General features: G+C 44.5%; 1 protein-coding gene across 3 annotated transcripts; it reads right to left on the bottom strand.

Annotated features, from left to right (window-relative positions):
• Positions 1-41,073: 41,073 nt before the first annotated feature.
• Positions 41,074-140,433, bottom strand: TBX15 (T-box transcription factor 15). Of its 3 annotated transcripts, XR_013991680.1 has the most exons (9): positions 140,120-140,408; positions 87,189-87,402; positions 83,036-83,137; positions 81,162-81,333; positions 79,915-80,082; positions 67,644-67,708; positions 53,803-53,900; positions 42,037-43,557; positions 41,079-41,846 (listed from the first exon to the last, which is right to left on the bottom strand). XR_013991680.1 is itself a non-coding variant. In XM_081025147.1 (8 exons), exons 1-8 carry the CDS (start codon positions 98,751-98,753, stop codon positions 42,773-42,775), a joined length of 1,848 nt encoding a protein of 615 aa, XP_080881273.1. In that variant the 5' UTR covers positions 98,754-98,786; the 3' UTR covers positions 41,074-42,772. The 3 variants fall into 3 exon arrangements, 2 of the variants coding, with proteins under 2 accessions (XP_080881273.1, XP_080881274.1); XM_081025147.1 differs by lacking the exon at positions 140,120-140,408 and adding an exon at positions 98,510-98,786 and having other exon boundaries at positions 41,074-43,557; XM_081025148.1 differs by having other exon boundaries at positions 41,080-43,557; positions 140,120-140,433.
• Positions 140,434-144,179: the final 3,746 nt, after the last annotated feature.

Below are 144,179 nucleotides of genomic sequence, written 5' to 3'. Positions count from 1 at the left end.
TTTACAGCATGGAAGTTGGAAAATTTTACAAGTCAGATGTCTCTCCCACCCAAGAGCCAGTTGTTAAACATTTACCAGCACACCACTAGAGGGAACCAATAGTTATAAACAAAACTGTCTACCATTGTTTCCTTGGCAACCAGGGCCTCTAGGAGCCCAACAGTAGCAATGGATGAATAACACCTAAAAATTCTTCAAGGCGTGCCTCTCTGTACCAAGAAGTCATAGGGCTGGTTTTCTTAGCTCACAGGAAAGAATAAGTGTCATTTAGGCCCCCTTGAATCACCTTCTGGCACACAAATTGAAGCAGAACCAAGAAGGCAAAAACCCATCCACCCTCCCATGTCTTTAATGAGCTCAGTTTAGGGTCTTCTGTTGCTGTGGCAACATACCTGACACTAAAACTACTTCCAGTTCCCACTTCTCTCAGCTACTTTGAGTATTTCCAGTAAAGTACTTCCATGCTTTTCTGCTCTCTTGGCACACTCTATTGCTGTCACCCCACATGAGTTCTCGGGATGGTTTCCAGGCTGGGCCCCCCACTTTAGCACACAGTCCCTTCCTTAAACTGGGCTCTAATTGAGTCCAACACTTTCTTTCCTGCAGTGTGGGCTGGATGGTGCTAAGTGCTGTCACTTAAGGGAACCCCAGGTGCAAAGGCTGGGCCTCCCCCAACGCCACACTGGCCACCTCCCACACTCACCAATTGACCTGCACTGTCAAGTTTTCCTAAGCCAGTGCCCGAAGTCAGGGGTATTTATGGATTTCCCCTGGAGACCAGCCCATCCTAAGGATGATGAAAGGATTACTGAGAAACTGACTTGAAAGGGTACCAATAGGTTTCGGCAAAACTGCCTCCGTAAAACACCGAGGCTGTGTTTCTGCACGAAATCCATGGCCATTGGCCCCCTTTGTCCTTCTTCTATTGCTCCCAATTTCCCTCTCTCGGTCTCCACCCCCCCCCCCCCCCCCGCCACCTCCACCGCTCCAGAGGGCTGGTTCCAATTGCAGGGCCATTCCTGCAACAATCTCTGGCAACTGGAGTGAAAGGTGCCGACAAAGAGGCCCTCTCCACAGCTCCCTTTTCACAAGAAGCATGTATCCAATTAAAGGATTTTAATTAAAATGCTTTCTGTAGCGTCCTGTTTCTACTCACTGTTATAAATTAAACTTGACATTCTCTGATTTAACAGGTGGGTAAGATTATTCTGAAAGCTGCCAGATGAGAGGAAATAGAAGTTAGGCTGAAGGAAGCTGTGTGCCTGGAAGCATGAGCCTGTGTGTGTGTGTGTGTGTGTGTGTGTGTGTGTGTGTGTGTGCGCACGCACATGTGCACTCGTATTTGCACAAGTACACAATTGTGTGTGCAGTTGCCTGTCTTTAAATGGGTTTTGAATGGTTCAGTGTTAAGTGTCAAAGTCATGGTGTAGCAAGAGGGATTCCCAGTCTAAAAACTGAGAATCTCGTGCAACATCTTTAAAATCTCAGCATTACCCATTTGTACATTTCTCCTGGGTGACATTTCTTTTCTAAGCATCAGCTCAGAAAGATATGTAACCTGCATTTGTTGTTTCCAATCAATGGCATTTTAATCCACATTACTTCCTTATGCAAGCAGATAAGGAAGGAGCAAGTTTCGGTGTGAGTGTTACAGGCGTCACCTCTGCGATGCTTTACAATCGAGCCTCAAATTAAATATTGCAAGGATTTCTTATAGATTGTGCAGGACACCTTTGATGTAAGTTGGCCCTTCCAAGGCCCCCTTTGTTCCAGCTAAAGGTAGTTCACTCACAGGTTCTGAACGTGAAGTGGGTTGTCTGAACTCCATGCTACTGCCCGGGTCATTCTCCCTGCCTAGACCTCTTCTCTCCAAAACGACCTTCTCTCCAACACTACCTTATCTTCCAGATCGGCTCCTGTCTCTCCTTCCCCATGAAACTCTCCCTGATCACTCCAGCACCTCTCTCTGCTTTAAATATCTATCATTCATGCATGTATTCAACACGACCACGCCGCATTGTAGGTGCTGAAAGTACTGCAGTGAACAAAAATAAATACAAAATGCATTCAGTGGTGGATGCATGCCAGGAGAAAACAAAGCCAGTTGAGTGGACAGAGCGTTCTTGTGTTTTTACCTAATTCTGTTGTCATTATGTAAAGTTTTCTAGGTTTAGAGCCCGCTTCTCCAATTGGATTGTACTTTCCTTGAGGAATGGAATTCTGTCCAGTCCCCGGGGGTAATTAATACTCAGACTATCTGAGGATAGTGGAACACAGGCACTCATCAGTGAGAGTGAATCTCGGCCATCCTCGTGTGTCCCGGCTGGACGTCAGCCCTACCAAGCTTCAGAGCATTTTCCAGGTCTTGGTATTCGTCAGAATAGTGTGACCCACACGTTGCTTTCATAACAATGGTTGTTTTCACATGTTATCCAAATGGTGCTCTAGTGGTCTGAGTGAATGTATGTCGGTCAACGAGCCTGACTTGTTCAAGAGCAGCAGTTAGGCACTCCTCAAGCAGGGTCAGACACTTCCCCCTAAGCAAGCTGGGTGAATTTTCTTTAACGTCTTGACTCATCAGATCTGCTGCGCACCTAGGGAAGATTCTCCAGGAAATATAGGCCCTTCAAAGACTTTGCCGGGGAAGTCCTAAAATGGCAGCTTCACCATTTAAGTCCCTTGGGGGAGAGTGCTTTAGTAGAAAGATCGTGGATTTGTAATTAAGCAGATCTGAGTTCAAATCCTGCCTTCATCTGCTGTTTGTCTCAAGTACTTAGTGAGCCTGGTTAATTAACTTTTCTAAGGTTCTGTATCCTTAATTATGAAATGGGAAGGACAATACCAACCTTGCAGTTTGGTTGTAGAAAATTAAATGAAAAAAAATGCAAAAAGTCATGGTACCTACCTGATACGAAATCGGGGCTTTGTGAATAGTAGCTATTGCGGTTCTTATCATTATGTATTGTTATCGAAAATGGTCCAATCACACATGTGGTCAGAGAGAAGATGATACCGATAGACTCACCTTCATACGCTAGTGGATACCTTTGGATGGCTTATATCGCGAAATGTTCAGAGGTCCACTGTTACCCTGCTCCCACCTTCTCACATCCAGGAAAGTCAGAAGAGGTACCTACACCTCACATATACAGCAGCCCACAGTACTGCGCTCTCCCAGAGGACCTGCATCTCATCTTCCCTCTCTTCTGTACCTTCATTTCTTCCCATCCCATTTCTCTGCTATTCCTGGTATAAGGCTCAACCCACAACATGAAACAAAAATGTGAGCTGGGGATTTTGGAGAAGAGTCACTTACGTGATTGGGGGAAGGACATGATTGGATGAGTGAAGACTTATGAGCACAACTGCAGGGGCCATACTGAAGTCCAGTGAACCATAAGAAAGTGCATCCAGTGAGTGCACTCTTTCCTTTGGAGACAACTGCCTCAAGCTGGAAAGAGGCAAACCTAGAGGAGATAAATGTCATTTTCCACAACAGCTTGTATGATTACGGAACGCGTTACTGCCAAGAAATGATGCAAGCTGAAAGTCTAAACGGCTGCAAAAAGGAGTGAGGAAAACCTGTGGAAGACCAACCTATCTTACAATTCATTAAAGAAAATTAAAATTTTTCAGGTGTAGTGGCAACAAAAAAACGGGCATTTACTAAAGCCCCTCTGTGCCAGAATTGTGCGAAGTGCAGATGGAGAAACAAAGACCTAGTGAGCAGGTCCCAGGCCTGAGGATCTTAGAAAACAGCAGAGGTGAGCTGTGTCCACACACTGGTACAGGGCAAGTTAGAGTCTGATCAGTAGCAGTGAAGTGCTATGCAGAATAATAGGAGAAAGGGCTGTGGCTTCTATTGCAAGGCTCCAGGGCAGGTGTAGCGTTTGACCTGCACAGTGAAGAGGGTTAGAAGTTGGACAGTGGAGTTAGAAAGGGGATGTCGGCCCCAGGGGAAAAGACTCACCTGAGACTGACATTCAGAGTGATGGGGCCCAACCCCTTTCCTCCTGCTGGCCCCACAAGTCCTCCTCACCTGCCCTCCTTTGTGGGGGCAGGGCCAGGGAAGTAGACAAGACAAATAAGGAAAGGTTAATGACAATATGGTTAGGTGCCTGCCAAATGCTAAGGGAGGGGATGTGAAAGATGACATCTGAAGTCTCCTGCCAGCTCCAGAAGAGCCTTCATTGATGGTATGTTTAACTCTTGCCAAGAAGAGTCCTCAGCTCCCTCATACAGTAAACTCCCATTTCTGTGGGGCTTAGTGTGTGGTCCTCCAAACAGGACGGAACTAAGCCACTAGCAAGCTAGAAGAGGTTCATCAGCATTGGAAAGCGCATGGGACAGGATCAGGGGCCTAAACTAGGACTGAACATTAAACAGATAAATAGACAAATACATACTTACAATCTGTGATACACACTCTACAGGAAGAGATGGTGGTACGAAGATAGAGGGTGACTGAAGGATGACATAAGGAAGGCTGGTAAGGGTCTCCAACCCTCTTCATGGGACAGGTCTCAATTGATCTAAATTGGTCTAAATTGATATTTAGCTTCTCAAACGATTTCCCAGTACCATCTCACAACTCACTTTCAGCCCCCTTACCACTTAAGCATGACTTTCACATATACCACCTCTTGAAAGCATGTATAGCAAAATCTTATTTCCCAGAAAATAAGCCCTAGCGTGTTTTTCAGGATGACATCCCCTGAACATAAGCCCTAATGCATCTTTTGGAGCACACCTTAATATAAGACCCGATCTTATTTTCGGGGAAACACAATAGAAGAATAATTTCGAAAACTCTTGTTATAAAACCTGAGACCCTAGTTTCAAAGCACAAATGGTCATGCACCATCTAAGTATCTACCTTTTAAGTCCCTGGTGGGGGTGTGGGGAAGGGTCTATACATGGGTCAAAACATTTTCCCCCAAAGCACCCAAGGAGATGAACTTGCCCGAGATGCACTGTATTTTTCATTCCAGGAAGAAGCCTGCTTATGAAAGAATCCATGTTTGGCCTGTCAGTAAAAGAAGAATTTGTGTAGCAGTATCACTCTGTCAGTTCTTTTGGCATTGAGTAAGAAGGGTATCAAATCTGCTTGTGTTTCCTCATGAAGAGAGGAAACATGACTTGTTACCCAAAACTTCTCAGTATGAAAATACTGGCAGCCAAGGATGGAAATCTAGGCCCAGAGTATCAGGATGAAGCAGTACAATTCAGGCCTGCTACGGAGAATTGACCCCTCTGCTGTGAAAGAATCAGCAGTTCAAATGTACAAGTAACTATGGGAACGCCCTAAAGTTAAAACAGAAATGGTTTGACCATATCTTTCATAGAGGTACACGCCAAGAAACTGTATTTTATTCCTCAGTGAAAGGAGAAAAGAGGGTCCTTTGGGGATAATTTTTTTCAGTTCTCAGCTCTCCATTGCCCAAGCTGGTCCACCGACACATTGGTTTGCCCACGCATAGCTTTAACAACTGGAGTCTTTCAGACTTTGAATGTAAACCTATTCTTACGCTGGGATGCCTGTTGATGGCATCTCAGGAACACAGAAGGGTTACTGTAGTAACCCTCCCTTCTGCCTGTCTCCTTGCCCCAGTACAGACATGGGACTAATTGTCCCTACCCTGGGACTGACCCAGTTTTAGCATCGAAAATCCTATATCCCTGGAACCCCAGTCCCCACTAAGCCAAAGTTAATCAACCTGTCAGAGCAGACCACATCCAGCCCTGAGGCACCAGGGAGCGGGGGCCACACCGGGACTGGGGGGTGACATGGAAATGTAACTGGAACAACACAACAGAGTGACTTTCACCATTTTATCGGGACCTAAATGTCGAATGAAGAAAAGCTTGAATTCCATGTTTTTGTCTGGACTAAAAAGTATGAAAGATATAAAATGAGAAACATACCCCAAAATTGTCTTTTATTCTGGATGAATGAGCATGCTCCTGAAAATCTCAACTGAAGGTCTCATCCTTCTTTTCAGTTGTTTTAAATGGAAAACACTAGCCTTTGTGGTGAAACATTGTGGCTGTTGTCTTACGGGAATCTTATCTTTCTGTTTCCTGGGTAGCAGAGAGTAAAAATGCAGTTTCTCAACTGTGCATTGTACTTTGAGTCAATGGAGAGATGTGGAAGAATAATCTGAACTAAGTGAGAAAGCAAAATCACCAGTTCCTATTGAGCTTCTATCTTACAATCAAGGTCTGAACATTGGGAAGAATTGAACAAGCACCATTAAGAAGGAAATGTCTTCTCAGAGGGAGAGAAGGCAATAAAAAATAAGTCATCTCTCTTCTTCCCAAAATTGGTCCATAGACTGGCTACATCAGAATCACTTGAAAACTTGTTAAAGACACGAAGTCTAAGCCCTGATTCTAACAGATGGTGATTTAGGTCTGGGTGGACCAGGGAATCTAATTTTAACAAGCTCTCTAGGTGATTGCTGATGAGCGGCTAGTTCTGGAAACCTTTATTTTGACAATTATAATGGTTTTAGTTGCCAAGTTCACATGGATTATTTTCGAAACATCTCACCAAGAGGCGATAGCACTTGATGGTTAAGAGATTGGGTTCTCTTAGGATATAACAGATCCTAACCATCTAGGGTACAATCCTGGTTCTGTAACTTGTTAGCTGCATGAACTTGGAAAAGTAAATAAACTTCTGTGCTCCTCAATTGCCCCATCTAAAATGTAGATAATAATAGTAACTTCCTAGATTTGTTGTGAGGTTTAAATAAGTTAGAAAAGTGTGTGCCACATAGTAAGTACCCAGTACGTGTGAGTAGTTCTTATTAATGCCAAAAGAACTGGCAGATAAGAGCTCAGACTCACCATCCGTGATTCTGCATTACAAGTATGAGAAAGGTGGCAAAAAACTAAAGATAATCGATACCAATCTTCAAAAATAACAAAGCAGTGCTTTCCAGAAATGCACATGAATTCTAACAAAATTCTAGAGCGGATGCACACGATAGATTATTATGAGAACGCAGAGGAAAAAAATCACTACAAACCAGTGTGGGTTCACTCACATTGCATACACTTCAAACATTTCAATTGTTATTAACATCTGTTCTTTCATGGTTATTTCATGGTTATTTTCCTAGTGTCTTTCTGATGAGTTGGAGCTCAGGAAAGAGGTATCTCAAGACGCATATGTTTAAAACAGAACTCTTCATTCTCCCCCACTGCTGTCTCTCCTAACTCTTCCCCAGTTTCCCATCTCAGCAGTGGTACCCCCACCTCTGCGGAGACCGGATCATCTTGACAACTTGATCTCGAATTCACACACAGACAAATGCAATTCATCAGATAAGTCCCATAAGTTCGACTGCCATAGGCTCCGTGTGTCTTGGACCTGGCCACGTCTTCACCCTCCCTCCTACCAAATAGCCATTTGGTAGGTATCTCATCATCCTCTCTGGTCTCCCAGCTTTCAGCAGCCCCCTACCTGGCCTCCTTTTTCCCTTTCCTGGTCCCTAGAGGGCGTTCTCCAGGCAGCAACCAGAGTGGGCTTGCTTTTTTTCCAGGTTTTGTTTTTTTCTTTTTTCCTTGAAGTATGTTAGATATGTGACGTGCAAATTTAAGGTGAACGACATGTTAATTTGATACATTTATGCATTGTAAGGTGACCACCACTGTGGTGATGATTACCTCATCTGTCACACCGCGTAATTATCATTTCTTTTTAGTGGGTGGGATAATTAAGATCTAGGCTCTTAACAAGTTTGAGGATTACAAAACAACATTGTCGTCTGTATTCACTATACCATTCGTTACAGCTCTAGGACTCATTTACTGCTCGTTGCAAGTTTGTACCCTTAACTAACATCTGTCCTATCCCCCCACCCTTCATCTCGTTAACCACCATTGTACTCTGTTTTTATAAGTTTGGCATTTTCAGATTCCACGTGTAAGTTACATCATCTCATGCAGTGTTTTTCTTTGTCTGACTTACCTCACTGAGCATAATGTTCTCAAGGTCCATCCATGTCGTCACAAATGAGAGTGGACTTTTAAATATATATTTCATGTCACTGCCCTGCTTAAAGCCCTTCGTTGTCTTCCAGTTGCACTCAGAATACTAAGAGGCCCCGCATGACGCGCCCGCATCCCGTCCTCCTCCCGTTACCCCTCCGTCCAGTTTCCTGCCACTCGCCCTCCTGATATACACTGGCCTTCTTTCAGCAATTCAAGTATGTAAAACTCACCCCAGAGCCTCCCGGCCTACAGTTCTTCATGCTTTACCCCTTTTCACATGGGGGGTCTGCTCTCCTTCTCCGTGTCTCTATTTAAATGTCTCTTCACAGAGAAGCTTCTCTGACTATCCTCACCACATCTAGAATTATTCCATGGAGCTGCACCTTATTTATTAGCTCCGTACTGCCTATCGCGACTTGTAATTACTTTTTTATTTTTTAGCTTATTTGCTTGCTTATCTTCCCAACAAGACTGTAAGCAGCGTAAGAACAGAGACTGTGTCTGTTTTACTCAGCAGTACGTCCCCACAACTGTGTCTGGCTTATAGTAAATGCTCAAATATATTTGATGGATAAATACACTAATGAAAGAAGTAAATTCATAGACAAGTCAACAGCCATACCCAATGACTGACTAATAGACATGTTTTTAATTGATAATGATTTAATGTATGTGGGTTTCGGGGTGGGGCGAAGAGGATGATATACAATAAAAAGATTTTCCTACTGTAATTTCAGGAAGCATGAGGGGCGGCAGCTAATGAGATGCCCCTGAAATCTTGCCATAGTTGCCTTTTATCCTTGTGAGCCAATCTTGTGGGAATTATTTCATTTGCATCTTTTCCCCACTCCAACCCTGCACAGAACTTGGCCAGATCCACAATTAGAGTTAATAAACAGGCCACCAGTGAGATGCATTGAAGTGAATAAAACAGCCTTCAAGCAGGACAACAGTTAATGCAGGCAGTAAGAAATGACTTGTGGCATTGTGTAGGGAGCTTAGGGAGTGGGTGAGACTAAGGTGGGAAATCCACATCCACTAGAGATCCATTCCTCCTCTCTGAGTTACTCCCCCGCAACAAACCTACACCAGAGTTGTTGGCAAGGAGCCCAATGGGCTGATGGAAGTTCCACACCCACACATTCTTCCCCAAATCCAGGTCTCTGGCTGAGGTGTTAATGAGCAGCAAAAGGGTCAGAGGTGAGCAGGAGGAGGGGCAGAGAGAGCCTGGATTATCCATGACCTGTGTCATCAGTCCCTGAAGATTTGGCTTAACTGGATTTGCAGAAGCCCCTGTCCACCCAAGAGCACAGGAGGATTTCAGAGGAGACGATAAAGTGCCAGGCGTTGAGACACGGCCTTGTTAAGAGTGTGCGAACATTGACACGACGCGGGGGCACTGAGGATGGGTGTTGAGTGCTTGTCAGTGGAGTCTCTCTGGCTGCAGAATGTTTTATAGCTCATTCAGTCACAAAAACTGGTATGACCTATTTAGGCAAAGGTTTCTGGAAATGATTTCCCTTCCCCACTCCCATGGCTTAATTCTGTAGTCTTCCTCTTGAGAGAAGTAGTTTGGCAAAGTACAACATGCAGAGTAGTAAAATCAGGTCTCCAAAGAGGACAAAAGCATTAGTTTGGAGGATTTGCAGATTTCCACGGTGTGAATTTCAACTACCATTGTGACATCACTGAAGACAGAGTCAGGAAGAGGTGGGCAGAATCAATCGTTCCAAACTGATATGCGCTGACTCCATCGTACCGCCAGCACACACAGATTTTAGCAGTCAACAGGTTAAGCCTCAATGCCAGGTCTGCCCCTTACCAGCTTTGTGACCTTGGACAAGCTCCTTATCCTCTCCTACACTTCATCTGTTAAACAGGGACTTTGCAAATAAAATATTTATTAAAAATATAGGTACAAAGAAAACAGTACCAAGCCTGTGGTAGATGCTCATTAAATGGTAGAAGATGGTGGTATTACTGCTAATGATTTACTTCATTCAAAGATCCATAATTATTGTAGAGAACTGATAAGTAACCAAGCATTCCTGTATTTGCTTTTTAAGAAAAGCCATGGAGAGAAAACTCCAGAAGCAACACTTTCGGAGTCGTAGAAGTAAGCATTGAACTTTAAGATGGCCTGAAAGTTGAAAATTATGCACAACTCATTTACTGTGGTCCTTTCATATGGACCCAGATAAAACTCCTGGGAAGTCTTACTGGAAACTATGGACTTGGGCCATGGGATACAAGAAGGATCAGTGGAATCCCTAGAGTGAATTTTCACAGATTGATTGAGGGGACTCACTATAAAAATTCTAGAAACTGAAAAATGCAAATAAAATAATAATGATCACAAAACAAGTTGACAACAAAATTCCGTTTGAAAACTATCCATGGTAGAAGATATGTCCACCTAGTGCTGAGTGAGATACATTCATCTTCATAAAGTCACTCTCGGCAGATATCCAGGCTTATACAACAATCACCAAGTTTAGAAAATGACTGTGCTGTTTATGTGGAAGTCTTATAAAAGGAAGGGATCAGGATGGTGAATTTCGGTGACTGAGCAATGTGACTAGGAAAAGTTTGCATTTCGCCATTTCATTGGCCCCGGTATCTGTGAGCAGACATTTCACAGTGAGGGAATCAGATCATCACTTACGTGTGGATGAATCACTGAAGGCTGACACGGGGCCAGGCGTCGACTTTGTGCAGTCTCCAGGGTGTCCTGGGAGGGGTCGGAAGCCACCGGCGCCAGCCCCCTTTGAGTCAGGGCTGGAGGCAGCACCTCCACTAGTGGGTATGGACATTTGGGGGCTCATTTTCATCTTGGGAACAGTGACATCGTTGTTCAAGATCCAGATGGCCTTGTAGTCCCCAATGCTTGGACCAGAAACCTGGACAGGAGGCTGCAGCAGCGGAAACCGTCTGGACTTGGCCTAGTAAAGGACAGTTGACCTTTTAACAACACAGGCTCGAACTGCGCAGGTCCACTTACACGCAGATTTTTTTTAAATAAATACTGTAAGTGTGTTTTCTTTTCCTTATGGTTTTCCTAATAACATTTTCTGTAGCTTAATTTATTGTGAGAGTACAGTATAGAATACATATAAAATATGTTGTAATCGACTGTTTATGTTATCGGAAAGGCATCTGGTCAACAGTAGGCTATTTATTAGTAGTTAGGTTTGGGGGGTCAAGAGTTATACATAGATTTTCAACTGTGAGGGTGGTCGGTACCCCTAACTGCCACATTGTTCAAGGATCAAATGTACTTCAAAGCAGGAGTTCAGTGACAAGAGAGGCTACAAGGGATGATGGAACCAAGACTCAGCTTGATGTGTCTGGGCATTGAAATGTGTCCACTTGTGTATGCGGGTGGGGCCACTTTAAGAAAAGCCAAGATACGAAACTCTAAACGGGTTTACAAGATAAACCAGGATCCGGTCCTTCTTGTTACAAATCGTCCTCTAGAAAACTATTTAGAATAGGATTCTTTTATATTATCCTATTCTCTGCTACTGTTAAAAATATGCCGGAGTCACGAAAACTGGATCCACTCCCCTTTCGTTGAGCACACCTTTTGCATAAAATACTGTGCAGCTGTATTTAAATGCATTTAAGTCGATGAACTCTGAGTTTGGTTCATGTTCTTTTTGGATCATTCTATCTAGGGGCTCAGCAGTTTTATAAATATGAGGGTCAGGTCTAGTTCAAACTGATACATGAGGCATGTTTATGTTTCTTTGGTGTGCATGTGTGTGTTTGTGGGGTTTTATTCTCATGATTGTAAGAAAGGCTTCACGGCAGTTCAGAGTTCAGAAGGAGATGCCTGGGTAGTTTCTGGCTGAGTGCAGTAATTCAGCCAGGGGTTCCGGTTCTAGTTCCATTCAAGCCGTTGTGTTTGTGCATGTTGTTGTGTGTAGTTGTGACAGTATCGAGTATGAGTACGTGCACAGATACACCCGGGTGATTTGTATCCGAGCTCATGGCACCCTGTCACTAAGCGCTCAGCTCTTGATTGTTGAAGGACCTCTGGGTCCCAGGAAAGTCCTACCTTCACAGAGGAAGAGCAGTTCGTTCCCTGTGGCTGTGTAGGAAGGCCACGGCGGAGCAGTGCTCCTGGATGGATGGCTGCCCCCTGGGCCGGCCCTCACCCCACGTTCGCTCAGGCCATGTCCCCAACTCAGACCTCTTCCCAGGCTTCCACTTCTCTCTGGAAGGGGAAGACAGGGCAATGACCTCTATCAAATTCATTCATTCAGTAGATATTTGAGCATTTGGGGTGAGCCAGGCTCCATTCTAGGCTCTAACACGAAAGACACGTCCCCTTCTCTCATGGACCTCACAGTGTTCTTCATGAGATGTGACCTCTTGAATTATAATAACTTTCAGCAATAGGGCAAGATAGGTTATATATATTTAAATTTTTGAATGCTACGGTTTGCTAATATTTGGGGTGCACTGTTTCAGTCTTGCCTCTCCCTAGTCAGACGTCTGTAAATGGCCATCTTACCTGGTACTCACTATTAAATGAGACGATTTCAAGACCTTGAAATGCATCTGAAATACAGATGACCCTTAGGAGGTATTTAGGTCTCTGCTGCTTTTATGTCGAGTGTAAGATTTGCTTTCAAGAGTTACTGTGTGTTACAGTTTGTTTAAAGACCCTGTGTGAATATATAGCATAGTGGATTTGGAGAGGAAAGTGACTTTTACTTTTATTACAAATCTATTCTTCTTCATTTCATTGTTCAAAAAATGTTTATTGAGTCATTACTGTGAGTCAGGCACTTGTGTCTCAGGCTTCATTAGAAATGTTTTCATATTCATTACCTGAAATGGTCCAGAGAATTACCCTATGATGTAGACAAAGCAATTATTTTTACTGTTATTATTATTATTATTATTATTATTATTATTATTCCTGCCGTTTTCCTCAGTACCAAGGTCAAAGAGTTCAAATGCCCTTCTCAGTACCGCATCGCTGAGAAACAGTCCTAGGCAGGGGTTAAGAATATAGAGTCTGGAGTTCTGCTACTTGGGATAAAATCCTGCCTATGCTGTGTGACCTCAGGCAAGTGACAACATCTCTGTGCCTTGGTTTCCTCATTGGTAAGTGGAGAAAGTAACAGTTCCTAGCTCACAAGGCTGTGGTGAGAATTAAATTGAATATTGCAAATTAGATACTTACAATGGTGTCTGGCAGCTGGGAAGTTCACCATTTTCATCAAACTCAGTCTTATGTTGCCACTTCCTCTATTTGTGGCCTCTGTCCACAATTCCTGCCTGATTTCACTTTACTCAGGGTTTTTATTCCCTCAGACCGGAAGCATTTACATTTCAGACTCTCAAATTCCCCTGGAAATCCTGACTAGTCTAATCAAAACCATTATGGCAAACGCCTTATGACCAGCAACCAGGAACCAATTCAGTCTACCAAGTTTTTCGCTTTCCATAGGAAAAAAGGTTATATTTTCCAAATCCGCCCATCTTTCTTCATGGAAATTAAACCTGGGATTCTGGTATGCATGATATTCTTTTCATTGAAGCACTAATTATTTTTTTTATAGCAGAGGTTAAATTTGCCTCCAAGAATCGATACATGCTATAATTAATATCCGTACAGGCAAGGATCCTTTGAGAATTCTTTTAAAAAGAAGGTTCAGTTTACTTTAGTTTGGTTGAAGAGAACCTCTGTGATTTTTGTTTCCACACACTGACCCCTTAGGCAGCAGTCAGTCAGCTTGCATTTCCTGAGCACTTATCTTATGCTGAGCCCAGTGATAAATCCTGGAGATTCTAAGATAAGTAAGAAGTGGTTCCTGACATCACGGCCAAAGGCAAATTGGAGAGGCAGCTGCCCTATAAATGGGTGACCACATGGGTCACCTCATCTGAAGAAATCTGATGTGGAAGGAGCATTTGAAAATTGCATGCTGAGTTCCCTTCTTTCGGTGCTTTAAGCAAATTCAAGTTGCCAAGACACTGATGGATCTAATCGGTCCAGGAATCTCTGTTGCAAACATAAGAAAATATTGGACCCATTCTGCCTGTGAAGTCACAGAACTGTGGGAAACCCTGAAGCCTCATGGCCAGAAGAGGGAGAGGCTTTGGCCAGGTGGGGAACTCCGTGACGTGGGCAGAATATTTTGCAGCAGAGCTCTCGGGCCCGACATCTCTGTTCTCTTGGCAAAAGAGCAACTTCCTGCTTCCAAGTCAATAGGCTTAAAAGGCTTAAGGAAAATGGTTCTGAAAGATGCTCGGCTATCCAGAAGTTCTCACAAAATAACATTTCAATAAGTTCAGTGTGAAAGAATCAGAAACAGATGGATTAAGTTTCCCATAGAATACCCAGGGTTTAACCATCAACCAAAAAGGGAAACCATGTTTGGCAATTGTCCAAGTCAGAACCCTTCTAGGAGGATTTGGGATGTGCTGCCAAACACCCAGCTCTGTCAGGTCCTTTATTTTCTGTCATACCACAACTCTGGAGCGGTACGTGAAGTAAGTTTGGACGCTGCCGCAGCCTTCTCCAGAATGTGAGCCATGAAAAATGCAGTCAAATGCCTTTAGTTGTGTAGGTCCGCTCTCCAGTGTATGTGCCTTGGACCAATGGTTCTGGGACGTAAAGCCCCCATCCCCTTGCTCACGCCATCCCCTCTGCCCGGGAGGCCCTTCACTGCCAAATTAAATGCTTCGTGTCTATTAAGGGCCACCTTCAATGCCAGTTTCTTGGGGACATTTTCTTTGACCCTCATTCAGCCAGCTCTCCCCCACAGGCTGATAACTGCACTTCTTATTGGGTGGTTGCAGACAGCTGCCACCAAAGAGAAATCCTCCTGTCCACAAACCAAAGGAAGAGCGAAGGCCAGTGAGCCCCTCTGAGAAGTAAGTCTGCACCCCAGTGCCGCCCCACTGCACAACTCCAGGGGACATCATTAACTGCGTTCTATGAGAATGGCACCCGCTATAACAAAATGCCATGTGCATGATGCCTCCTGGGCAAAAGGGCCACCCCGCCATACTCCTCAGGACCCCACCTCCTCACACTCGGCCATGTGCATGGATGGCCTGCTCCCCAGACATGGGGACAGGAGCACACACTGTAGTTTGAAGTGAAGGGAAAAGTAGGACCCAGCCACTCTGACAGCCATTTATATAAGAGAAAGATGTGGAATGGTCTACACACATTTGTCCAGATATAATGCACCTCAGTGTTTCTCAGAGTACATTCTGTGGGATGTTTGAGGTTTTGTTCAAAACTAAGATTCTCCGGCCAAATTAATTTGGGATTCCTTCAAGATTTCTTACAGCATATAATATGCTATCTTCCATTGTGAGGTTCTGAAGTAGAAGAGAGAGAATTGGGTACAGTATTTCCCAAACTCATTTCATCAGGGAACCTATTTTTATAAAGAAAGCTTCATTGTGGCTTTCAAGTATAATTGGCATACAAGATCCTGTTAGTTTCAGGTGCACGTCATAATGATTCGATATTTATATACATTATGAAATGATCACCCCAATAAGTCTAGTTACCAACTGGCACCTTACCAAGTTACTACAATATTGTTATTAACTATATTACCTATGCTTTACATTATACCACCATGACTTATTTATTTTGTAACTGGAAGGTTGTACCTCTTAAATGCCTTTACCTATTTCACCTGCCCCCTCCCCCCAACTGCTCCCCCTCCGGTAACTACCAGTTTATTTCCTGTATCTATAGGTCTGTTTCTATTTTGTTTTCTTTGTTTTGGTTTTTAGATTCCACATGTAAGTGAAATCATATGGTGTTTGTCTTCCTCTGTCTGACTTACTTCACTTAGCATAATGCCCTCTAAGTCCACCCATGTTGTCGCACATGGGAAGATATTTTTTCTTTTTTATAGCTGAGTAATATTCCATCTTTATGTAATACACCACATTTATTTATTTATTCATCTATCAGTGGACACTTAGGTTGCTTTCATATCCTGGCTATTGTAAATAATACTGCAATAAACATAGGGGTGCACCCCTATTTTTTTGCACCCCTATGCATTTTCTTTGGATACGTACCCAGAAGTGAAATTGCTGGGTCATAAGGTAGTTCTATTTTTAATATTTCAAGGAACCGCCATACTGTTTTCCATAGTGGCTGTACCAATTACTGTTTCCATCAACAGTGTACAAGGGTTCCCTTTTCTCTATATCCCAGCCAATACTTGTATTTTTTTCTTTTTGATAACAGCCATTCTGACAGGTGTGAGGTGAGGTCTCATTGTGGTTTTGACTTGCATTTCCCTGATGATTAGTGATGTTGAGCATCTTTTCATGTACCTGTTGACCATCTGTATGTCTTCTTTGGGAAAATGTCTATTCAAATCGACTGCCCACTTTTAAATTGTGTAACTTCTTTATAAATTCTGGATATTAACCCCTTATCAGATAGATGATTTTCAAATATATTCTCCCACCCAATAGGTTGCCTTTTTATTTTGTTGATGGTTTCCTTTGCTGTACAAAAGCTTTTTAGTTTGATGTAATCACATTGGTTTATTTTTGCTTGTGTTGCCTTTGCCTGAAGGGTTGGACAAAGAAAATATTACTAAAACTGATGTCAGAAAGCTTATGCCTATGTTTTATTCTAGGAGTTTTATGGTTTCAGGTCTCACATTCAAGTCTTTAATCCATTTTTAATTTATTTTTGTACATGGTGGAAGATAATGGTCCAGTTTCATTGTTTTGCATGTATCTGTCCAGTTTTCCCAACACCACTTATTGAAGAGACTATCTTATCTCCATTGTATATTCTTGCTTCCTTTTTCATAGAATAACCATATACGAGTATGTGTGAGTTTATTTCTGGGCTCCCTATTCTATTTCATTGATCCTTGTGTCTGTTTTTGTGCCAATACCATAGTTTTGATTACTATAGTTTTGTAGTGTAATTTGAAATCAAGGAACATGATGCCTCCAGTTTTGTTGTTCTTTCTCAAGATTGCTTTGACTGTGCAGGCTCTTTTGTGGTTCCATACACATTTTAGGATTCTTTGTTCTAGCTCTGTGAAAAATGCCATTGGTATTTTCATAAGGATCGCATTGAATCTCTATATTGCTTTGGGTAATATGGACATTTCAACAATTTTAATTCTTCCAGTCCATGAGCATGGTATATCTTTCCATTTATTTGTGTTGTCTTAAGTTCATTTTATCAGTGTCTTATAGTTTTCAGAGTGCAGGACTTTCAGTTCATTGTGGCTTTCTGAGAGCCACATGAAACCAGAGAAAGTTATGGTTTCTCACCTTTTTACAATGTCCCACCTCAGTCTGACTGTCTCACTTCAATCCCATAATAGTTACTCTGCACCAGTTGTCCTTAATGTGAGGTCTGTGGATGGGTTACAAGAGGTTTGTGAATGCCCTCAAATTGCATGCAAAATTGTATCTGTGTATGTATTATCAGGAGAGGGATTCTCAGATTTGAGGAGGAATTCAAGACTCCAAAGTAAAATTCTCTACCAAGCCTTTCTTCAATACCTGGTACAGTGCATTTTATGTCCAGGAAAATGAGCATACAGAAACAAACTCAAGAACATAAATGTTTATCTTAATATTATCATCCCTTGGTCTCACTAATAAGGTGATGTTCCTAATTTGACCCAGAACTCTTTCTAGTCAGGATGTAGAATTTCTACTTTGAACGGCCTGGTTTGGCATTTAACCTGATGATGAGAATTCTCATTTCCAAGGCCCTCACCTCACCCTCTGCCATTCCACCAACAGGCTGGCTGGCAAGGGCGTGGATGGCAAATCCATTGAAAGGGCCCCAGATGCCTTCAGGCATCACAGAAATGGGCCTCATTGTACAGGAAAAGGATCCAAGAAAAAATGAGGGAGTTCAAGAGATCAAGATGCATTTTCATTGATCTTGGACTTGTAAGAGCTACACCATCAATCACAGTCATTTAAAAATTTGTATTAATGGCCCAGAGTGCTGGGCTCCCATATGGTTTGTCTTTGTAACATTTGGTTTGGGCATCTCTTTGGAATTGGCATGAGAATCTGTCAGTGTCAGATTCAGACCCACGTTTGCTGCCTCAATCCCGGGCAGCAGTGTAAGGGAGGAATGGAAGAATGTGTCCTTAAATATATGCTTCAGGACGATGGCTATCTGGGGCTCTGGGAAGGAGACCGAGAATCTTTTGTCTTTAGGAGAAAGCAGAAAGCTGAAGTGAGATTCGGCCAGGCCAATGAGAAGGTCCTAGGACACATCCTGTTACAATAGTGAGGAAGCAGCATGTCTGGAAAGGAATTCTGCCCCCATCCCATTTGTCCCAGATGCACTGGTGGTACCAGGGGCAGGGCTGGACGTCATGTTGCCTGGTAGAGAAGCAGTGGGTATTTGAGGAGCTTTGTGTTTAGGACAAAAGAGTAGCAGTTGAAAGAGCGCCAGAAGGCACAGCACCGAGGACCAAGGTCTTCCTTCTTGCTCCCTCTCCTGCCTTCCCTGACGCGACGCAGTACAAAATACCTTGATATATGGAGAGGAAAGCTCAGCACTGCACCATCCAAAATGGAAGCTGCCCATCACACGTGCCAGTTGAAGACTTGAAATGGCTCGTCTGAATTTGAGAAGTACAGTACCTGTGAAATAGACATCAAATGTGAAGACTTGATATGAAAAAAGATTGTAAAACACAGCATTAGTAATTTGATGTTGATTCTATGTTAAACTTTTTTCAATGGCTTTGTCTGGTTTTTAACAGCTTTATCGAGGTGTAATTGATATAAGAAAAATTGTACACATCGAATGTATACAATTTGATGAGTTTGGGTATGTGTATCTACTCGTGAAACCATCACCAATCAAGGAAATAAACATACTCCTCATCTCCCAAAGTTTCTTCACGCCTTGTTATTTTGTTGTTTGTTTTCTTTGTGGTAAGAGCACTTAACCTGAGACCTACGCTCTACAAAAAATGTCAGTGCGCAATCCAGTAGCATTAACTACAGGCAGTTGTACAGTGGACGTCTACAACACAGTCACGTTGCATAACAAACTTGGGTCAAATAAAATGTGTCATTGAAACTGACTTGTCCTTTTCCCTTTTTGGTGCAGTTACTAAAATATTTAAAATTACCTATGTGAGTGATAGGACGTTTCCATTGGAAAATGCTGTTCCGAAGCGTAGCTATGTTAGTTTCTGAGGCCAGCCATAACAAAGTAGCACAGAGGAGGTGGCTTGAAACAACAGAAATTTATTCTCTCACCGTTCTGGAGGCCAGAGGGGTGACATCAAGGTGTCAGCAAGGATGGTTCATGCTGGAGGACTCTGAGGGAAACTGAGTCTGTTCCGTGTCTCCCTCCCAGCGTTCAGTGGTTGTCAGCGATCCTTGGCCTTTCTTGACTTCTAGATGCGTTGCTCCAATCTCTGCCTTCGCTGTCACATGGCTTTGTCCTGGTGTGTCTCTATGTCTGTGTCTTTTCTCTTCTACTTATAAGGGTACCAGTAATATTGGATATAGGACCCACGCTACTCCAGTATGAGTTCATCTTAATTACATCTGCAAAGACTGTTTTCGAAGGTCACATTCCAAAAAGGACATGAATTTGGGGGAAGGAGGACATCATTCAATGTAGTATATTGGCAAACTTGTCCTTTTAAGGAAGCAGGAGCTCGTGCCTCCCATCCATGGAGAACACACATTTCCTCATTAGCAAGGAGTGAGGGAAGCCTACCATGTCCCACTCCAAACTCACCACACAGACCCTGAACCCTGAAAGACCTGCTATCTCATGAGGAGCTTGCAGAGGTGAAACATACTCAGGACTGGAAATGAGGAGACTTGGGTTGTAATCCTGGCTCTCTCATTGACCACCATGGTGGCCATCGGCAGAAATGCTACACCACTCAGAGCCTCAGAGTTTCCCCACGTCTGCAATGGAAATTCAGGTCCCTCCCCTTCCAAGTGCACAAGCCAGCTGTGAAGATCACATTGATAATTTTGAAAATGCTTTTAAAAGTATGTATAATCTATATGCAAATGAAAGTCTTTGTTACAGGCTGCTGCCAACTCTGGTCTTTCACTATAGCTAGAAAGAAACAGGAGAATCACTGAATGCTGGAGGACCTGGGCTCTCTGCCTCCAGCACAGATGGAGATGGACTCCTGCAAAATCCTCCCTGCTGAACTCCTGCCCCCAGAATTGTCCCTTTCAGTTCAGTCTTTCCATGGTGGCCAGAGGGTTATTCCTTTAAAAAACAGTAAGAATGATAATTTAATCATGTCACCTTGTGCTTATTGTTTTCACAAAAGGCTATGTGTTCAAATAATGAATTAATGACCCAGAGCTTTCCTGCTTCTGATCCGGGGAAGTCGGGATGATCTTCTTTTGGTCTCCCTCTGGTTGAGGCCCCAGGTTTGGAATCAGGAAAAAGAAACAGAAGAAGATCTTAGTTGATGAAAGATTTGAAAAGTTGTTTGAAGGAGGGATGAGGAAATGGGCACTGTGCTACCTGGAATACACACAGCCCTTCGGAGGAGACCCCGTCCATCTTAGCCACCTGGACCAGGCCCATCGCCTGGGCAATGAGTAGCACCTTCTGGAAGCCGAGACAGGGTTTCAATGGCCCATCGGAGAGATGAGGGCCAGAGGAAGCCTGAATTAGAAACACTTGCCGTTTCTCATTAGGCCTAAGAAAGTTATTTATTTTGTTTTCCCCAGACTGTTTGATTTGGCAGATCCTGGGTGAAATGGCATCGTCTTTTCCCAGGGTCCTTGAAGCCGCTTGTTTGTTTTTGCAATTGGCCGTTTTACAAGTAGGGGTCACCAGCACTCACACGAAGGCCTGATGTCACTGGTGAGCATGTTACTTCACCAAAATGCAGGGCTCGGCTGGGGTCAGTCGAGCTGCAGAAGGACCAGCCCGAGGAGAGCTGTACATTTTCCCCATCTTCGGGACCGATGGCTACTGTTTGCAGCTCTGCCAAGGAGCCTTCCAAGTCCTCAGCCGCCAGTGCGCCCCGAGCATCTCTGAGTCAGCTGAATCCACTGGCCGTGCCTCCTCCTCTTCTTCCTCCTCCTCAAATTCCCAGGGCTCCGGGCATCCCATCCAGCCTGTTCCAGGAGAAGCTAAGCCGGTGCCTTTTAGCAGAGTGACCAGATGTCCCCACTTTACTTGAGACACTGGTAGTTTATGTTTGTGCAGATCTGACAGTCTCCCCTTTTCTCTCAGAATTATCCTGGCTTAGATGACAACTTATAAGGACACACTATGACCAAATGGCTTTCCAAAGAGGGTTCTTTTGAGTCATTGTACCCAAAGATTCCCGGAGCAGTAAGTTTCGTTAGGCAGTAGGTTTGGAAGATAACACACATCTTGTCCTAGACAGTCACGGTTTGTTGGCAAATGAAGGGCTCTGAGAAGTCCCTGAGTAAAGCTGTCTGTTTAACTTTGCGTAACCCAATGCACCCAGTATTGATGAAACCATAGCCCTGATTTTTAATGAACACCTAGTAACAGTGTATTGGAAAATGCTTCTCTGAAGTGTTAGGAACCCAGTGTGCTGCTCCTGTCAGATACCAAATTTCAAAGAGATCTCTCAGGGAGAAGTGCGCAATCATTGGAAGGGTAGATGCTGCCCTTCGCAGTTATCCCTGTTGGTCACAATATATTTTTCGAACTAAAAATCAGGCACTGTGATCTGACATATAGTCTAAAAATGAGACGAGAGATTTGGAATCAGGACAGAGCCAAACACGTGTGAATCCTCTGTGCACAGTCCTGCCGCCTTTCTCCCTGGTGGTCGGCTGCAGCAGAGGTGTTCAGCCTCTCATCAGAAGCCTGTGTGCTGGTGCCACTAATGGGTTCCAGCTTATCTCAGACATTCTCCCAGGACAATTGGGAGGTACCATTGCTCCCTCCCTCCATCTTGCCTGCTCTACAGGCCAGAAGTCAGCCAGTAAGAAGCTAAGTGACCTGACACAAAAGGAGCTCACAAATGCTTGCAGAGGCGTCCCTCCATGGGGTCATAGCAGTCTCCTCTCTGATACATGGGGTAGAAATGTAAATGACTGGATCTTGCCTGCCCACCCTGTCATTGTCGCCATGGCAACAAAGCACTGACTCTTGTACTTCTGACAAATCTGGGTGTCTGAAAGAGCTAAGTCCATCCATTGTCATATAGGAGCTATCTGCACATAGGAGACATCTGCAAGCATTACAGGCTGAAGACACTCAGAGCATGGAGAACTGGACATCTGTGCTTTCTTAGTCATAAATTTAGGATTTCTTTTCCTTTTTTCAATCATGTCTTTTATTTCTCCACTCGAGATCTAGGCTAATAAAATATTTCTGGCTTTGAAATTTTTGTTCCCATTTATTACAGGGTTGTTTACGGTCTTACAGATAATCTTTGACATTCCTCTGAAATTTTAAATGGTACCTAGGTGACATGCAGGCATCCACCTCTTGTAAAATGACTTCCCCATGACCCTCAGCAGAGAATGAGTTAGAGTGCATTCTGAATATTTCCTCTGGCAATCCATAAACTATTATTGTCTTAGAGTTATCGATGACACCAAGTCACCTTATCCTGGGTCCCAAGACATAGATCCCCTTTGATCTTTGGGGGAAATTTTTCTCCCCTAAATTGGACACATACTACCCTGGAGAAGTGTACAGATCTGCACACTTCTTGCCCTCTCAAGCCATGTGGCTGCATCCTGGCCTCTTGAATACCAAGGACTAAACTGGAAAGGTGAACCCGGTTATTAGTACAATTCATTCCTGTAGAAATTTCTGGGAAGAACATTGAATGTAGCTGGATGGTTGAAAAATAAGGCCTGCAGGACTTTGTGAAAGAGACAAGGGTTGTTTCTCTGTGAAAGGAAAAGGCTGGGGATGGTGTACAGTTTGTCATATAGAAATAACGTCTACATTTCCACTGAATAAGAGAAAGTAGCACTTGCCAATGATTTGATACTGCAGAAGGATGCTGGGAGAGAAACTTAGGATATGGGCTGACTCATTCATCCGCTTCTTATTCATTAATCACTTAATGAAAATTTGCTATGGTTCGGACGCTGCAGCCCTCAAGCGTATGGAGACCAGGGAGAACAATTCGCGTTCTTTGGATACTCACGGACTAGTTGGGATGACAACACACAAATAAGTGCTCACTTATGTGAGTTAGTGCTAAGAGAGGGGAACGCGAGTCCAGAAGACGCAACAAACGATTGTTGACATTTGTGAGCAACATCTTAAAGAAGTAGCCAGTCCTCTCCTGAACAAAGTAGACAAGGGCATTCCAGGCCAGTTAAATGGCCTCCGCAAGAGCAAACGAGTATAAAACAGTATGGCATGAGTTAGTACAAAGAGCAAATGGGGAAGTGGTGAGAGATGGGACTGCTGCTCGATGGCCCAAAGGCACGGGGGTGGACAACGGAGGTCCCCACCATTCAGTAACTCTTAAGATTCATGACTCTTTTTCTCCAGGCTGTCACCAGCTTTTATGCCACGAAATGATAGAGTAGCTCTTATTAACCATGTCAGAAGCTCAAAGTGGAAGGTCAGACTCAAGCAGGAGAGGACAATGCTGATGGATTTCCCTGCCCAATTTAAGAGGATCCGTATGCTCCCTGGAAGTTGCCTGCACCGAGGGCGAGGACCAGCTGCTGTATACCTCGCACTGCTTTATAGACAGGCTCATGTACGCTTTTCCCAGACAAATGGATGCCTGGCCCAACCAAAGACGCCCCAGCCACAGGAGAAGTCACGCTGCTGTTTGCCTGCCTTAAAATGTCATAATCATGCTACATCCAGGGACCTTTACCGAGGTTGCTTAAATCTAAAGCACAGAACCATCTGCAAAGTTGGTGTGAGTTTCTGCTAGACCAAAAATAGGATTTGCCCCACATTTGAAAGAAAGCAGCACTGCCCTCAAGAAAGCAAGCTTCCTCAAAAACTGAGCCCAGAATTGATTAAACAGGCAAGGCTGTATACAGTAGCTCAGTGGGAAAGGTGGCAGGGCCCATGCTTTTCCATGAGCTTAAGCCTAGAGCAGAAGTCCCTGGGTGTCTTTAGAAGAAGCCTGGGTATCCAGCATCGAAAGACTGGAGCTGGCAAGGAATTGCTACAGGCACATCCTGCCGTCTGTCCCATGCCTTCTCATAAACATTATGGAAGCCTTTTGGCTCAGAAGACTATTTCTGTTTGAAATGTGTGATGACTCCTCCCAGAAATAGCCAAAAATCATTTCTGTGGCACTGACAGTCCCAGGGAGCTAAGAAGTTTTGTCTACATTATCTCTCTGAGCAAGAGACTTTTTTATTTATTCTTCTAGAAAATTTCCTGCAAGCTCAATTTGACTGTCCCTGTATTGACAGTTCTGTTGTTACCAGGGCTGGTTTCATGGGTCCCACATTCAGAAGGGCCCACACGTGCCGTAACAACGTCTGGTTTTGTAGTAACACTTTCTTACATTTCCAAAGTGCTTTCACGTCTGTTATCTCATTTGATCCTCGCAATTAAGCAGCCAGAAAAGGAGAGGAAGTTGTAGAGAAGATATAACCTTGAAGTCAGAAGAGACCTGGGTTCAAATCCAAACTGCAGTAATCTCAGGCTAGTTAGTGATTTAATTTTTCTAATCCTCAGCTTTCTTTTCTGTAAAATAATATTCCTACATGCCACAGTAAAGTTGGTGTGATAATTATGTAAAATAATGTATGTGACAGTACCTGGCACACAGCAGACACGGATTAGGTCTTCCCTCTCTTCTATCTCCACTCTCTTGCCCCAACTCTCCCAATTTGTAAGATACAGAAATTGAAACTGAGAGTTTTAAGTGATCTGCCAAGTGTGGTATTCTGAGTCCCCTGAAAAGCAGGAGTCAAACTCGGATCAAATGTTCAAAGATTTTATTAGGGGAAACGCCTGCGTAAGTGAAATTAGAGGGAGATAGAAAAAAAATGATGGTAGAGCCATCAAACCAAGTAGCCCTCAGACCAGGAAACAAGTCTGACTGACTGAAAGGGAGACTGAGAGAAAAGTGAGTGGAAGTGTCCTAGACCCCTGTGCTGTCTAAGGAAGATTCAGCAAGGTCATTGGGGAGCCCTTCAGCCAGTTAGAGTCAACTGTTAGCTGAGTCACATCTCCCAGGAATGGTCTCGCCTTTGGGTCCCAGCCATGCTCAGTCATCAGCTGGAATACCTCATGGGAGGCGTGGCCTCAGAGCACACGAGGCTGTGGGTTTCAGGGCATCGCATGTAAGCCTTGGTTAATTATTCTCTGTATTTGGAAGGCTCTGTGGTACATTTTCATATCTACCACATCCAACTTCATCACTTTGTGGCAGTGCCAAAGCAGTTCCACTCTTGACTCTCAACCTGCAAAGAATTCAATTAGCCCAACATCATCCTGGACTGTGAAGGGAGTTATTCTTGATCCATTGTTTTCTCAAAGAGCAGGACAGTTTTCTGTTGGAATTCGTAGTTCTGCCTGGTCCCAGATACCGTGGTCTGTCTGCTGAAGGAGCCTTTGCCTTATCTCTCAAGGAAGTGAAACGTTTGTACAGAATGCTTCTCTCACTGCTCAGCTCAACTGGGTTTTTGGAGCCGAGAAAAGGAGACTCGTTCAATCATGGTGACATGACTCCATCCATGGTCATTCAGGGGAAATTGTTCAAAAGTTAAATATCTTTTGGCTGTAAAGGTCCATGATATAATTTTTTAAAAGAAAAAAAAAACAGAAAGAAAGGGATATAGGTGAGGGAGGAGGAGAGCAACTTCTTATTTACAAAGAAGGTTCACATACACTACTGTGTTGACCCATTACTCTGAGAAGTGTATGAAGATTGGTTGGGTGATCATATGAGTCCCTTTTTTTTTAAAATGTGGAAATTAACATTCAGAAAGGTTAAACCACTTGCCCAGATTTCCATAGCTCATGAAAGGCAGAGCTAGAACTCCAGCCCATGTCTCCATCCTCCTCCAGTAAGACCGGGTCTACAGGACACCAATAAAGCCCTTCACATGAATCATAGAAAATGTTAGTCATTTCAGCAAATCATTATTCTGGCAGTTCGATGCCCTGCCCCAGCTCCATACACTTCCTCTCAAGCTTTCTTAGGACTGTAGAGCCCAGGATATTGAATCACTGCCACCATTCATGGGAGGGAGAAGGGAAGATCACACAAAAACAGTGCAACTTAATTAATCAAGAGTAAGCAGATGGTGGGCCGAGAAGAGGAAGAAAGGAGAGAATAATGTCTAGTCCTAATTAGGCATGAACCCAAATAAAGGAATGTTTCCAAAGCAATTTAGTTTTACTTTATTGTTTTCACCTAAGTGAACTTTTAGTAGAAATTCTTCAAAGATTTGCCTAAGAAACAAAAATTATTTAAAATACATGTTTTTCGTTCATTCACATGTTCCTAATCCAGAGTTTTTAATGCTTCGAACAGGGCCTGAAAGTTAATCTGCATTTCTCATAAATATTAAGAAAGACGGTCTAAACCAATTAGTGGAGGGGAAGAAAAAAAACAAGAATATGGGGGAATTTGCCATTAACTCACTTAAATGAAACATAAAAACCATTTACCCATTTAGAAGCATTGATTTATTTGCCAGCAAAGGTATATACATAGTAAGTTGGACTTATTCACTAAAAACAGATATAAAATGAGGTAAGATTTAATTGAGCTGAAAATAATAGGATAAAACCAAATAATTTTAAAAATATTATCTTAGTCATTCTTAATACCTAATTCAAACCAGTTTTCTTATATCCTGCTTCCTCTTTACCACCACCCCCACACCTTCACACATACACACCCTGCCCAGTTAATCTAAATTAAAGAAATTTTACTGTGTCTGAATGGTAAATTTGTAGAAGCCTGTTTCCATCCATGATGTCAAATGAGAAACTGGAGGCCCATGGCAAAAATTTTAAATAGGCATCATGTCTTTTAGTTTTCCACCTCACAAAATCATAGAACCAAAGCTTCTAACCAACTTGGGAGTCCCTTTAACAATATCCTTCAAAGAAAGTCCCTCTGTCTCCACAGGAACTTTCCAAAGCAAAGAGCTCTTAGAAGCAACGCCAGGAATCATGACTTTATAGCATGACTTCAACTTCTAGAAAATCATTTCGTTTACTTCAAGTTCCAGTCAACTCTTCAACTGTTTGAAGATATTTATCCTAGCATCCATTCGTCATCTTCTTTCCAACGTTATACATAAGAGATTTTGCAAAGTCACACAACATCTGTAAAGAAGTTGGTCCGATTTCTTTGAACATATAGCTTGTCGTTATTCTTCAAGTATAACACATAGATCTGAACTGTTGCCACCATTGAATATGTATTTCCTGTCCTTTCCATAGGGTTAATTTAGCAGTGTCTACCTTGTAAGTGTGTGATGAATAGTAAGAGAAATACTCCAGACTGTCAGTGCTTGTTCATCTCTTGGGCACACCGCTGGAATGTGTGTCCCAGTCTCCCTTGCAGTCAGGGGATACCATGTGACTGAGTCCCAGGCAATGGAAGGTGGGCACAAGTGATACATACCACTTTCTTCCCCCCAAAATGTTCTTGTGTTAGGACCTTCCTTCTCTTTTGTCATCTGCCTACTGAGTGGAGAGAATTCCAGGGACCCAGAGGAAGGCAGAGCCACAAACAGAAAGAACTTGAGTCTGCATCCCCACTCTTGCACTGTGTAACTTAGGCAAGGGTACAATTTTACTGTATGAAGCCACTGAGCCATTTCAGAGTTACTTCAGCCATTAGCCTAATACCACTGTGTACGTTTAGCTAATTCATTCATGTAAAGACACAGTACAAGGTATAGAAAATGTGCTCAATAAATATTGGCACCTTACCACTGCTGGCATCTCTATCACTACTGCCACTGCAGTCCGTCTTCCTGCGGACATAGTCTGACTGGAGTCCAGTGTGTTATTACCTCTCTGGACCTAGTGGCTTCCGCCTGAAATTGAATCCACTATTTTAGGAGTAGCAGCATACTTTGACTTAAATTGAAATTCCAGTCAACAACTCCGGAAAAAGAAAGAGAAAAACAATTTTTTTTTTACATTTGCTCCATTCAAAATAGTTCTCCCCATTTCTATGCTTTCAAGAACTGAACATTTTAAAATCTAGAAGTAAAATTAAATAAGCACTTCTGATATGTTTGCTGATTTTCTTTGTTGGCCCATTTTGAAGATTAGCAATGTATTTTTGGATGTTGACTTTCTCATTCAATGCATTGTTTATGAGATTGAATTTTTAGATGAAGTACGAATTTTTCTGAGATGTAATCTGTTTTCACCCAAATTTTTCTGAGATGTGATCTGTTTTCACCCAAATTGCTGATAAGGCCAGGTAGAGAATCCTGTGGCATAGCTGAGGGCCCCCTCGCGAACCGAGAATGGTCTACTCATGAACAGCATTTGAGTTCTGCAAGCTTGGACTGTATTGTCATTCAACCCAGTCTCACCATCTTGTCAACTAAACATCTTGAAATCTTTGTCAAATATCACACCAGTGATGTGATTAGCTAATCCATAGTGTTTTCCTCATCAATTAGTTTAGTAATATTAACAAAAAAAGTTAAAATGGGATTTGCTTGGAGTAACTTTTTTCTTAACGGTACTGTGTTTTCTAAGCCATCTGTTGTTTTTTCTAAACTATTTGCTGTCTTTCTCTCAAACCATCTGCTTGTTAATATATTCCAGAATTTTGCCTGGGTTTGATACGCTGTCTATAAGTACTTAAACGCTCTTCCTTCCCAACTCTTCTTTCAAAATAATGACATCTGCCTTTCTCCACTTTTTTTTAGGACCTTTCTCAATATTTGTCATTTCTTCACTATTACCAATGATTGTTTCCTCATCTCATCGATAAATGCTTCTGGTACTCAGGGTCTGATTCATCCGGGTCTAAAGAATTGACCTTTCTGACATCTGAAGTTCACCACACTAGTCACAGACAGCACTTACAACTACTAAATACTGTAACCATGACTACAGATAATCCCAGAGATAGGTCAGGAAACCTTATCTTATGTATGGAGCACCTCCAGCTTGGGAAACCTGCGTGTCCACTCAGCTATGTGCTGAGGGTCTGCTACGTGCCAGGCATTTAGCACACATACCCTATTTAATCCTACCCATGAAAACTGAGGTTCAGAGAAGAAAACTGACCAAGGTTTCACAACTAGAAGTCAGGCTGAGTCAGGAGTCAAACCCAAGTCTGCCCAGTACCTACCATAGTTTCTGCCTGCCCTGTGAGCCATACCCACCTTGTTATTGACTCTAATTCTGTCTTCTCACCTACCTCTCAGTTCCCTCTTAGTTATATCTGTTGTATACGTCATAGCATTAAGACACTTCTCCCTGCTGAAGAAAATGGGAACTTGTCAGAAAGTGAGGTACTTTGCTCCCCCTCTCGTGTCTATCATACGTTCTCAGCATTCGCCAAATGACCGAGCATGTTCTAGCAAAAGGAGTTTTATCGTTTTTTTCACAAGTTTCAACGGACCTTGTGCTTTCATGTCAACCTTACTCCCCACCTTTCACCTGAAATCCCCTGGACCATATTGGTGATCCTTGGTTCCTTTATGTCCTCGGGATATGCATTCTGCTCTGTATCAGCAGTCCATTTTTTGTGCATCGACACTTCTTTGAATCCCACACCTCTAAACACCAGGGCTCTCACTGTGCCCCCCTTCCTGTGCAGCCATGATCATCTCAGTGCCCTGCCCACCCTCCTTCAGGCTGGTTCCATGACCTGATAAGTGGATTTATCAACTAAAGACATAGCTGCCCACTAACTATCCTTCAGTATCAGCCAAACACTCCAAGTCTCCCTTTGCCTGGAGGCATTGTCATCTTTAAGTGATATTGTCATCTCACTGATGAAGTGAGGTATAGTGATTCTAAGCACAGCTTCTGGAGAGAGACTACCTGGGCCCAAATACTGACTTGAGCACCTTCGACCTCTGTGACCTTGGGCAATCTACTTAAACCTCTCTCGGCCTCAGTTTATTTCTGTGTATGATGAGGATAATTAATAATTCTATGGTATATGTTGGCCGTTACTTACCAAAAGGCGAATCTTGAAGAAGAAAGTATTTGAGAATCAGGAGCCCTAAGGGTTGCCATTCAATTCATACTATGTGGATGGTTACCCCTTCTACTTTGCAATAAGCAGCGACAGAACTTCTGAGCTGTAAATGTCACTACATTCAAGCCAGAGGCCAGAAGTTACAGACTCAAATGCCAGGGAAACAGACCGGATGAAGACTCTATCAAAATGGAAAACTCGTGACCCTTCTGAAGAGGGCAGCCCTACTCAGCACCCACATGAAACTGTGGCCTCCATCTTAACGAATCTTGCTTTGCTTTTTTCCTAAGAGATACCCAAACCCCAGGCTTTTATGTAAAATCTCCCAACTTTTAAATGTTGATAAATTATTTTTTAAATAGTTGGCATTTTACATGTTTACTAGCAACACATCAGCGGTTGACAACCTTAGGCCTGAAACCTGAAGTCTGAAGCCCCGCTGCCCGAGTCACAGAAAGGACTTGTATGTACCACATGCTGTAACCATGACTACAAATAATCTCAGAGATAGGTCAGGAAACCTTATCTTATTTATGGAGCACCTCCAGCCTGGGAAACCTGCGTGTCCGCTCAGCTATGTGCTAGAGTCACCCTTTTTTTGTCACAGATATTAATTTACCACAAGACTGCTCTTGTCAGATCCCCCAGAATCTCCAGGTCAAATTCCTGGCCCATCCCAAGATTCCAGGCACTCACCGGTGATCTTATTTATGGTGTCACTTACTAATGGTGCTGAGATTAAGAACCTGGTGAAACAGATGCTAGGCAAGCTGTTGCTAAAATTGTCTATATATTGTTAGAGGCGGGAGGACCGGCCCCTGCCTCCCCCGCATCTGTGGTAGTGAGGTTATTGGAGCCAGCATCCACTGTGTTCACTTGTGGGTCTGCTGAAACCCACAAGACTATCCATTTGGGGACATCAGTGCTGGTGGCAGCTGTTGAGTAAGCCTTGCTCGTTTGAGCATTAGGAGGGAGCAGCACGAGCTTTAATAGGTCGGTGAGAGCCAAGTCTATCTTTGGAATCCAGCATAATTTTCCAGCAGACGCAACCCATGAAGACTAGAGCTAGGGTTAGCTAAGATTTAATACCTACAAGTAGCCAAAATATATATTTAAAATTTTGTTATTTCAGTGTTGTTTGAATTGGCAAAATAAATAAATAAAATAGAAGGGACTTCAAAGTTTGTCTGCAGAGAACTGGATAAAAATTATAGGACACTCACCCTATGCAATAGATACAGCCAGCGATGGGATAAATGCAATTAATTTTAAAAATCTTTCTATAGAATACTATGTGGGTTAAAACTAATAAAGAAAATAAAGGAAGGAGATGAAAACCTATGTGAATGTATGTGTAAGTAGGTAGATGAGTATGTGAGCTGAATAGAATCTGGAAAGCAACAATAGTCTGCCGGGGGAAAAAAACTATTTTTATTGAACATACTTGGGTATTTTGTTTTGTTACAACAAGCAAGAAGTAATTTTTTAAAATTAAAAGTGAATTATGTAAAGAAAATATTTAATCCTTATCAGATTAAGCCAACTTGTAATTAATTTAGCACCTGTTCTGACTCTTAATACTGGGCTGTATATCATCAAGAATATTTAAAAAAAAAACACCTCCTCCAATCCTTGAGTATTATAGTATTATAACCCCCTGGGGGAATATATATATACATAGTGTCTGTAAATACTACTTAAACCCAAGCAATCAAGTCCTTCCCTTTTTATAAGTGAAAGAGAGCTATCACTCCTTTTTAGAGACGAAGGAAACAGCTTCAGAGAAGCTGAACACCATCAAGTGAAGAAACTAGGTCCTCATTCTGAATCCAGAATCTTCACTACCGAATGTTTAAAGATAAATGTCTTCTTTGGGGTTTCATATTTGTCAGAGTGTCATGGCTCTGAAGAAGAAAGGCTGTTTCAACAAAAATAAGAAACATTTAGAAGGGCTTACGTGGAGGTGAGGTTCCCAGGTTTCAAGTTTGGCTTTCTACGCAAGTGAGATTTGTCAGCTTATTGCAGATCCTGCTTTTCACTTATTTCTTTAAGCAGACTCTGCTCCAAAGACCCAACAAAAATCCTGGACGCAACCCAGCTATCTTTCATGGAGTATCAGAGGTGGCAGAGACTTTAGAAATCACCTCTTGTGATGTCTCAATGTTAAAGATGGGAAACTGAGGCCCGGAAAGACCTAAAGACTTTAATACAGCTGACTGGGGGCAGCGCTGGGACTTGAATATACTACCATTTCAGCTCATGCATGCCATGCTCCTCCTCATGAATGACCCAGTTAGACACGGAACTAGCATTCCTAGGTAACCCAGTTTTCTGGCAGGGGCTCCCACCAATTGCAGCCCGACCAAGGCAAGATTCTCAGTGGTTTGGAGTTCCTCTGATCAGCTTTAATGGAGCCGGGAGTCATGCCATCCTAATCATGTCTTTTTCGAATCAGCTTTGCTAATTGGTTATTTTCTATCAGGAAGACAGATGGACAAACACCAGCACAGCTAGCATGTATCACGTGCCTACTCTACAGCCCTCACTGAGAGCAGGGCTTTTGATTACATACTCTCTGAACAATCTAGGAGGTACATTATGATCTCCATTTTACAGCTAATAAATGATAGAACCAAAGGCTCAAATCCAGGCCTGTTAAAAATATATCTAGGGCATGTGACCCATGCGCTGCTTTCCATGGGGTAGCAGGAAAAGCATTGGATGTGGCCCAAAGACTGTAGCTTCTTTAGAAGCAAAATATGCTTATAAAATCTCTGCTTCCAGTGGGGGGTCAGTGGAAATCAAATAAGAGTGCCTTTTATTCTGTCATCTCCTAACCTATAAAAGTGAGTTAGAAGACCAGACTCTTGGAGAGTTGCTGCCTCCAGGCTCTACAAAAAGTCTCTGCTCGTTTCTCATTGTTCCAGATTTCTGGGTGTTGTCCTCAGGCCAGCTTCCTGGTCTCCTCCGATCACGGCAGCACTCGCTCGGGCAGTCCGTGAAATCTGTTATCCCTTGGAGCAGAGATTAGGTTTTAGGCTGAAAAATCCTCTAAATCTCGTCCTCTAAGTTTCTTGAAGTGGGCATTGAGGAGAGCTGAAGCCAAATATAACTGTTGCTCATTTCAGTCTACAGGTTACTATACCATGCTCCTGCTGATCAGGCCTCCTGCGTAACGCAGTGGGAGCCAAAGGGTGGTTTTGTGTGTAACAGCAGGCCGCATGGGAGCTTGTGTTCCTGCACTACAGCTCTTTGCAAAGCAACATTTTCCCTGAGATAATGAGCTGGAATGAATACAGCTCCTACTACTGGTTCTTCTTTAATTATTGCTCTACACAGAAAGGACTATGTCACTGAAAGTATAAAACGCACCTAAAAAAATATTCTTCAGTAAAGCCCAATAGGATCAAGGTGTGACATCCCCAAGCACGGCCAAGTCACAAAAGAGCTAGTCATGCTGGAGGCCAAGTTAAATAGCACATAGTGTTTGATCTCTGGGTTCTGCTCGCGCCCTTGACTGTAGGCTTATGAAATGCCTGAACAGGCAAGGCGGCCCCTGTTGAATCTTGCTTGACTTGGCCCTTGCCTGGGTAACTCTTGTGCGATTTGGCCTCGCCCACACATGTCACACCTTCCCACAAGTGACCTTTTCACTCTGTGCTTGGCTTTTCTGTGGTGGGTTAAGTGCCTGCACACATTCACATCATCAGCTTCCTGGTGTGAAGATGACGTGGCCATCCATGGCACTGCTCTCCAGATATGCAAGAAGGTTGCAGTTCTGCTTGGCTTCCTGCAGTCCTTTCTGGGCTAATTATGGATTAAAATGGACATGGCAAGGTGATATACGAGCCCTCCGTGTCTCCATGACGCTGCCTCTTGTAGCTCTCTGAGTTGGTCAGTGCTTTTTTTTTTTTTTAACAAACTGAGCTTCCGCGTATCTAATGGCACCTGGTCCCTTGAACTCTAAATCTTAGAGCATGTGTTGTTATTTCGTAGCATTCCAGAGCCATTTCCTCTGATATGAAATTGCCCAGTGTTCTGCAGTCATACTACGTGGTGTAGAAGGGGGATGCTGCATTTCCGTGGAACACACGATAGGCCACCCTGATTATAGGCCCTGGTCTGCAGCTTCTCCTGTGTCTGTGTTAAGCAGGCTTGCTATTCATCATCCATCACCTCCAGGAAGTCTTCCTTGAACTCTGGATTGACCCATCTGCTTCACTTGTGTATTCCTATAGCATTCATGTTTATCTCTATCATAGCATTTCCTCCCTCCATTAATTGTTTCTGTGTCGGCTCTGCCTACCTGCTAGACTGCCATCTCCTAAATTGTGTGGACCAGCTCTTACTTATCTATATATCACCAACACCGTGCACTGTGACGCCCACAAAATAAATGTTCAGCACATGTTGATGAGCCATTGTTGAAGGTTTAGTTGAATACGTTTGGGTGAAGGTCATTCCCAAGCCTGTGAATGCATTCTATTCCGGAAACTCTTTTTTATTGCCAGTATTCTTTTCTCACAAAATATTAAGTATGGCTTATGTTGACACTCAACTAGGAGGGCACACATCCAGCGGAAGATGTCACCACAGAAAGACTAATTAGTTAAGACTTGAAGGGTGACTTTATTTACCAGACCTTCTGGAGGACCACGTGGAGGGGGCTGCCTGACTTCCCCTGGGCTCTCACATTGTGAGAGATAAGGATGTTGATGGCCACTTTGGACTGGCCTTCTGTCTGCTCTGTAGCTCAGTATCCTCTGGCAGTATTTTCCTGAAGTCCCCCCAAAAAGGCTTTGCTGGGCTTCATGGTCATTATCAAATCAAACTGTCTACTGTAACATATAGACTCTCTGTATCCACTTGCCAGCCACATGCCTACCACACAAGCATGCTTCTGTCTTAGATACAGATGAGACGCCCCCGAGATAATCTCTGCCAATGTCAACACCGCCTGTTTCCTTGAGGGTAGCTCTGGGCAGCTACATAACAGAGGATCCCTGGGTGATTAAATCTCAAGGATTTAATCTGTGGTGTGGTGGTTTAACCAGAAAACAGTCCTTCTAACCCTAGATCCTCTGGCTTTTGCCCTGATTGTTTTACGAGGGCGTCAATCTACTGTAATGCTGAATGGTGAAGGAGCCCTTCCCCAACCCAGGAGAATGATCCCATGTTAGGGTGTGGCTTGGAGAGCTTTAATGAGAAGATGGAAATAAGCCCATGTTATAAGCCCATGTCAACGCAAAGAGACGAAACCAGTATTTAGGGAAAAGTTTCTATCCATGAAGCATGAAGCCATCCTTAGACCTGCAGAGTCTGGAATTGGGAAATGGAACCTGTGGCGGTGTGCCTACGTGGTTCTGGGACCTGTTTCTGGATGGAGGGATTGCCAAACTAGTTCTCCTCTGAGAAGAAGACTAATAAGTGTGGAGCCCTGAGATGGTTGTTGGCTTATTGTGCTGGGTACCCCACTCTGGGAGCCTCCTCTCTGAGGTCAAAAGCCTGAGTGCTGACATAGAGTTAGACAAAGCCTAGTTTCAGAAGCCAAGTTTGGAAGGCATGTAGGAAGATTTTACCTTTAATAGATCTTCAGGGACTGCACAAAACATTACATGGCAAGGCTCTCCATGCTTCTGCTTTGAAGTAGGAAGTGTCATCCTAAGACCCACAAAAACTACAGGCGGAGTAGAATGGGATCCTGACATTCTGGAGATGGCCTCCATATTCATTCAGTAGTGATGCTATCGTCTGAGAATGCCTGGGGCACTCACCTGGCCCCACAGACTTTCCCAAATGGAGCCATTGTTGTGGCTGGACCAGCCCTTGTGCTTCTTATTGCAAGATACACTTCAGCAACAACTATTAGGGAACTTTGAAAAAACAAAGTTTTTTCACATGTCTTGGAGGGTACACGGCATGCCTGGTACAACATAGCAAGGGTGGGGGCGGAGAGAGAAGACCTGGGCTTCTACCCTTATTCCGGTGGAGGGTCGGGTGCCTGGGGTTACACAGGTTCACTCTTTCCTGGTAAATTTAAAACATAAGAGCAGGAATTAAAGGGTGGGAAGGGAAAAGCAGGATCACCCAAGCAGTTAGTTATCTAGGTTGCTGAAGGCTCTTTAAAAGGAGAATGGCATGGGTGGGGCGGCCTGTATCTAGTTGTGTAGCTGGCAATTTGTTTATTCGAGATGGACATCTTTGAAATGGAGCCACAGCAAAAGCTTCATGTCAAACACTAACATTGCAATCAGAAAAGCTACCAATTGTCAGGCACTTACATTACAGTGTCGTACTTGGAATCATCCTGGAGAAAACCAAGTAATAGGTGATTTCTTCTAAACCTGACCTATCGCAGGGCAGGGAACATGACCTATCTGTAGCATTCTCAGCATTTGACCCAGGTAAAGAAATGTAAAAACAAGCAAACAAAAAGCCTACTCTAGTAAGTTAGTTAAACTTCTAATATGTTACTTAACAGTGCAGGCTATGAATAGAGCTCCCTGAGTGTGCCCTTGAGCAAGACTCTTACCCTGTCTGTATTTTTTTCTCTTACCTATTATATGGGTATAATAATAATACCTATGTGATAAGATTGTTGTTGAGACTCAGATGATGTATGGAAAGCACCTAGCTAGCATATAATAAGCACTCGGTAAATGTTTCTTTTTTATAGTTATTACCACTTGAGAAAAGCTCATTCTGCATATCATAAGTCCTCCAGATATTTTAGGAGTGGGAAGGAACTCCTTCTGAACACGAGTGGAGTAAAGTCAACTGCTCCAGGTTAAAATATCGGAGAAGCTGGGGCTAGCAGGTAGCCTTCTCCTTATCTGCTGGTTTAATAGAAAATGCAGGTCTCAGAAAGTAAGACTCGATCTGCTCAGGGGCTTGCAGACTCCCTAGTGCCTTACAAATCTGTTTTCTTTTCTTCCTGGACATTCAACTAGACTATAGTTTGCAGCTGCTCCTGCAGTTAGGTGTGGCCATTGGAGATCTAACTATAAAATTAGGAGGAAGTCACATAACCAATCCCAGGCCTGACTTATAAATACCTCCTATGTTTAAGCTTCCATTCTTTCTCTCTCTGCTACCTAAATGGAGAGGTACCAAACTATGTGTTGAAGATAGTGAAGGCTGGAAGGAGCCTGGTTCCCAGAATCACTGCTTGGAGAAGAGCCGCCTAACTAGGCAGCCCATATTGGACTGTGAGATGCGTGAGAAATAAACATTAGTGTGTTCATATTTGGGGGTTTATCTGTTACATCATCTGGAGACAGCTTAGGAGGGGCTTTGCCTACCGGTGGGTGGAGGAAGGATGTGAAGTGTAGAAAGATGGGGAGAACTCCAAGAATCCTATTCATGGAGTCCAGAAACTTCTCCTAGAATGAGGAACTACTGGAGGGTTGCCTTGACAATCCTTTGGCAGCCCCCTTTGTTTGCTTCAGCTTTGCTGGGTAAAAACACTAAAAGGAACTCCAACCCTCTTTGGTTTTCTGGGCCTTTGCAGGGCCTGCAATAAGGTCCAATGGAAGCAGAAAGAGTGAGTAGGAAGCATCTGAAGTGGGAAATGCCGTTAGGCTGGCTCATAAAAGATGAGTGCTGTGGGCAGTAAAATGAGCTCAGAAGGAAAACATGATGACTGTTTTCTCGGCCTTAAGCAGCAAGGCCCCCTTTCACCGTCCCACGTGGCATTAATGCCTGGCTGCAGAAAGCAAGGGGCTCTGTGCAGAGATCGGCTCAGGGAGAGTGGCCGTGAAGCTCTCCCTGGGGCCCTGGCCCGGGGAGAGGGCTGGTGTGGCAGTGTTGCAGGGGATAGAGTTTGACTCTGCCATCCCCGCCCAGCTCCCACTGGTCCTTTCGAGGGTGAAGGTTCCCACGGAGACCCTGGAGGGCATCCTGAATCGCCCAAAGCTAGGACATCGCACATAAGATATAGGAGTCCAGAGTCATGGTGCCAGGAGCAGATGTGAGATTTGACTTAAGAAAGCGAACGTCTTCTCCCCCACCCCCACCGCCATCACTCATTGTCCCATGGAGAGCATTCTCTTCTGAACTGTGCTGCCTCCACTTATAAAGTTGCCATGACTTCTTCAAAGGAAAATTCAGGTTCACCCTTCTCCACGAACACTTCTCTTTCTATTATAGTCCCCATCAATCTCACTTTTAGAAGAACATAGTGGTGGAAAGGCCTGGGTTGGAGGCCTCCTTTTGTTCCTTCCGAGCTCTTATGATTCTGTGCGTATTACCAACGTCTGTAGGTTTCAGTTTCCCCATCTATAAAATAGGGATTGAAATACAAATCCTGTAAGGTACTTGCCAGGATTATAGGATAACTTTGCATAATGTGTGACATGTAATAAACACTCAATAAAAATGTGTTTCCATCTAAAATCGTGCCACATATACAGACAAGCCTCAGAGATCCTGCAGGTTCGGTTCCAGACCACGACAATAAAGCAAATATTGCAATAGAGTCAGGCACATCAATTTTTTTGATTCCCCAGTCAGTGCATATCAAAGTGATGTTTACATTGTACTAGTCTATAAAGTGTGCAACAGCATTACGTCTAAAAAGATAATTTACATAACTTAATTTAAAAATGCTTTATTGCTAAAAAGCGGTAAACATCATCTTTTTGCTGGTGGAGGGTCTTGCTTTGATATTGATGAAAATACAATATCTGCAAAGTGCCACAGAAAGAGGTATGTCTGTATGATCTTTACCACCAACTTAATACTTTTATTGTTCAATGTTTCATATGCACATATTCACTCCTCAGCCAGGCCGAAATCTTCTAGAAGTTAGAAATTTTCTGTACCCTCATATAACGGAACAGTTCCAAGAACATTGCAGCATCCCAAGCTGCATTTAATACTTTTTATTAATAGTGGTTCGTTATTACCCTGATTGTTATTAATTGGTGATTTGATCATTAGTTTTAACTTTAGTTGGGTAGAAGGGTTAACTCTCATTCTCTGCCAAGGAAGTCATGAAAATAGGGCTTGACTGGGACTGTAGAGAAGATAAATTGTATAAAAGGCCCCAGTCCCAAAAGGCCAGCAGCAGGGCTTCAGAGATAAGTATCAGTGCCACAAAGCCATGGGAAGGACAAAAAATGCCTGGCCTCAGCTGACGTGAGAATAGCAGAATGCATCTTCCATTGAGAGTGTGGCTGCCCACGGCAGAAGTTGGAGTTAGCAAATTCTAAGATAATGTCTGTGTCAGGATGGGGGCGAGTTAGTATCTAAATTAAGTTTACATGAATCTGTCACAATACAATGAAGAACAATAAATCACTGTTAATTTAGGTCCCATTAATCTGGAGTGAACGATAATTCAGCCATGCAACCATGTTGCAATATCCTTGAGAAATGGGTTTGGTCAACAAACTCAACAGTAAAAATGAAGATGTATTGCGATTCTGTGATAGGCCAGGAACTGTCCTAGGCATTGAGAATGCAAAGAGGAACAAGACAGGCTTTACTCAAGAACCGTGAGCAAGGCTGGAGCATCTTAACTTACAGAGGAATAATCTTTCTATAGCCTTGTGTCTGTAACCAGTATGCCAATTATAATCATTTTCACCATTTCATTGAAGAGAATTGTGTAGAGCATACTCTCGACAGTTCTTTATCCAGTTTTTGTCAAAAATAAATATTTTTTATTGCTTCTGTTACAGATAGCAACACATGCCATAATTAAGGTGTAACCGACTTGGATTGTTCCAGTTAATCCAAATCTGTATGTAGTGCTCTTAAATGATTACTGAAATTATTATCCTATTCAATGAAAATATGGAGACTTCTATGTCAAGTTTGCCCCATGGCGCATTATAATTCCCTGTTGCCTAAAACTTCAAACACTATTAGACCAGTGAACAGTATTTGGTGTGTTGCTAAATCAGAAAGAAATCACCATAAGCTTCATATGCAGTTGTTTTAGGTCTCCTGTTATGAAGCCAAGGGTTGACTGCAAGATTTCCAAATAGAGCCTTCTTCAATTTTGAGACATCTCCTGCCCAGAGGGCCTACAGACCGTGAAGGTCCTTAGTCACCCATTAGCCCAGCTCTATTTTATCAGTCATCTGGAGGCTAATGAAATTAACTGGCATGCCACTCTCTGATGTTATTTATGAAACAAAAGCAATGATTAATGAAGATTTTTGCTCCCCCAAATCGAGCTCTGTTTCCGGTGAATGAGTGTGGTGATCAGCAGTTCGAGCCACCCTAATGAAATGTGTCAGTGGGCTCCCAGGATAATGGTCCACCAAGAAACCGTTCGGGGTATAGGTAAGAACAGGAGATTTCAAGGCCCGGCTCTGCTGCCTCCCAGCCCTATTGAAGTACAGGCAGGTCACGACCTTTGTAATCCTAGTCGTCCATTTGCAAAACAATACTTCCTGCCCTGTTCCCATTTCAGTAATTGTGAGACTCAAATGAGATAATATGGGACTGCACTTGTGAATTGAAGAGCCCTGCGCTCATTTTTAGTCGCTTATCCCTCATCGAGTGGTACCTTACCACTCAGAGTCACTCCTCCATGCTGTGGTACATTCAAAGGAGAGGGTATATATTTAGCAGTAAACATAGTACCAAGTAAATCCCAGCCACAGAGGTCGTCTTGTTTCACCACTTAGACTGTATCTTCCTCCCGATTGTCCCCATGCCTCGTGGGACTGCTGGGGCTCCAGAGGAAGGACTGTGCTAATTGAGTCAGACCTGGTTTCAAGTTCTACTCCCCTCTGTGACGGGCTGCCTATACGGGTATGATCCTGGAAACACGGGGTCTCTCTGCTAGTTATTAATCATAAGGTGAGGATGGTAACGTTTTCTTCATGATGGGGTCTCAATAAAGATGGTGAAAAGTAGTCGCGATGACAGGACTGGGCTCATTGTGAAGCATAGGCTGATGCGTAGCTTGCTATGAATGTTTCCCAGATGAACAATCACGCAGAGAACAATGGCAAAGATTTTATTTAGCGGCTTTCTGTGCTTGGCACTTAGAAACAGAGTTCCGTGCATAAGGGCAAATTTTTATACACCTTTTCTTCATACATATTTTACATACCCTTTTTATTGCCCCCTTTTTTAATATTCATAATATTGAATTCCCCACTAGGCACATAAATACACTTATCTACAACACTTCAAAACCAAAACTCTTAATAATATCTGTATTATTTTACTTGGTATTATTTGCATTTCCACACCATTTTAAAAGTTGAGCTGGCACCAAACTCCACTTGTTTTCTTATCATTAAAGGATCTGAAGGGAAGGGAAAGATGAAGGAAAAAAAACCCAAAACATCAAAATGCAATGAACTATTGGATAAAAAATGGAGGTCTAAGGGCAGATGGGAGGATGTAGAAGGCCCATCTGCAATTCCCTGGAACGTGACAGGATTTCTCCCGCCACAGGGGCTGTGGGTCAGGTGTCTGGACCTGGCAGGTGAGAAGCCAGACCACTGTCGCCTCTGCGCTTCGTTTCATTGCCGGGATTGTAATACTCTTCCTTCTTCACACCGCTGAGTCCCTGCGAGGCTGCACACTCGGGAATGGGGAACAACAATTCTTGTCTTGTGCACCCCTCTTCTGGATCTCGATGGTCAGAGCTGTGGGATGGAGAAGCTTTCCTTGCCCTGGTTCTCTCTCACCAGCACCCTGACCAAGCACAGTGTCCCAGAGCCTTTGACTCATCAGTAACACCAGGATTCTTTCTATAACCTGTAGGGGGGACAGGAAGAAACAAACCAAAAGCAAACTTCCTTGGTGAATCAGAACTCTCGTGATTGCTCACACTTCCTCTCTCAGTCTTGCTCTCCGCCTCTTTCTTGCCCTCTATGCTTTCTCTTTCTCTCTCTCTCTTTCTCTCTCTCTCTCGCTCTCTCTCTCTCTCTCATTCAGCTGCTCTTACACCCTCTTTTCCAGTCGGAACGTCGATGATAGCATACTGAGTGAAGACAGCCAAAGTTTTCAAAGCAATCTTTTCAAAAAGCCAAGTCCAGGTGTAGTACTGATGTCTTAGCACCCGCATCGATGGGAAGGGGTTCCAGGATACATGGTTCATTCCAGAAATGGGAAGCTGCAGGGGACAAAGGTTGGCAGCTGCTGCTAGCCCAATCCATCTAATGTCGTACAAATTCTGGGTGAAAGCACCCATTCTGGGCCTCCCTCCACAGAGTTCGCCCAGTTCTGAGTCGTGTGTGTGTGTGTGTGTGTGTGTGTGTGTGTGTGTGTGTGAACATGTGTGTGTGTGCACGCATGCATGTGTCTATGTACGGGTAGGTCTGTATGTGTGTGTGGCTAACTTTTCATGGCTGCTACACACTAGCAACTCCCTTAACATTATTATAAAATGATTATTCAGTTTCTTCAAAGGCCACTCTGGAGTAGACGATGCTTTATAAATCGAAGCTTTGGGAAGGCAGGAGAAGGGCCACCGAGTTGGAGGTGATTCACCACAAGTATACTTCAGTGGCTTGAAAGTCTCTTCTTGTTCTTGGGTATATGCTTTCCTCCGCCAGAAAAAAAAAAAAAAAAACATACACAGTTCCTGTGTTTCAAAGGCGTTGGGCTCCCAGGAGGAGGATCTGCCCATGGAGACGCTGGCGCCCTGGCTGCTCTAGGCTCCGTGGTGCGTGGACCGGCCATTAAACCATGTGGACAGACATCTGGGAGGAGGAGCCTGGGACCGCCCCGTACTGCCGGCCATCACAGGTGTTAGTCGCCTGCTGATTATTGGGTGACGGGCTGATCATGTGCATACCGTGCTCCATCCCCGTGGGCAGGTACTGCCTCTCTCCGAAGGCCCCGTTGGAAGGAGAAGAACAGAGTAAAGTGCTTTGAGAGGCGCTCAGTTTTTCTGGGCTTGCAGCCAGCCTAGGGGAAGTGGGGAAATTGTATCCATACAGGTTGTAAGGGTTGTGGAGAGAGAAGGCATTGTAGGAGCTCTGCTGCATGTGGCTGCCCCCGAACATGTGTGGTGAGGTGGAGGTGGAGGCTGCATTGCCTGCCTGCATGACATACTGGAACTGGGAAGTGGGAAAGGACCCCAGCTGGCCACCATAGGCTTCCATCTTGCTGTTGCTAGGCAACGAGGGAGGTGTTGGTATTCCTGAGATCAGGGATGGAGTCCTCTGAGGCATGAAGGTTTCAGAGGGCTGAGTGGCTGAAGCAGTGCCACTCTGGAGCCTGTTGTAGCCACTGTCACTCAGCCCTGGGTAGCTCTGCAAGGCAGCCATGTTGCTTCGGGCACAGGGCGGATAATCAGAGAGGTTCAGATTACACAGCTGGCTCTCACGGCAGCCCACGTTGAAAGTGTTGGGGGCCAGATGAAAAGTGGGAGGAGAACAGGATGGAGATAAAAGATGAGAAGAAGCTGAAGGAGATGGTGTCCCAGTGCTGGAGGTGGTCGGGGAAGTGCCTGTGCTGCCTCCTGAAAAATAAAACATGAATTCCATTGAGCTAGGGAGGACTTTCAAGTTGTTGGGTCTGTCTAGGACTGATGCAAGCCATGCAGGAGGTGCCCTCAAATGTCCAAGATGGGCTGGCTTTTACAGAACCACTGCTTTCCCTTAACTCAGCAAACTTATGCTAAGTGATTCCACCTGTGTGTGCAAGTGTACACACACACACACACACACACACACACACTCCAAAAGAGAGGATGAAGAGGGTCGACAAAAAAGAACACTACATTCTTTTGTTTCTCTAAGAACTAGATCTTAGTGAGTCTTGTTTTTTTAAAAAAAAATAATAATAATAAACCTCCCAGTATTCACTTTGCCACTTCTCACCATCAACTTCACTTTCCAGTAAGACGCCTGGTAATCAGCATGAAAATCCACTAGTTCAACTTTTCCCATTCTCGGTGGAAATGCATTACAGAAGGATTGTAACCTGGCACTGTTGCCTACTTCACCATTTTTAGCCTTCCACCCCAAAAAATAGGACACCAAATCTCAGGACCTTAATCTCAGAGGAAATGGGGTCCTGGGGCAGGGCACCAAGTCCAGGCCGAGGCCTGGGAGGGCTGAGCAGAGGGGCTCAGGTAGTGGGAACTGGGGTGTGGGATTGAAGTTCTGTCATATGAAAGACATTATGAGCACAATTATAAGAGCTCGGTTAGCATAAAGCAAAGTGAACTCAAAACGAAATCATCATGACCCACAGGGGCTGCTACTCTCCCTTTATGAGAGCCTGTCCAGACTCAGACTGGAACAAAGATTGTAAACGTCGTCTTCGGGTGTTATAAATATAACAACAAGAGACCAAACAGGTCATAAAGTCAGGAGATCCGCATTCTACTCACAGCTCTGCCACACTAACCCCCATCTGACCCTGGGCACATCGCTTTCCCCTCTGGGTTGCAGTTGCTTTATCTAGAAGATGAGAACTTGAGTGAGATCAATCATTCTCAAGCTAGCAGAAGCCGCAAGCTTTCAAAACTGTTGAAGTTCCAGAATCCCACCTCAGTCTAACTAAATGAGAATTTCTGAGCCTGGGACCTCCAAATCCATATTGTCTTAAAAGCTCCCCAAATAATTCTCATGTGCGGCCCGTGTTGAGAACCCAAATTCCTTCTTTCAAAGGACCTAGAGTGGTGGTTCTTAAACAGGAGTGTGCTTGTTAAAACACAGACAGCTGACTCCACCCGTAGAGTTTCTGATGCTATGTTTCTGGGGCAGGGCCTGAGAATTTTCATCTTCAATAAGTTCTCCGGTGAAACTGCTGCTGCTGATCTAGGGAACACACTTTGGGTTAGGTCCCTTTCATCTCCTACAGTCCCTGAATGTGTATTTGAAAGGGTTGCTCTTAAGGCATTTAGATATTAGAACTGGATTGATAGCTGATGGATACACCAGCAGACAAAAGGCCAGCTCAACCCAACCTACTGCCAGTGTTGTCTCATAGTTTAAGAAGGCCAAAAATGACCTTTCCAAGCCACCCCTTTCCCTGGTCATCCACTTCCTGCCTTGCCCGTTGGAAGTTAAAGACAGTGGTGAGTACTGGGACTGCTGGAGCTTTCATTTGCATTCCAGAAGGAGTAGCTGCTTTGTCTTCCGTACATGGGGAATCTCCTTCCTTCAGAGTGAAATGGGGAGTTTCCTGGAGTTGTTGAGAGCTATGATTCCCCAGGGCACATCCACAGCTCAGGTAGGGACTCTTAGAACCTGAGCTCCTGTGAAAGGGTAAAGGCCGTTTTAAGTGGAAAGGAGCAGGAATAAGGCTTTTATCAGTGAGGGAAATGGGAAGAAAACCAGCTAGATTCCAGATCCTGAAATGCAAAGAAGCCAAAGTGTGCCAGGCAGGAGGGTCCAGATGTGCAAATCGAGACACATCAGAAAGGAGCTCAGAGTTCACTTTTAGCAGGAAAAAAAAAAGCGTCAGCCTACATCCCCAGATACGGGAGTAGTATTGGCTGTAGAAGTACAAATTTAGCTCTTAGGTAGTCATAGTTTTTTTCAGAGTTCACTTTTGACAAAGCCCAAGTAATACCATCTCCTCTGGTCAAAAAAATTTCTTCAGTGAATTTTCAAGGTAGCACTGGATTTCGTTACAATAGCTGCTGATTTTAGAGTCATTTCAGGAAATCCTCCTTCCTTATTTCTTGATCATGCCTTAACTTCCTTTAAGAGAGGTAAGAAGATTTTTTTTTCCATAAATGGAACTAAGGCCAACACTATAATACCTGTGGAAGAAGTAAGCCAGCTGCTGACCATGGCAGGGAGGGCACCAAGCCCAAGTCCAGGTCCACTGGCCTCCATCCAGCTAATGACCACAGGCCAGGTGGGCAACGTCATCTGTGCAGTGAGGGGCTCAAACTGACAGGTTCAGTTACCGTCCTTCCCAGAATCATGTTCATGTCTAAGGATTCAATATACGCTAAAATGTGGATGGCCAATGACACAGACTTTCCAACGAAGGAATCCTTTCAATGTAATGAAAGCATTCTGGAAGGGGAAGGCTAAGAGGATGAGGAGAGAACAAACATCTCATTTCTTGTTCTTGTCACTCTGAACAGCCTAGCCTGCAGGGCCTTACGGGAAGCTTCAGAATCCGTTTTTTCTGTAAGTGTGTGCTTCCCCCTACACATTTTCCTCGCCTTCCACCCTAAATGCCACGAGCTTCCGTGAAATAAGTGCTATGGCACAAGCAGGGAAACTTGACTCCAGCTGTAAAGAGAGTTGTGTTTTATAGGCTCTGTATCTGGTCTCCTCTCTTTGAAAGTCCGGCCCTGCTCTCCCAGACCTGGTGTTTATGTGGCCCCCCAGGAGGCCCCCACTCAGTACACAGAACTCTCCCGGGATAGGTATGTTCCATCAGGCACTGGCCTATTGGCCTACAGGCAGGAAGTGCAGGATGGAGCAGATGACTTTTTACAAGTCTAAATGGTTTTCTCGGACGGCCCACGATGGAACGAATGGTACTGATTTAAGGCCTCAATTGGTTTCACTACAAAAAAAAAAAAAAAAAATGAAGGGAACTATTAACAAGTTACAGGGATTTCTGCTGAGCAGATGAGAGGCACATGTTAAAAAGTTTGTAGTCAGCTTGCTTTGGCTTTTAAACGACACTCCCTGGAAATGAGACTTGGTGGCCTGCTGAGCCTCAGGGGGTGGGAGCCCCCATACGAAGGAGCATTTGAAGCGGGGAGAGCAAACCTGTCCAAGAGGTTACAGGGCTTTCATTCACTTTGAAGAAATGCTCTGATGTAAAGTACTCAGTACAGATAATAGCGATTTTTCAAAGTCCACAGAAAAAGAGAAGACTGCGGTCTTCGTTTTGCGGAGAAGCACACCGAGATACTGAGAGTCTTTGCTCTCATGACCTAACAACTTGTCAGCTGTTAAACAAGATTGGTAGTGCCAGCCAAGTGCTACATAAGCATAAGGAGACAGGCCGTCCTTCCTGTGCATTTCAACACTTGGCCTCGAGGCCTCTCATCGCACAAAAGCTAGGGCAGAATGGGAGGCAGGCCACACGGACACGGACACGAGGGGTCAGAGCCGCTCGCCTCCCTCTCCTGCATTGTGGTCTCTTCCCTTTACCCTAATCCCCTCTGTACCCGCTGGGTCCAAATGCTCTAGGGCCTTGATTTAATCTTGATTTAATGGGTGAGCATGGACTGCAGAGTCCGAGAAAGCCCCATCCCAGCTGTCTTACTGACCTTAGCAAGTTCGTCTCTCCCTACAAATGGATTTACAGTTATGTACGTTGTAAGGGTGTTCTGAGAAATGGATGAAATAATACATATTACGAAGTGCACCTGGATATGAAATATTTGTTTCCTTTCGTCTTTCCTTGTATGAGTAACAAAGAACCGAAAGAAGGAAATGGAATCTTGGGGCACTTGGGTTCTGCTGGGGCTAGCTCTCAGGTGTGGCCTGACCATGGAGCTGAGCAACGTCACGCACTGGTGGGCGTGATGTCACAGCTACACACCCCGATGTAACAGGCTGGAGAGGGCTCATGGCTCTGAATGGTAGAGCACTGGGCACGTGACAGTTGTGGACCCATGAGGGCCATATTCCCAAGGGCTAAACCAACTCTCTCTCTCCTCCCTGAACTTTCTGTCCCTTCCCACTCACCCCTGCCCGGGATGGAAATGGGAAGCCCCGTGTCTCCATCTCTTCTCAGATCAAACAAAGCAGAATTGAACATAAGTAGATAAATTGGTGTCTCTCCCACTATCCATGAAGTTCTTAACCCACTTTTGAGTGGTGATTAAAATGGAATGCCCATGACTTATTTATTACATAACTGAAAATTTGTCTTCTTCACCCATCCCCCCACTTCCTCCCCTCTCGCAGCCATCAGTTTGTTCTCTGTCCCTGTAAGTCTTTCTGTTTTGTTTTATTCATTTTTTTCGTTTCCCCGCGTATAAGTGAACAGGGATATGAACTACGACATAGGAAATATAGTCAATCATAGCATAACTCTGTACGGTGACAGACGTACAGTGATCTCTTTTTAAAGTATATAAATATTGAATCACTATGTTGTACGCCTAAAACGAATATAATATTTTGTCAACTTTAATTTGAAAATAAATGAATAAAAAAATAAATAATTTAGTTTTTAAAAACGTAATGCCCTCACTAGCCAAAATCTTTCTGGCATTCCAGGATAATCCCTCATCCTGTCTGCATCCTATCTTACCCTTGGCTAGAACTGAGGAGGTAGTCATTAAAATTGATATTCAACATGAATTTGCTCCAGTATTCAAGTCTAACAGCCAAAATCACCAAAAAGAATACATGTGTAACAGTGAGTCCATACAAGGACAATAGCCTAACTATACTTGTGTTCCATGAAGACAAGTTCATGTGACTGTGAAAATCCTGAATATCAAACCTGCTGACTTTTCCATCTTGAAATTGATCACTTCCAGATTGTAATGTGGAGACGTTCACATACAGTTTCCTTTAGGGTTTATATTGTTGTTGTTTTTCTCCCCCCCCCCAAAAAAAGCTGCAAAACAGTAACACAAAACCCATCTGGGCGAGTAAAGAATAAATTTCCATGTAATCACTTGGTTCCCCAAGCCAGACTCTTCCCTCCTGCAACTTGATGGCATGTGTCCCTGAGTAGCCTTTGAGGCTTTCAAACAGGTAAGAAGTAAAATGGGAGCACCCCATGGTCTGATTCCAGGGAATTAACCCCAGCAGCCACAAAGTTGAACGATCACAGCCCTGTTCATCCCACGTAAGGATTACCTTTGGTGAAAATGAGCCAAACCCTTCTCAAAATGCGAATGTGAACCATTATAGCGCTAACAGCAATTGTGTGGTTTCAATCTTAGAAACTGACTCCTAGTGCATCTTTCTCCATAAAATTTCAAGACACGCATAGATCCAAATCTCTTCCCTGTAGAATAGCTTTTAATATATTCGCCCAATTCTCATTTCTCACACTGGTCTCTCTGCTTCTTAGAAGACCCAGTTTTACGCCTGCCACACTCCCTAGGTAGACTGCCCCTGTTTTTTTTCACTTTCCATTAACTTATTTGTTTCTCTGCTACTTGTTTCACTGCCTTCCTTGCTGCAGTGTACATCTGTTGTTATTGTAATTTAGAACTACTCTGCCTCTCTCCTGGCAATAGTACACGGTTTCCCACTGAGAAATACCCCCTCTCCCACTCTCACCCCTTCCCCCTACCTCCAGGGAAATCATGTTACTCACACCTGCACAATCGAGGCATCATATTGCCCACCCCACCCCCCACCACAGTAATTGGTTCAGGGGTGACTCAATTAGAGTCAATGAGACTTAGTGAGATTTTGCTAGAAACCTTAGGAGAGAGGCACGTGACCTTTCCCATCAGATTTAAACCTAAAAGGATGTAGGTCCAGGGCTGCCGGCAGCTATGTTACCACCCTGGGGAGCCTGAGAATGAAGTCAGGTGGGAGACGATGACAGTTTGGAGTGGGGTGGTGGCAAGGGAGATTAGAGATGTAGATGGATTTAAGAACTTGGTAATAGTCCGATATGGTAGGTTGGGAAGGGGGTCGAGACACATCCAGGATGATGAATGGATGGTGGTGTCCTTCCCTCAGTAGAGGGCGCCGAGTCTCTGAGGTAAATCATGGCCTCCGTTTTGGACACATTGAATATAAAGGACTTTGGGGACAAACTAGAAAACATAAGCAATAACTGTTTGTTTTAGTGGATTGATTTGAGATGTTCTCTAACTCCTGTCCAGAGAGCTTCGTGGGCATTATTCCTTATCTCAGGGATAAATGAGATTTGCAGAAATTGGCAATCCTTGAGTCATTACAGCGATCACACAGTAGTTTAAAGGCTGCTGCTACCCATTCAACTGTCCTCCTTTCCCAATCTTTCACATGTATGAATTTGCTCGGTATCCAATCCCTCTCCCTGACCAACCTCTAATGCAAGTCCGCACCAACAGAGACCCTCAGAATCCTAACTTTTAACTGCCTGACAAACAGGAAAACACCCAAAGGTGTTGAAATCTGTCTAGTGATGTCTGCTACCAGGTGAGGAGAAGGGAGGGCTTCTGTAAATGGCAGGTCTCCTCATTTCCACAGATGGAGACATACTGCCAACTCTGGTGTCACTGGTCCAGGACGGGTCCTTTCAGCACAACAGTTGTCAAATCACTTGAAGACGCGGCTCACAAAAGCTCTCTCAGGTTTGTCCATACAAACAGGATTGAACTTGGCCATAACTGAGCTAGGCTGTTATTTCTTCTTTTTTCTCAGTATTATCTCAGTCAACTTCCCCACGCGTGACTTGCTAGGTTAGTCCATTTTGTCCCTGTCACTAGCAATGTCATTCCTGAAATATAATTTCTATCTCCAGATTCTCCAAAAGAATAAATTCCCATGTTAATTCTAAATGAAATGAAAATGTCTGAAGACTATAGACTTGACTTCATAAAAATGAAATACAGACCTATTTAGAGTTAATGAGCAAGTTGTTGGAAAAAAAATCATCAATTCGAAGGATTTTTTTTTTTTTTGGAACATTAAAGCTGTAATAAGTAAAAAAAAAAAAAAAAAAAGAAGAAGAAAAATAATATGGTCTGGCGGAAACTGTCCTGTCAAGTAAGAGATCCACTCCAGAGTTCTCAACTCAGTCCTGTCACCATTTAACTGGCACTAGACAGCTCTTTGCCTCCGTTTCTTTTTTGTGTAAAGGGCGGAGGCTAATGAATCCCATGCATTCTTCCCATAAGGGAAAACAACTACAGAGAACACCCATTCGATCCATTTTGAAAAACAGAAGGATTTGGGTTTTCACAAAACTGGCTGATTCACCTAAAGGCTCCCCTTGAAATGTTGTCAACAGATGGATCGAAATAAAAGAAATAAAAATGACAGCAAGGGCACGGTGAGAAAAGTATCCTTAACCTCGTCCGAGCAGAATGGTTGATCCAGCCTCCAACAGCGGCAGCCCAAAACTGTGCTGGGGTCACGTATTGGACCTGCCAGGTGGTCACGTGTTTGAAGCTCTGAGGGAACACGGACACACCTGTGCGAGTCAGTCATTATCTGAGGTTGGGCGCCAACTTTACCAACACCCTCATCACCAAAACAGAATTGCTACCTAGTCAGTCTGCCACTCCAGTTCCCTCCAGGAGCTCGCCACCCTCTACTTCTTCTAAGAGGCAAAACCAGTTCCACACAGACAGCTGTGTCTCTTTTCTTCATTTTATGAGTGATACTGTCCAGAGTTACTGGAATTCTTCGTTCTTAAGGGAAGAGAGCATGGGTATTGTTACTTTTACGTCCTTTGTGAACGTCAAGAAATCAAGCCACATCTTTTGTAATAATGAGAATCTGGATCAGGTTCAGTGTACAGTTCAAAACTGTATTCCAATTAAACTGTTTAATAGAGTCTGGGCTTTTCCTCTAGCCCGTCCCACTGCCATGTGTATCCAATAATTCAAGCTCCTTCCCCACCACCACCAATAAGAAGGGGAGTCACTGAAGAAGTGTAACATTGTCTTTGAAAGTTCAGTTTCTCTTAAACCATTATTTGCAAAGTGTCCACAATACATGTTCATATCGAGAAATTTTTCAGTAGAAGTACCATTTAACCTGCTTTCTGTACACCTGAGCCACTCACGCCGGTTCCCCATTCTGCACCTGCCCCGTGGCCCCACATGGTGGTGACATGCAGGCTGTATCCCCCGCCTCACTCCACACCCATACACATAGTAGGTGGTTGTGCTCCATGATGCAGTCAGTGACGCTGGCTACCTGAGCCACAGTGACACGCAGTGACCTCATTCAGTGTTCGTTAGGTACTTCCTGGGTGCCAGGCCCTCTGGTCAATCTTAGGACACAGCCGTGAGCACAGTGTCAGCACGAATGCCTGTTCTCAGGAACTGGCAGTACCCCTACCAACCTCTCCTACCAGCCTGCATGATACAGACACCTACTTAGCTAGAGCTTGGAAAGTCAACGAGTAAGGCAAGGGCAGATAAGCAAGAAGCCAGCTCAGAAATAAATAGGATCAAGTCAGTGTCGCTGCGTGATCCGTTTTAATTTCTAACGCATATTTCTATAAATGGCCTCATGAAAAGTTGTCCCTCTTTTGTGGGTGAAGAAACCAGGCCCCAGAGAAGTAACGTGCCCAAGGTTATATGGAGAGTTAGTGGCTATCAAAGATAAGGGACCGTATTTCCCAACTCCCATAAAACCTCTGCCTCTTCAGGGTCATGGGGGCCTCAAAGCAGTGCAACACCTGAATATGTATTGACCTCTTAAGTCACTTCATATGAAGGGGGCTTCCATTTCTCTTCCACTTATACAAAAAAAAAAAAAAGATAGAAATTTTCTAGATCGTTTGCCTCACTGGATCCCTGTAGAAATGAATGGTCTAATCATGTGTTGAATAATTAATCATCAAGAAGGCAATTTCTCTTGTGCTTGATACATTTCCTCTTATGTATCCATATACAGAGACCTGGGGGCGGGGGTGGATGGGGGTGAAGATGGTAATGATGCCAATTAGTATGTACTGAGTGCTTCCTACATTTTGAAATGTGTTGTCTCATTTAACCATAAGAATTCTATTCTCCCATTTTGCAGATAGGAAAACTAAGTGTCAGAAAGGATAAGGGACTTGACCAAGGTCACAAAGCTAGGAAGGAACAGCGTGAAGAGCCTAACCCAAGTTGTCTGACTGCAGAGCCTATGCTTTCAATCTCTATATTCGTCTTAATACCTGAGCGATTTTAGCATTTTAGGTTACAAACCTATTTTAGTGTATAAATTGCCAAAAGCTGCCCTGAGGAGGAAATGTAATATGATGTACAGTCAGTCCAGTCCTAGAATGACTTGCCACATTACAAAGCCACAAATTCAAAAACGAGGATTCTGTGAATGGTGACCATTTGATGGGACAGAATAAGTGCGATCTGTAATTTTAATCATTGTCACTTTGGGGCAGGAAATGATTGGAGAGGGAGATTCATAAGGCGTCTGACACTCTGGAAAGCTTTCACTCAGGTATCCAGGTGAATGGGTAAACGCGCTGGGAGAGCCACTGACTGGACTGAGAAAATGAGTTGAAAACTGTCCATGTCTGTACACGTGGCCAAAGATTTCCCAACCTGAGCTACAAGGGGAAGGGATATTAGAAATTGGATGAAAAGCACAAAGCAGTGGGGGATAGGGGGTCCACTCATCCCATCAATTGAGAAGCGTGCTGCACAGAAGCAAAAGGAGAGAGAGAGCACAAGTTGCTAAATTCAGGTGGGCTTTTGGCAGCCGCCTTCGCACTGTCAGACCTGGAGCAATTTATTCCCACTGTCCAGAGCTAAGTCTTTTCTCACCTACGAAACTAGAGTAAGAAAACTGATAAGACTGCCATGAGGAATAAATGAAGTTGTTACAAATATATCTTCAAATACCAAGGGCTGCGTGAATGCTTAGGGATAGAAATGAGCATTTCAATACTGTCATTATCATGAGCATATAACCTGGCTTTGAGGAAGGGAGAGAGAATTGGGGGTGCCGCATGAAATGCTGCCTCTGGACCGGCCTGTTCGCACAAGTGATGATGCTTTAGTTATTTACGGAACTACCAAGTTCTCATCGCTCGGTGGCTTGGCTTGGCTTGGGGCCCGATGTGCCGTATTCAGGTCAGCTCCCACTCCTCCCCAGGTCTATCACTGGGCAGAGGCTTTGCCCCACGGCTTTACCTTGCTGCTTTTGCATGGTGGTGAAATCCTCAAAAGTGAGTGTGCGCACAGGGGGTCTCCAGAAGGCGTAAGTCTCCATGATGGCTTCCAGTCCGGTTCTGCAGAGAGAAAAGCCAGACACTGTACATCATCCCAAGAAATGCACTGACGTTTTAAAGATCCTGGGTGGTTTGTCTGGCTAGTGGTATATATGCAGGCACTGAGAGATGGTACCACCAGGGTAAATTAGTCTGGCAGAGCTCAAGGCACCGATGACCCTGGGTAGCAGGAGGAAGAAGGAATGAACCCAATTCAGATTCTTTGCAAGCAAGTCATAACTATGATGGAGCCGCACTCCGACCTTGCTTCAAAGGAGGTGTGGCATGCATGGAAAAAAACATAAGTGTTAAAGGTCAAGGTCACTAATATCATGAATAGAGTTGAGCAGAAAGTAGCAGTGGCTGTTTCTCTAGCACAGGACGATGTCACGGACACAGTCTGTCCCAGAGTCACCTCCAACACTGGGTGTGTGGAGTCAATGAAACTATCGAATTGCTGTGGCTTTAAAGGCTCCTTAAATCAACAGAGACAAGCAAGTCACTAGAAATAAAAGGAGAAATAAGCAGCCAAATACACTTGAGTTTCTGTTCAGTAAGAAACACCTTCCTGAAGCCAAAAAAAGAGTTTGGTTTCAGAAATTATACCCTAAGCAAAAAAGAACAATACTTTTCTGCAAATATTTATCTATATTATGTAATCTAATAATCAAGCTGGTCTTTGAGAGTCCAACACTTGGGACTGTCAGACTTCAGGAAACATCCAATATTTTACAAATCCATTAAGGCTTCTGTTTCATTGATATTAGCAATTCCATTAATTGAATTATGCGCACACTGCCTACTTGACCCGTTAGTAAATTCTCTCTGTATCATGTGTGTGAGGTGCTGATGGACATTGTTGTACCGGAATTAGCCAGGTTATCCCAGACGTATTCTTACTGATACTCCACATCCTCAAAACAGTATTGGGGGGAGGTCATTTAAAGCTTTGCACACAGCTTCTTATTATTGACTTTTCTTTCAAACTAGCTCCTTCTGTCTTAAGTGGAAGAAGAGGAAGTTCAGGGGCTGCGGGGAAGGTAGGAGGAGGGTAGAGAAGTGGCCTAAGTCACCCGAATATAACCTGGTGTCCCTTCCTGGAAAAGACAAGCTTTCCCTCTGGAGATGAAACTTGGGCTGCCTGTTCTTCTCCCTAGGTAATACATTTCCAGAGTTCTCTTCAGTTTTGCATACCAAGAATAAAGTGAGAAGTTTTATTTTAAGTGAGAACAAATATCCTTTCCTTAGACATGACTATGAAATCCCCTGAGGCTCTTCTCAGATGAGCTGCTGATACACTGATTGGCTCTTTTTGTTGGAAAACGTCCTCTCTCAACAGGCCTCACTTGAACAGTTCACTTTCTAAAGTCTTCTCTGGAATCGTGGAGGCTTTAAATACACCAATGTTGGCAAATCAAACTCTGTATTTTTAGAAGAGGTTGAGAGGAGAGGGTGTTGCATGGTGTTTATTAGCTGTTAATCTGTTAAAAGTAGGAATAGAGGACATCTCCACGTAGTCACCGTACATTAATGGCGAATACAGTACATGAAACTATTTGTGGAGAGAAAGAGTCCAGGCAATTAGAGAGTTCAGAATAATAAGGGGATAGGCAGATAAAGCCATGCTGAGCCTTGGCAAATATAGGACAGGTTTAGGTCTCACTGCCTTGATTTGGAATGTTGGTGGCCCCCCAGAACATCTTAGGGTTCCCTTCACTGCAACTGGCAAGGTCTTTATTGTTCCACTTCCCATTCCATTTGTTCCAAGACCATGTGCCAATGACGGGTATAGAATATTAGCTCAAGGACAAAGAACAGGCCCTTCGCCTTCCATGAGGTGATAGGAGACTGGGAGATAGCAATAACAACGCTGATACCCTGCCAATCTGACGTTTCTTAAAGAAACAGACGATGAACCTGGATTTCATTTTCAGAACAGGCAAAAATGCTCTGGAAAATTGATGACGTAATAATTTTACGTAAAGCAGTCAGCTCTATATAGGATAGTGACCATTTATCCATTTATCCAAATCTAAGATCTAAGTGAAAAACTAAGGTAAAGAACCATAGATTTAAAAATTGGGAGGGACCGTGGGCGACAGCAGCTTCTACTTCCTATGATGCCATTTTGGATGGTTACCCAGCCTGTGTCGGAGTTCTGCCCAGGGAAAATACTCAGTTTTTTGACAGATCTATTAGAAAGTTCTTTCTGACCTGGGGCTGAAATCTCTGATGTAACTTTTACTCTCTGGTTCCATTACCACTAGGAAAATGGTGAGAGTGCCAGACATTTTCCACAGCCTCATCAGGAAGACGTTCCTTAGCTGTGAAGAATGTAATGTATGACTCGCTACATATGACTCGCACCCTAGGTCCATCCAGTTCAGAGGTCATTTTGGTGGTGGACTTGTGGCGGAGGGGCTATGACTATCAAAACATAATGGCCAAGATCACACATTCCTGACCACACTTTCTTTACTAATCCACCGTGGATTCATCTCTCATCGATTTACCCTAGACCCTAACGGAATCTATTTATAGCGTCAGAGTGTATCTTTTTAGCAAAATTAATCCTACTCGTTTACTATATGCCGCACCTTGTTTCTCCTCAAACTGCATTAAGCTTCATTGGGCAGAGCTAACTGTTAGAAAGTACTGGTTCTATATATAAGGATTTGGTGAAGTGCCATGGCAACATAATTGTTAGGTCACTCACCTCTCTCCACCTCTCTCCAAAGTAGCATGTCTACTTTGGATCCCATGGGTTTTTGTTTTGTTTTTTGTTTTGGGGTTTTTTTTGTTTGTTTTTTTATGTTCCAGTGCTTAGCAGAATGCCTGTTCCATGGCAAGATCTCAACTGATATGAGTCATTATTTCAGGAACTTTAACCAACATTCATTTTCTAAGTCTAAAGCTTAGGAAAACAACTTGACGCGAAATCCAGATTCCGAAGACAGAAGGAATCCTCTAGTAGTAGAGACTTGGGGATCGTTTCTGGCCGACTGTGTCTTTTGCGACTCGGGTCTCAGAGAGGTTTCAGGTTTCCTTTGATTTGTTCCTTTCCAGTCATGGAATTTCTGACCTTCAGCAGAGACTGAGTCCCTGCGCGGAGGCCAGCCAGCCCTCCCCTCGTCTTCTCTTACAAGAGCCCTTGCCCACCACCCATGAACACTTTTAGCTACTTGGATGTCTATTTGAAGTTTATCCTGAGGGACACACTGTTTATTTATTCACCATCATTATACCCTAGTTTTGTAAATTGTCATCTCAAGGTTTTTAAAAGTGAATTCGTTGTCTAACAGACTTTTTGAAAAAGCTGTCTTAGGTAACCACATATCGTTAACATGTTCCACACGGAGAGCCTCTCCCGGTTTGTGACCCACCAGAGACCTGATGTCATCTCTGAGGTTTCCAATCAGAGATGATCAAATTGGCAAGGGTTCCCTTCTTGCCTTCTTTTTCCTGTTTGCGCCAGTGACAACAGAGGCCAGATCCAAACCCCCTTTGCTCATTCCTTTGGCTTTAATCACCTCTTTGATTTCCAGGCCTTTTCTCTTTAGACTTTTTCAGGCTGCTCACTGGCCAAACCAACAGAATGTGCTGAAGAGAAGGATGAAAAGGAAGGAGAGAAAGCAGGCCAAAGAGCTCTTTAGCAAATTGGTGACGCCTCGACATAACTGAGTTAGAAAACTAGCCTGTGAAGAAATAGTCTTAAAAATAAAAAGTTGGGAAGGAAGGAAGGAAGGAAGGAAGGAAGGAAGGAAGGAAGGAAGGAAGGAAAGAGGGAAGGAAGAAAGGAAGGAAAGAAGGAAGGAAGGAAGGAAAGAAGGAAAAGAAAAGGGAAGGAAGGTCTTCCAACCAACCTTCTCATTAAAAAAAAAAATGCTGGAACATCCCTTTGAAGTTCAGCAAATTTTTGATAATTATAACAATAATTGCCACTATATTCATGAACCTGTTAGGCAGCACACCAATGCATAGTTTCTGCTTTTTGTTTGTCTTGAGAAAGAGAGTTGCTTTTTACGTTTCTTCCCTTTCTTTTCTCTGTAGTTCTGACTTTTGACTCTTTCCTGTACTATTTGCTGGTGATACTGGTAACAGAGGGAACATATGTTAGGGGTTGATAAGACCCTATGCCATCTGTCAACAGAAGACAGCCGAGGGCTAAAAGAAATGTGCTGAAGCGAGGTCTTGAAATCATAAAGGAGTTATCCAACCAGGAAAACAATCATGCTGGGTTTAAGAGATACAAAGACAAAAAAGACTAGGGTCTTTACCCTCTAGGAGTGTCCTGTTCAACAAAAAGACAACATATATCCCCTATGCTGTACTTCACATCCCGTGACTATATATGTATATATTAAATTATAGCTGACATAGGGAATAGAGTCAATGGAATTGTAACAGCTGTATACGATGTCAGAGGGGCCGTAGATCGGGGGAGGAGGGTTATCACTTTGTGAGGGAATGTAAATGTCTTATCATTACATTGTTTTGTACACCTGAAACAGAAACCAAAAGAAAAAAGAAAAAAAGAAAAGGAAAACTTCCAAAAAAAAAAAAGAGAGAGAGCATGTAAATGACTAATTTCTGAACTCTGTGACAAATGCCACACTAGAGATATGTAGAAGATGCCGTGGAGCCCGGAGCAAGAAGTACTTCACATACCCGGAAAACTCAAGGAAGATACCAGTTATTCGATCTTCCTAGTAAAGGGTACTCAGCAGTTTTCCACACAGGCGACAGGCAGAAAGAGCTTTCCTAGCAGAGTTAAAAGTATATGCAAACATGGAGGGATAAAAGAGAAAGCGTATTCTGGGACCTGAAAACACTTCATGGTGACTAGAGTTCCAGTGCAGGATGGGGGGTGTGGGCACCAGGAATCATTCTTCCATGTTAGGTGCTTGGATTTTATCCCAGGGGATGCACTGTACCCCTGATCTCCTGCTCGTTCTCTTCCTGTTCCAGCATTCGAAAAGACACAAACCCAGAATATACTGTTCTTTCAGATCTAACTACCATATCTCAGCGTTCTCATCCTTTTTCGTAGACTGTCTTTGGCCCACTGAGATAAGGTCGAACCTTCCACACATCCGTCTCCTTCACAGGGTCTGGAATCGGTTCCTACATCTAGATTCCCCAGGGTATTTGTTGTCCACGGATATTCTACAAGACCTCCCAACAGAGGTCTACAAATTGGCAAAACCAAACCAGTTATCATTCAAACCTTGGCTTTAGATGGTGCGATGGATACGCCTACACGAGGAATTGGCTGTCACGGATGTGCCTTCAGTGGTTTGGATGAACAGGTGTCCAAGGGACAGACGCTCGGAGTTGAGTTAAAATTCTTCCTTACCTAGGGGTTCCAGCTTGGGAACCCTGTGCCCACTTGGAGTCTGAGTAGGCATGGCCGTTCATAAGGGGTTTTCACTGCCTCAAGAAGTACGATAAAAACTCGTGAGAACCTAAAGCAGGCTAACCAACATGCTAAGCTTCTTTGCGTCTGACTGTAACAGTCTGATTTGGTAATAGTAAGTCACACGAGGGCAGGTGAGCACGAGGTCTCGGGCCAGGCTGCCTGGGTTGGCATTGCAGCCCCGCTGCTGCTTACAGCAACCTGGGCCAAGGTAGTTAACCATCTCATGCCTAGGTCTCCTATCTGTAAAATGGAGGTCATCCTGAGACTACTACCTCCAAATTGTTCCTGAATAACTGCAGGTTGATTGACGACAAAATATATCAAAACAAGACAGAAACCATAATGAAAGCTCAAGGACCGTTGGTCTAAGTCGATCAAACAGAAATCTCACTAGCTGCTCAGGCTGCGACCTGTAACGAGAGGAAACACTTACTTCGCGGGAAGGCGAAGCTGGTGTCAGCCCTCTGGCTCCAGATCTAATGTGGAGGGATATGTGTGTTACCTAATTCCATTTCTCAGTCTCTCCTCACGGAACCAAAAACGTGTCCCTCAAGCCTCTGTAGGCCTCATTATCTTGCAGATATTTCAGACTCCAATATGTTAGCCATTAAAAAGACGTCACTCTGTCAGATGACACCATCCCTGGGCAAGAGCCATAGATAACAAAACAACTGCCAACCTTCCTTGGCAAACCCACATGGCCAAGAGGACAATGGTGGAAAAGGTTCATGACAGAGGAGGGAGAATAAATAACAAGGCAGAGAAAAATGTTAAATCCTGGCTCAAAGACCATAAGCCAGGGGGCATGATAAACAGCTCTGGCTTGGGGGTAGGAGAGGAGTCTGGCAGAATGTGGCTGCCAGAGTCCAGTCTGGGGCCAGCTCCCTTGAACTATAAATGCAGCCGTACCTGTCAGGGAGTTTAGCCCTGATAGGTCTGCTCAGTGTCCCCCCTGTGCCAGGGATAACAAAAGAGTATGCAAAACCTACAGAGGCTAGAAAGATTGCCAGGAAAGAGCAAGAGGAGATTGGCTGGAAAAATACAGCCAGTGGCTCTGGGGAGAACAAATGAAAATACAGAAAGTGAAAGGGAGAAAGACACTTGGAAAGTCGCGCTAGTTGAAAGAAGGGAAGCAGTCCGCTCCCTTGCTCTAAGCTGGTTGTATGAGCCTTCAGGAGCAACAGGGTACCCGGGGTGGGCGAGGGCACCGTTGTCTGCTGTCTGGCGAACTGTGCCTCACAGAGCGGAGTGACATGGTTTTTCTGGCTGCTGTCGTTGCTGCATTTGCAAATTCTGCAAGCGAGGACCTCACTGCACTCAGTTTTACCACCAGCAAAATGGGAAGCACTGTACCAATGCCAGACAACTCAGAGATTAAAAATGGACAGCCTGGACCACCAATAACTACGAAATATTATTGCTATTTTTTGTAGACTTACAATTTGAATGACTAGAAATAAATAGACTTACATTTGAATGACTAGGTTGAACTGTATGAAAATTGCTGATATTTTATCGTTCTTGACCTACAAATACAGTAATTTTATATGTTCAGCTTAAGAGATAGCTAAGGGTGGAGACAAGATTTGAGATACCCGGTGGTAATAGAGAGTTGTAGTAACAGATGGTAACTGACATTCACCTTGTACCCTTCCTTCCCCAAGTTCCAAACAAAAGGTGTTGCTTTTGGGTCTAAGCAGAGATGAACTGGCGCCATTTCTGAGACTAATTTCTAGCTGACTTTTCCTCTTCTGTTACCTTTGGGCACTGTGATTCCTCATCTCTCCGCTCTCTTTCTAGCTGCACACTCGTCTTGATGGGGTGTTGTGAGGAGGGGCTGGGCCTTGACAGGGGTTCCTGTCAGCCCAAGGAAGTGGTTTTTCATTCCATGAACATGGCCTTGGCATAGCAGCTGCTTGAACGGGGTTGTAGGAAGGTTCTTTACTCCCAAATATTTTCCTACCCCCACTAGAGATTCCTTCCTTTGGGTTAAATATGTGCCTCGTGAAGCACCCTCTTCCAGCAACGAGTACATCCCTTCCTGTAATGCACTTAATGGCTCCATTTTTAGATCACCATCCCCTGAAACATGTAAAGGGATACTAGGCACCAAGAGGGACAGCCGCCAACCACATTCCCAGCAAACAGAAGTGCTGGCTGAGAATGAGCTCAGACGGCGATTGCCTCCTACACCTCATCGGGCAGGCCCTACTGTTTTCTCAGTGAAGGGCGACCTTTGAAAACTACTTAGCAATATAAACCAACCTCCTCCTGATACAGGGCCTGCCACCAGCTCCCTTCTGACAGCTCCCTTCTGACAGGGCCTGCCAACGGCTCCCTTCTAAGTTGTGGTTCAAGCAACCAAGGGTGGCCTCCACAGAGAAAGAGGTAACCTAAGAAGGTCCACCAACTCCCTGAACTACAAAAGAGCCACTCTACCTGGCACCTGTCATGGGACCAACAGCATGTGGTTTCTGGGCGCCATACTGGCTAGGAGTACGTGGAGGAAACCAGGTCACATGGGACAGCCCCCCTTACAGTTGTGTTACATGCAGTGGACACTGGGCATAGGGTAAAGCCCAAGGTCAAAGATAGGATGAAGGTGCTGACCTGTGAGAACCCAGAGTCATGTACTCTATGCACTTATAAAACAAGTTCGTAGAACCTCTCACTGCCAGACAGATCAAAATTTTAATCCTCTCCTTTTTACGTATATGTTTGCTTTGGAGGAAGTCCCTGGGGATGATATAACATTTCCCAAGCTGACATGGGCGTTCTGTAAAATCTCGGCAGACGCTCCTAATGGGGACAGGCCTTTCTCATTAGCTGTGTGCCGAGAGACCCACGCAGCCCTCCTGCTCCTCCTGTCCCCTCCACAATGCAAGAGCTCGTGGTTGTAATGCTCTCTCTCTCTCTCTCTCTCTCTCTCTCTCTCTCTCTCTCTCTCTCTCTGGAGACTTTGTAACGACTGGCTCTCCAGGCAGGACAGATGTGCTCCGAGGCTTCTCCTTGACCGTGAGACTTGGTGCAAAGGCTCTTGCTTCTCTTCAGCTTCATGGCCTTTGTCTTCTCTTGGGAACCGGCTTCTCACTGGAGTGGCCAACCCCAAAGATGTCATTTTTCCTCTGCTTGCTACTGAGCAACCTGTCTCATCCAAAGCTCATTCTGTGTGGGCTCAGCCTCTGGGACTCCTTCTTTCCTGAAACTCACAGACTCTGAAAGTCACTGGGTGTCTTCTTTCTCCAGGGAACCAGGTGGCACAGACATGCCCCCACCGTGCAGAGGCAGCTCAGATGGCCAATGGGTGTGTGTGTGTCTAATTCACATTTAGGGTACATCAGTGTCTTACAGCAGGAGTCCACCTCAGATTGGAATCAAAATTGCCCTGAGTCTGTGAACTAAGCCTATTTATAGATTTACTCTATTCCTGTTCCCTTCTTAGCTGGTATGCAAAACTAGCTCCCCGCTATTGCCGTACCGGAGTCACCCTTGGTTGAGGTAAGGCTTTCTCACTCCAGAGTTTCTGGTTTTTAATTTCTCTGCCACTTATCAATTCTGTCTCACTTTTTTGTAACTAAACAAATAAGTATTATTTTCCTCTGTATACAGGAAAAAAAAAATCTAAGAATAGAAACCTGAAAAAGGTACAGGTCCATTCCAAGGAGCTTAGCAGGGGCAGAGCCCAGGAACACAGACCACTGGACAGGTCTGGAGCTGAGGGAACAGGAAGGTGTACTGTCTCCTGCTGGGCGGACACATCTCCCTGAGGGAACTCCAGATAATGTGCCCTGGGGCTATAGGTCTGATCAAATATATTCTGACACCTCACACCCAAAGCCAGACTTGGGCCACATAATTTCTAAGAAATCTGGAAGAAGGAACAATTTAGAAGTAAACAGTTTCTCTCCCATTGCAGATTCAATGTCTGGTTGCTACTCTTCCCCACAGCGTGATCTCTCTCTCTCTCTCTCCCTCTCTCTCTCTCTCTCTCTCTCTCTCTCTCTCTCTCTCTCTCTCTCTCTCTCTCTCTCTTTCTCTCTTGGTGGAGACTTCTAATCAGGGACATCATCCCATGGGAATGAAAAGTAGCAGCTCCATAAGTACAGTGTGAAGGGCGGCGACCTTCTCACAGTCAAGTGTGTGAAAGACCCTTTCTAAAGAGCAGGTGGAACTATGACAGGCTCTGATTATGGTGACACCACAGGACTGACCCTGTGGGCTCCGTGGGGCTCCTGCTGGGGTTCTGGAAGGCCCCGGGAATATCACCTTTTGTCCTCATTGCAACTGAGAATGAATTCTGAGAAAGACCTTGGAGCTGGATGCAGTAGAGACCAAAATACCAGTTTCACGATTGATAAGGGTGTCAGGTAGAGGGGTGAGGGCTCCCCTGAAATAAGCTGACTCCCCAGAACAGTCAGCCTTCTCTGCTGGGCTTGCCACACCACGGAAAGAGCCCAGAAGGTACACTTGCTGAAGACAAGCACGTCCTCAGGGCCCTCGTCCCGGACTCAACAGTCAGATCAGTCACTCTGGTTCCCATTAAGGGCAAGGAGGAAGCGATGGGGCTGGGAGCCAGGAGTACTTCCCATGGATATGTCTTCTCGTTAAAATCGGAAGAATGGAAAGTAAGCGTCCTCACCACAGCTCCCTCACGTTCTCCTCTACCCTCAGAGGACACTGCTGTCAGCCCGGCCGCCCTATGGCACAACGAGGAGAAGCTTATGGGCCAAGAGAGTCACAGGAGGCATTTAAAGCGAGCGTGCTGGGCGGCTCTGTCCCCATCTTCCCTCCTGCTCCTCCCTTCCTGAGCCTCTGGACCACACTAGGATGGATTGAGAGCGACAAACCTGAATGTATTTTGGTTTGAGGTTTGGCAAATACTGTAACTCCAAAGTATTCCACAAATGTTTTGTGTTCTGCAAAACCAAAAAACATTGGCCGGGCACTTCCCCCCTAATTTTTAAGCCCATGTGTTTTTAAAGGAAATGTAATCCGTATGTTTGGGGTACATTTATATGCAACTCAGCAAACCATGCTCGTCTATGAGTCGTTTGATGTCTGAAATGCACGGTGAAGATCATAGATTTATAAGAACTCTGTTAGCACGAAAAAGGCAGTAGATGAGGCAATGAACGGGGCTCTGAGGTTGGCACAGAACCTCCAGTTCCCAGAAGATTTATAGATAATCCTCTGTACCCTCATCCATCAATCTTTACAATCTGCAAAATGGCATTCATAAGTCTTGCCCTCATCAGATCCTGCAGGCAGCAAGGGAGGATTAAAGTGTGATTATCAGGTAATTGTGAGCATTTTAAAGAGCGAATACAAGGGTCACTGTATTTGCCCCAACACGTTTATTTTGATCGAGCTTCCCAGAGCTCTGGAGGACAAACGTGGCTTCTACCGTTAATGGTTCATCCTCGCCCCATCGAGAGACAGGTGACTTCAATGTCATTGTGTCACAGTTTCACCTGCTAGGGAAGTTCAGCCTGGCTTCCTGTCCTTTACTCGGGCACCCCTTGGTCACAAGTACAGAGAGTGGATGATAAGTCATGGGAGAATGTACAAAGACAGGCAAAGCACATACAGGTTGTTTTATGTAGAATATAGAAGACTCTGGGTACTTGAGTAATATCTTTCAGTAGAGGAAGGATTTTTAGAGAAAGAGTTCTATTCTCTATGTCTGTTGAAGATGAAATAAGCCAAGTTTAAATTGTTAGCACGATACAGCACAAAGTACACAGGCTTTGAAGTCAGGTGGGCTTGGGTTTAAATCCCTGCTCCAGCTTTACTGTGTGACACTAGGAAAGCTGCTTACGCTCTCTGAGCCTCAGTTTCCCCATTTATAAAGCCTAAGTTTTACAAATGAAGATTAGAAAGAACATGAGGTCTGGAACACAGTAAGTGTTCAGCCACAGATAACTTCTATAATTACTAATATTACTCAACATAGCCTGCAGGTTATACTGGGACATAATAAGGAATTATCATGTCATCAGAAAAATAAAGAAAGAAAGCCCTGAAATGGGCTCATGAAGATCCATAGTTCTGCCTCCCTGGAGTCCTTTCAAAGAAGAGCAGTTCACCAGGCAGGACAGACAAATAACTGTGTGTCCTAAGCAGTAAGACTCTTACCAGCCTTAAGGCAGACACAGGCCAGGGCCAAATGATGTGTCAGGGTCCCTTCTAGCCCAGTGAGGAGACAGGAGGACCTCAGGACTTGCACTGAGATGTCATCACAACTTCCTAACCAGAGGCAAATGCTTCAAGATACATGGTGTCACTCTTAAGATTAAAATGTTTCTCCAGTTCCCACGGCATGGCTCTAAGGCGAGTCAACCCAGCCTATCTATTCCAGTTTCCTGTTCTGGGTCATGGCTCTAAAAAACAAGGCTCCAACGGGAGAGAAAAACAAAGGGAAAAAGAAAAAAGAGCAAGTGCCGGAGTGCCAAGAAGAAAATAAACACTACATGCCACTGGAGAGACAGAAGGAAAGAAAAAGGAAGTAATTGAATAACTAAAGTCAGTTGGGTTGGCCCCTGGAGACATATAATTGTGTCTAGAGCAGAAATTCTTAACTTCTGGTCATAGACCTTTCTGAGAATCTGAAGAACGCTGTAGACCTCTCCCTGGATGAAGGTGCACCTGCCCACCCACACACAATTTTACCTACAATATCTGAGAACTCAAGTATCACATTCATGCCCTCGGAGCTAAAGGTGTCAAATACTCTAGAGGCTCCCACATGAGGGGTCAGCTTCTATTTTGAGCTTCGATCACGACCAAGGTCTTCAGCAGTAAGCCCAGGGTGCCAGCCCTGAAAAGGAGGCAACAGGAAGCAGCTCACAGGCTCGTTCTACCACCTGGACATGGAATATAAACTAATTGGGAGGAAGAAGACTGGGCATCTGAAATGAAAGGTATGGGCTTTCCTTCTTCACTGGCTACATTTTGAAAACAAAGGCCTTTGTCTTACTTTAAACAAAGAATCATTGAACAGGAAAGCATTTGGCCTGGAGTCCATATGTCTGAGTTCTCGTGTAGCTGTACCACTAATTAGAGGGCTTGACCTAGAACGTATTACTCGATTTTGTCATCTGCAAACTGGAAGTTTAAGTGGATTTGACTTCACTCAATTGATATAACGATAAAACATTGAGATCAATAAAATTTTATAGAAATCTAAATGTATTTCAAATATACAATAAGAGTTTCATAAAGAAGTGCTTTTCGAAAGTCATTTTGTAAAAGAAATGATTCCTGTGACTGATTTTTAGCATCAATCTGAGTGCTAATCCTCATATAATGTGCTCCATAGCTCCCAAAGTAACACTACATATAACAATAGACAGTTTACCTGAAAACTCTTGCAGAGAAGATACCAAAGAGAACTCCTGACAATCAGTGTCATTCAGACGTGAAGAACTGCCCCAAATTAGGAAGATGTCTGAACACTCAAGGAAATAGTTACGACAAAGCCTGCACCCTTTATGAAACACATGTGCCATATCTGCTGTTTCGGCATGATTTCTAGAAAATGAAATTTTCCGAGGGAATAACCTTAGCTAGATCTGATTTCCCTGGCAATTTCCCTTCTCTTCTAACTCTCCATGGCTAACATTTTCATTTGAGATAGGAAGGATCTAGAGAGAAGGAAGAAGAATTAACTAGAAACCACCACAGTCTCTAAGGCCAGTTACAATAGGAGCAGATATTCCATAAACTTAAGCAGCTTCTAAGCGTTTCACTGTATAACAAGCTAATCAAAATGACAATGTCCTGTCATCAAGAAAGGTGGTACTCTACCAACTCTCTTTATTCAAGCAGGAAACATCTAACAGATTTTGGAAATATTCCTCCGGGGAAAGGGGGCAGGGGGATGGCTAATTTTTTTAAACAAAGTTTTAGCTCTTAAAGGTAATAATTTTGTGAAAATTTTTATTTACCCGCAATTCAATGTTTCCTGAGAGTGAAACATAAATGGAGACGTGGCCACAGAGCTATATATAGCTGCTTATCAAGGAAAAGTGGCAACCTTTTGAGGATAACAAATCACCATAAAATTTGTTTTAAGTGGCTGAATTACCCAGTGTGATGCAGAGGGGGAAACATCATGAGGGATTTGATCTTCTGATTTCGAGTGTGTTAGCAAAGAATTTGGATAATTCAGCTCTTTCGGGCAGCTTTTTGACTCTTGGATCAGCTCTCCATTTCTCTTTGCCTGAATCAGCACAATGGCATAACGTGCAGGTATTTTCCACCAATGGGACGGCGGGGGGGGGAGGGGGGGGAAATAATGTCACAGAAAAGAAATGTCAGAGAGTCTCTTTCCCTATTGTTCTTACCTGTTTCTTCCAGAATCTCTGAATCCTTTAGCAAAAGGATTTCGGTCGATTTTTAATCTGGTGATCTGGAAAGAAACAGAAAAGCATGAATTGTATTGATATGAATGGATTTCCTTTTTGGTTGTTCCTAGAAATCACTCTCTTAGCAACTGTTGTTTTTAGTTGGTTTCCTTTTAGTTGGGGATTTAAATTGAAGTTGATACAGGACTTGGTCCTGGCACACAGATGTCTGACCCACTTGACCCACTTCTCCCTAAAAACCAAGGTTTTCCCAGTCTGGCTCTGTCAACTCTTTTTCTGCTCACCTTTCTTGCCCCAAAATGGTGATCGATCACTTTAGACAAACAAAGGCATGGAAATGGAAAACTGGGTCCATGGTATATGAAAAGCACTTGTTGAATGAATGAGTAAATGCATGAGCAAGGGAGTGACTCATGAACCCACGGACTCAGCCAATCCAATCAGGTACAATCAGACCACCAGACAACCTGCCTCTGCCTGAAAGATCCAAATAATTGACTGCATTGCCCATTTCACTTAAGTTGTGCCTTTCCTGCCACGAAGGATTGTTCATTCCGTGACCCAAAACAGTCTCATAAAAGACACAACAAGTAGCTAGAGTTTTGTCAAGGTTGCACCCAAAAGCAAATCTACAAACGTGTGACAGGATGGGGCCGGATGCAGCACATCTCAGCCCGTCTCCCAGGCTCATCAGCAGAGCAGAAGAAACAGACGCAGCTTCACAAGGCTGAGCAAATCCAGTGCACACAGCTGCGCATCCTCGGAAGCCCTCTGGTTCAGCCGCCACTCAAGGATGGAGTCCCTCTCCATCCTTGTCGCCTCCTAGTCACGTTCCCTGAGTCTCTGCGATGGGTTTACACATTATCCTCGTGCCTCTCTCTAGACTAGAACAAGCCTGACCAACAAATTCCATATGCGCTCTGGTGTTTCCGCTTTCAGCCTTGGTCATGGGACGCATTCTGATACCTTCGCATCTGAGCCGGTTGCCTCTTAATGACTCACTATATTCAAGCAGTAGAGACTTAGGGGTGAGGGTTAGGGAGCCCAGGAAAGGAGGCAGGCACCCTGGATGGAAAGTTCATTCTAGATGGTCTTGTTCAAGACCCTCTTCTCATTTCTGAGCATTGAGAACTTATCATAGGACATCTCTAGTTGTTTTCTGTGTTGCAGATCATTCCAAGTCCTTCTTCCGTCACAGTGGAATTCCCAAAACCACAGCCTTTTTTAAATGTCTTTAAAACGCAACGTGAGATTCTGACAAACAGACTGTGACTTGAAAATACCAAAGTTATTTCTCTTCCCTAAACAGTCCTTGCCTCCAGAACGACGTACTAATAATGCAGCACTAATAACACAGCGAAAGCAATTTTACATCGATTTTATAGACCAGAGCAGGAGCCTGAGCTTTGGCTTTCTAAAGTCCACCGTCTGCCATGTGAGGACTGAATTAAATTTAAAGACTGTCGCTGCGTTCTGTTTTTGACTTAAAATCAGCCCTCTCTTCCTCCATAATCCACAGCAATAAACCACACACCATATTTTCTTTTCAAGTTGGGGTTATAATATTTTATTTTCTCTTTCAAGTTGGCTTATCCTGTCTGACTCATTTATGAGAGCGGTTTCTGATTTGTGATTGTGCTGCCATTTAGGGGGGCCTCCACAGACCCCTGTAAATATAATAACATTCTATTTCGTGGACCTGGGAGAAATGGTTGAAAACCTGTTTCTCACAGTTCACTGGATCTTGGGCCAAAGGGCCTGTATGCAGGTTTAATAGGCAAATGCCACCACTCTTAGCAAAAACAACACCTCTGTACTTGTTTCAAAGCTTTTAATGTGCGATTTAGAGAACTTTATGAAGAGTGTGGTCACGCTCCTCATTACTGATTTACTATCAAGTGCCTTTTGTGTACAAAGTCATGTGACAGGAAGCACAGGTGACAGAATGGTGTACAGTCAGTATTTGTCTGTGCATTGTCCTTCCCCCAACCTAAGAAGCTTATAATTAGAAGAGAAAAACAGACACATACAGTGTCTGTCAAAGAGAATTTGAGAATTACATTAATTTGAGAATTACAATGTCAAACTAAGCGATAAGGTTTGTAGGAAAGGCAGGGTGTCGTGAGAGCTTAAAAGAAGTAGCGACTATTCCAAGTTAAAGGTTTCACCTTAGAGGTAGTACGTGAGCGAGGACGTGTGGAGGACGTGTGGGTTTCTCATGAAAAAACTGCAAGAAGAGGGAGGGAGGAATAAGGGAAGCATTTCATAAGAAAAGTCCTACGCAAGCCAGAGCATCAAAGTGGGAAAGAATGAAGCTTATTCAAGAAATCTGGAGGAATCCAGTTTGACCAGAACACGGGGTAGGGGAAGAGCGGTGGCGAGAGAGAAAGCTGGAGGGCCTGGCCTGAGGCCACTTCATGGAAGGCCTTTATTACCCAGCTTAGGCATTTAGATACCCCATAAACAGAAGAGAACAATTTTAGCTTTATAAACCAAATTATCCCAGTTCAGGCTTGTGCTGACAACTTTGGCTGTATCTGCAAACACCAAGGGTAACAGGACCATATTTTGGAGAAGAAAGCCAATGTATTCTCAACCTCAAGAAGCCTTAGGTTCTAAGAGTCCTACGGGATCAAGAGCCAACCTAGTAAACTCAGATCTCATGAGTGTCTTCCATCTTGTGGAAAAGGATGGAAAGGTCAGCTGGGCCATAAAGCTTGCTGTCCTGTGGAAGACAGGAACGTGATATAAGGTGAATTCTCAACAGGTAGAAAGAGAAGTTCAAAATCCTCTCCTTCCATCCCAGTAGAGTATGAGAAAGACGAGACAGACCAAGGGGAAGCAAGCATTTGGACTTACACTGCCTTATTCCCCAAAGCAAACCACAATCCAGGGGTGGGGGTGGGGAGACTCAGAGGAACCTGGCAGGGTAACCTCCATACACATACGGGGATTGCTGCATCAAAGGAAAAATGCCCCCTGGTCTGAGGAAGCAACAAGAGGACTGAGTTAGGATCTCCAGGCTTCCCATGGCCTTTGTGTGGTAGGTCAGGGACTCAGAGGTCTTCACGTGCCATGATGGGGAGGGCAAGGTGATTTTAACACAAAGATGCTGGAGCCTCGGCGGGACCCAAACAGACATGGATGAGACCCGAGGTGAGGCTGAGTCCACCAGGGAGGCACAGGAGGTCCCGACCGAGGCAAGAACACAAAGCACAAGTTCAGCAGTCTCCTCTCGGTGCAGCGTATCCACTAAGGGACCCAAGGACCAGACCACACACACACACACACACACACACACACACACACACACACACACAGCAAAGGCCCAGAGAACAACACAGGAACCCATGTGAGGGCTCATAAACCCCTGCACATAAACCATACCTCTAGAGGCCATCTGGAATAGTGGGAGAGGGGAAGGAAATATGGGGGCAAAAACCAAAAACTAAACATTGACCCAAAATAAATCAAGTTACATGAAGGGATAATAACCCAAAATAGAATTGGAACGTTTACATTTCCCCCCTACCCTGCCCCAATGCAGAGGTCACAGCTTTCTTGGAAAATCAACTACAGAAAATTTTATATATATATATATATATATATTCACATTATAGTCGTTAATTTTCAACCCTATTCCGATCATGTTTATCGATTAGATCCTAATATGGCTGTCTGTCTCTACCTCCCCACCTTAGAGCAGGTCCATCATCCATTGACTCAACTGCTCTAAATAACCTGCAAACTGATCTCCCTTCACCCCCTCTTATCCTTGGCCAATCTCTTCTCTACCCAGCAATTGAAGTGATTCTTGTTAACACATAATTAGATCATGTCATTCTCTGCAGTGGCTATCACTATACTCAAAATTCAGTCCAAACTCCCTGCCTGACCTTGCAGGGCCAGCATGCCAGGGCTCCCGCCTACCTCTCCGACCCCACCCACACACCTGTTCCCAGTTCACAGGCTCCAAACTGAGCTGCTCTCAGTGCTGGAATGTGCCCAGCTCCCTGCCCAGGCTGTTCACACTCACTCCACCTCCAGACAAACATACCCTTTTCCACGCTCTTCACATAGCCGACTTCTCTTCCTAAGTCTCAGTCTAATTGTTATCTCCTGAGAGAGATCTTCCTTGATCATCCATCCAAAATGGCAGTACTTCTGCTCCTCTCTTGAACTGCAGCCTCTTGAATTCCGCCTGGACTATAGGTAGGAACCATGTCTCTTTTATACTCCATTTTATTAAGCAGAACCTAATAGGACATGCTATTCATGCTCAATGAATATCTGGTCAATGAGTGAGTGAGTGAATATGTGAAAAACAGGGTTCACCAGTCCCCAAGCCATAACAAGCCTTAGAGAATATAGACCAAACAATCCCTTCAAACCTATGTGCTTTCACTGCCGGCATTACAGACAAAAGTCTTAAATGTCCTTCCAGTCAGAGCAAGGTCTATTAGTAACTTCCTGTGCAGCCAAAGCTATTCGACAGCAGTCATGTTCAAACTGGGTCCAGTGATGATGGGGAGACATGGAAAATACAGAGGTTAAGGAAGTATTTTTTTTCCACTGATTTTATTTCCATAACCTTATACTGATTTGTGTAGTCTGAGTTATTGAAGACTATGGCACGAGGGGGTGGCTGCTGGCCTGCCACCATTAATTTTAATCATTTTCACTGACTTTCTTGCCTAGGAACATAGAGACAGTACATAAACGAGGTATACCTCACAACACACAGCGCAGACATAAATAGCACAACCAACAAGGAAAATGAAATCCTGAGTATGATTTTACAGGACCGAGGCTGAAAGGGGCTGCCTTTATTAACACTTTCTTCGTCATTCTTAGGTTATTTTACCAAATTGCTTGAAGGGTGTTCCAATGGGATTTAAAAAAAAAAAAAAACAAAACCAGCCTGTATGCAAAAAAAATTCTGCACTGATTTGATTGGAAAGTTAGAGCAAAACTGGCTCAATACTTTAGGATATAATGAGTGGCTCAGAAATCCTATTGAATTTGCTTATGCAGACCTGGCTGTGGTTGCAGACTTCCTATCTGGTTCATGTAGCCAATTCTCATCAAGAAATAAGACTGTGTTACCTGAGGAGAACAGGGCTGTGTCTTTTTGAAATCTACTTTCCTGTTTGGAAAAAAAAAAAAAAAAAAAAACTCAAGGTTCAGCAAGCTTTTTCCCTTAGGAAGACAAAGACTCTGCAATGGAAATTTCCTGCTAATTCCATGAGGACATGTGGCGTCAGCCTCTTCCAAGAAAAAGCATAAAGCGTGGAGTCACCTTTATTCCCACCTCTACCACTTTATTCTCCACGATGAGATTCTGGGCATAGTGTACCTTCCTCTCTGCCACAGGCCTGCCAAGTTGGCACTCTGAGAGCAAATAACAGTAATAATAACTTCAGTATGCTAGCAGCCCTGGGAGTCCGTGGGTCAGTCGGCAAGGGTGGGAGGGAGGAATGGGAAAGGGGGAAAGAAAAGCATAAAATATTTCATGAAATAGAAACTCTTTCTTCACACTTCACTACTACTTATATCCAAAAGAGCAGAACCAAAGATACATAAAGAAACTGGTAGTAGAGGTATGTTGACTAGTCATTCAGCCATTTTCCAAGGATATATTCAGAACTATCCACCATGGGACAGACACAAATATCCTAGAAATACGGAGATAGAAACCCAGACAAGAAAAAGCTAAAGGAATCCATCACCACCACCAGTATTACAAGAAATGTTAAAGAGATTTCTTCAGAAGAAAACCAAAAATCAAAAATATGAATAATAAAATGTAATAACTACATGCCTATCAATAATTACTTTCAATGTAAATGGATTAAATGATCCAATCAAAAGACATAGTGGCTGTATGGAAAAGAAAACAAGACCCATACATCTGCTGCCTGCAAGAGACACTCTTCAGATTGAAAGACACACACAGACTGAAAGTAAAGAGATGGGAAAAGATATTCATGCAAATGGAAACAAACAAAAAGAAAAAAAAATGGAGGTAGCAATACTTACACCAGACAAAATAGATTTTAAAACAAAGGCTGTAACAAGAGACAAAGAAGGACCCAGCAATTCCAAAATCAACAAACAAACAAAATGGAAACAAACTCATAGATACAGAGAACATTTTTGATGGTTGCTAGATGGGAGGGGCATTGGGGAGATGGGTGAAAAAGGGGAAGGGATTGAGATGTGCAAATAGCCAATTATGAAAACAATTACAGGGATGTAAAGTACAGCATGGGGAATATAGTCAATAATATTGTAATAAGAGTATGGTGTCAGATGGGTGCTAGACTTACCGGGGTAATCACTTCATAAGTTATATAAATGCCTAATCATTATGTTGTACACCTGAAATTAATATAATAATGTATGTTGACTGTAATTGAAAAATGAAAAATTATTTTTAAAAAATGTGAAGATGGAAGAGTCATCTGAATTAGTGATTTCTGGGCTTCAAAATTTCGTGGATCAATTCTACTTTTTAATTACTTTTTTCAATTATAGTTGGCATTTGATATTATGTTATATTAGTTTCAGGTGCACAGCATAGTGGTTAGACATTTATATAACTTACAAAGTGATTCCCCCAATAAGTCTCATACCCACCTAGCGCTGTAGATAGTTATTACAATATTACTAACTGTATTCCCAAATTGTACTTTACATCCCCATGACTATTTTCTAACTACCAATTTGTACTTTTTAATTCCTTTACCTTTTTCATGCAGCCCCTGACCCGCTCCCAGCTGGTAATCATAAGATTATTCTCTGTATCTACGAGTCCATTTCTGGTTTGTTTGTTTGTTTGTTTTGTTCTCTAGATTGCACATATAAGTGAAATTGTATGGTATTTGTCTTTCTCAGTCTGACTTATTTCACTTAGCATAGTACCATCTAGGTCCATCCATGTTGTTACAAATAGTAAGATTTCATTCTTTTTTATGGCTGAGTAATATTCCATGGTGTGTGTGTGTGTGTGTGTGTGTGTGTGTGTGTGTGTAAAGAATAGGTGAATATATATTCTTTATATTTATATATAAAGAATATATATAAAGATATATAAATATATATATATATATAAATATATATATAAAGAATATATATAAAAAATAAGATAAAGAAGGGGTGATAGATAGATAGATAGATAGATAGATAGATAGATAGATCACCTCTTCTTTAGCCAATCATCTATTGATGGGTACTTGAGTTGCTTCCATATCTTGGTCATTGTAAATAACGCTGCAGTGAACACAGGGGTGCATATACCTTTTTGAATTAGTGTTTTGAATTTATTCAGATATATACCCAGAAATGGAATTGCTGGGTCATAAGGTAGTTCTATTTTTAATTTTTGGGGAAACCTCCATACTGTTTTCCATAGTGGTTGCACCAATTTACAATCCCACCAACAGTGCATAGGGTTTCTCTTTTCTCCACATCCTCGTCAGAGGGCAATTCTAATTCCCTCCCTTCCAGCATTTGAGCAATCAACGTTGATATTCCAATTATTTTGATTCTACCAAGTAAAGAGAGTTAACGTCGACTATCTCCTGTCATCATTATTCCATAAAATAAATGACATTTTAATATCAAAAAAATTTAAAAAACAAAATAAAATAATGTACAGTCTACCAAAATGAATGTTTACATTTATTTAAAAATCCCTATACTGTTTTTATTTTTCTCATCTCTCAGTGGACCCTAAAAAACTTCCCCCATAGACTGGTGACTGAGAAGCAGTGATTCAGACCAAACCATCCATTTCAAATAAGAATAGTGAGGTGGAGTGATTTGTGAAAGGCAGGACAGTCCATTAGCTGCAGAGCTGGGTCTAGAACTCACGTCTCTTAACTCCCTACCTGGTGTTTTCTACCATATCACACTGTTTTTGTAGAAAGTGCAACCTTTGCAACCTTTGTTCTCAGAAAGCTCAAAATATTGAGAGGAAGATTGGACACACACACACACAAACACACACACACACACACAACACACACACCCAGGTTAGAAAGTGATAAAGGTCATGAGAGAGAGATAATCAGTCACTAACAGTTCCACAAGGGAAAGCTCATTTGCAGCTGACAAAAATGTAAGGAAGGTTATAGGCGATAGGATTTGCACCAAACTTGAAGAATAAAAGGAATCTAGACAGGTAAAGATGAAGGGGGGGGACATTCCTGGAAAGACAACAGCATGGGTGAAAGCAAGACAGCTACAGAGTACAAACAACAATAAAATTCTAACTCTACTGCTGAACTCTTGTGGATGCATAATGAGAATTATCAGAAAATACGCCTAGAAATGTCATTGGTAATTACCCACAGAGGATCGTAATTGAAACACTTGGGATCCTGGGCTTTACTCCCTAGGCACTGAGGAGTCACAGACCGTTTTTGACAGAGAAAGAATGCAGTCAGAGCTGTGCTTCAGGAAGATTTCATCTGACAACGACTATATGTGATGGCTGGTGAGACCTTAGCTTGCAGTCCTGGTGCCTCTGCTCAAAGCTACCACAGCAGCCCAAGGTGGGGGGAGGGCAGGTCCAGAGCAAGGGCAGAAGCAATGAGATTAGAAAGAAGAAAATATTCCATCAGTAGAAGCAACAGAGTTTAGTGGCAGACTGGATGGGGGAGCGTCAGCTGTCCAGCGTGGGTGACAAGATGGAAGTCAACAGGAAGCATAGACTTTGACAATGGAGTGGACTGAGGAGTCACAAATGTTGAATATAGTTGGAGTATTTTGTTTACCAGCAACAAAACACCATGTCCCCACCTCTCAAGTGGAGACCTGTCCAAATGTATTGGTCTAGAATACTGTGGGGGTTAAAAACAAATGTTTACAGATATGAACACTCTAATAATTTTCAATACTTGAAAATCATGTGTCAATGGCCTCTGTTTGATAACAATAAATGACTCCCAACCATCATTAAAAAGCATGCATAAATTATATAAATGTCCAACCACTATGCTGTATACCTGAAACTAATATAAAAATATCGTGAATGTCAACTGTAATTTTTTTTAATGTCATCATGCAGGAGAAAAGGAGAGAGAAATTATAAATTCAGAGCTAACAGAGACCTTAGAAAGCATAGGCCAATGGCTTGGAGTTTTCTTCATTTTCTTGGAGAAGAAAGTGAAGCCCGGAAAGAGGAAATGACTTGCTCAGGGTAACACAGACAGCTAGTGGAAAATTCAGGACTGAAAGCCAGGTCTCCAAATGTCCCGCCCTTTGCTGTGTGTGGAGCAGAACACTGCCTTTCCCTGGGAAAACTGGGTAACATTTCAGTTCCATTCCCTCTGTTGTCTTTCCCTCATTGTGTTCCTCCCGAAAACATGGAGAACCTACCACTGACTTTTTCCCTCTTGGCTCTCATAGGCCTCCAAACCATTGCCTTAAACAGAAATATAGGAAATAAACAATGTTGCCATGGAATACTGATTGTTCCCATTCTGGAAGGGAAATTTAAAAGACAGTAATAGGTGAATAGCACGCAGAAAAGAGAACAGTTTATGCTACCCAGCACCTTCAAGACAAGTCTGAAAATGATTGTTAGCTCACAGCTCTGCCTTACGGGGATGCAGACGGCAAGATTCCCAGGGGAAAGACCTGGGGTTAGTTTGCTTTATTCCAAGTCACTGTATTATATTAAATCACAGCCACGCAGCCAAAGGGAATGTTAAAACAATCGTGCTTATTGGTTTATCCAGAGATGGGAAGCTTGTTAAACAGGCAAAAGCTGTTATCTTGACTTCAAAATGGGCATAATTGAGTAGGACTCATCTATTCTGAATGTCAGCATATCATGAATTCACCAACATGACATGAGAACAGAGAGATCCAAGTAGTTACCTATTGATTAATATCTTCGAAAGACAAGGCAGCTCCTTCAATTCCCAACAATCCTCTTTCTCCTTAATGAGCAATTTATTCTTTAAAATGGCCTCTACTGCCCACCGCCCTCCATGCCTTCACAGACCCAGCCATTTAGCAACATCAGCTGCCTACTGTTAATTGGACGCCAGGTTTGTGTCAGTGTCTTTATATACGTGTTCCCTCATCTCGTCCTCATAGCTCTGTGTGGCTGGGACATTTTCAGACCCGGAGACACTAGTCGAAGGGCGTTAAGACAGTTGCTCCAGGTCACACAGTTCATCAGTAGAAAGGTCAGAAATCAAACCAGGTAGGTCTGTTGCCGAATGCCATGATCTTTATCATGGTTTCCCACCGCTACCCCTGCTCCCACCCCAGTCCAGATATAGACAAAATATTTATACAAGGAGAATGTACTCAGATGCCCAGGAGAGAAGGTTGGCGAAGAGAAAGGGATTTTAGGTACCCACGTTTGGTCTTCTTTCATTGTCACAGTGAGTTGTGCTTTCTAATTGCAGCTTGAGCTGTCGTGCTGATCCTACTGGCTTCTAGAGCTGAATGAATTCATCAGTGTTCTGGTTTGTTCCACAAACTAAATTCTAAAATCGTAGTACTTATTCCCACATCTCTGCCTTCATGAGAAACTAATGATTAAAATGGTGGTTGGGCAGCCTTGGGGGACAAAGTCCGATCAGTTATTCAAAACCTTTGGCTTGTTCTCCCTTCTTCTGAACCCCAGTTAATCCCAGTGTTCTGCTTGCTTCAAAATCCATGTAGCCTGTATCAGAGCTTGAGTATTGAAGTTTTCTGTAAAGACCCTCTATGGCCTCTGCAATTTTACTGTTAAGGAGTGTGAGAGGATTTAATAGTTTTTAAATGGTGCCCAAAACAAACTAAACCTCTTCCTCTAGTTTAGGTCAAATGTAGCATCAGCAAGGAAAATCCGAAGTTGGGAATGCTTTATAGCTACCAAGAAAACCCAAGAACCATCTAGTACTTAATATTTACCAGACTAAGGGGTTGTTGTATATCGAATTCCTCTGAAGGTAAAGAACACCTGAGGAATCTTATCCAGATGCACTATGAAAGAAATACACTTTCTGTGTGAACCAAAGATTATACAACTCACCTTCACCTGCCTGGCACACCATAAGCACTTGATAAATATTTAGTAAATAAATGCTTTTCCTCTAGCGCCTTCTTTATCAGAGCACTAAGCATAGTATCTAATACCAAAGGTATTGAATAATATAAGTTCATTTTGCTCCAAGCAGGCCCAAAATGAAAGTATGCAGTCTATCAAGCAAAATGAGCAAAAACTCTTTGTTTCAGAAAAGGATTACCCTGCAGGATCTTGTGAATTAGAAACACACTCCAAATGACAAAAGTGAGATTCACATGCAGCTTTCAGGGAATGGCATAAAGTGAGATCATTTGTAAATCCACTTAGTCACCCTCCTCTACAAAGAAGTTTGTGCAGAATACCCAGAATAATTCCAGGCCTGGTCTCTCTCCCTCCCTCCTCCCCGCACACACCACCTCTTTCGTCGGGCTAATTCCTATGTGTGTCTTCACATCAGAAGAAGCATTAGCTCTTCCGGGAAAACTTACCTCATTCCTTAAACCAGAAAAGCTCCCTGTCTCCATCTGTTGTTAAATTATTCCACTGTCTTAGCGTTATGTATTTACGTGCCTTTCACGTAACTAAAACTCTCCCTTGCCTAGTGAGAAGTAAGTCTTCATCTGCTCAGTTTCTCTACTAAGTGTGGGATATTGTACATTCTCAATAAATATTTCTGGAATGAATGAACATATTACTGATATAAAAACATACAGATCTTAGGGTGTGGCTGGTGACCCCATGGAGATAAATTTAGTCTGGAAGTGGAAATGAAGCTGTAAGTGAGTCCTAAATAGAGTTTGAGAGGCCTGGTGACTTAAATGCAGCCAGGTGGAGGGATCCGTGGAAAATTGCAGGTAAGAGGGAAGGAAGGGATCAAACCTCAGTACTTGCAAAGGAATTGTAAATGATGAGGGACATTTGCCAGGATGTAGTAGAGATGATGAACGTGGGTACACATACAGAGAGACATGAAAATGACTTGGGAGGTTTGGTCCACTTGGGCAGAAGTCTTGTCTCTGATCTAAATCTAGACCACTCCAGCTGCCACTACGCATTACCACCTTGTCACCACCAGTGGCCTGTGTGCACCACCAGCTTGCTGTCTCTCATTCCAACCCTTCAGTGCCACGCAGAAGTCTAAGCGTTGCTTACCCAAAAGCCTGAATACGCTCCTTCAAAAGCAGATAAAGCAGGAGACTCTCCAGGGCAGCCTCTTACCTGCTGGTTCTGATAGGCCGTGACAGTGGTGAACACAGTCTCGGGAAAGTTGAATGTTTTCACTCCATCCCCAACAGGCACAGATTTGGTGGGCGAAAGGTCGCTGCTGAAATCCTTGCGAATCACGTGGACGCGAGGCTGGTATTTGTGCATAGAGTGCAGAATGATCTGAAATGAGAAAGGGAGACGCTGTGCCACGGTTGGTTGGCTCTAAAAGGTCCCTGCCTCTTCTCCAGCTCTCATGCAAATAAGAGTCACAGGCTAGAAGCCTTACGGGGAGAGCGCAGACGGGGCGCGGGGTGTACAGGAAACCAGAGATCAGTGTCCACGGCAGGAAGGACTGAGGGATGGGAGAGCATTGCATGGAACCACATAGCAGAGTATCCTAGCCGTGGGCGGTGGCTGTACTGTTTGCTTTAACGGTGTAAATACTGAACGACTGCTCTATACCAGTGGGCATCACTGCACTAAAAGGTCTTAGAAACTCTGTCTTGTGTCAGTGGTTCCCTCCTGCATCACATGTTCAGCGTGGGCTCATGCCGTCTTTCAATTCTACAAGCTATTATTTGTCCTTTGTTATTGAATTTATGGACATTCCCTTATATCACGTGAGAGTACATCATGTGAGAGTGTGTGTTCTCCCTCAAAAACTTGTCATTTTCTTCAAGCTAGGAGCCATGGTTTTCGCTCCTTCCCATAACATCTTCCCATCGCACCCAGTATGGATGCTGGCATTCAGTGAACATTCAGTGTATGTTTTGCTGCCGAAGACAAATTCATAGCCTCGGGTGCTCTGATTATACTTGGAAAGACTTAGGGCCTCTTCTTCTCTTATAAATTCAAAAATTTCTTGACAAATTCATCAGAACTGTCACCTTAGTTGTTTCCCTGCGTCTGTGGCCCTGTGAGGTATTCTACCGAATGTTGTGATTTCTTCCACCATTTTTTAATTCATCCTGTGTTTCTGTCTCTGAGTTCTCCCCTAACTAGCCTGGGAGTCCCAGAGCATAAGAACTCTGTCTGATACGCACACCCTGACACACAGCAGACATTTGCCAAATGTTAGCTTGGTAATACATGAAATTTCACGAAGAAGAAAAAACAACTTTTACCCTTACTTTCTTAAGATGGCTTAAAGTGGCATGGAGATTCTTATTTTACCTGTCTGGAAAAGCCTAGGGCTAGTCCGCTCTAGAGCAAAGCGGGGAAAAGGGAGGGAGAGGGGGAGGGGGGTCCTTTCCACTCACGTGTCCTTGATCGTCCAGTTCATTGTTAGTCAGCTTGAGTTTGTCGAAACTGACCACCTGTCTCATCCAAGTATCTCCAGAAGCTAGAGAATCGGGGTGTATATATACTCTTGGGGGTACGGGGGAGTCGGCGTTGCCGGCCACCATCCACTTGGAGCTATGATACACGTATCTGAGATAGAGAGGGAGAGAGGAGAATTCAGATACAGAGGCAGAGAGGGAATAGAGACCCAGGAAACAATCAGACACAGGAGAGAGGGGAGACAAAGTGGTGACAAGAATGGAGAAGCAGTAGAGATTCAACAGAGAATACAAAGGATGAAAAGAGAAGGGTATAGATCAGGAGAAATGAGATAGAGATGGAAATGGAGCGAGAGATGGTGGGGGGGAGGGGAGAGCAGAGAAGTGTTGCGCTTAATGATCAAAGCTGCAGCTCTCACAAGGAAAACATTCCCATAGCCCCTTTTCTTCCTCCTCCCTCGCCTTGCCTGCACCCCTGTGCACACACAGGCGTCCTGAACCCACGTGGCTAGCTATGGCAAAGGTATTTTACTGCAACCTTTCACCTTCCAAATGCAAACCATATAATCCGTCGGCCACTTGTTCGGGATTTGGTTCCTTATTGAAAACATCTTCCATATTGTCCTATAAAACACAGCCATGTGCAGAGACCCTCCAAGCCTCTCACCGGTTAACCATTCCCTTGCCAAGCATCTGAATTCTGAGGGATTGCTATGAAAAATGGAGGAGGGCCTTTGCCTTAGTGCAGCCGTGGCCAGAAACACCACCCCGTCTCCCCTGTTAGTGTTGTCATCATCTGCCAATTATTTCCCCACAAAAACCTCTGGCAATGAGATGTTGTCAGTCACAAGGGAGGTCGGTTTTTCAGACTCTGCCCATTGCCCTGTGGTTCTGAAGAGTGTTCCCCATGGACCTGACATTCCCCGCTTCTCAGTTCTAAAGGCCATGTGGGACCTGGACCCTGGCAAACACAGGCACTCACTCCACATCACAACTCCCAAGATCCTCTAACACAGAGCTGAAGTGTCTCCCCTCTGAAGTCCTGCAATCCAGACCACTTCCCTCCTGGCCATCTGCTCACCCATCATGCTAGTCCAACTCCTCCCCATTTATCTCTCGCCTCTGAATTCATGGTTTTGGGGCCAAGTTCTCAGATATTTCAAAATGAGCCATGATTCACTGATTGGATTGAGATCTCCAGAGATCAGTAAAGCCACAACTTGTTTCAGACAAGAACTACATGTAAGCCACCAAGAGACAGAGAGACTGTGTTGGCTTTTCGTGACTTTGAAGGAAAATTAATTTAACAAGTGCACTCACAGCTCATATTAATGACCAGGAATTCTCCCTAACTAGATGTTCTTCTTGAGGTCTCAACCAATTCTCCTGTTCTTCCCCTCCATCACCCACAAGGTAATGCATCAAATCTATGATCGAATGCACGACACCGGTCCATTTCTCCTTCCCCTTTCAGAAATAAATCATCTCAACTCACTTAGTCTTTCAGAAACCAAATCGTTCAATATGTTAATCACTTTCAAGGTTAACTGAATTAACTTTAGACTCAAGCTCCATTTCGTTTTTGCTCCCCTGGCAGACACTATACAGTCCCACTCTCTCCAGAGATACAAGGGAGATTCCAGACCAAACCACGGTTGAGTCCTGATTTTCTACCTCTAGTGACTTCCTCCCACCTGGTACTCTGCCACAGGCCGTTGGCATATCCTCCATCTTTGTTTTCTGTACAGTGCATTATACCGTGCACTGTTAAAGTTCTTCATCTAATGAGTTTAAAGAACAGTTCTGGAATGTGAATGACACCCACACTTCTACATGTCAACATCATTCATTACCTGTATCTTTTATTGTCCACAGGTACAATGTCCATTGCTATGTAGTACTGCTGGTGTGGGTCCAGACCGGTGATTTTCACTCTCATGGCAGGAAACATCCTCCTAGGAAGGGGAATAAAGTAGGAAGCTCAGCAATCAGAGGTGAAGAAGTAAAAGCTCTGATCGTCTCTTCTCATTAGGAACTCGAAGCACACCAAAGCCAGTGTGTTCCAGTTCTCAAAGTTGGCTGATTTGCTTCTCTTTGGAAATTGCCGCTATAAAATATGCTGAGGACTTAATATTGTAGAAATAGCGCCTCTTCTTAAATTGACCTATTTGATGATTTATACACCCAAAGGGCTCATACCATACCCTGCTTTATACTATTAGTTAACTTTTAATGTGATTAGATAGATGGATGGATTATTAATAGATAGACAGATAGATACAGATATGTGTGTGTATCTACACGTTTCCTATTAGACTATAACTTTTTTAATATACACTTGTACTTGTACTTAACATAGTTGATTAATTTATATTCTTATTCCCCCAGTTGATTGTTAATGATTGTAAAATATTTATGATTGATTGAGTCTATTTGAAAATGACCACTCTAAAAAATAATCTTTCAAGAAAAGAAAAAAAAAAGGAAGGTGCTACTAGTTCCCAAACAAAGGGCCACAAATGGTTTGTGTGTTTTTTTTTAATGCATAAAACTGTAGAAAATTTTCTGCAAGTTCTCAGGCTGTCAACATGTGTGTCAGAGGACGGACCCTGTGGAATAGGAGCAAATACCAAATGAATTCTAGTGGCCTCTGGGCAGTACCTTGTTTCTACCACAATGGCTTGTTAAACTTGCCAAAGCAAGCGAGGTCAGGATATGGCACTTTACAACTACTCTCATAATTGAAGAGGGAATAACCCAAAAGCGGTATTGTGTTACAAGGCATCCAGAATAAAACTCACCATTCTCATTTAACCATAAGAAAGAAGAAAAACACCAAGCTCTTTTTGCATGTCCTTCGTTTAGGAGCCAGACATTACAAGTGCTCAGTTCAAACTTTCAGATTACCCTGAACATACTCTAAGGCCCTTGTACCCAAAACGCTACATTCAGCTTCACCATCTGGGGCCATTTAGTGGAGCTGGGCAGAGCACGGCGCTAATGAGGTCAAGGTCACAGGCTGGATCCACACACAGCCTAATTGGCTTTGCTCCATTTCACAGCCACAGACCAGGCCCTGACCCCAGACAGCCATCTTGCAAATGTGCCCTGGTGGTTTGCATGAGGGGCTTTCTGTGCTAGTCACACATTCCACTGCTCACCAGAAGCAACTCAAAAAGCAAATGTCCTCTGGTATTCGGTCAGTGACATCACAATCATAATTGGGATAAAGCACAAGAGGGACTATAGACCTTCTAATAGGCATGATGGCTAATTCTTAAGCATTTGCTCAGAATAATATAGAACTGTTCCTTCTTTCCCAGCTTATAACTTTTCAGCAGCTTTTATTGGCACATCAGGTTAGATTTTATCCCTCCACTCTCCCAAGTTTAATTAGAAAGCCTCGTATTTGAGTCTTATGATGGGCTCATGAAAATCGATGGTGACTAAATCTCACATACGTGATAGGTGAGGCACTTTGATCCACGCTAACGATCTCCAAAAAATTGAGATCCTTGGTCTGTACATTTAAATACAGATCAGTGATTGCCCCTCTTACTAACAATGAGTTATGATTGCCCTGTATATATAATAAATGGTTGGAAAGCATCTTACCAGGAATAGAGAGTCCTCTCACTTGCTATCTGACATAAGAAAATGGGGTTCCTCTCAGACATTTATAGAGGCTGTTTTGCACTGAAAGAGATGAATTTCTTTACTTGATGACTTCAATAAAAGGGGTTAGGTGTTTTAAAATTCAATACCCGTTTTGTCTGGAGTACTTATATGACCTTGAGTGGACATGCTACCTGCCTTTCCCCAATACCCAAGTTCTAAAATGAATGAGCTGTGTGTGCCTTTAGATAAGTCATTTAACCCCTCTTAAACAAAGGAAACAGATTAGATCATCTCTAAGGTGCCCTCTTGCTTTAAAATTCTATGATTTTATTGAAATTCTCTTCTTAAAAACTTACCAAAAGTTTTTAGCACAGAATATCAAGTGAAGTCAGAAGACCCTAGAGAAAAACTAATCTTTCATATTCACAAAATGAGGTGTGTTTGGTTTTAATTTTATAGCTAAATTCAGGCCAATTATTTTGTGTTCCAAACCCATGACTCTACAAGCACCTCTGTCCATGGTGCTGATTATACAGATTATGTCAGGACATTCAGAGATTGAGGGCTCTGTAGACGTCCTGAATGAACAGGACTACAGTTTGGGGAGTGAGAAGTAGTAGATGGTGACTAAGATCTGCTCAGGAAAAAGAACAGTCAGACATAACTAGTGTCACTGAATGCAAGGTTATGACTAAAGAACAAACTGTCTGTGCTGGGGCTATCTGGATATATTCAGTATGAAAGTAAATTTGTGAAGGTAGAGACATAGAAAACACTGAAGAAGAAATCACGAAATGAAGTCACAAGAGAATTGACAGTGAGGTGCTCAGGTGACCCAACTTCACTGAAGGGCAGGAATCAAAGGTGTGATATCAGAAACAAAAATGACTGGACTACACCGACCCAATAGTAGGACGTGAAAACGCGAAATGAAAACTGGAAAATCTTACAGGCAAAAAGAGCAATCTATCCCCTCTCTCCAACCAAGCCCCTTGCCAAAAACTCTATTTCCTTCCACACTGTCGCATCTCAAAATGTAGAACAGGACAAGACTGAAACCCAAGCAACGAAAGGGAGATGGCATGGAAAGTAGTGTTCCTTCACAGTTGCTCTTGCTGCCTTTTAATGGTTTTAGTCATTACTAAAAGAGAGAAAGAAGAGGGTTCTAGAAGAGAAAGAAAAGGTTTCACGTTCATTGTAACCTCATGTTTTTGTGATATCTTATTGTATTGGGAAATTTCTCTACATGCATTCAAGTGAACTGGACCCACGGAAAATATTCTTTTAGTTTAAACGTCCCTGCTCATGAAGACAGCTTATGATCAACGAGGTGGTTCTTTTTCGTCTCCATGACATGAGACTATGTAGCTTGGCTTTGAAAATAGGAAGGCAGTGTAATTGTTTTACTTTCAGTGAACTATCCCTCTGTACTCAAAAATCTTAGCGCCAGTTTATTTGTATTTAAATCATTTTCATTTTTAATCCAAGGTGGCGAAGCTACCACCGTTTCCTAACAGTGCAGAGGTGTACACAGGTGAGACTTTTGTTTTAGAGCCATACAGATCTATGCAGGTTTCTGGGTCTTCCTTTACTGCCTGTGTGGCCTCAGTCAACTTCATTAACCTCTTTTGACCTTTATATCCTTATCCGTATATGGGATTATCATATCCTACTCTCTAGGCTTCCTGTGAAGTTTAAATAATATAGTATCTATGGAGTATCCAGCACAAAACAGGTACCTAACTATGGGAAATTGAAAGGTACCAGTAGAAGAGTAGCTTAATTAAAAGTGTTTATTTCAAGAGAAACTGTGTTTGATCACTTCATCATCTACTTAAATCGTTTTGCACGAGTTTCCACCAGGTGGCCATTTGTGTTTTATAATAATTTCAAGCCTACAATAAAACACAATGGATCAACAAGCCGGGCTCAGGAGATAGGCACCAAACCCAGTTCTTACCAAAAACAAAATTCTTACAAAAACATCTGGCTGTTTCAAGTGCCACAGAAGATGCAAGCTGTTGTTTGGGGGGCAAATGTTTTCTCTTAGAAACATGGAAGGGTGAAGTAACACCTGCTCTGGAAATTAGTTTGGCTGTCATGTACCGTGGGTCTCCAGTATTAACTGAAATACATTTGTAGGTGAAAAATGTTTGCGAGGCCAGAGGTGACGGAGATTTGAGTGACCCTTGGGGGAAAATGGCAAAACCACAGTAAACACGACAAGATCACTTTGCCCAGATGTCCAGATGCAGAAAAGTGAGTGCATGTGGCTTTGACTTCAGCAACGCGGCCGACCACAAGTAAGTGAAAAGAAGAAATGCAATCTCTCCTACTTCGTCGTCCTCCGTTCTTTGAAGTTGGCCATTCAAAGGAACGGGTCCTTACCTGCCCGCCTTGGTGATGATCATTTCAGTTCCAATGTCATGGAACCTCTTCCAGAGGTCGGCACACTGCAGCTCCACCTGAATCTCCTCCATGGAAGACATGGCAGCAGGTACAGGGACTGCGGCACCAGCGCCCAGGTCAGCGTGAGTGTCAAAGGAGCAGGAAGTCCGCTCGGTGAGCACCTCCGAGTCCGAACCGGTGCTCTGCTCGGAATCTGCCAAAGAAACCATCAAGCCTCGGGTGAGAAACTGCTGCGCTCCCCCGCAAGGCTCCTGACCCTACAAGAGGGGAGGCGGGCCGGGGGGCAGGGTGGAGGGGGAGAGAGGTGAACAAAAGGCAACTGAAAGCTGGGAAGCTCCAAAGCACAGCACTCAGGGTATTTTATTATTTTTTTTTATGGTTTGTTTTTGTGATTTACAACCTTCTTTCAGGTTTCGTGTTTCCAACGTGCCATCTGGGGTTTTAGTAAGTTTTAGCAACAACTGAAGAAAATTGGTCCACAGCAGGCGCTATAAAGAGGCCTCATGTCACCATGTTGAAGGGAGTGAAGCCACACGGGGGCCACATTTTAAAAATAATAATAATAATTATTATTATTATTATTATTATTATTATTATTACAGACTCTAGCTCCAAATCTAGATTAGACTGTTACACTTGGAGTGGCGGGCGGGGGAGATTCAGTCCTAACAACATATTCTGGAATTCCTTCCCATTCAGCATCACTGCCCATCAATCATTTTAAACACAGTGGTTTTCCCTCCATGGATATATGCTGGTCATCAAAAGTTAATGAAAATTTGGTGGGGGGGAGGTGGAATCTTTAGAATCACTTTGTCGTATATCTGAGTAAACGGCTTTTCCTAAGAGTTCAATCTGGCCATGGTGGATGAAAAAAAAAAAATCCGTTGTGAGGCAAGGATGTAAGCATATGGAAAAAGTTACCCAAGAAGGCGGTTGAAACAAAGGGAATAAATGAGTTCAGGAGACACCTTGATTGGTTTCTGAAGTATGGGCAGAGGGGAGGGGTGATCCAAACAGGAAGGTAGGATTCGGAGCAACCAAATAAAAAGCTGCCACGCTGGGCCAGATGGTCCTCTCCTCCTGTGCGTTCTGTACTCATGAAGGGGGGTGGGGCACGTAGACTAATGGACAAGGCTGGAGGCAGACCAGAGAATTTTCAGTCATTTTTTTAAATTCCTTACTTTTAGGGGCCTGGTGCCAAGAATTGTATCTCCTAAGATTTCTAAACACTCAGATTAGGTAGGACAGTGTCCTTAGGTCAGGTAATACTGAAAGCCAAGCCTGACCATCTATTTCTCTATTTCAGCCTTAGCGTCTGATTGCTTCCCCTGCAGATAGATACATAAATAAATAAAGGGTGGAAACAGTGACGTCTAATTCTGACACCTGAATTTTCAGTGCTGACAAAGGTCATGGCCTCTTGGGTTTCTGTCTCTGATACTAGGAGGAGGGAAGAAGGATGGGGCAGAACACCACACCATCTTGCTGCCATGCTTATTTACCTGCAGCAGGTTTCTAGGCCTGTGAACAGTCCATCCCATGATACCTTTCATTTTCTTTCCTTCTAGCCCTGATGTGTTCCTCTCTCACACATGTGAAAGCCAGGCAGCATTTCTGGCAAGAATTTCCCAGAGCTCTGCCAAAGCCCACGGGGAACAAAGTGCCATTTCTCTTCATCCTCCCCAATTCCTCACCCTTCACTTCTGAAGACATTCAGGGGACTGCAGAACGGACCAAAGCTCCTAAATAACAGGTAACTCTCTGCCCACGATCTTTATCCACAATCACTAGTCCAGTCACATATTTACCAAACAAACAACAACAAAAAAGTGTTATAACTAGGTTTTACATGTCTAAACATGGAATTTTATACCTTGGGCCAAACGGCTACTAATTTTGGTCTCCTTGAAACACGGGAAAGGGGAGCCAGTTATCTAGGATGAGAGTGGCCATAGAGTGACACAGCTCCTTCCCAGCCTGACTCTATATGCCTTTCAGTAGCAGGGCCATCATGTACTGCGCCAAACACATTAGTTCCCATCCTCGGAGACACGGATTCCCAAGTCCCAGTTTGTTTCTGGGACATGCCAAGAGCTCCTCACTTACCAAGAGTATTGTGAATTTTTCAAAAACTTCTCAGCAAGAGTTCTAGAAAACAGTCTTGTCCTACCTTTGGGAGCAAAGTGTTAGGAAATCTCCCTGCCAAAGAGTGCTGTCATTAGGAAAAAGTTGGAAATAGACATCCTAAGTAAGGCCCCGCAGAAAGTTTGGACATCGGATTTCTCCAATGCATGTTTAGGAAAGCGGAGGGGAGGGAAAGATATGAGTGCACTAAGTGACAAATATTTAATGGTAGCCAAATGGACTGGAACACTATGACTGTGACTCACTTTGTCATCTGGAATAACACGGGCACTCAAAACATAATATTAAATGGATTAATGAATAACCTTCGGCAGCTCACTCAACCACAATGGACCTATTTCCCCATGATGCAATTAAAAGGATTGAATGGAAAACTTTTATGATCTCTTCCACCTCTAATGACTTGAGGAATGTAAGAAGAAGGCAACTTTCAGTGACAACCCAGGCAACCTCAATTAGAAGCATCAAACTTAAAACTGGGCAAGACAAGTTAAATGAGGAAAAAGACCGGGGAACCAAATTCACCTTATTACAGGAGTTAAAGAATGGAACGGGTATTCTGTTCATCGTTTCAATCAAATCAATCAATAAGCACCTATCAGCACGTGGCCTTATATGAGGTACCACATAGATAATTTGAAACAGAATCCCAGACCTTGAGAAGTTTCCCAGTTAGTGTTGATTAATTATGTGTTTACTGAGTGCTTACTATGTGCCCAGTACTGTGCTAGATTCTGGGAAATACCAAGGTACACAATGGAGCTCCTTTTAAAGAAATTTACAGTACAAGTGGAAACTGGCACTTTCACAAGTAATCAGAAACAAAGACGAATACTACCACACAGTTTTCCACACGATTATATATTGTCTTGTATGTCTCATCGGAATCCAGAAAAGAGAGGGACCTAAGAGGGTTAGAACAGACGTGGGGAACCCACGGTTACTAGAAAAGAAATGGACAAGTCTATGGCAGCGTAGATAGTATTTGCTCATGGAGAGGATTTTCAAAAATAGTTATTTGTTTCCCTGGAAATATTCTGTGTTCCTCGATTCTCACTCCCTCCCAAAATAGAGCCCAAGTGACTTTTATATACGGAATGTAGGCATCAGCCCATGTTTACAATAACATGAGTACACCATGTAATTTTCCACTCTCAGTTTCTCAGATGTCACAATTTGTAAATAAAATGAATATCATATTTTATATAGTTTTTTAGAAAAACTCCTAGAGTGCTTAGGAATACCTGTGACATAAGCTACCCTACAATAGCCTTAAAAATAGTAATCTCAGAATCAAGGTCAACAGCCTAGGTAAAAATAAAGTTTAAGCCTTTGTAAAATACATTTCTAAATAATAGTTATATAAAATATTTAGGCTAATCAGATTGATTATTTCAGCTATTAATTAGAATGCATAATCAAGTTATCTAAGTCATAAATGTAAGAAATGCATAGCAGGTTATTTCAATCAAATCAAGTCCTCCATTCTGAAATATAATCAATCCCTTGAAGATCAGAAAAAACCTCTCTGTTTTCAAGTTCTTTTATTCTTGGCAATTTGTGCCTTCCTGCCTTCAAACAATAACTATTAGGAACTCATTTGAATGACCTAGAAAGACTTCTTGGTTATCAGATGCCTCTTGTGAATACTATTTTAACAAGGGAAGTTTCAGTAAATCAGGAACGTAAATGATAACATTACATGTAACTAAGAAAATTAAAGGAGAAAACCTAGGGAACCTGTACTGAGCCAGATCACTGGAGAACATCGTGTGACCCATAGGGTCAAAACAACATATCTATTCCCATCCCAAAAAAGTCCCTAAAAGAGAGATTCTAACCATCAGTTCATAGCACTACTCATTTTCCATCTCTGACCTATCTTGTATTGAGAAAATGGATATTATAACACTACATTCCCACAGAAAATTGAGTTTAGCTTAGAGGGAGTTCAATTCTCAATTCATACAAATAGTAGCATTTTGAAATAGCTTCTTAATTTTTATTTTACACATTACCTAACATATCCTTCCACTTGATGAGGTAGACATGGCATATATTTTTATGGCCATTTTGTGGATGAGAAAATTGAGACTAAGAAAAATTGAAAACAACATGGCTTAGCAGGTAGGTCTTCTGCCTAGAGATCCAATGATCAGGTCTTCCCAAGGTCATATGAGGGTCAACTCTGGCCAAAGCAGCCAGCAGTTCTGTAATACCTCTCAACTATTTTGATCATCCTTTCAACTGAAATGCCTTAACATGTTTGCTCCCACAAGAAGTTGATTTGGTTGACATGAATAGAAAATGCCTGAATTATATGTACTTTGATTTGATATCAAAATTAAACATTATTAAAGCATATTTCACAGTCTGCCAGGTGATTTTCCTCTCCACTTAATTAATAATGTTGAGGAATCTTTCATTACGACAGGGAACAAAGCAGTTACTCCTGGCTCTCTGCTCCTCAGCAGACGTGGGGTCTTGGAAAGCCACTTCATTACCCAGAGCCTCCGTTTCCTTATCTGGACTATTTCCTTATCTTTCCTATTAGGGGCTGGGGCAAGATATCTTCCTGATCAAAATATTATATTTGTATCTTTATGATAAAATGGAATCTAATGATTTCGTTGATTACGACATCAGTGATGTTGGACGGTGAACTCACAAGAGGTACCCCAACCAAAGAGTTAATGGTTCCACACCAACTGAGCACTTACTGTGTGTCTGGCACTCTGCTAAGACGTTTCGTACATAACATCATTTCACAGAACAACCTAAGAGTTGTTATTACCTCCATTTGATATATTATTGACCCCTAAATCCAGATTACGTCAGTTCAACCTCCTAAGCATTGCATGCATATAAGACTATTTGATTCCATTTTTCGTTCACCAAACATTTCTGCCTTGTATAAATCAGGTTATATATCAATTGTCCAAAACAGATGACACAGGTGCTTGCTCTGAAGGAGCTTACAAGCCAGTGGGAAGGACACACAAACCGCAAAGAAAACTGACCGTGATAGGAGCTCCGACAGATAAATGTAGGAGTAAAGTGTGAAGGAGCTTTGAAGGTCAAGCACATCAGTGATGAGAGCACAAGAAGAGTTCACAAAGGGACGTTTGAGAATGGACTTGAATTATAAGTTGCATATGAGCAAGCAAAGAAATTATGAGGACAGAATTGAAGACAGTGGGAACGGCATGAGTAAAGATTTGTCATTTGGGGGGAATTATAAGCACACTGATATGGCCAGAGCTTAAAATACATCAGGGAAGAAGGGAGGTGAGATTAGAGTAAAGGTGGAAAGTCAGGTTCAACCCAACGAAATGACTATTTATTTAGCACTTACTATGTGCCAGTCACTCTTCTAATTCTTGAGACATCATCAGGGAAAAAACAAAAATTCCTGACCACCTGGAGTTTATATTCTAGGAGGAATTTGGGTGTCATAATATGGAGTTTAGACTTTATTTTCTTTATACCAAAGTTTTCTTTTTCAAATAAAGGCAATGATGCTCTTGTCTTCCTTTCCAAGCTTGAATGTTTTGCCACATTTCCCGGATGAATGATGTGCGGTAATAGCCTGGTTTCAGTGTTGAACTTTGGTGGTAGACAATTATTGGAGAGTCATATAAGAAATGTAGAATGATCTGAGATTAGTTGCACAGTGCCACTTCCATAAGACTGGGCCTCATATTTTACCCCAAGGAAGAAAATAGTTTGACACAAGGAGAAAGACCCAACCCAGATGATAATCAAACAATCGTGTGTTTTTTTTTCGTTTGGGTCATTTTATTCTGCCAATAACTGCTGGGACATGACTATACCAAGTGGTACTTTCTATCTGATATCAGTAGGGCAGCCACTCTTCTGTCAACTTTCTAAGTCCCAAAATCTCTAAAACTAACGCTCCCACAGCCAGCCGTCCCAGGTCTCTCCTTCACACCAGGGCAGACATCAGAAGCTAATAGCCCAGGCAGCACTCTGTGTACCAGGCTCAAGTAAATTCCTCTTTACAGATGACCTCTGCAGTGGAAATTGGTTCTGGGATGTCAGATTTTATCAGGTAGCTAAGAGAAATGCAGTGATGAACATTTTTGTAGGGTAATTCTAAACATGGCAGAAGCGAGGCATTTGGCACGGACCTGTGTACGGACTGAGCCCAAATTTGATACCCAGTCCAGACTTTCAAGCGAATGAACTATAACCCAGGTTGGATCAAACTGAAATTATGATGATAGCAAACACTCAAAGGAGCCTGTTAGATGATTAGTAATGGAATGAAGTGGCTGAGCTCTCCATGCCCTCCGAGTTCTATTTGGGAAAAACGGGGAGGTAACCTGAAACCCACATCCCATGCCAATAAGCCAATTAAGAAGAGTAAGAGCACGTATCTCTCCACCTGACAACCACCACCTCTCTCAGTGGTACACAGAACCAGAGGTGAGGACCCAGAGTCATCCCTGAGATCTAAGCCTTTCAAAGAGGCTTTGCAAAGAAGTCATTTTTATATCTATTTCTCGTTGAGCAGACAAAGGCTCCATGTCATCAAAGGTTCAGCCTCTAGTGCTCCACCATGCTTTGAAGGTGAAAGAAAAAAAAAAGGGAAGAGAAGTAACAGTAACACTACACTTGATGGTTTATCTCCGTGACCTCATGCACTTTTCGTAGGAAACCCTGCAAAGAAGGCATCCATGCTGCCATTTTGTAAAGGAGGAAACTGAGGCTCAGCACGAGGAAGAGGCTTTCTCACGTTTTAGAAGCAGGAGATGTCTGAGTAGGGTTTGAGTTGGTCTGGCACTAGAGGAGACGCTCTTGCCTCACTACCCACTGGTGTCCATCCTCTGAACCAGACCTGCAGTGCTGTGTTCTTCCCACTCTGAACCCAGCCATGCGAAACTAGTGTTAAGGCTGCTCATTCGCAAGAGAGCTCTATGGAAACTAAAACTCTATCAGTTCTTTGGGAAGAGGAGAAAATTCAAACCAAGGTCAGATGGGATTGTTTCTTTCTCAGTAGCCGGGCAGTTCTGTTCAGGAATGTTTTAGGTCTCTTCACTGACTTCACATTATTTAATAAGTACATACAAGTGTATAAGGTCCTTTTTTTGTTGTATTTCATTTCCTATCCCCAGTCCCCTCCCTCCCCCGGGGTGAAAACATCCAAATGTGATAGAGCACTGAAGATCACGGTCAATGTCAAATCACTCTTTTGCTTTAGCCTAAACCATAAGCAAAATAAAATTAGAAGGTACTTGGAAGATGTTTGGACTTTCAGAAATGCGTAATGACAGCATTGAAAGACAAGAAAAGGCAGCTGAAGTAGTTCCTACTTGTGCCGAATTTGGTTTATTTAGTTAGGCTTAACTCAGGTCAGAGTTCAGGGCCCAGAAGTTTTTGATCATTTTAAATGGATCTCTATACTTGAGGAAAATTCATCCGATAATAACATATGTGAAAGCACTTTACAAACAGTAAAGTATCAAATTCACATGTCAGGTTATTAGCCAATGATCAAGTCAAACAGAAAGACCAAGAAAAAACAAGGGCACATACAAGTCCTAGATTTTCTAGAATAGTCCTAATTTCAAATATTTTGTTTCATTCTCCCCGTAAAAACATTTTGAGACCAAATTTTGGTTCGGAAAATATTCCTGATGAAAGCACAGAAAATGCATAAATGGAATAGTCAAAATTTGGTCACAAGCCATGTGGTCGTATCCGATCTAAATATCTCTTGCACCAGAAGTCCTCCAAAAGTTTGATCTTAATTGACTGGGTGGTCTTCAAGACAGACCAGTCAAGTTTAGGCCAGCAGCTGTCAACACAGGACCCTCCCAAGGCTCTTGGCATTTCCACTGGGTGAAGGGACACATGAGCTCATCCCCAAGCCAGTGCTTGTTTGTCCTTCACAACTGCAACTACCCCAACCTCCCACCGCCACCACCCCCAGCACCACGGACATCTGCCACAGTGGCCTTTTCATTCCCATGAAGTGAAAAGGAAGCCTTCCCCGCAAGGCCCTAGAACTTGGCCTTGTACCTGGTTAGGATATTTTCACTGAGCACCAGTAAATAAACAAATTCATGCTAATGCCCAAAGGGGAAGAATGAAGCAGCCAGTTACCGAGCAACAAGTGTCATTTAACTATGACTTCTGGAGACAGTGCCCTTGAAGGTGGTAGCTTCAAACATGTAAGTAGGATAGACATTTGAGTACAGGCAGGGATATGCGATGCCCTTCAATTTATACTCGGGAGACCACCAGCTACACTAAGCTTCAAAGCCACCCAACCAATCAAGCCCAACCTGGAGAATCGTTCTGTTTAATGACTGCAAGAGCCCCATGGCTGACAGCTCTGTAACAACTTCTCCGGCAGTCATCTGAATTCGTCCATTCAATCAGTCATTCATTTATTCAGCAAATACTTATCGATTAGCCCAGGCCTGGCAATGCACTAGGTACTGTGAGGAGCAAAAAACTGAATAAGATACGATATGATCTAGGTTCTCAGAAACTTACAAAATCACTTAGGAGACAGGACAGGTCAATAAATACTCCTTTAAAAGAAAAAAAAAAGGAGAGTAGTCAAAATCCAGCATGGCACATGACATGCTGAGGACTGGAATTCAAACCACCAAGTTCTAAAGCTCACCTCTTCTTTTGCCAACGGTCTAATCTTGAACAAGTTACTTAACCTCTTTAAGCCTTAGTTTTATCATCTGTGAAATAAAGAGATTATTAGGACCCACTTTGTGAAATGTTTATGTGTCACTAACAAAGTGTGTGTCTATATTTAAGGAAACACTTTATCCACAGTACAAGAAATGCACGAATGCTTATTTTCATGTATTATTATCTAAGAGGAGCATGGACAAAATGCTATGGGAGTTTGAAAAGCACCTCTTGCAGCACAAAGGTCTTTTCTGGACCTAATGAAGAGATGTCTGCAGGATGAAAAGCAGAGTTGAAGAAAGAAGGAGAAGGAGCTTCCAAGAAAAGGGAATTTTATGGCAGAGGTTAGGCAGTCAAGTCTACCAGACAGGTTTAGAGAACAGCAAGTAATTCAGACCACATCTGTGTTATTCCTCTTGGATCCTCAGCACCTGGGACAGTGTCTGGCACCCATTATGCACTCAAAATGTTTTTTGTGAATGAATGAATGAATGAATGAATGAATGAATGAATGAATGAATGAAATGAGTATTTAACAAAGCAAGAGAAGAGAGATTTGGCCAGTCTGAAGCATTGGGAGGATAGGCTGAAGCCACACAAAGAATCCTGAATGCTGTTTTGATCTTCTTCAGGAGACCAGTATATCCCCAATGATGAGGTATCTGTACTGAACACCGTGTTCCCAGTGAAATCCCAGCAGGATCACCTCCACACATAATCTGAACTATAGGAATCCCATGAGCTCTTCCTTCCACGACTATGAGTTGTGTTAAAACTGATTGGCAAAGCCTGACCTGAAATCTTTCAAGAACAGCAAATAAGTTCAGTGAACTGAGTCACTTCTGTGAGGAGCAGTCACAGTTGGTCATCTAGAAAATTCTCAGCTAGGAACTCTCCTCCACCTGAACCCAAGAAGAGAAGGTACTTGTGGTCCTAAGCAAAAAAATGAGGAAAGTTCTCCTACAAGTTCTGGTGGGGTGACCAGGAGGGCAGCAGAGATGTCCTCTCCTTCAGGAATAGGCTGACGCCTGAACCACCCACACACGGTTAGTGCTGCTGCTTCCTGCGGGAAGTGAGGTTTCCAGAGACCTGCACAGAATCACACAGGCCCAGCTCTGTGACTTCACGTATCTGAGCCAATTTCCTCATCTACAGCAACAGAGATGCTGGTGGCTTTTGGAAAAGCCCCTAGCACACCGTGGGCATACCTTCAATATTAGTTCCTTCCATCATTTGGAAACGGAGGGGACCTCAAGCGTTAGATCTTTTCCCAATCATTTTCCTGTCCACCTCTGAAAGGGAAAAAGAAGGTTTGTGTTCTTCCAAAGGAACAAAAGCAAATCCTAATCAGGACAACTTTTAACGTAGAACAGGAAGAGATCACACGGTGGAGAACATCATTCAGAGCCTGGAGCAACTGCAAGAAAAGCCCAGTTTTGTGTGCGTCTACTTAGGGAATGCTCTCCTGCCCCGTGATGGCTGTCACACTGTTTGCAAAGGAAAATCACTAGAATCTGAAAGAAGAGAGAACAGCGCAGACCACTGGGAGAAAAAAAAAAAAGATGTACGTTGGATCTTCAGTAAGGAAATGGGGCCAGGGAAGCTAACTCTGGCCTTGAGCAGAGCAGCAGAGATGGACGTGGGCAGAAGCCGCCGCCCACGAGCACCTTTCCTGAGCCGTGGGAAAGAGCTGGGAGGCCACAAGGCCCCTGACTCCAAACTGACAGCCTTGCCAAGAGCACTCACTCTCCAGCTCGGGATAAGGACAGTACACAGCAAGGAGGCAGAAAACATCTAGTGCCTGAGTGACCCTTTCTGAAAGCGTGAAGGTGAGGGCTGAGAGTCGGGCATTGTCACCCTATGTGACAAGTGAGACCATTGAGCCTCGGGCACGGTGATGTGCTCAGCACTGCCCAGCCCGCAGCATCAGACAGATGAAGAGAACCTAGGTCTCCCTCCAAAGCTTGAACTCACCCACCATCCCACACCACCTTCAGCAACCCGAAAATCAAATGCTTGGGCCACAGAAAGGAATCCACTTTGCGGGGAACGAGGCAAACACAGAGAGTGAAACAAATACCCTGGATTCATTGTGTTCGTCAGTGTCTATTTGTAACTCACCAGCCCTAGCTTGAGACGCTTATAAAACTTAGAATCCCACCTTCACATCCCAAATCACTAGACCCCTCCAGAAAAAGCTCACCTCTCAAGCCTCTACTGTCTTTTTTTTCCCTCTAAAGCCCTCCCCAGAAGAGAATGAGCTGCCAAAAGAAGCTCACCCCAGGTAGATTTTTGGTGATGGCCAAGAAGAAGAAGGGGGAGTAAGGTAAGGGACTGCATCTTCTGTGTAAAACATGCTCTTTCTGTCTCTATTCCCAACACCTTGAGCCATCTTGACCAGGTCGCTTAATTCCACCCTTTCCCCAGCCGACACCTTGGCTCCAGCAGGCCTGTTTCTCCCCAGGCCTACCTACCTTGAAGGGTCAGAATGACCCTTGAAGAGACAGTGTCCTCCAAGCGTGTCAGCAGTTCAGAACTGACCTCTTCTAAAACAGCTGACGTGTCGCGGGGTGTCTGTTGCCTCCTGAAGGAGCGTAGTGTTGCCGAAGCAGCAGGATTTTCCTTGCCAGAGTTGCTCCTACCCTCCGCCCCATAAGGCGCTGGACTGCCTCTCCCTATCTCAGCCCAGGAAGACTTCGAGCCCAGGGGCCGTGGCATTTAAGCACTGTCAGAGTTCCCACTTCAGTCCCCGTAGTGGTGCCAGTTCAGCATCTGTCATAATGACCCAGCCTGAACTGTATTTAGAAGCTTCGGCCATGGCACCAGGTCCCAGCCCATCTCCGAATGACAGGAGATTTCCTAAGCACCTGGGCTTGGGATTCAAACGCTCCTCGCGGGGAGTGGGGGTCAGGATGACTTGCTCAGTGCTCTGCTTCCTGCTCAGGAAGGTACCTGTCTGTTGAAGGCCCGTCTCAGACAGTCCGTCTCACCAGTGCCATTTGGGGTGCAATTTTTTTGAAATCCGTGCTTTTGATAAAGCTTGCAAGACATGGCAGAGGCAAGACAGAATCATGGGGAAATCGGTCAGAAAATGGGTGTAGTGCTCTGTTTGTGGACTGCTCTTACAAAGATAAATTTCCCTGGGATTACTTCCTCAGAGATCAGAATCTACCAACATTGCCAGCGAAGAGAAGGGCCTGCTTATGACTCTTGGGTTCTGGTGGGACAGTACCTAACCATTCCCTTCATCCTGGCGGCCCTATGCCAGTCTGGAAAATAGCCTGCTGGAGTCCAAAAACAATTAGAAGTGATTCCTGGTTAGCGGTCAAAAAATAAAATCTCACGTATTTACATTTTAATGTCATCTCCACACAGGCAGGCAGACGGATAACTGCATACACACTGATCGCTCGGCTGTAGTTTTGAGGGTCACAGTACACAGAGTGGGTCCAGGTCGTCCACTCTGCTAGACCTCAGGAGAAAGAAGGGCTTTTTCCCAGTTGACCCTCAACTCTCTGCCCCAGTGTTCCCGATCCCATGAAGATACAGTGTCATTTAAAAGGCATCAGTGTTTGGCCTCTCCCCATTTCTGGGCAAGGACCCAATACCCAGAGAATGTGGTTTTAGGATCACAGCATCTAATCCATTCAAAGATTAGTTTCCCCCTCCTGCTCAGATGGGTGTGTTAATCATCACGGCCCTTTGTTCTGTAATAAATTCAGCCCCACTTATGCCAAGCCTCTATGCATCAGTGGAGTTTAAAGATGGCATTTTGACAGGTCGGATATTTAGAATCAATAGACCACCAACCAGTCAAAAATCTTAAGTAGTTTTAAGAACATGTGGAAGTAATTTTTTTCAAGAATTCACAAGTCTGGAGGATGAGATCTTATTGATGGCGTGTGGGCTATTGTATATATTAAAGTATTACTTTATGTACCATATTCTACATAGAATCAAAATTGATTTAACAGTGAAGGCACATTTTCCTTACTATACCAAATATTACATGTGTTATCAGATACAACTTACCATGGAGTATACGTTCTATAGCATCTTTAAAAGAACCAATAAAAGACTAAGATAAAATGATAGATGGCTGTACAATGAATATACATGTAAAATACAAATGTTATAGGCTAGGGAATTTCATAGAAATCAGAATATTTTCTGTGACACGGGCTGTATACCTACATATTAATTACAATCATCTCAATTACATGCAGTGATTCTTTCTGTAAAGGAAGAAATTATTCCATAAAATAGTTCTAATTTTTTAAATGAAGAGGTTATTAACCTAAAGTCAATGGATCGGCTTTGGAAGTTTCTAAGGGACCTCACATTTTAAGTTACATTTGTAAGAGCTTGCATTTTTCTGGGAAGAAGATGTGTGGTATTGAAGGGATTCTCAGAGGAATCTGTGACTTGAAAAGGATGAGGACCACTGGTTTGATAAGTTTTTCTGCAAGTGGGACAAACGTCTCTTCTTCGGCTGTAATGTAAAGAATTTCCCCTTAGCCAGATATTTCCAATGGGAGAAATATTCCAAAGAATCCAACATAGATTATAGTGGTACATCTTAGTAAAAATATCTTTTTAGTCTCCCTAACAATGACCAAAAGGTTGTATTTCTCTGTGAGTGTGAAATGGTCGTGTGGGACCACCCCCGCTTTTTCCATGTGGTTCCTTATTTCCCATTTATCTTTATTTAACCACCTATACATGTATGTATACATGGGTTGGTTGGTTTGTTTACTATAATCCGTATCAGATCATTTGGGCAAGTGGGATGATAAATGATAACGCTTGAAGTCAATGAAAACAAGGCTTTTCCTTTGGCCTTGCTGCTTTCACTCTTCCATACTCTCTTGCCCTCCTTCCGCCGCCTCTCAGAGAAAGCTCAATGGCACAGGAACCCGGGTCTCGCCAGGCTGTGGCTCCTGATCTGTATCAGAGCCACAGCAAGTTTGCTATTGCGGGACACACAGTCTAGTTCCCTCGCTGGGGACGTGCTCTCGGTCCATGGTCCCCAACCCTCAGAAGAAGCCTTCCTCCTGTCCCCCACTCTCTACTCTTGCCCCATGGCCTCTCGGGCAGTGCCTGCACCTGGTGCTGGAGCCCAGAGGCAGCTCCTCAGGGAAAGCTGGGCACAGTAAGGTGACGCTGTCTGCTGCAAAGCTTCCAAGGCTTTCCTAAAGGCCACAGCAACTGAGCCTGCCCCCGAGAACACTCTGGAGGACTGTTTGTTTGCTACCGAGAACCTCCCTGCCCTCACAATCTATTTTTACCACCCTGTGACGCCAGAGATTCTACTGTCCTTAAAGTCAATAATAAATACAGTACACTCTCCAGTATCTACCGTTCTGTGGTGAAAGGAGCCCTGGATTCAGAACCAGAAGGCAGGAATTTGAGCCCTGGTGCTGACCTTGATCTGACCTTGAGGAAGCCATGTAACCCAGCCAAGTCTCCATTGACGCATCTTTGGAAAGTGGGTAAGGAATCCTACTGCTTACCCAACTCAGTGAGTCCTCAGCGGGGTGAAATAACGCAGATGAAAGCACTTTGAGCACTAGAAGTGCCTTAGAAATGTAAGTTATCAGCACTGCATTTAATCATTTAACCCGCAGAGATTTCTCCCCGTGCTGTAAACATCGTGCTAAAGCCACACTTACTTTACAGCGCCCATTAAAGACAGGAAACTGAGACTCAGCAGCAAAGTGGTGACGTGAGAAGACCTGCTTGCTGGGAGCCTGGCTTCTCTCCCCTGACCCATCCACGCGTCCCCTGTGCTGCACACTTAATCTTCTCTCGCTAAGCTACTTGCTACTGCCTCGTCTTTAAAGTGGAGATGATAATCCCTAGCTCCTGTGAGGCAAAGATCTAGACAGAATGATCTCTTCTGCGTCTCGTACCACGACAGGGGACCTAGAGGTAGAGTGGGGACTGGCACTCAGCTCTACTGACCGATGGGCCCCATCATATCATTGCTGCTATGGCCTCTGAACCACAGCGCCTGCCCAGCCCCCCAGGGACAACCCTGTGGACAACTTTGTGGTATGACAAGATCCTGAATTATCGATGAAAAGGCACAGTACAGTTAGGTTCTCTCCCATGCTAAGTGCATTTTTCTGTATTCTGATTCTCTGTTAATCAAATTATTTAGCGTCTTTTCACCGGTCAAGCAAAATAGCCCATCCCCTCCTGGGGCAGGCAGACTCCTTGAAATGATCAGATTACAGTCCACTCCATATCACACACCCCGTGTCATGGAGGTCACCAGGCTGTAGGATAGCTATTATGGCCAGATCGCTTTAATCACTACTAGTGACAGGAGGCTCTGTTCAGTCCCACGGCACGATGTTTTGTGCAGAGCCCCATGGGCTTTCCAGACCTGCAGCCCAGGTGGCCTTATGATCCCCGCGTGTGAGACGAAGGCCAGTCCCCATGAAACCTCTGCTTTGCCATAAAGTTACTGAGCTGCTCTGGGGTCTGACCCTCCTGTCTCTTTTCTTTCTGGGCCTCAGTGGAGCTCTTCCCTCAGGGCCTCCCTCACTTCTTTGCTCCATGGAGTCCCTGTCGTGATAGGACTCCACCGACCAACTGACCGTGTTTACACATTTCTTTAAACCTGCAAGGAAATGCCTAATGAAGGAAGCTGCCATTGCTCCTCCGTTCTTCTGAAGCATGCTGTTTGTGGGCCCAGAGGAAGCGACTTCCCTTCCTTTCACAAAGACCCTCCCATGGCTTAGGCGGGGAGTACACATCTGGAGTCTGTTCTCACAAAACTGCTTATCCCTAGAGACAGACGTTCTGCTAACTCAGTCTTTAGAAGAAAGAATGCGACGTGTTTCTTGTCATGCTTCTAAACCAAACTACCTGCGAAAGACTTCTGTGTTGTCATTGTTTATCATTTAATTATGAGCCAACATGGTCCTTGATAAAATACATCCTCTTAGGCAAAGCAGGCAAATGAAGTTTAATGTATACGTCAATTCCGGTCATTTAATGATGGCAGATATGAGGCCCAGTCTAAGCTCAGAGAGAAGAGTACCAGATCGATTAGTGATGTCTGCCGTGGGCACAGGAGGAGGAATAGCACCCTACATTGTTACAGGTTTGCTATCTTACTCTTTCCAAGGTTTCTATTGAAATGAAGCCATGCACAAGTCACCATGCTGTCCCTCTTGCCTGTTTTAAGGGAATAAAGACTATTGTGTCATTGTTCATATTTCGTGTCTTTCTTTCCAAGTGGGCCAGGTTTTCCAGAGGCAGCAGATAGGCCTCTCGTCTCTCTTGTCTAGCAATAAGGTCATCATGTTAGCAGACTTCCTGTGCTCTGACACAGTTGTGGTTTTAATGGAGAACTAATGTCTTCATCAGTATCTGTGCTATTTCACACTTCATTTCCTTCCCCAACTCTTGGATGAAAACCATCCGGTCCTGGTGATTTACTTTGTGGGTGTTTCTTTCAAGTTACTTCCTTTCTCTAGCGATGCCACGCAAGCGTTCTCAGGGCTCCAGCTGGGGAGCACCCAGCCTTGAAACATCAGTGTGTGACCAAGTCATTCAAGAAAGCCAAAGGCCTTGGCAGGGAGCAGGTGGGGAGGCCCTTAGCCGAGGTCTTTGAGTCTGAGGGTAACAGAAGCAGCTGCTACTTTTTCTGCCTCTCAGTCAGCACTGGTTCCATGGCTCAAGGTGGTCCAGATTGCCAGGACCCTGAGAACTGGGACAGATGGGCAGAAAATATAGAAGCTTTGAACTTGTGATCTGCAGTTCAGGCTGTCTTCCAGATTTCACAATGAGTTTCTCAAAATCTCCAAATAATCGCAAGCTAAGAATGGTCTTAAACTTCTTTTATGTGTCGTATGGCTGTAGCAATCACCCAACTCCAGAATCTCTAAGACAGTGCTAATTTCAGATATTCCATTCTGTGCTCCTTGAAATTTAAATTTGCATTTAAAATGTATAGACAGATCACATACTAATATCTTGCTTGAAAAACTGTCCTTTAGCGTAAGTACATAATAAATACTTTACTTTTAATTTGGCCACATGACACCACTGGGAGAAATGAATAAGGAGGGTGAAAAAGGGAGTGTCACAACTTCAAAAAGACTGTAAAGGACTGCTCTTACGAGCCAGACATAGATAGTCCCCTTCCATCATAACAGTCACGCAGTCTTGAGGGCTGGGCATACGTGGCTTGTGAAGGAGAGATTCCTCTGCTGACTTGAGGTCTGAAGCTTCATAGAAGCCATGTGTGACTTGTTCTCCACTGGAAGGTGACATGAGGGACTGAGGATGAAGGACCCAAGATGAAGGTGGCTAATGCTGAGCCAAGACCCACTGGCATAAAGAGAACCTCTCCCTTCATGTACCCTTGGAACAGAAGTCCCCATATTGTGATATCACTTTTGGCCTTGAATGTGGTTTAGATGAGGATAAGAGCCACGTTGGACCATTGACGTGTTGAAGATCTGCCAATAGCAGCAGAAGAAACTATGTAAGCACCTTCTCTCAGAGCAAACTCCAAAGGTAGGGCCAGGCCAAGGCCTTCCTGAGAAGCCTGATTATGTGGCACTGGCCAGAGCTGCATGACCTCGGATGGGGTTTTGCTCTTACTGATTTGTTTTTTTAAATAAACATCTCATATTCACGCATTGATAATGATGGCCTGCACCTCACCATTCTCCAACAGGTTCGCTTTACTCAGAACACCAGACAGAGTTCCAACACCATTACCAAGAAAAAGAAGAAAGGACAGCTTCAATGTCTCAAGGCTTGCTGGTATGAAAGCACAACGTGCTTCATATTTCTCATGGGAAGAGTGATGGGTCAATCTCAACACCCTGTGACTTTGGTCCTTTGTCAAAGAAGGCAACAAAAACATGACATCCCAGCATGTCACTGTGGAACTCTGAACAGGCGCCGATATTTAGGCCACAAAAAGCAGCACACGTGAGCAATTTTCATCCTGCCACAAATGTCAACCCTTAAGGACAGAATCATTACCCAATTCTGGTGCCCTCTGGCTACATGCAGTAAAAACAGAATACTCCAGAAAACAAATGACTGGGGAGAAAAAGAAAAAAAAAAAACAACCTCATCAGTAATGTCATAAAACACCTAGTTTGGAATAAATTTCCTTGACAGCAGAGAAAATATTCTCCTTACCCAAAGACTAGACACGTCCAACTTCCAGCTGTCAGAAGGATGACACAATAATGGGGAAGACGTTTATCTCCCCACAGTAGGAGATACTGTCTCCAGTTGGTTTGGGGTTCTAAATGCTTAGCACGGTTATGCTCAGCATGGTTCTGTGGAGTTCCACACACAGGCCATTGCTAACGTGCCATTCCACAGAATGAGGACGACATTTCTGCTAAGGAGCAGGAGTAACCTGTGCTGCTCCTACTTCTCCCAGCTGGAGAAGCGCCACCGGAGGAGTTTTCAGCAACAATAATAACAGTCGTTGGCTCCTAGCCGGAGGCAGGAGATCTGTGGGATCCCAGGCCCTGGTCCTCCTGCTGCGTTTGGCAGGGTCTCCAAATAGCTCTTGAGCTGTCCTTGGCAGTCATTAAAGTTCACCTGCTGTAACCACAGGTGCCATTTTCTGCTTTGCCTCATGGCGTTGGTTGCAACACCTCATTGTTCCTGACCCCAGGTGATGAAACCTGAAGGTCACCATTGACCTGGGCCAAAATTGCTTCCTGTTCTCATCCCTGCCAGTTTGCACCACTCACTCAAGGTCACCAGTCTGATGTCAGTGCCCCCGTCCCTTCCTGGGCCCCCTTCCTTCTCCAGACCTGTGGCCCCTGCACGTTCTCTCTCCTCCCTGTGCCATCCATCCCTGCGGCCAGTGCAAGAGGACTCTGTCCCCACCAGTGTTAGATATGTGAATGCAGCTAGCACAGTGCCTTCAGCTCACAGGGGTGGCAGATGATGCAAGTATTCAATGAGGAGGGCAACCTTTTTTTTTATGATTTTCTGTGCTTAAAGCCAACCATGTCTTCCGATTGAAACCAAGACTCCCCATTCTCAATTATTTTAAGTGTGAGCTCTCATCTCACCCTCACTGAGCAGCAACAGTTCTGGGCCCACTGTTTTCATAAGACTTTTTACAGTCCTGGAGCCAGCCGTCAGTTCCAGGAGTTTAATCCCTCCATCTCCTAGGCAGCCCGCCCTAACACAGCCTTAGACACCCACCAGTGCCCAGGCTGGGCACCCTCACGAAATATGGCTAAACTTGCCCCATGGGCTAGCTATAGGAGGTGCAGCAAAAGAATCATAGCAACTCTTTGGCTCCGGGAAGCCTGACCAGGACTTTTTCCTGGACTGAGAATCTGCACTAGAGCCCACAAAAGACAAGATTCAAGGACTTCTTTTACTTGGAATTCTTCTATCTCAGAAAAACAAGTACAGGAAACCACCAAGAAAAGGCTCTTAGCATTTAAAGGAATGGTACATCCCATATTGAGATCTATCCTCAGCTCGGGCCTCTTACAGCAGTATAGAAATAGAGAAGGCAGCCACAAAAGGAGGCTGGAGGACAGGGAAGTATTGCATTTTTTAAAAAAAGTATATAGACCCAGTACTGACACTTTTTTCTATGTTGCTAGAGACTGTTTCCTGGCCCGTGGAGAGCTGAGAATAGCCTCTAAGTCTCTAAGACTTCATTATGTGGTAGAATTCATGAAGACCCTGATTCTAATGGTAAATCACATTTTAAAATGAATTTTCATTATTTCACAGTTCACACAAGATTTCAGATAGGAATGGGAGATACATGAGAAAGGCCGTGTGCCTGTGTGTATAATGTTACACATATCACATATGGGAATTATATGAAAAACCCGCGGCTTCCTAACACAGCACAAATGCTTTACACATAGAGTTTTTTCAAGTTTCTTTTTCTTTCTTTCCTTCTTTCCTTCTTTCTTTCTTTCTTTCTTTCTTTCTTTCTTTCTTTCTTTCTTTCTTTCTTTCCTTCTTTCTCTCTCTCTCTCTCTCTCTCTCTCTCTCTCTCTCTCTCTCTCTCTCTCTCTCTTTCAAGTTTATTGGTCTTCACAGTCAAGAGTCAACAATTTTCCTTTGTATTACATGAAATTTTTTCATGAATATTTGTGAATATTTTCTTACCCCCTACAAACGTAGACATTATTTCAGCAGATCTGAATTCATTCTAAAATAAACAGGGACATGGGGTCGTCTTTATTTGGAGGGGGAATGGGCCTAACCTAACTATTGTGAGCTGTCTATAAGCGGCCCTTGCTTACCCTTCTAAGTTCTCACATCCAGGAAGACCAAAGAAAACCCAATGTCCTAACGCTCAAGAATTGTCCCATGACAGCCAGGTGATCCTGGGAGAAATACTAATCTTCACATGGACACTTGGAAAAGCATCCGTCTGATCAGCTACTTTCCAGTAGACTGTCAAAGCCTTCTTTTTCTCCAACCTGCAATCCAATCCAACTATAATTTGAAGACTAACTGTCACAAATTGACAAAGTCAGTTGAACCGTTGGGGACCAAAGACAGCTAAGGAGTTCCCCTACTTGGCTTGCTAAAGCAAGGATCAAAGGAATCAAAGGAAGCTTGGAATGGGTGCAGTATCACAGCCCTGGAACGGAGGTCAGGTATTTGGCCTTTTCCTGGCTTCCAATGATATTGAATACAACAGATAAATTAAGATCAAGGCACACGGCAGTTCTAAAAGCACCAGCCTGTCCCCAGGAGATCCCAGGGGAGAGCTGTCATCCACCCCGGGCCAGATCTTGTCCTCACTTGGAGGAATGCCTGTTAACATAGGGATTACACATAACAATGTCTAATCAAAAGCCTTATAACCTGGTCACAGAAGCGAACAAACTCATCAAGAGCGTTCGCTTGGCCAGTGAGAGATCTTTATGCAGCACAGGACAGAGCCGACAAAACTCACTTCACTCCGGCTCGCGATGAAGCATGTGTATGTGGAGAGGTGATTACCCTAAATAGCAAGAGAGCTCAAGTGCTTACGGGAAAATCTGACCCTTTAACTGAAGGCGAGCATGGCCTACCAGCAAATCTCAAAGACAGGAAATATTTCTGGGCTTAATAACTCAAGCCGATATTCATTTCAGGTTGGGGGATTTCCCTAATCCAACCATTGGTGTTCGCTGTGGAGGCATACAGCCATCCTAGCTGGGAGCACTGGGTGACTTCATGGGTCCTTACTCGGTACAGCCTTCCAAGTTCCACCAGCACCTACACCTACCGTGAAGAGGACAAAGTTCCCACACCTCCTTGGCTGGAAGAATTCCAAGAAACCAAGTTTCAGACAGCATCAGGCCCAAGGGGAAAGCTCAAGAAGCAAGTATGAAGAATGGTAGCCATCTTTCCAGAAGATATCTCCATGGGCACCCACATGGTGTCATTTTAGCGTTGCCAAGAAGGCTTCTCTTGCCCTAAATTTGCCTACAGCTTAGCATTGGATTCTGCTAGACCATGGTTTTATTTGTATTTAAAAGAAACCTTTTAATATATAGGAGGCCCCCTTCTTTTAAAAGGCCATCTGCTTTTTAAATAGGGAACACTGTGGTTTAAAAAAAAAAGACATTTAGGAAAAGTGAGGTCTGGAACTGCTATAATGATTTTGTTTCTACAAGGGAAAGTCTAGAGACACTCCAGGGCCACAAGGTTAAGCTAACACAGCAGAAGCTTTATATTTACACGAGTGAACAAATCTCATCACTCTGTCTCCCATCACACACATCCCAAAGCAGTGAGACCCCACAGAAAACCAATCAATCAATGGATAATTCCTCAGCATATACAACTGGGAAATGCCAATATGTATAATGCAGGGCCTTGCCCCCAAGGCATTTACCTAGAGTGTAGACAGTGTGGAAATATAAAATTGTTGGGCCAGGAAAAAAAAAAACTGGCATGCTTTTCTGTTAGGACACTCTTTTTACAAGGATCTGGGAACACAGCTCACAGAGTAATTTTACAAAGAGTAAGAGCTCCCTGCTGTAGGACCATCAGGGAGTGAAAAAAGGCAGAGAATCACATAAGGTCATGCTCTCCTGCTTCAGCTCTACAGCCCTGTTCCAGGCTCCAAGGAGTGCTTGTATATGGAAATCTAGTAAGACCCCAAGCTTAGTTACAGCAGCCCACTCTTCCCTATGTGTGTCCCAGTAGATTTACAGCCCAGGTGTGAAAGGTCATCTATAAAACAGTTCATCTTTCCAGGCAAGGTAAATGCACAGAGTTCATCCTAGGTCTCTGAAGACCTCCTGTCCTGACGGTTATGAGCTGTGGGGTTTTGCCTGTCTTCTCCATCCCCATCTGTAACTTCCTCCCCAGAACTGGGAACACTTACTGTTGGCACCCATATACCATGGTGATGATTTGTATGCTTTCATGCTGTATTTGCCAAGGCTCACTGTATGCTCTTCTTGTCTTCTCTACTAGTATATAAACTTCTTAGGAGCAAGGACCATGTTTTATGCTGTACAGAATCAACAAGAGCTAAGCATAGAACAAACCATCACTCGACAGAAGCATATTGAATGAATTGGGGGAGTTTATTGTCGTTCTTAACAAACACACCCAAATAAATCAATTACCTAAATCAGAATGACATATCATCAGTGTACATGTGTGAATCAGACCCAGGTTTGAAATGCCAAACCAAAGCAGAACATTGGATTCAAAGAAGACTAACTGATGACAGCTTTTTACAGGAATTGCTGATGACGTCACATACAGAATATGTGGCATAGTACAGTGAACACAGCTAATAACATCCAGTTTGGATTCCACACCCAAACTCCGTCCTCAGCTAGAATAACCTCCCCAAAAGGAAAACAGTTAATAAATTAAAATTTAATTGTATTGTTTTAGGGCTGGGACAGGGAAAGTACAAGACAATCCTGGAACATCTTGTTACATTAGAAAGTAAGAAAGTGCTCAAAAATAATGGGAAAATGTCAGTTGGAAAGGACTTCCAATCGCCATAGTGGAGTGATTTGAGTATCGAAATTAATAATAAGAACAGATGATAATCCATTAAATAAAATAGGTCCAGGAGTCCCTGCATCCACTTAAATAGAGATAGATAGATAGATAGATAGATAGATAGATAGATAGATAGATAGATAGATAGATAATATATATATAAAGAGATAAATAAATGTTTTAATAAAAATAAAAGGTCTTCCTTACAGTAGAAGGTCAACTAATAAATATAGAAGGGATGATGGAAATAAAAATATTATGATCAGTGGACTTCTAGCTTTTAGTCCAGCATGCAAGGAGCTTAGAAGTCATTACTCCATCTTAACAATAGGTTAAAATCCAAACAAACTGAAAACTCGGCAACTCTTCTTAGATGTGTCAGAAAAGTAAGGTCACAGGGTAAACCACTTCCCCCAGAATTGAAGAGACAGTCAGGCAAATACTGAGAATCACACCTTCCTAGAGCAGAAACCCATGAACAAAACTTCCTTGGGAACAAGTGCCAGGGTAGGAAAACCTAAACTGTAATTGACAAACAGCTAGAGGTTCATCATGGACAAGTATGAGAGTTAAAAACTCGAGGGAGACCCAATCACAGGGGGCTCCCACACTTTTGTGAATTTTACCTCCAACAGCTCTCCATAGTGAATATCAGAGAAAAATCTCCTCATCCTTCCACAGGGGATGGAAAAAAATGAACCATTTTGAAATATGCCAGAGCATTCTCTTCTCAACAAGGCCTGCCCTCACAAGAAGCTGTTTACCACAGCTTATCATACCTGGGGAGAAGGGAAATACCCAACTTCAGCCCCACTCTAGTCGTCCTGTCCCATCCAAGGGGGATGGAAGAGGAAACTGAGAAGCACTGGTAAAGTTTACAGTACAGGAGGGCAGCTCACTTTGTGAGGAGTATAAATGTCTAATTACATTGTTTTGTATACCTGAAACGAATAATAAAAAAAAAATGAAGAAAAACATAGAGACTTTGTCAAATAAAAGTTGAGGGGATTTGTTGCCCATAGACCTGCCTTATAAGAAATGTTGAAAGAAGTTCTCACAGAGGAGGGAAATGATATAGGTCAGAAACTCAGCTCTACATGAACAAAGGGAGAGTATCAGGAATAAATAAGTGAAAGTAAAATAAAAACTTTTATTTTTCTTATTAGTTTACCTAACAGATAATGCTTTGTTCAAAATAATAGTAGCGACAATGTATTTTGTTATGTATGTTTATATATTTATGTATGCTTATGTGTGTATATGTGTGTTGTTATGTGTATATGTTTTTTATGTATGCTTATGTGTGATATGCACATACATAAGCATTTATGTGTATATGCTTATTTATATATGCTTATATGTATATATATACATGCACAAGCTTATATGCTTATGTATAAGTGAAGTGAATGACAGCAATGATACAATGGTTGGGAGGAAAAATTAGGATTATTTTGTTATTATAAAATATTATCACTTATACTACCTGTGAAGCAGTATAATATTATTTGAAAATACACTTGGATTTGTTATAAATGTATATTAAAAATTCTAGGACAACCACTAAAAAAAGTTTGAAAAAGAAATATAATTGATAGTGTAAGAAAAGAGAGAAAATGGAACATATGAAAATGCTCAATTAAAACCACAAAAGGTAAAACAAGTATAGAAGACAAAATAGGAACAAAGAATAAGGTAACAAATAGAAAAGTGACAAATATAGTAGATATTAATCCAACTATAATAATCACTTTAAACATCAATGGTCTAACTATACCAATTAAAAGACAGAGAGTGAATCAAAACCAAGACCCAACTGTATGTTGTCTACAAGAAACCCACTTTAAATATAAAGACACATACAAATTAAAAGTAAATGGGTGGAGAAATATATACCATGCTAACACTAATCAAAAGAAAGCAGGAGTAGCTGTATTAGTTTTAAACAAAGCAGACTTCAGAGCAAGAAAATTATCAGGAATAAAGAGGGTAATTACATAATGATAATGGGGTCGGTACTCCAAGAAGACATAACAATCCTTAACGTGTATGTGCCTAACAATAGAGCATCAAAATACAGGAGGCAAAAACGGATAGTTCCAAAAGGAGGACTGCATGAATCCGCTATCATAGTTGGAGACTTCAACAGCCTTCTATCAGAAGTGACAGAACCAGGAGGCAGAAATTCAGTAAGGACACAGTTGAGCTCAACACCACCGTCAGCCAACTGAATGCAATAGACATCTATGGATTTCTTCACCCAACAGCAGAACACACATTCTTCTCAAGCTCACATGGAACATTCACCAAGATAGACCAATTCTAGGCCATAAAACACACCTTAAATTTAACAGAATAGAAATCACACAATGCCTACTCTCAGACCATAATAAAATTGAACTAGATAGAAATAATTAACAGACAGATAATCGGAAAACCCCCAAATACTTGGAGATTAAACTATACACTTCTGAATAACACATGGGTCAAAGAAGAACTCTCAAGAGAAATTTTAAAATATGAACTAAATAAAAATTGAAAAATTATCAATGGATGTTAAAACAAGTGGGTGAAATTTTGATTAGGAGCAAGAGACACAGTCTCAAAATCTCTCCATTAATAATTTATTAGTTTCAAAGCAGATCAAACTGTACAGCAAGGACTGGTTGACACTACCTAACCAAGTGATCAAACTTTAACATCACCAACATGGAAACTAATCTTATTGTGGTAACCATTTCACAATACATACAAGTATCAAACCATCACATTGTACACCTTAAACTTACACAATGTTACATGTCAATTATATCAATAAAACTGGGACAAAAAGCCTGGAAAAAAGTATCTGGGTAATATCGTCTCAAAAAAAAAAGTTAACACCATCAAAATTAAGATAAACCAATATCCTGCCAAAAACGTATAACCTGAATCTAAACATGAAGAAATATCAAGACAAACCCAAAATTTGGAGACAGTCTGCAAAATCACCGGCCTGTGCACTTCAAAAAATAACAAGGTCAAGAAAGACAAAGGCTGAGGACCAGTTCCAGATTAAAGGAGGTTAAAGGAATTTGACAACCAAATTCAATGCATAATTTTGTATTAGATCTTTGATTAGGGAAAAAGAATATCTGTAATGAACATTAGGACAAATGGTGGAAATGGAAAATGGACTGTGGATTATATAACAGATTGTATCAACAAATGAGGTCTCCAATTTACTAACAAATGGTTCAGAAAACAATTATACACACACACGTGCACACACAAAGCAAATGAAGCAAATATAAACAATTTGAAACTGAGTAAAAGGTATACAGACAGAAGTTCCTTGTTCAGTTCCTGCTACTTTTCTATAAACTTCACATTATATCAAAATCAAAAGTTAAAAAAATGTTTCATTTGGGGAAATATCAAAACGATTTAACAAAAGTCACTACATTATCAGAGAACTGAAGAGTCATTCTTAGTCTTTAAAATTAGATTAAATCTGTTGACACACCAGAATTACAGGAGTCCTAACAAAAGTTTGCCTAACAAAGTTGAAGGTTCGGAATGGATTCTCTGGTTCCTGCCTATCTCCATTAATATGAGAAGTTTAGGAAACCAGACTTGATTATGGAATATTATATTGTACCAATTACTGAAGAGCTGGATGAAATGCCTAGTTCTGTGAAACAATGAAAATAAATAAATGTTGAAAATGCAACTATGTACTTGACAATAACCCAGGAAGAAAAAGGAAATGAAGAATTTGGTCAGCTTCGGATTAATCCAAGTGAATGGCGAGACCTCGACTCTTTAGCTCAGGATGACGCCTCGACACAAAGCTTCGACCCCAAATCCAGGAGCCAGGGTTTCCCCAGGGCAGAGCCAGGACTAAAATGAGGTAAGACCCTGGCGTGGAGTGCAAATTTAAGGAGGCACCAAAAAATTCAATAATCAAGATAATATTTTCATGAGATATTCTTTAAATCAAAATTAATACAAAAACCAGTGATGAACAAAATATCAAACTATTAAATAAAGACAGTGTTATGGACTGAAAGTTTGTTTGCCCCCCCCCAAAAAAAAATCATGTTAAAACTGTAACCCCCAATGTGATGGTATTTGAAAATGAGACCTTTGGGAGGTGATTAGGGTTAGATGAGGTCATGAGGATGGGGCCTTCGTGATGGGATTAGTGGCCTTACAAGAAGAGACACTAGAGAGTTCTCTCTCTCTCTCTCTCTCTCTCTCTCTCTCTCTCTCGCTCTCGCTCTCGCTCTCTCTCTCTCTCTCTCTCTCTCTCGCTCCCCCCGCCCCCCACCATGTGAGGACACAGTGAGAAGGCAGCAATCTGCAAGCTGGGGAGAGAGCTCTCACCAGAAATCGACTCTTCTGGACCTTAATCTTGGACTTCCCAGACTCCACACTGTGAGATACAGTTTGTGCTGTTGAAGCCACCCAGTCTATGAAATTTGTTATAGCAGCCCCAGCCTTCTAATATAGACAAGAGGGGGATTGCTAACTTTTCCTTTTGCCTCAGGCTCCAATATCACTCCAATTTTTTGATATTTAATGTACCATGGACATTTTTCACATTAACTTTGACTCTTTAAAAACTATTGCACTAAAATCGTATGTCTTGATTAGTGAGGAGGCTCTGCCTCACCCTAGTCCTGGCCCTGCTCTAGGAAACACAGTCTCAGGTGTAACTGCTCCCACCACAATGTCTTCACACCAGCCCAGCGTCTCCCAGCAAAGTGGCCACATACCCATGGTTTCCAGACTGCATTTTACCAATGTCTCGCCTTGTTGGGCAATGCCAAGCTGCTCACCAACTCCCTACCACTCCACCTGGGCAGCCCTGCCTCTGCTGCTTTCCAGTGGCCTGGTTCCCCCAAAAGGAACATATTAAACAGGTGTCTCACCCCAAGAGAGGCAAAGATAGAGGCTGGGATAGGAAGCGAGGTGGTAAATTGATAAAGGATGGTGGGCCGTGATTAGTGTCCCAGTATTGTAAATACTCTACAACAGGGAGTCTAACTCCGAGAGACGGTGTTTTACCTAAGTGGTCAAAGACTCTCACCTCTTTCTTTAAGTATATGTAATGGGAAATGAAACGCAGGTTCTGGTAACTTTCCTTGAGGGAGAATAGCAAGTAAAGGGAGGTGGAATAGAGGAAGGAATAATTAAGTGCCTGCTGTGTGCCAGGGTCTGTGGTAGGTGCTTCCCACATTGCCGCAGTGAGTCTTTCCAACTCAGAAGGATACACTCTGCCCCTATGCCAGAAAGCTTTCCGGCGAACAAGAGTATGTATTTATAGACATCTGCAAGAGAGACCATCGGCTCTCCCTGTTGGAAGGCAGAAAGCTGTGGTCTGCCAGGTGTGCAGCCTTCTGCATCTGAACGTGAAATGTACAGAGTGTCTCGGGGCCGGTGCCTGAGAGATGATGCTCCTTGATATTTCCAGTACCTGACCTCTGTCAACACTGCGGGGGCTCCAGTCTCTGTGGCTGGAAAATACACACCATCCCTGCCAAGCTCAGCTGAGCCCGCCCTAGAGTTACCGTTGCTATGGCACCTGTTTCATTCCTATTGTTTCCCCCTTCTCCTAAAATCGCCTTAACACTAGCAAAGTATGGAGCTGTGCTCCCCAGAACAGTGTCCATCCTACTCCCATATCCCAGTTCATCGTTGCTGCCTAGAGAATGCACTCAGTCCCGTGTGCCAGGAGAGCTACCTATAGACCAAATGAGAAAGAGATGAAAGCTGACTCCAAAACCAGAATAAGCTTAAATGTCTTCAATAAATTCAACACATCCAATAAGGCTGATTAAAACTTGAGTAGGAGCAGGTGTGTACAGACACCTGGATTATATTGCCTTGGGGTGGAGCAGAGACGCCAGCCCCTGTGGCTTCCCAGCGAGGAGAACCCCGTGCCTGAGACAGTGTCCCCGCATCTCTCCTGCCCCCCAAGAAAAGACCCAGCATCTCACAGATTGACAAGCCGGGAAGACCCTGGAGCAAACGAACTTCAAGAAAGACGGAAGGCGGGGGGAGGGAGAGGAAAGTCTGGCAGGGAGTGGTGGGTTTAAGTGAGGCGGGATGGGGGGCCCCTCGCCATTTCTGTCTCTGCTTCAGGCAGCCTCTCCGTCACGCTGTGTTTACAGGCCTGATGTGACTTTCCACCCAAGTGTACTTGTTGGGCTTCCACCGGACCACTTGCCACCTTCTGCACAGGGCAGGTTTCATCCTATTCCCACCAGGAACCTCTGGCTTCAAGAGCCCAGTGCATTTTCGCAACTGGATGGAAATGATGCAAATAAGACCTAGCTCATCACTGCACTTCTGCCTTCATCCGTGCCACCAGGTCCGCCAGCTAACCTTTGAGGTGACTGACTTGAGTGACCAGATTCAACGACTGCGCCTCCCCGGGCTTTGATGTCCACGGCTGCCAGCTTCCCAGGACCCCAGAAGAGGGAGCCAGTTCCAGAAAGCACCACCGTTCGCACATCAAGGTAGCATAACCAGGAGGCCACACTGGAGAGGGAAGCAAAGGGCTGCGGGAACGCACGTCAGGGCAGGAAATACAGCTTGTCATTTATAGGACATGACACGGCCTCCCAAACAGGCTAGGACATGACACGCCTCCCATATGAGGTGGCAGTTTCCCTCAGCACCAGGGCTTCGTGTTCCACAGTGGAGCGGGTGTGAGGAAATAGGGACAAGTGGCCACTCTGACTCAAGCATACCGAATTTTTGCTACTCACTGCTTTGCAGGGAGGAGGGAGGGCAGAAACTGAGCTCTGGTCCACCCAGCAGTGGCTCGGTGATTAAATTAATCATCCTAGGCTTGGCCCAAGCCATCCTCCTGGCTTGGTGAGGGAGGAACAGTTTGTTACTGTTCTCTCATGGACACTGGGCAGCCATAGCCAGAGACCGGCGGGCCGCAGCGGTGGGAGAGGCTGTGAGCAGAAGAAGAGGGGGGTGGCAGTGGTACCAGGCGGTGGGGGCAGCAGGAGAGGGGTGACACCACAGAGACTAGGCATGCATGCAAGGTCTTCTTTCCTCCAGGCCCTGTTTCCAGGAAACCTGGTGGGAATCAGGACTAAAAATGACTTCCTGGCTCCCTCCCAATCCAGGCTGGGTCAGGTGCCCTAGGTCCCACAAGCACTTGTCACCCTGTACTGCACTTACGTATTTACATATCTGTCTTCTTGAGAGCAGGAAGTTTATTCACCTTTGTGCCTCCCAGCACCTACCTCTCTGCCCAGGTTAATGCTTGTTGAACGAGTGAATGAACTGCAGCTGTGATGAAAGTGTGAGTCATTCCCTCCACTGAAACGGGGGGGTGGGGGGATTAGGCGGTGCTGTGTTGTAGAGCTGTCTACATAGCAAGGGTCGGGAGACGCAGCCATTTCCACTGGGGCAAAGGAGTGTTGCTCAGGGCCTATTTGTCACTGCCGTGTGGCCTAACCTACCCTGACTGAACTCTCACTGCCCTATTCTTATCTTTCCCCATCCCACACTTGACCATCTTACTTTACTGTCACATGAATCTTCCGAAGGCATAGCCCTATTGACAAAACATCTGCTGATATTAATTACTCACTAACTATGGGTGACTTCATGTCATTCTTGTAACAAACCTTTCTACATGAGGAAATTGAAACCGAGAGAAGTGGAAACAAACTGCCCAAGTTTTCAGAGCCAGGAAGGGACAAAGTCACAATTCAAACGCAGTCTAAGTGCCTGACCACTAACTACACTCCTTGAATTGCAGGGAGTCGAAAGACCTCCTTCCCTGTTTGTCCTCTGCGCCTAGATTTTAAAGTCCTTAGGACAGAGCCCATTCCTTACTCATCTACATACTGGAAGGGTTCAATCACTAGCTGTTGAATTTAATTGAATGGACTATTTGCCTTAGGCCTCTTGTAAAAACAACCCGAAGAGCTTGTGCACGGGGTCAAAGAAGGCAGAAGCGCTAGGATCAAATAAGCAACTTGGATCCCACTGTTCGCAGCCATTCTTTGGAGAAAGATGGGAATAGTCATGTGGCCCTCATACTCTGTGTCCCCCTCCAGGCTTTTCCAGTGGTTCCAATTCTTTCCTACTACAGGAAGGGATAAACACCCTTCATATATTTCCTCTCACCCCCAACTGCAAGGAAAACAGTAACACTAATTAGTTGTAACAGGGTGTTCATTTCACACGGTTCTCAGCAGGTTGCCCTGCCATTCTTTGAAATGGTCTGGAAACAGCCTTGATTTTAAACATCTGAAGATAATTGAACCAAAGTTGTGCCCAGAAACCCTGAGTGACATGCCTTTTATTCTCTCCCTCACTAACAAGAAATGTTTGCTGCCATATCTTATTTACTCCACACCTTGAAAGCCTCCGGCACCAATGACTTGCACCCCAGGATCCTAAAAAAATACGTTAAAGTAATGATTGGTAATAAATGGAGGAGTGGGGAAGCCTGAGAGATTTAACAAAACCCTATGGCTGTTTAAAGGGGAGATAGAATTGCCCCACAGACCTATAAACTTAAGCTCTGTACCTGGAAAAAATAGGGAAGTGGAGGTAGAGCTGGACAGAATTTATGACAAGATCAATTTGCAAACATTTTTCAAAGACAAGGATATTAGTTAGCAAAGATGGAAACATTTTCTAATGTATTGTTAGCAAGTGGGTGGGGAAAGAGGTTGTCATGCTCTGTAGGTGGAGGTGTAAATTGAACTGCATTTTTGGGGGGAGATGGGGGCAGGGAATTTGGAATATCCATCAAAATTTAAAATGACGTAACTTCAACAGCATAACTCTATTTCTAGAATTTATTCTAGAAATGCTAGCACAAGCATGTCCAAAAGTAATCCTGGAGCTTTATTTATAGAAGCAAATTGAAAGCAACCTAAAGGCCCATTAAATTAGGTTCAATAAAAATTATGATAAATCCACACAATGGAATATTTGGTGCTTTTAAAACAGCGGAAAGGGGAGAGCCTATAAGTATGTTTATTTAACCATCTCCAGCATAACAGTTCAAAACTGAAGTCGTAAAGTCCAAAGTCCTATGTGTATTATGCCACAATTTGTGTTTGAATTTTACTGTTTGTATATGTGCATTTAATGGTTCATATATGTATGTAATCATGCAGATAATGACTCACGTACACCATACATGTATCTGGAATGATGCAAAACAAACTGATAACAGGGTTGACCCTGGGATGATAAGTTAGGAGACTAGGGAAGGGAGATTACTTTTCAGTTTATGCTTCTCAGTGATGTATTGTGCTGTTTGAATTGTTTAATATGTGTGCAAATTATCCGAGGGGTTTTTTGTTTTGTTTTGTTTGTTTTTAATTTATAAGTAAAAGAGGAGTAACAACTTTCACAGCCTATGAGAGAATTCAACGATTCAACACAATCATCTAAGACACAGAGGTGGGCCTGGTACTTTAAGGGGAAACAAAGACTAAAATCCGTGTTGTGACATTAAAGCTTTGATTCAGTCTTTCAGGGAAAACCTATGAACACACTTGCCAAGCAGACAGTGATTTAACAGGTATAGAGGTACCCAGAGGCCCCTCCCAGAAGGAGGTACCTGCTGATCACTCAGCAGGTTTTTTAACAAACAGTGAAAAGCTGAGCAAACATACAGGTAGACGTTCTGAGCCCTCAAAAAGAGGGAAGGAAACCCTCCCCACCCGTAGGCCCAGCCCTCAGCCAGACCGCTGTAGAACTAGAGGAAAACCCACTGCACATTCAGAGCGCCTCAGAGTGTAAAGCAAGATTCTGCCCACTGCCAGCACACCCTTTAACCTCGCACCCCATTGCCCAGGGGCTGGGGCTGCCCTGCCGCTGTGGGAAATCGGCAGGTGTGGCGCAGAGCTCTGCTCATACCTGGCCGTGATCTTAGGCAATTCGGCTTCATTTGTGTTCCTACTTCCAAAATAAGATGACTAGTGGCTCCACTGTGTGTGGTTTTCAGAGGATCGAATAAGATTATCGACGTGATATTCCATCCTAAGACAGACAGTGCTTTGAGAAAACACACTGCCATACAAATGTACAACATTAGCAGTATGACACAGGTGACCTTTGCTGCAATTTGACTACATTTGTCCCGTCAGTTGGTTCCGTCAAAACAGTCAGTCTGATAGCCCAGCACAAACAAAACCCAAAGCTCTGATTCATTTATTCATTGCCACACACATTTATTGAGCACTTATTGAATGCCAGGGTGGTGTGGCAACAGGCGATACAGAGAGAAGACAGATTCCTGATCTTTAGGAAATGCCAGGTCTAGTCAGAGGGATACATGAACAAATGATTGTACCCCAGTGTCATCATCACAGTAGTCTATTGAAGGGACAAGCAAAGGGCCACAGGAGAAAAACAAAAGGGTTCACTTTATGTACCTACAGCCTCAACCTTCAACTACAGACTCCCCAAATAGCGTGGCATACAGACTAATAACAATTGCTCGCTATACTGCTTGTTTATTTGTAAAGCAATCCGCAAGGGATTGGTAGTAATTTCTTGTAACAGCATATTAATCGACATATTTGTTTGGTATTGTTTTGATTTAGTCAAGCCTCTTGTTGAATCATTTCAAACCTAAAGGACCAAAAATGCCCGCATAACTGGTCGTCATTTCAGATTTCACAGCGGTAGGAACATTGGGTAAAAATGTTTAAAATGACCTCTAAGTAGCAACATTATTAGACAATATTTCAGTCAAGATAACTTCAAATGATACATTCGCCACCATCGAGCTCGGGTTTTACGTTCATGACGTGCTTGCCAAACAAGTGTTTTCCCTCAAAACAGCAGCTCGTTCACCAAGTCGGTGGGCCCCATCCATCCGCTCAGTGAAGGAAAGGGACAAGGTGAAGATAAAATAAACAAAGCTGTTTAAAGCCATGCAGACAAAAGTAAAGGTTACCCAAATGTTTCACTTTTAAACTTGTGTTTTAGTCAACTTCTGTTTCAGTCAGGTCTAAATATCATTCTGAGTTGCAAATGTGAGGCAGAGCTCCCCAAGTTAACCTGCATAAAATTAAATTTCATTCTAATTTAATTCACTTCCAGAATGGTATTCTGTTGCCAATGTGAAAACCCTAGAGGAGTTTTATTTTCCGTGACCTCTATAAAATAACAAGTTGCATTTGCCACAACCAGAAAAATATATCGAGCCTCATTTGCCAAGGGAGCTTGTAATCAGATACTGCTTAGAGCCCCACGTTATTTCAATAGTCACAAGTCATTCCTATTAAAGCAAAAAAAAAAAAGTACTTTTTTGACCTTGCTACAATAACGAGTGTTCTCAGTTGTGACATTTATTTGGGTGCTGGTAGAACTGTTACAATAATTTTTGTAACTACAGGTCCCCGAGCACTCCTCTCACATTGCAATCCTGTGCCATCTTATCTCCTAGGCATTCCTAAGGAGAAGACAGTGGTATTCGGCAGTGGTTTCCCAACCTGGTTGCCCATCAAAAGCATCCGACGACTTTTCTAGAACACAGATTTCACCTACTCCCCCTGGCCAGACCTCCGGAAAGAAGTGTCCAGCTTGGGGACCCAGAATCTATCCTGGTCACGTACCCATCAGATTCATTGGGCCATCAGCCTAGTACACAGAACCTTGTTTGGGGTAAGCCATCCTTAAAAGCACCAGGTATGCTAATCAGAGGAGAAAAGTTGGTGGCAGTGGGTGGGGGCTTCACAGTTTTTCAAAGTTCCCTGGTGGTCTAGTGGTTAGGATTCGGCGCTCTCACAGTTTCCGAACAAATCAAGGAAATCAGAGTATGGATGGACTCAGATGGAATCAATATTAATCGTGTTATGAATGATGATGGCATTGTATTTAGGTCAGAAAATGACCCTAATTACTAAGTGGTGACATGACATAAAGTCTGAGGTTTGCTTTAAAATGCTGCAGCAAAAAAAAGAAACACAGAAAGATGTAAGGACAAGTGTGCCAAAAATATCAATGGCGGTAAAGGTGGATGGTGGGTTGGTGCACCGGTGTTCGTGGTACTTTTCATGTTGAGAAATGTTCATACTAAAATGTTTTTTAATTGTCCGCAAGACAAAAATAATAACTGGAGCCAGTCTCTGCCATATAAGGCTGTTCCCCACTACCTCTGACAGATAGCTGGTTGCTGTGCTGCATTCTCTTCGTTTACATGGAAAAATAAGGATGCAGAGAGCATAGGTGACTGACCCAGCACCACTTGCCTGATGCTGGTAGGTCCCTGACATTTTTTCCCTCGTAGGAGCCTTTCTATTCAATATTCTACTCTGCAAATGGAGTTCGGGCCCTTTGCCTAGCCACAACTTGCACCGTGTTTTAGAAGTTGACCTTCGTAAAATATTTTGAATTTTTTGTTCAGAAATTCCCTGAAACCAGACGCTTTGATTTTTCAGTTAGAAATATATTGAATCAGTGAGCTTGGCAACCCAGGAGGTGAATTCCAAGTCAAGTAAACAAAGTGGGTCCATTTTCAAGCCCCTCCCCCCCCAAAACAAATACAGAATCTGTTACAGGAAGATATGACTTAATTTTAGCAAATTTGGTATATGAAAATCTGGCATTATCAAAGTGATAGGAATTTGTCTTCATTATACCAATGGATTTTTTTATTTTTTATTTTTTTGCCCTCATAGCATTTTAGTCTGGAACACCTATAAATAAGAAACACCCTTTGTACAGCGAAAAGTAAGCTTATCATCCAAAGATCCTATGTACACATTTGATGAAACATTCACGTACTTCAAAAAGTGAGATATAGTAGCACCCATCTAATAAGTCCCACTGGTTAAAATGAATAAGTATAAGTTTATTTACAGAGACTACTCAGCTACCCAAAGAGGTGGTGGTGATAATATTTTGCACTCATAGGTAAACGGGCTGTTGTGTCGATACTGCCAGGTTACAGAGGAAAGACCTAGAGGCTCTAAGCATGGAACCTTGTTTGAGGGGCTGGTGGTTGCGGTTTGGGCTTCTGCAAAAGAGTGTCGGTGCCATACTTCCCATCCACAGAGAAGCATGTGCTGTAGCTGCTGGATGACAGTCTGCCGTGAACACGGCCCCCACGTCAGGCACAGGGGGCCTCCCTCTTTGACCAGACACCAGGCTTCACAGTCAGTCTTGAGTACCAGGTGCTTCCAACTTTCTTGAAAAGTATAACTGTGGGTGGCATGAGAAGAGTGTTGGGATTTCCCCGAGACGGAATGGCCCAAATGCCGTCATCACCGTATCACGTAGCAGGGGCTGTGCACAAGAGATGGGTTAAGCGGTCTTGCTTGGTGTTCCGAGCAGCTGGCATGGTGTTCCGAGCATCTCTTTCCCAGAGTGTCTGCACCGAGGTCCTTCACATCCTGGACAGGTGTACGTACTGTGCCTAGTGCCTAGTGCAGCCCCAGCCAGCGTCCTGCAGCTCCCAAGCGCCCATCCTCTCCCTCACTCAGCAGGGCCCACATCTTTGTGAAACACAAGAGAGCTTAATCTGGGTGGTGATTATAGGGACCTTCTGGGGTTACTGTCTGTGATGAGTAATCCTGTCCTGAAATCACAGCTCAGGTGATTCAGATGAAAGGAAGCCTATCGTTCAGTGAAGGATCGGGATGTCACTGAATAAACAGTGAACGTTTCAACCTCTTATGGGCCATGTACACTCATCAGGATGCACAGGACAGATGGGCCAATAATCTTGCATGACCTACCACTAGAGCTTGGTGAGTTGTCACCTGCACCCCTCCGAGGTTTGAGTTCCTGGGTCACATTCCCTTTTTAAAGAAGACCCAGAGTAAGCACTGTGTTGCAATGGCAGACTCCCAAAGACACCGGGGCATTCAGCAATTCCTAGAGTCTGATGGGTATTAAGATTTAAGGGCCTACAAACTCATCTTGAAGAAGTATCCTCACGATACAGGATCAAAGAGATCCAACCAGAGGAAGACAACGTCAGGGTCGTCCTGCTTGTGTAGATACACGGTGCACAGTCTTTTCCCATGACCTCAAGCTCAAGGCCTCAACTCATCTATAGCCTCTGTGTAAGTCTGTCTCCACTCTGCTGTGTTTAGAATTTAACAGTGGCTTGGAAGCCACCAGCTTGGCAGAACCCATAATGACAGTGGGTGGGTCCCAGCGTCAGCCCCCACTGTGGGTGTGGTCAGTGAGAACCCAAACTAAGACAAGTTTGGAGAGCCTTTTCCTCTAAAGCAAGTTCCAGCTACACACAGCAGTAGGAAAGGTCCCAAGGCAGTGGACAAACGGACCTAGCAAAGAGGCTGTGTTTCTCCTTGACGATCGGAGTAGGCCCCAGACAGTACTAAGGATTTCATGTGCAATTTGACAGGCGCCATGAGGTACCTGGCACTTGATGTATCTCTGTCCCTGCTTCTTATTTATGACTGTGCTGGTTCTGAGAGCATCTCACAGAGCTGCCTCAGCCCTCCATCTTGTGCAAAAATTACCTTGTGTTTCAGAGGCTTTTCTCCCTTTTCCTCCTGACAACTTGCTTTCTCCCCCATCATGGGCCGAGCCCTGAGCGGGGACCTCCTGTCAGTTCACTCACGTATTTCCCACTGCTCACGAGAATGCAAAGCGAGAAGAATTCCTATCATTCTGCTTCCGCTCAACCCAACTCTACGTTCTCAAGCAACCTCGCGCAATCTGTTTTTTATTTAGAGATATTTTTGCACTTCTGTTTAACACTGAGGATTTTCAGATTGCCTTTTATTCTATTTCTTTTCCTCCCTTGCTGGGCAGAAAACAGAGGCTGCCATGAACATAAGAACGGAAATAAACAGGGAACAATGGGGCCAAGTGGCTCCTACCACCAACTAATTGTGTTTCTAAATGCTAGCACCTTGTTGAGGGGGAGTCTGAAATAGACTCCAGGCGGGGAGCAGTCAGCAATTTCTAGCGACAAAAATGCCTGGTTAGTAGTACAATTCGATATCCTTCCCTTCTTACTAAAATCCACTGGTCTTATCTCCACTAGAGATAGAGTCTTGAGAGTATAAAGATATCAGTTGACACATCCAGGGTCACACCTAGAGGCTACTGGCAGACACCTCATGCTGGGCCTCCAGGACCATCTTGAAGCCAAATCATCTGTAAACTGGCTGCACTGGCTACAAAACCCATCACTAACTTCTGACAACTACCACTTCAGTTTAATAAATGTTCGCGGAACGCTAACAGGGATTCTAAGATGAGTAAGACACATTGCTCTCCAGGGTTTTCCACTCTACTCAGCTTCGAAAACAAATCCGTCCTCCAAAAAGTTATCATTTCAAGGCGAATGTCTTAAATGTCATAAAAAAGGTACACAGTATTAATTTTAGAGGCTTCCACTTCACCCCTTCTGCTGTGACCAACTTTAAAAGGTAGAAAAGATCAACCAAAAGCACCACATGTGTATGTGCACGTATGTACATGCACGTGTGTACAAAGATGGCCACAAAGAGAGTCAGCCCAAGTCACTGCCTTCTAGCTGGTGACATCAGTTGTCCAAGAGTCTGAAGGTTAATGCCAATCTAATAGGACAACAAGAAGATAACAGGTGTCTATCCTGCCAAGGAAAGAGAGGGCTAAAGTCAAACTGGCCTGCGAGTAGTATGAAGCCTGCACGGCTTCTTTGGAGCCAAAGGCAGGATGAGAGTCTTGCTCAAAATGGTCTGATGAGATTCCTCGGTGAAGCCCGCCTGGCAAGAGGAACTTTCTGATGATGATGGCCAGTGGGGGACCCCTGTATTTTCACCATCTTGGCTACACCTTTGAGAATTGCAGATGACCTAGCGGACTCCCCTTGTGTATCAAATCACAGAACACACAGGCACCACTTTGGGAGGAAATCGTAGACCCCTAAAAGAGGATCTCCAGCTAGCAGGCTCCACGAGAAGATAAAGTTGGCGGAATCAGAACGTTCTTCCATTTCAGCAACACGGGAGTTTTCTTCTGAAGTCATCACACGTTTGAATCTGTACATCATGTCAATTAACCTTTATATCAAATTGCCCTTTTTCATCGTGGACTATTTCTGTCATATTAAATGCCTAAGATGGGTCTTGAAAATAGGATAAACTTTCTTCAGAAGGAAGTTTAGGGGAGCAGAAGAAGGTAGGTGCTCCAGGCAGAGGGAAGAGAAGGAGCAGCTGCATGGAGGATGATAAAAAATTAGCCTGTGTGCAAAGGAAATGAAAACAGTATCTCGGCAAGATATCTCCTCTCCCATATTTCCTGCGGCATTACTCACAATAACCAAGATACGGAAACGACCTAAGTGTCCATCAACAGATGAATGGATAAAGAAGAGGTGGTGTGTACATACAATGGAATATTATTCAGCCACGGAAAAGAAGGGAATCCCACCATTTGCAACAATGTGGATGGACTTGGAGGGTATTACACTAAGTGAAATACATGTAAGTCAGACAGAGAAAGACAAATACTATATGGTATCACTTATATGTGGAATCTAAAAAAGCCAACTCATAGAAACAGAGTAGAATTGTGGTTGCAAGGGGCTGGGGGTGGAAGAATTGGGGAGGTGTTGGTCAAAGGATACAAACTTACAGTTAGGAGCTGAATAACTTTTGGCACTGTGATTGTAGTCAACAATAATTTATTATATACTTTCAAGTTGCCAATCGACTAGGTTTTAAATGTTCTCACCACAGAAGGTGGTAATAATATTGCAATGTCTAGGATCAAATCAATACGTTGTATACCTTAAACTTATACAATGTATGTCAATTATATTTTTTTAAAAAGTCAGCCTGTGTGAAGGGCTGTGCTGTGCATGGGGCAGCAGTGGAGATGAGCTAAGAAGAGTCGTTTGAAAGCAATCCTGTGTATTGCTGGGCATAAGAACACTGAAGAGTTTCTGAGTTTTCTCAGTTTATCGAAAGTATGATTATGAGCAAGGTAGACGGATGATAATACTGAGTACTTTCTCTGTGCCTGACCATGCCAAACACTTTGCACTTGTTACCTCACTTCATTCTCACCACAGCCCTAGAGCAGGTATTATTACCTTCACTTTACGTGTACCCAGCTGAGGCACAGCGTTAAGTCACTTGCCCAAGGTCACACAGCCAGAACGATGTGCTTGGGGCAGGGCTCCCTGACCCAGACCCCATGCTCTTTCTTCTCTGCTGTGCAGTGTTGCTTCCTTGAGCTCTGTTGTCTTAGTTTCCCACACCAGCCAGTTTCTTCTGCTTCTAGGATATAAAGGACCATCTGCTTTCTATAACATGGCATACTCATTCCCTAACAGAGGCCATACAATGCAGTAGAGAGTTGGTACTCAGCTGACAAGATGATGGACCAAAAAAAAAAAAAAGCCTCAAAATTCCGGAAAGTTGCTGGGTGCAAACCTCTCAGAAATCTACGTATGCACATGCCCAAAAAAGTGCCCCTGCAATAAAGCCAGATCTGTCATTCTCAACACTCACCAGCAATGAGCCACACAGCTGTGGAAGCCTAACAATCTGGGCAGGAAAACAGACAGGCAAAGAAAAAGAAGAATGCAGTCAAGCCCCAAGGAAAAAAATGTTAACATCCGGAACCAATTCACCCACGCAGGCTGGAGAACCGTTACACCCAGCTCTTCATAACACGCCTTGGGCCCCTCCCCCAACTCTCTCTCTCTCTCTCTCTCTCTCTCTCTCTCTCTCTCTCTCTCTCTCTCTCCCTCCCTCCCTCCCTCCCTCCCCCCCTCTCTCCAGGGCTTGGATTACTATTTACACACCGCTTCAGCAGTCAAATTGTCCTGTAGGAAGCACCTCCTGCAGTACCTACCGCCCAGTCAGAATATCACAGAGATGTCTTTAAATGTCTGTGATGTCACAGGGTAATCTGGGTAATGCACCATTGCACCAGATGGGATCTCACGTTCCCAGGATGAATGCTGCCCATGCAACGAGTGCTCTGAACACTGGAGGGAAAATGAAATGGCCCAGGCCTGGCTGGTTTCATATCTTGCAGAATCTACATTTCTAATTGGACAGATCTCCTGGGTAAGTTCCCGTAAATCACCTAAGATTGCAGCATTCAACTCATCCTCTGCCAGACTCTATATTTCAAGAGTTTGGCTCCACATGGGTTCCTTGGGAAAGGAAATGGGCCCAGAAATTCATATGCTTCTGTTGCTACAAGAGCTTATCAAATCCCATCAATCGTTGCCTGCACAGAGTGGCGTGGGCAATAAGGGAAAGCAAAGCTTTAAAATAGGCATGGAATGTACATCGTTCTCTTTTTAGCGTCTAAAAGCTGTGTTTCTATCACTGGGCACAACACAAGAAGATGATACACCTTACAGCTCGACAGCCAAGAAGCACATTAATGCTAACGTCCGCCCACCAAAATCAAGGGGTGTAGTTTTCTTCCAAATCCCTCCTGGAGACACCAGACTTCCTAAGAGAGGAAGGTTACTTGGAGTGGGAGGAAAAGAGACGGAAAGACAGTGAACAGGTGGACCCCAAAATCCCTGAAAACCATTGTTAAGTTCCCTAAAACTCCCTGCCGTGATTACATCTACTTACAGCGTGTCAGAAGAGCAAAGGAGCATGGGGGTGTAACGGGATTTAACTGGATGAGAGATTTCTGCAAATAACTGATCCCATACCAAACAAGGCTGCTCTAAATAGAGCTGTTACAAAGTAAATGAATCAGAGCAGTCACTCAGAGGTTAAAGCAAAAGCCATGACTCTGAGAGCGGGGTGTACTTGCTGTGGGTCCTCAAGGCGGTTTCCTAATCCTTGGGCATTAAAAAGAAGCCACTGTGGAAATCAGAATCTCTTCCTTTGTAAATTCAATCCATGGCAAAGGGATTTCAGCTGTGATTGCTGAGTTTGAAAAAAAAAAAAGTCAACAGTGCTTAGAAATGCACGAATTGCTCGTCACTGCAACTGATATGTTTCTAAGCTTTTCCATTTTGAATCAATTACCAATAAGATTCCATCCATCCCGTTGTGAATGGAGAAGGGAATGGGTAAAACAGAGCAGTTAAAGTTTCCCCTGAATTTCACTGCACAAGGGGATTTAGATTGAGGAGGTTTTAGATCAAATTCAATATGTAGCCACATTTCAGACACTTTGAGATTTCTGTGCATTAAAATATAAGAAAAGCTTCACATTGCGAAGCCTGCACATGAGCCACTCCAAACATCATCCATGGCTTAGAAACTCAACCCAGCATCACTGTCTCACGGAGGCATCTCCTAGCAGGTATAGAGAAGAAACCTTAGGACTGAAGGGACCAATAACAGGAAAGGAAGCTAGAGACCCAAAACTGTAACCATTCTCTCTCTCTCTCTCATTTATGACTTTACAGTTTCTGTTTGGGGGGACAGCATAGACCGCAAGCATACATTTCCATCTACAAAGGTCCCAAGTTCTCTCTAGAGCACTGAAGGACCATCTATCTGCAAGGGGAAGACAGTATCATCTAGCCCTTACGCATGTTGACTCTGGAGCCACAGGGAGCTGGGTTTAAATTCTGGCCAGGCCACTTCCAATGGACTGGAGCTGTGTGTCTGTGGGCAAGTTATTTATTCTGTTGGAGCCTCCATTTCCTCATCTGTAAAATGGGGAAAGTTACCTCGTCTTGAGGACTATTGGATGAGTGAATGTGACAACCCTGGTACAGTGCCCGCCTGGTACAGGGTGCGTCCTCAATCCACGAAAGCTCTTCCTGGTTAGCAGTGCGGGCACTCTGACATAAGATGATGCTTGTAAGATTGGGGAAGTAGGGAAACATCTGTCTTGAAAATAACACTCGGAGAAGAGAGTCCATTTTGAAGACTGAGACCTGAATTCCAACCAGGGCAGAGCAGCTCCCTCCCCCTCGGGCTGGTCAGGCAGGGGCCCCTTAAAGGAGGGAGACTGGGGAGGGATCCTTTCTCTGTTCGTCTTCCCCTGGGAGTGCACCTTTGCCCTCTGCTGCCGGGAATCAATATAAACAAAATCTGGGGTGGAACTAGTTTTATTTTATTTTTTAATATAGTCAATGATGAAATCCAGCTTCTGTTTTCTGGAAGGATGAAAAGTGTGCAAAACTGTGCAGCCAGATGTGAATTCTAACGCAGTGGCTGGACCTTCTGCTGAAAAGACTTGCCAGTCTCTCATCCTCAGTCACCTTGCCATGGTTCTTGTGTTGTGATTATGTTTTTAGGCGTTGTTGTTTGCTTGTGCCAGCCACTTGTGCTAGGCTCTGGAGATACAATAATGTGCCTGCCCCACAGCAGTTTATGGCATAGAGGCGAGAGAGGATGACCTGTAAATCCACAAGCTCCATGATGACAGAAGTCAAGGGGCTGGGAAGGCAAACATTGGGGGTATCCACTGAGGGTGGGGAGCTGTCACTGGGGTGTGAAGCCCAGCTATAGTAATCTGTAAGGAAATAACATCCCACAAGGTAGAAACATGAGAAACCCTCCTAGGTGAGTGCTGGGCCCGGTTTTTCGTCCGACCCTGCCTTCAAGTTCAGCAGCTATGAATAGAGGCCTTGAATGCTATGCTGTCTTCTGATCTATCTTGTTGACAAGCGTTTCGCCTGTTACTAAAGTCATCCTTTTAGCATTCCCACATCTCTGCCAGATCAAGATCTCAGCTTAGCAGACTAGACATGGAAAATAGTTACTAGTGCTTTCCATGAGGCTCAAATAGTATATCGGGGGCAACTGATGGGGGAGGGGGTGATTCCACCAATTTGATTTACCAGTGATGAAGTAGCTTTTCTCAGCTTTCAGAGCCATAGAGTTTGTTTCTAAGCTATTTCTAAGAATGGCACCAAAAAAAAAAAAAACCCAAAATGTCCAAAGCATAAAATGACCTGCATTTTCCTTAAATTCACAAACGCCACAGAATTCTTTTGGCAGGGGAGCCTAAACACCTACACAAGCAACAGTAGGTTACATCAAACACAAAGGACCAGCCATCACTGATCCAGGACTTCTGAACATGTGACATCGATCTAAAAACTTTTCAAGAGCTTTATGAAAGCTCTTAATTCTGGCCATAAAAAAAAAAAAAGAAGAAAAATTGTGTTGTTGTTTGGCTATACTGTTACTTTCTACAACTGCAGAAAAGCTTCCCTTTTTCCAATAAAGTAAGGGATGAGTCAAATGATGGCCAAGATACATTAGCAGAAAATGGTAATATTAAAAAAAAAAAAAGTTGACAGGATCACAGGCTTACAGCTGAAGGGGCCACAGGTGTCATTTGAGCCTCCCTTATTTCACAAACCAGGAACTGAGGCGCTATCAGGGGCTATAAAACAACTTTAAAACATTTTTTTCCGAACATTTATATGTCTGCTGTTAAAACAAACATTCCTATCTGTGACAGTAATGACAAGCCTAGTACTATAATCTAGGTCTAATTTAAGCTAGTCTAGACCTCTTTCTACCATAATACATGGATATAATCGAGAAAGCTTTGTACTATAGTGAAGACCCGTAGATATCCACACGAGCAATTAAGGTTTCTGGACCATTTTTGCAAAGCAATATTCCTCTACAAGCTTGCTTATAGGATTACTTTTCTAACTAAACCCTTTTTTCCTAAATGGCACATAAGTTTATAGGAGAGAAGGAGAGGGAGAGCCCTTCCCCAGCTTTGCCACACACACACACACAAAATATCATCATCATCATCATCATCATCATCATCATCATCATCATCATCATCAAATAATTAGGCCTCTGAATTAAGGAAGCTCTGTCACACCCAGAAAGCATTGCTGTGTTCACAGCCACTTATTACCACTAATGGCTGCCCCTCCCCACTGTGAAAAACAATGATTTCTTTTTCAGCAGCAAGAACGTCAGCCCTGAACCACCCCAACTCCCCTAGCCCCTAGGTCACAATTCTGAGCCCTGGGGCCGAGTGTGACTGACGCGTTGAAGCGAGGGTGCCCCCAGGCGGGACTTCCCTCTGCCAACGCTGAGCGCTAGAAGGGAAGCCAAGCCCTCGGCCTTCTCACAGGGCGTGGTCGTGTCTCCATCTACTTTATGAAGCTGGGTGGTTTTATTCCTTTTTTCTAAGAAAGGAGTTACTGCATTGCCTTTAGTATCTGAGGAGAGTGTAAGGACAATTGTTGGCTTTCCCTTTGTCTCGGGTATAGCAACGCCGGGTTTGGGACACGGGCATCTCTGCCCTTATGAGCAGCCAGGGGACCCCTCAGTGCCTGGAACGGACAGCATGACTTTCCTTTTTAATGGGCCGGCTCTGATATGTACTGACCCTAGAATTACCCATTTGGAAACGGTTAGGGATTAAAAGTTCTGCAGGCCGAGGGATTCTTGGTTCCTAATTGCTAATGTTTGAAGTCAGTTTGATTCCTCCAAAATTTGTTCAGCCTGATGAAAGCAAAAGCTCAAATTCCCCTCAGGGCACGAGGTGTAAGATCCTCGGGTTCTGTTCGGTATTTGGTGTGTTGGGGGGGTGTTCTCCCTGCTTTTGGGGGGCTCTTTCCGCAAGGCCTTCCCGGTGACCCCGAGTCCCCGTACTTCTCCAGGGTGGAATTAGGGCCGAGCAGGGCAGCCACCGTCGCTCAGGACGCGGGCCTAGTTTCCAGGCCCGGCGGCCGCGCAGACCCGCCGGGACCAGCCCGAGCGCGGGAGAAGGTCCGCGGGCCCGCGCGCCCCGAGGCCCGGCCGCTGCTGCCGCTCGGCGGCACCGCCAGACCCGGCGCGCGGACGCTGACTTGGGAAGCTCTCCGGAGCTGCCCGCTTTCCCCACGATGGTTTCGGGAGCAAAGATGTAATCCTTCCTCGGTAAAACGTCATCTGAAATTTTTTTTGAGAGTGGGGAAAAAAATGGGCGTTTTTAACGTGTGCGTAGGAGGGTGGGGGAAGGGAACAGGATGTGGAGGTGAGGGGAAGTGGGGGAGGGGAAAGAAAGGGGGTCTCACTGCTTTCCGAGCCCCCGTCTGGGCTGCGACAATACCCTCTGGGCTATGGGACAGTAAAGGGAAGGCAGCGGAGGTTGGCAGTAAGTGTTTGGATTCACCCTGGTGAGAAGTAGGCGCTAAAACTACAAAGCTTGGTACATGACAATGACCTCTAGTGATCCCATCCGAGGGAACTAACTCTGTTATCTGTAGCATTTCGGTTTTTTAAAAGAAGTCTATATTAGGCTATGACGTATGCAATCCAGAATTAGGAGTTTGTTTTTTTAATCCTCTAAAGTGTGTGGCAATTTGGGAACAGCCCATTGCAGCCTCAGCAACTATATTGTAGAAAATACAAGAGGACGAATCGGGAGAAGATTTTTGCATATATTTCCTGTGTTCTTTTTTTTCCCCCAAATCACAATGTTTCTCTTGTTATTTCTATTAACCGTTACGATTACCCAGATATCTCTCAGTAATTCCATTAACGTCTCAGACCATGAAATTAGTCTTCAGAATCTTAGGCAGCAGTCTGCCCAGCCAAAATAAAGACAGTATGGTTCACAAAATGAAATGCCAGTTTTAGTTGGAAAAACTTCCACTCTCCCTGTTCTGTTAAATTGCATCTGTAACAGTCTCGTGTTTTAGGTATTTTCTCTTAGACGTTGATCCAAATCATCAATTAATTTGAGAGTTAAATGAAAATGCCAAGAACTAGAAGTTTCAACTCTGGGATTCTCTTGAATTGTCAAAGGATATCTAGAGATGACAAAATTTCTGGCTCCCCAAATTTTAGGTGTCCCCAGTTTGTTAAAACTGACTACACACACACACACACACACACACACACACACACAGGCAGTTTCTTTTCTCTGAAATAGATTATGTACCATTCAGAACCTAATGTTCACACATAAATTTGTGTACAAACACCTACACTCATGTATATACTTTTTAATACATTTCATACACTTATGTAGAAAGGGCAAAGCTAGACATTGGCCGATACAAAGAGTACAGAATAACAAGTAGCGACGTGAAGGCCTATTTTCACTTCTGGTATCAAAAGCTCGTCATCAGTTTGTAGTCAGCAAAACGTCCTACTGCAAAGTGAAGCCACTAATGGCACTGAATAAACGTTGAGTTGTCGTCACCAGTTGCTTGGATTCCCCACCTCTTCCCATTTCACCTCCGGTTCTCCCTACTGAGTCTCATTTTCCACCCTGACACTTAGAGCAAGGGCCTCACTTAAATTAACTAATGATTATCCTTGCCCAGAGAAGTGTAAACAGACCCTAATTTATAAATTTGCTAATTGCTCTTCCCCATGCAGACCCCTGGGTATCTCAGTCAAGCACATATAAAATTCAAAGGTCACTGGAAACCAGAAAAAGCAAAGCAAAAGTAAACCACATGGAGGAGAGAAAGAAGGAAGAAAGATTCCGCATTCCCCCAGTTCCCTTCTTTTCTCTGTAGAAAAGTATCCCCAAAGGTCAACACTAGAAAATCACTTGAATATTCTCTCCTGCTGAATGACTCTGTCTTTGGGGAGTAAGAAAGCAATAACCAACTACACCCCAGAATAAAAATTGGATGGATTTCTGCATTTCCAGAAAACAGAGTGAAATGCCAATCTGCTCTTTATCCCTGTGGAATCTGCACAGTTCAGCCTTGCTTTTCTTTTCTTTTTTTTTTTTTTTACTCTACAGTCACCTAAAGGAGGAACTTACAGATTTAAGAAGTACTGTAATCATTTTTCTCCTGGGTACGAGAAATTAACTTCTACCAGAGTCCATAATCAGGATGTCAAAAAAGCGTTCTCATCTTATTAATATTATATGTTTGGCAATAGAGAGAATGATTGTGACAGACCTGGAATTTTTCCCTCTTTAATACTAGCAATGCCCTTGGAGAGGCTTGGATGAACAAAATGTTTCGGTCTTCGAAGCCAAAACGTATTTGTCCCTCTCTCCTTGTGGCCCAATATGAAGGATTAATGATGAGGGACTTGCTTCCATTAAATTCTTATCCACACACGCAAAGGAAATTATACAAATAAATGGGGAACACAAACCACCAATACCCCATATTTTTAGTTTTGGCTCCCGGGTTAGGCATCTCATACCCGTCTTCACTCGCTCCTCACGGGCCGCGTGTATTAAAGAGATTTAAAACCAATTCTCTTTAATAATTAAAAGATGTGTATGATACCATTTGAAGTCGCTGGAATTTGGCGGGGACAGGAAAATGGCAGCGAATATATGTCAATATAATTTCAGTCCAAACTCCACTGGAAGAAATGGAATCCCTGCCACCCCTTGCAGGAAGGTCTTACCTCATGAACTTTTCCTTCTGGGAGTTTTACCTATAAAATCAGGAAACCCAAAGTGGCCAGCTCTGAACCCAAAAATGTTTAATAAGAAATAGCGTTGGGTGGGGCATGGAAGACGCGAATTCAGGATCGTTGTGCCCGTAAGCAGCGAGCTGATCTGTCTAGAGAAACCCTGGGCATCCATTCGACTTCTGCTTTTTGGGCCCATCTCCGAGGGGCAGAGGCGGTTTGGCGGAGACGGGCAAGGGGCCGCCCTGCACCGCGTAGCCAAGAGTCGAGAGGCAGTTCCCCCCCACCCCCGCATGCTCCCTCGTTTCCCGCAGACCTTCCACACCCATCACACGGGTTTCTGAACCCCCCACTGGGGGAGATTGGGGCGGGGACCTGCGGAGGTGCAAACCACAGCACTCTCCAGCATCGCAATCCAAACGGAGTTTCAGCGTTCTCCCCATTCCCCGCGCTCCCCACTACCGTCAAGCGGTTTGCTCCATCCATGGGATGGAGTGCGTTGGAATTAACTCCTTCCTAGTGACTTCTATTGTGTCACCGCGCCAGTGCCGCAGTGTTACACAGAACGCCCCCGTAACTCTCCCTCCCGCCCAGAGGCCACGGCGGTGCGCTCTCCTTGCCCGGCGCATCCAGAGGGCGTCTGATTGAGCCACCGTCCCACCAGCGCTCGTAAAAGGCATTTGGCAGTCATCCCCCAGCAAACCACTATCCTCACCAGCCTACGACGAATTTAGAATTTGCCTAACTCTCTCCCCCCATTCCCCTTCAGACAAGGTCAGTTACCAAAGGGGCAGCCACTGCCAAAGGCGTTAGGACCTAGCAGGCGGGAGCCCTGGGTTCGTCTGCGGGGCTCAGGCCCCGCACCCTCGAACCCTGCACGGGTGCAGGAACGCGCATACCACCGGGGAACCAGAGTTCCCCACCCGGGACTCTCTCCGGGGCCAACCCCTGGGCGTCGCGCCCCGCGTGCCACACGCCCTTGCACGGCGGTCCCAGCCCTGACCTGCGCCCAGGTTGGTGCTTGCCCCGAACAAGCACATTCTCTCGACTGGCTTCGAATTCACCACTTTGTTCTCCATTACTTAAACGTCAGTGAAGAGTCACTTCCTCCGTTTTGACCCTGTGTTTCCCTATTGGGGGTTGGGGAGGAGTGGAGGAGTGGTGTGGAGATTCAAATCTTGGGGCTCTACTCGGAGCAAACAAGCCATAAACAGGCATGTTAATTCTCGTGACCAGATGATCTCGACAATTTGAAAGAAAGTGCCCCGGGGCGCTGAGAGAGCTTTTCTGGTGTCATTTCACTAGCGGTTGCGCAGACAGACGTGTGTGCACGGGGGAACGCGAGTGCCTGACGTGTGTGCACGTGTGCGCTGAGTGCCGCTCTCCCCGCGCGTCCTTGTGTGCGCGGCTTTGTGTGCCCACCCGCGTGCATCGCCAGCTCCTAGGCCGCCTGAGCCCGGCGGATACAGGGCTCAAGCCCGAGGGTTCAGGAGGGGGAAATCACCCCCCGCAGAAGGTTTAAATTATTTCGCTCTGCGGGAGACCCGGCCTCGGCAGCCCTCGGCTGTGGATTTGGGCGGGAAAGGCCCAAACCCGAGCTGGGGAGCCGGGTGGAGCAGGGGTTGCGGTGCAAGCGACGAGGGCGCCGCCGCGTGCCTGAAATATACTTCCAAGCCGCCGCAGCCGGAGCAGCTGTTCCCGGAGAAAATTTCCTCTGTTGCTGCTGGGGGAGAGGCGGGGGTGAGCCGGCCCGAGAGCCAGGCTCCTCCGAAATGGGTTTGGAGACCCTCCCCAGCCCTCAGCGGCCGAGTCCTGGCGGCTTCTCCAAAAGACGCAGAGCGCTGGCCCGGGAGTAATAAGGAGGGTACCTCGCAGGCCCTTCTCCAAGGCCCTAACGGCCTCCGGGGATTTTCGGGGCCACCAGGCTCCGTGGAAATTTTTTGAAATACATACTGTGTGTCCTCTGCTGTGTGTGCCTACAGCGCGCAGGCCGGGCCGGTCCCCCGCTGCCGCAGGCCCACTAAAGCCAGCTCTATCCGGACGCGGAAAGAAAAACGGGCTGCTGCGAAAAAGCAAAAGGCCACGTCTTTGAATACAAGTGAAATTAACTCTGACCCTTGGTTTGTCTGAGGATCCCGAGATTTCGAGGCTCGGACAGGGAGGATGGAAAACGATGGTACCAATGGGGGAGAGGGGATGGGGAGAATGACAAACAACAGTCTGCGAGGCAAGTGTCCTGCGTAGGGGCACGCGCGTTTAATCTTTCCCCAGCTCCGTGGAGATTTTGCTGTTGTTGTCTTTTGGTTTTGTTTTATGCGCCTGACTATTTATCGGCCTCGGGCGCTTGAGCCAGGCCGCCGGTCCAGCCCTCCTCCGTCCTAATCGGGAGAAGAGAGTTTAAACAAAATTGTGAGGCCCAGCAGCACCGCGAAGACGTGGCCCGGAGTCGCCAGCGCCCCATCTCCCACCTCCACCACCATATACACACCTTTAAATGTGGCTGTGTGTGTGTGTGTGTGTGTGTGTGTGTGTGTGCACGCGCGCGCGTCTGGCCGCTGTATTGGAGACAAAAAGAAAGGCCTACAGGGGACCCGAAGCCCTGGCCGCGCCTTCCGCTATCACCCGGGCGCAGCCGAGCCCGCAGCTCCGCCTCCTCGGCTCCACGGACCGCCGAGTCTCCACGCCGCGCGCGCCCTTTTTCTGAAAGATCTTTTCTCATCCCACGTCCGGTTTCTAAGAAAATCTTGGCCACTGCGGGTCTCCTACTCGGAGATCTCCAAGGGGACGAGATCTCCAAGTTGGAGCCCCGCGGGCCCACGACGCAGCCAGTCTCCGCCCGGAGCCCCGCTCCGCAGAAGGACCGCGAGTCCTCTCGGTTTCCGGCTTCGTCTTCCTCCCGGACCTTTGCCTCCTCACAGACATATTTCGTTTTCTCTAAATCCAAACGCCCATCTTCTTCTTTTTTGAAAAAGTGGTAGAGGTCGTGGGAACCGATGCCCTGAACTGTTAGTAAAGTGCTGTGTTAGGGTCCTCACCCTCTACCCCCGTCCCACGGGGGCTGCGCGAGCCAGGGAACCGCGTTCTGGACACCAGGTCCTCACGCTCACGTCCCAGGACTGGTCTCGCTTTGCCCCAAGCCCTCACTTTTCTCCCCTCGCTGAGGGCTGAGAAGGACGGCGGAAAGAAAACTTCGAACTGAGTCTCGGATTATGACCGAGCCAGATGATGTTGGTCCTTTTGAACAGGCGACCCTAGGCCGGCTCCGGGCGACCTGGCCCCGCTCCCTAGAGAAAATTACCCGGAACGGGGCGTCTGCCACGCGCAGTTAAATAACTTCTGCCTTTTCCACTGTCGGGAAAGTAAAATAAACTAACCTCCCAAGTTGTCGTAAGGCCTGAAGGAACTTCCTCTAAACTGTGTGAAGGCCCAAGCGAGATTTTGACAACAAATAAATGCGGTGAGGAAATAGGGTCTGGCCAGAGATGGGAAACACACATGAGCCACACGTTCCTTTCTGGAGTGCCCACACAGGGGTCCGCGTGGACAGGCACCCGTGTCCAAGTACAGGGGAAGACTTGCGTGGACGAAATAAATCTCCTTTTAATTTTCTTTTCATCAACTAATAAAAATAATTCCCCAGCACTAAACCCAAATACCATAACGGGCCACGAGCACACGGAGAATTCATAAAACTCGGTCTCTGCAGGTCACCCGCTAATCGCGTTATTATTAGCCTCGGGAGCATGGAAATTGAACTGTCACTGCCGAAAGAGAGAATGTAAGCGACAGCTGTCCCTCCTTTGGACGGCCAGTTTTCCAGCCCCCAAGCTCCTGGGCCCACAGCTTCCCCCATCCTGTGAGGGCCGGCCCGCTGACCCCGGTTTACTCCCCAGCCCTCGCCGGGTCAGAAGGAGCACCTCCAGAATAGTTTTAGAAGTCCTGGCTGGAACGTTTCTGAAGTTGCGAGTGTTGCGTGTGTGTCTGAGGGTGAGCGCCCGAGCAGGATTCTTCCGACCACAGCTGTTCCCCGGGGCTGTTTTGCACAGTTGAAATCTTGGCACCTAATACAAAACGTTAAGTTGTCCCCCACCCCCAGGATTCTGTTGAAATACAGACATTGACATCCGCCCCATGTTTGACGTGTTGTGTGCATGTACTGTGCACAAATCCAAGACACAAATTAATCGTACCTCCATTCCCAAATACTCAGAGGTGTGTGGGGGCCGTGAAGAGTGACCCGGGGCGCAGGGTAAAGGGGTCTGACATACGTCCCTCTTTCCATAAACGCCAACAACGTAGAGATATAATTATGCCCTCTCCTCACAGAGGAGGGGAAATTCAACAACTTGAGTCCCAGAACAGTGGCGGGAGGGGGGAGGGGAGCGGGCGTGCGAGGGCCTATGTTGAAACCTAAATGGGATAAACTGGGCATTTCCCGAAACGAAGGTGTCAAGCCAAGAATTCCGCGCCGGGTGCGCTGAGCTCTCGGAAGCGAGTCCCAGCCCCTCTGCGCTCCGGTCCTTGCCTGCGATCGGCGCCCCTCCTAAACCTAGGGCCCTGCAGCCCCAGCGCTCTGGGCACCAGGAACACTGAGCGCTGCTCCCAGAGGAGGGACATGCGAGCAGGGAGGCCTCCTTCCTCGAGGAGGGCGACGAGAATGCAAGGCGTAGGCCCGTGCCCTCAAATTGGTTCCGGCGAATTTGGGGGGAGGCTCAAGGCATGGGCGCAAGAAAGGAACCCGCGTTGGAGCAGGGCAGCGCGGCCGCGGCCAGGGCCTCCCCCGCACCGCCGCCCGCGGTCTGGCCGCCCGCCGCCCGCGGTCTGGCCCTCCGCACTCACCCGGATGAGGCTCCAGGCCGTGTGCGGCCGCGTCCCCCGTGTCTCCGAGGGGGCCCGCGGGGCTCAGCTCCTCCATCGACAGGTCCAGCCCCTTCTCCTCCCAGTCTCGCAGTTTCCGCTTCTTATTTGAGCCGATCAAGGCTTCAACGGAGAAGGCATGTGCTCGCGAGCTCAGGGCGACTGCAGATCTTCTCCTTTCACTCATCTTAGCCGCCCGCACCCGGGTCCCCGCTCGCCCCGCTACGGAGGGAGCAGCCCGCGCCCTCACGCTCCGAGCGCCCGCCGGGCCGGGCCCGGGAAAGGCGGCGGCTCCGCGGGGCCTGTGCACCTCCCCCTGGGCCCTCCCCCGCCCTCCGCCGCCGGCCGGGACCGGCGCCCCTAGCTGCCCCTGCGGCTACGACTGAGCGCCGGGAGCCACGCGGGCTCGCGGCATGAGCGCCCGCGTCCTGCTTCCCACCCACGCGGGCAGGCGCTCACAGGCTGCACAGACTGGACTTCATCTTTTTTTTATTCTCTCTCTCTCCTCCCTCTCCCTGTCTCTCCTCCCTCTCCCTCTTCCTCGCTGGGTCTTCCCGTCCTTCCTCTGAATCCAAACTTCTGGGAAACTTTTTTTCTAAATTCCTCCCTTCCCGAGGAGCTGGGGGCAGGCGGTGCGCTCCTGTCCGTGGGGCGAGGGAGAGGGAGGGGGGAGGAAGAGAAAGACTGAGGGGAAAAAAAGCCAGCCCCCGACCAATGGCGAGGAAGGAACAGGAGAAAGCCTGAGAGCGCGGACCAATGAGCAGAGGGGAGAGACTGAGGCTCGGGCCAGGGCTCAGAGCCCGTGGGCTCGGGGTGCTCCAGGGCCAGCTTTAACCCCTGGCTTCCCGGTGTCCCGTGGGTTCGCCCTGGGGGGGAGAAGGGGGGGGGCGCCGAAATCGAGGTCGCTGTGTGCCGTTACAAACCGCTACCAGCCCCAAATCCGTACCTTTTCCTCCCAAATCTGCTAGGTCTCACAGATGCGCCAAGCCCAGAGTCCTGTGAATTACAGATCTGGAATTTGGGGGCTCGGACAAAATGTCAACCTGTCCGAAACACCCAGAACACGACTCTGATCACCTCGCGCCCGTCCCCAGATGCTTTGAGAGCTGCTGGTTCCACGCGGATTCCGTCCCACAGGTTCTTATTTTCCTGTTGCAGGGTTTCCTAAACAACGCTGGTTACCGCAAAACGAAAGAGACAAACAGGAAAAAAAAAGCCCCATCACTATCCAGACTCGTGTCATTCAAAGTCTAACGACTGCTTCCTCCTTCCAGCTCTACCTGGTGGAGGAGGAGACGTAGGCCCCTGGAAGCCGGAGGCCGCAGAGGGGCGCCGGGCTTCCCGCGCGCCGGGCCGGCGGCTCCCGACTGGGCCCGCACGCAGCAAAGGCTCCCCTTCCCGTCCTTCCGCGGACGCTGAGCCGCGCTGCGCCCGCTCGGGGCGCTTGTTCTGGGGACCCCTCGGCGACCGGCGGGGCGAGAGCAACCAGGAACGTGGACAGCGTGGAAGCAGCCTTCTCAACATTCCCTTCAAATCGATCACCTCGGGAGCCCGGCTCTCCCCGCCCCGCTGATCCTCCCTCTACCCTTTAAAAAAAAAAAAATCAACAGTGCGGTCGCCAGAGATGTCTAAAAGACTCAAAATCCAACACTTCTGGCCACTCGGATTTCCCACACCCCTCCCCAGGTTGCACTACTACTGGTCGCGGGCCGCACGACACCCGGGCCCAGCCCCGAGCAAGTTCAGAGGGGCCGAGACGTGGATCCTACCGAGCTGGGAAAAGCTCTCGGGTTTCAGGGACCACGGCCTCGCCACAGGCTGGTCGTTTCGTCCCAACGCCCTGGTCCAGGCGCTTCTATCGCCGCGCGAAGGGGCAGGAAAGAGCCAGCTCCTGGGTGTCAGTGACCGACCGAGAGGCCCAGCAGACAAGTCTCGCCGCCGAGAGCCAGGCCCCAGCCAGCCGAGGGCAGAGGGGCCCACGGCGTGTCACAGACCCCCCTAGAAGGAGCGTCCAGCGGTCCTCCCACCCTGGGGCAAGAAGGGAGGGCCTGTGAGGCCTCGGAAATGTCACATTCCCCGCCTGACCACTGAGGGACCTGGGAAAATCCAGTCCTTGCTGTTGCAGTTGGAAGTACTCTAGTGCTGGAGGCAGCAGTCAAGGGTGGTGCCTGTCCTTGGGCCTCTTAGGAGGAGAGCAAACACAGAAAAGCCACTTTCGCAGCCCCCTCACATTGGGCTCCAGCCACTATGACAAGAAGCTAGCAGCCCAGCAAATGCAGAAAGACTAATGGAAAGACCACTGGATGAGTGTGTTCCAGCCGGCCTCGTCCTCCTGGGCCTTCCAGGAGCCTGCCTCTCAGGCTTGGGGATCCCCAAGAACCCTCGGATCTGGAAGTGGCGTGCTGAGCCCCTCCGCACCTCCCGCCAGGCTGCCTAGCAAACTGCAGGCACCAGGGTGACATGATGCCGTGACTCCCACCTCAGTCACCACTGGGTATTGCTTCCGGAAGTCGCTGCCCACGGTGACCACGCATTCACCACTGCAAAGGAGCTGGAGACATGGCCAGCCAGGGGCACAGTTACCTTCCCCGCTGCTCAGACCTCTCTTTCAGCTCCCAGTGGTGGTGTCACTGCCTGCGGCTGGAGCCTTCCCGGACAAGGCCCAGCAGGGTAGCGAGGGGGCTGGCCTCTGTTCTTTCCCAGCGTTTTCCTCCTCCCCCGTAGTCTGTCTCGGCATCTCCCTCTGGCAGCCACTTGCCCTGGCCTTCTCGCACATACCTGGTTTGGATTGAAAAGTAGACGCACCACAGGCCACACACCCTCCCTGAGGCCATGAAAGTTTCTCAGAAAGAGGACCTACATTCAGACCCAGAAGGCCTGCATTTCCTAGGTGTCCGTAGACCTACAAAGAGAAGTGAGCAAAGCCTTCAAGGGCGGACATCTGCACCTCACCCCAAAGCATGTGCTCAGCAGAGAGTGCTTGGAGGAGCGCCTGCACCCTTCCTTCAGGTTCCACAGAGGTTGTCCCCATCCTCATCCTGTACCTACACATATCCTAGAAAAGTAGGTTAGGCCATTAGAACAAATCGGACATTAATGAAGCCAGGCTGGTTCAGAACAGTCGTGAAAATAGGACGTTTTCTTTTTTGTGACTATAGTTCAATCTGCATTTCCCCCCCCCCCCCAGACATACACTCCTTGGTGTGGGCTGGTGCTGAGGGGAAGAAAGAAGGTCTGAAGGAAGATTAATGCAGGAGGGTTTAATGTCTGTGACTTTGGTGTGTCATTTTATGCAATTGGGGAGAAGAAGAAAAAGAGGGTTGGGGAAGATTAAATGTAAGAATCTGGGAGTATGGGATGCATTTTCCTTCTACTCATTACATGAAAAGGCTTTCAAAAGCCCCTGTTACACCAGCTTATCTCTCCTTTAGCTTTTAGGGCTAAGAGTGGGGTCCCCCTCTTATGAGGCTAATTCCTGAGGCAATCCCCAGGTTTGCCAGCCACAGCCTAGGATCCTGGGCGGCTTGTGGAGGTGGTGCAAGCATTTAAGGTCTATTTCAGCCCCAAAGCTGATTGACAAGGATCAAGCTGGAGGCCCCACCTTACCCCCTGCAGGACACCCCCCCCCAAAGTGATTTTTAAGCACCTGAGTAGTCAGGGTGGGTCTGGGAGGTGGGAGGGGGAGAAGAGGAACTCACTGACCACCTGCAGGGACATCAGCGGAGTGAGTGGCCACGCCTAGCCTCCACCAGCTGGAAAGCCGAGAAAGGAAGGCTGGCACAGTGACTGCTCACCTAAAACTGGCCATGACCAGTGTCTTAATTTTCCTAAGAAGAGACAGTTCTGCAGCCTAGGAGCAAGCGCCCTGGAAAGGGGTCTGTAGGTACAGCTCCACATATCTGTCCTTTCCTTCTGTTTCTCCACACTAACCACCCGAAATAACACCACTGCGAATACCCCATCACTTAGGGAAGCCCCCAGACGCTGTGATATTGCAGTTTTCAGTAACTGAAAACAATGTTTAAAATAGTAGTGGGTTGAC

The sequence above is a fragment of the Rhinolophus hipposideros genome (assembly GCF_964194185.1).
Source record: "Rhinolophus hipposideros genome assembly, chromosome: 19".
Classification (NCBI taxonomy): domain Eukaryota; kingdom Metazoa; phylum Chordata; class Mammalia; order Chiroptera; family Rhinolophidae; genus Rhinolophus; species Rhinolophus hipposideros.
Note: the sequence above shows the minus strand (reverse complement) of the source record. Positions and strands in the feature narration are given on the sequence as shown.

Coding starts and splice junctions, on each gene's coding strand:
- TBX15 (XM_081025147.1), bottom strand. CDS start 98,753: ATGCCACGGCCCCTGGGCTCGAAGTCTTCCTGGGCTGAGATAGGGAGA. Junction 87,403..98,509: donor GGTCATTCTGACCCTTCAAG/GTAGGTAGGCCT, acceptor TTTCTTTGGCAG/ATTCCGAGCAGAGCACCGGT. Junction 80,083..81,161: donor AACTGGACGATCAAGGACAC/GTGAGTGGAAAG, acceptor TTCTCATTTCAG/ATCATTCTGCACTCTATGCA.